The 144,179-nt window shown below is 33.4% G+C and overlaps 13 protein-coding genes across 16 annotated transcripts; 5 read left to right on the top strand and 8 right to left on the bottom strand.

Annotated features, from left to right (window-relative positions):
- Window positions 1-3,879: 3,879 nt before the first annotated feature.
- LOC141693271 (large ribosomal subunit protein P2-like) lies at window positions 3,880-5,218 on the top strand. Its single transcript, XM_074498308.1, has 3 exons — window positions 3,880-4,280; window positions 4,694-4,899; window positions 5,026-5,218. Exons 1-3 carry the CDS (start codon window positions 4,193-4,195, stop codon window positions 5,050-5,052), a joined length of 321 nt encoding a protein of 106 aa, XP_074354409.1. The 5' UTR covers window positions 3,880-4,192; the 3' UTR covers window positions 5,053-5,218.
- A 515-nt stretch (window positions 5,219-5,733) lies between these two features.
- On the bottom strand, window positions 5,734-7,747 carry LOC141693617 (uncharacterized). Of its 2 annotated transcripts, none has more exons than XM_074498768.1 (3): window positions 7,612-7,747; window positions 6,278-6,437; window positions 5,734-6,128 (listed from the first exon to the last, which is right to left on the bottom strand). In XM_074498768.1, exons 2-3 carry the CDS (start codon window positions 6,434-6,436, stop codon window positions 6,081-6,083), a joined length of 207 nt encoding a protein of 68 aa, XP_074354869.1. In that variant the 5' UTR covers window position 6,437; window positions 7,612-7,747; the 3' UTR covers window positions 5,734-6,080. The 2 variants fall into 2 exon arrangements, with proteins under 2 accessions (XP_074354869.1, XP_074354870.1); XM_074498769.1 differs by having other exon boundaries at window positions 6,278-6,447; window positions 7,612-7,707.
- A 1,267-nt stretch (window positions 7,748-9,014) lies between these two features.
- LOC141689431 (uncharacterized) lies at window positions 9,015-13,675 on the bottom strand. Its single transcript, XM_074493713.1, has 3 exons — window positions 11,427-13,675; window positions 10,352-10,659; window positions 9,015-9,794 (listed from the first exon to the last, which is right to left on the bottom strand). Exons 1-3 carry the CDS (start codon window positions 13,520-13,522, stop codon window positions 9,451-9,453), a joined length of 2,748 nt encoding a protein of 915 aa, XP_074349814.1. The 5' UTR covers window positions 13,523-13,675; the 3' UTR covers window positions 9,015-9,450.
- Window positions 13,676-20,197: 6,522 nt separating this feature from the next.
- Window positions 20,198-25,591, bottom strand: LOC141693763 (tRNA dimethylallyltransferase 2). Its single transcript, XM_074498928.1, has 11 exons — window positions 25,363-25,591; window positions 25,204-25,258; window positions 24,952-25,031; window positions 24,764-24,832; window positions 23,227-23,299; window positions 23,013-23,134; window positions 22,100-22,174; window positions 21,160-21,570; window positions 21,000-21,075; window positions 20,734-20,900; window positions 20,198-20,638 (listed from the first exon to the last, which is right to left on the bottom strand). The coding sequence occupies exons 1-11, from the start codon at window positions 25,498-25,500 to the stop codon at window positions 20,519-20,521; spliced, it is 1,386 nt and encodes a 461-aa protein (XP_074355029.1). The 5' UTR covers window positions 25,501-25,591; the 3' UTR covers window positions 20,198-20,518.
- Window positions 25,592-29,365: 3,774 nt separating this feature from the next.
- Window positions 29,366-30,811, bottom strand: LOC141693593 (uncharacterized). The gene is made up of 4 exons (XM_074498735.1): window positions 30,530-30,811; window positions 30,220-30,330; window positions 30,011-30,121; window positions 29,366-29,893 (listed from the first exon to the last, which is right to left on the bottom strand). Exons 1-4 carry the CDS (start codon window positions 30,716-30,718, stop codon window positions 29,633-29,635), a joined length of 672 nt encoding a protein of 223 aa, XP_074354836.1. The 5' UTR covers window positions 30,719-30,811; the 3' UTR covers window positions 29,366-29,632.
- A 19,422-nt stretch (window positions 30,812-50,233) lies between these two features.
- Window positions 50,234-51,238, top strand: LOC141691523 (uncharacterized). The gene has a single exon (XM_074496256.1). The coding sequence runs from the start codon at window positions 50,234-50,236 to the stop codon at window positions 51,236-51,238; it is 1,005 nt and encodes a 334-aa protein (XP_074352357.1).
- Window positions 51,239-68,078: 16,840 nt separating this feature from the next.
- LOC141692795 (uncharacterized) lies at window positions 68,079-72,714 on the bottom strand. Of its 3 annotated transcripts, XM_074497735.1 has the most exons (5): window positions 70,232-72,714; window positions 69,973-70,127; window positions 69,205-69,329; window positions 69,042-69,121; window positions 68,079-68,501 (listed from the first exon to the last, which is right to left on the bottom strand). In XM_074497735.1, the coding sequence occupies exons 1-2, from the start codon at window positions 72,413-72,415 to the stop codon at window positions 70,101-70,103; spliced, it is 2,211 nt and encodes a 736-aa protein (XP_074353836.1). In that variant the 5' UTR covers window positions 72,416-72,714; the 3' UTR covers window positions 68,079-68,501; window positions 69,042-69,121; window positions 69,205-69,329; window positions 69,973-70,100. The 3 variants fall into 3 exon arrangements, with proteins under 3 accessions (XP_074353836.1, XP_074353835.1, XP_074353834.1); XM_074497734.1 differs by having other exon boundaries at window positions 69,205-69,300; window positions 69,973-72,712; XM_074497733.1 differs by having other exon boundaries at window positions 69,973-72,711.
- Window positions 72,715-73,120: 406 nt separating this feature from the next.
- LOC141691522 (endo-1,3;1,4-beta-D-glucanase-like) lies at window positions 73,121-76,913 on the top strand. The gene is made up of 7 exons (XM_074496255.1): window positions 73,121-73,397; window positions 73,609-73,630; window positions 75,535-75,661; window positions 75,843-75,933; window positions 76,078-76,167; window positions 76,235-76,335; window positions 76,534-76,913. Exons 1-7 carry the CDS (start codon window positions 73,244-73,246, stop codon window positions 76,672-76,674), a joined length of 726 nt encoding a protein of 241 aa, XP_074352356.1. The 5' UTR covers window positions 73,121-73,243; the 3' UTR covers window positions 76,675-76,913.
- Window positions 76,914-79,039: 2,126 nt separating this feature from the next.
- Window positions 79,040-79,713, top strand: LOC141692306 (stress-response A/B barrel domain-containing protein At5g22580). The gene is made up of 2 exons (XM_074497080.1): window positions 79,040-79,221; window positions 79,325-79,713. The coding sequence occupies exons 1-2, from the start codon at window positions 79,103-79,105 to the stop codon at window positions 79,521-79,523; spliced, it is 318 nt and encodes a 105-aa protein (XP_074353181.1). The 5' UTR covers window positions 79,040-79,102; the 3' UTR covers window positions 79,524-79,713.
- A 3,149-nt stretch (window positions 79,714-82,862) lies between these two features.
- LOC141689201 (uncharacterized) lies at window positions 82,863-84,473 on the bottom strand. Its single transcript, XM_074493409.1, has one exon. The coding sequence runs from the start codon at window positions 84,042-84,044 to the stop codon at window positions 83,139-83,141; it is 906 nt and encodes a 301-aa protein (XP_074349510.1). The 5' UTR covers window positions 84,045-84,473; the 3' UTR covers window positions 82,863-83,138.
- Window positions 84,474-96,097: 11,624 nt separating this feature from the next.
- LOC141691521 (uncharacterized) lies at window positions 96,098-97,333 on the top strand. The gene is made up of 2 exons (XM_074496254.1): window positions 96,098-96,142; window positions 96,764-97,333. Exons 1-2 carry the CDS (start codon window positions 96,098-96,100, stop codon window positions 97,331-97,333), a joined length of 615 nt encoding a protein of 204 aa, XP_074352355.1.
- Window positions 97,334-126,133: 28,800 nt separating this feature from the next.
- On the bottom strand, window positions 126,134-130,022 carry LOC141692421 (putative 2-carboxy-D-arabinitol-1-phosphatase). Its single transcript, XM_074497249.1, has 9 exons — window positions 129,501-130,022; window positions 129,018-129,123; window positions 128,674-128,890; window positions 128,468-128,586; window positions 127,795-127,893; window positions 127,609-127,662; window positions 127,389-127,487; window positions 127,130-127,237; window positions 126,134-126,647 (listed from the first exon to the last, which is right to left on the bottom strand). The coding sequence occupies exons 1-9, from the start codon at window positions 129,875-129,877 to the stop codon at window positions 126,276-126,278; spliced, it is 1,551 nt and encodes a 516-aa protein (XP_074353350.1). The 5' UTR covers window positions 129,878-130,022; the 3' UTR covers window positions 126,134-126,275.
- A 205-nt stretch (window positions 130,023-130,227) lies between these two features.
- Window positions 130,228-138,854, bottom strand: LOC141692420 (CRM-domain containing factor CFM3, chloroplastic/mitochondrial). Its single transcript, XM_074497248.1, has 10 exons — window positions 137,858-138,854; window positions 136,256-136,709; window positions 136,042-136,172; window positions 135,270-135,701; window positions 134,357-134,513; window positions 133,989-134,281; window positions 133,835-133,894; window positions 132,318-132,401; window positions 130,665-130,795; window positions 130,228-130,569 (listed from the first exon to the last, which is right to left on the bottom strand). Exons 1-9 carry the CDS (start codon window positions 138,683-138,685, stop codon window positions 130,685-130,687), a joined length of 2,550 nt encoding a protein of 849 aa, XP_074353349.1. The 5' UTR covers window positions 138,686-138,854; the 3' UTR covers window positions 130,228-130,569; window positions 130,665-130,684.
- Window positions 138,855-144,179: the final 5,325 nt, after the last annotated feature.

Genomic DNA, 144,179 nt, shown 5'->3' with positions numbered 1-144,179 from the left:
AAGTCTGATTGTCTTCAAATCTGTCAGCTAGATGTACAATCTCTTAAAGACTACTCAGCTAAGCATCTGGTCTGGATGGAATATCATTTAAGAACTGCTGGATATTCATCCATGTTGAAGACTCAAGCTGCTGATTTGATTCAAGCTTATTGTGAAAAGAATATTAAAAGGTACAATCAGATCAAGAATAAGCTGAAGTCAGTTGGAGTTCAACCAGTCAGACCAGCAAGCTTCACTTCAGAAAAGGATCGTGTCTTTGACAAGGAATTGCTTCAAGATTTAGAAGAAGGTGAAGTCAGAAGAGAAGACAACTGAAGTCAATTAGCTCAAAACTCAATGTAATATGATTAGAGCTTTATGAATCAAGATAGTCTAATGTAGTTATATGTTCAGGCTAGAGGAACATCTATCTTGTATTCACTTGTAAATTTCATTTGGAATCTGGAAAATGTTAAATATAATCCAGAACTTTTCTGCTATTTACTTTGCATTACTGTTTATATCTTTTTCTTATTTGTTAGTTGAGTTATCCTCTAGGTATTTGTTGTTATTGTCTAACAAGCAAATAGGGGGAGATTGAAAGGCATATGTCATAGCCTATTCGTTTATTCGAGGATTTAACTCAACTCAAATAAGAATGTAATAAGTAAATAGTGGATCTATCATCAGAGAGATCTCACAAAGTAACATCTGTCAAAGGTTAAAGAAACATTATTCATCTGCAGACTTGAAGATTCACTGGAAGAAGTTCAAGAATTTGATCATGCCTCAGTGATATAAATCAAGATCGTGGATTTAATCAAGTGACAGAGATCTCGTCAGAGTATCATTTATTACAAGGATTTAATCAGAGTATCAAAGTCAAGACATGAAGAAACGTCACGGAAGTTAGTCACTCATGAACCAGACAGTACATCGAGTGTCAGCATTGAAGTGGCGGAATTGATTCATAAGTCTCAGTGATTTTCAGAAGATTGTCAGAAGAATGGATGCTGCTCAGGGTTAGTATTAATTCTCTATTAATTAATTAAGTCATATAATTTAATTAAGAAAATAAATTATATCTGCAAAGATTAATTTATTGATTAATTGAATTAAATTGATTAATTAATTTAGAATTAATATTGAGGATTTACAAGATTTTAATTGGTTTAAAATCTGCTTAAATTCAAAACAAGACAATTCATTTGAACTAGTATGACAATCGGTATGACAATTGATAGTCATACCGAAAGTCATGCCAATACATTTAATTGTCTTATTATAATTTCTGTTTAGATTAAAAATCTGTTATTAATTCAGCAAGACAATTTATTTGAACTAATATGACAATCGGTATGACAATCAATAGTCATACCGAAAGTCTTGCTAGTTCATTTTGATTGTCTTGCTAGTTGTAAATTTTGTCATACCGAAAGTCTTACTGGCCAAAGAGATTGTCATGCCAGTACATTTTTCAGTTCGGTTTTTGATAAAAGCAGCAGAAGACTTTTATTGATCAACAGTTACAGAATCCAATCAAACAGAACACACAAGAGAAAAAGGAGCAGAAAACAAAAGCATAACATTTTATTTTTCATCTGCTTTTCTTCAAGATTAAATTTCTAGATTGTAAAGTTAAATCCAATCAACTAGAAATATTTATCTTGTTCTTGTGTATCAATCTAGCGGATTAAAATCCCTAGAACTTAATCTCAAATCGCATTTAGCATTTGATCTTTTAATTACAAAAATAGAAAAAGTTCATATCGAATTTATTCTAGATTTGTAATAATTGATTTGAGATTAATCCCTTGTAACCGATACCGTAGTTGTAACACCTTTCAAGTTTAATAAAAGTTTTATTTAACTTGAATTTTGTTTCACAATTTTATTCCGCATTTTATTCGATTAAACGGTATTGTTTGCATTCAACCCCCCTTCTACAAACAAATTGGGACCTAACAATAAGTAATCAAACAATCATTCGATATTTGATCTCCCATTCTATTGCGTAGTTTAGCTTTCACTTGTGTAATTCCAGAAAACACTCTTAACACTTGCAGTTGCAACAAATTGCAACTGAGATTGCATACGGTCGCATCAAATTGCAAAATGGTATTTTTGTAAATTAGCAGTAGAAAACACATTTTCACAAAAAACTCTAGAAAATCCTATTTTTGAAAATATCTCTAAAATATTTTTGTAACATTGTTCCCAAGTACACTGCGTCAATCTATCTTAGTAAAAATAATGAAATTTTCAAATAAACCAAAAACATGTATCATTTAGAAATTGAAAAAGAAATTTTGATATCTAGTACTGTTCTAACAAATATTGTATACGAGATTTTAATAGTAATATAATAGTTTTAAATAAGATTGTTAAATTGAAATTTTAACACAGAGTTTACTTAAAATCTACATGATTTAAATAGAGTTACTAACAAATAATATAATTTTATCTTTGAATTTTAATTAGATATAAGAAAGGGATAATTAATCCTAACGTACCTGAACTATAACCACTTTTTTTCTAGGTAACTGAACTATAATGTAAATTCACAAGTAATTCTAGGGGTGTTCAAAAAACTCGTCAAACGTTAATCCGGACCGGACCACGACAATCCAAACCAAAAAAAACCGAAACCGCTAAAATCATTGTTGATGGTTCGGTTAACCGGACCGTTTATATATAAATGGTTTGGTTGTGATTTCTAATATTTTAAAACCGTTTAAACCAAACCGGACCGTTATATAATAATATATAAAATGTTCTAGTATATAATTATAAATTAAGATTAAATATTAATATTTTGTGTATGTGAGTGTGTGTATTATATCAAAAGCATCATATTACTTATAAATATATAAAAACTTGAGTTAATTTTTTAATATGTAGTAGTTTTACTAACATGTGTGTATTTATTTAAATTAAATCAAGGTATATGAACGTCTTATCTAAACTAAGTAATAGTACTTATATGTAATATATAATACTAATATATAATAAATTTTATGTTATATTTTCTTAAATAAGCGATTCGTTGTAAGTTTAACAAAAATGAAACAAAAGTTAATGGTTGAGCTCAAACCGTGGTTTGAAACCGAACCAATCTATTATTTTATGGTCCAATTTGGTTTGGTCTTGGCATTTAACTGCTCTGGTTTGGTTTTGTATTTTAAAAAATCATTTATACTGGTTCGGTTTGAAAAAAGCGATAATCCGGATCAAACCAATCCGTGAACACCCCTAAATAATTCAACATTTGAATTTTTCAATCGCGGTCCTTCTTTTAAAATCTGAGTAACACCGTTAGTTTTTCAGTGACGTGACAAATCTTTTAAGAACATTTTTAAAATTTCAGAGAATCAAAAGTAACTTTGAAGGTGATTTTGATGTCCAAATTCAAAACTTGAATTATTAAAATGTTCATTTTTCATTCCTCTACCCATCGACACCATCAAAATTCAGTTTGGAAAAATTTCAATTTTTGAATGGAATTAGGGTTTTGATTCGATTAATTTTTCAGTGATGTTGATGGATAGAATATTGAAAAATGAGTGATTTTGTTATTCAAGTTTTAAATTTGAAAATTCGAATCATATTCAAAGTTACATTTGATTCTTCGGATCTCAAGAATGTTCTTCACATTTAACAGCGTCAATCTGATTTTAACGGAAGGATTTTGATGAGAAAAAATCACAAATTAAATTACTTATAAATTTATATTTATTATTCAGGGACTTGGAAAAAAAAAGTGCCTATAGAGTTCAGGGGCGGTAAAATTAATAATCAAAGGGAGGGTAAAGGGTATAATAGTAAAATAACAGTTATCAAATTGCATTAAATTTTAGGATGTCGGAATTGCCGTCTCCACTTGACGGTGCATTGGGAATGATAATCATTATCAGCACAGCCACCGAAACGGAAAAGAGAAAAAAAGAAGAAAATCAGATGTATTTGAGTTGTAAAATTAGTCCTACACCGATTTCTATTAGAATTTATTTATAATTGAAATTATATTAAATAACGCCCCCCCCCCAAACACTTGAGCGGGCCCCAAGCAAAATCTTTCACAGGCCCTATCCGCAAACCCTATTCTCAAATATAGGAGGCCTATATATACTGCGAGAACAAGCCTATTCGAGTTGCGTTTCTTCAAAAAACACAAGAAAGAAAAGATTGCAAGTTGTTTACTGAAGAGAGCAGAATGAAGGAAGTTGCTGCATATTTGCTGGCTGTTTTGGGTGGCAACAACTCCCCTTCTGTGCATGATTTGAAGTCTATTCTTGCTTCAGGTTACTTTTCTTACTTCTTCTTTTATCTCTTATTCTCATGTCTCTTATCATCACTTTCCTACTCTTTATCTCATCTTTATTACTTGTTTAGTTCAGTTTTCATCTACTCTGTGCCTGTGATGATCTTCTCTTTTTTCTTGGTACCTGGTTATGTCTATTGTTGAATGATTACAATTTTGATTAATGACCGCGTGCCTTCTGATTTATCTCAGCCTGTTCTATACTAATCCTGTTGAATGATGAATTTATGACATAGTCATTGTTTTCGATTTTATCCTGTGCGACTCTGATCATGATCATGAATATGCATTAACTATTACTAATGTGCTCTGTATATCCTACTTGAAACTGTGAAAGTTGATATTATGATGTCAAGTAGTAACAAAGTATAACTGATGTACCAATGCGCGCAGTTGGAGCCGATGCTGACGATGACATGCTCGAGTTGCTCATCTCTAATGTCAAGGGAAAAGACATCTCTGAACTGATTGCATCCGGAAAAGAGAAGATGGCCTCCTTATCTGGCTGTGGTGGTGCAGTAGAGGTGAAGATAGCGGAGAAAGTAGAAGACAAGGAAGAGGAGAAAGTTGCTCAAGAGAAAGATGAGGAGTCTGAAGATGTAAGTCGTCTTTAAGCTTCATCTTCTCTGTTAATGCTTTCCCAACAGTTTACTCTACTTGTTATTGTGTGTCTAATTAACCATTCATGTTACTAGTTTTGACTTGTATGATCTACATTGTTGCAGGACCTCATTGTCAATCTTTTTGATTAAATCCTCGAGTGGCTGCTGTCAACACCTTCTTTCTCTCAAGTTATCATGCTTTTCTATATATGTTTGATCATATTTTTATCACTTGTATGTTGCGACTTATGTTACGATTACAGACTCTTTTCCGATTATAAATTAGAATGTGAGATATTGGATATGCTTTTCTTAATGATTTTTCTTAAATTTTCTTTCTGTTGGCTCCATTGCCAGTTTGTTAAGCTTCATGAAACTTTTTGTGGATTGGTAATGAATTCTACTGACAACATCATTGACTTATAAACAAATATGGGAGCTTCAAAGCCTGTACTGTATGTCTTCTTCATGGATAATTGATTTTGAAAATCAAATTATCTAATAGGAGTAGCAATATAATATGACGTTATCCCAACATTTAATAGTTTCCCATGAAATTAAGATTTCAATCATGCTACAGCAATATTTATTTTTGTAACTTGGCAAAAAATAATAATTAACTTTTGTACGATCAATTTGATTAGCTTTAATTAACAAGTTACAAAATCGAATTGTTGTACTGCTAAGCCATTTGCAAGAAGATTAGCAGTTCACAATTTGCAAGACTAGATTTTTTGGGTGTCAGGATTGCAGTGACATTAGGCTTTATAAGCTGTTCGGTCTTATCCATTCTTAAATAATTTAGGGGGAGCGAAAACAAACCCAGAACCATGATGCTACCAATTTTCCAATTTCATTATTTCTTCTACCAAGAGATGATTCACAATGATCATAAAAAAACAGGTTAAAACAATATTTCAACAGGCAAACCGTGGTGAAAACAATATTTCCAAAGGCAAACTGTATTTTTTCACCCCTCACCTTGATGCTAAGCAAAAAACGGAAATGGTAAAAAGTATTGATACATGATCAAGCAGCAGACTAAGGCGCCCTGACTGATCCAGCATGAGTGCAACTAAACAATTATTTAATAGTAAAAAATCTTGATACAGCCAAACTTGCGACTTAAAACACTTAATATCTCCCATCCGACATCTTCAATACACCACATATAAGTATCACTCTTTCTTTCCGATCCCGTGAGACATGTTATAGATGCCCCTTCCCTGGAAAAACATTATAATGTTTGTTAAAGAGTTATCACACTAAGCCAATATAAGTAATTAACAATATGTTACAATAATTGTGAAGGGATGTAGGACTAAAGCCACAAGGAACAATTTCAATAATATAATGATATTAAACAAGCACTTACAATCATGAAAAGGCAGGTAGCTGCCAAGGCAGCAGGAATGGCAACCGAGGTAACTGGATCCATACGGCCTTTCAGATAGGTATGCTTCTGAACATTTTGAAAGAATTTTTGCTTCTCAAAGACCTTCTCTCTTGGCGTGAAGGGGGCTTCTGTAGACATCCTGCACCAAGCTACTAAGAATGTAAATGAGCTTATATAATATTCCCGCAAAAAAAAGAGTCAATAGGCAAAACTAGGCAGTGAAAGGAACATGCAAATAAAATGCACATGGTAGCTTTTGGATATTAAGGTAATATTGTAATTATTAAGTAATTTCTGCTTACTTAAGGCGCCTAATAAAGGCATACCTCTATCAAAACTCTTTAAGTAAATCTCATAGAACTAGACAATCCTTACTACTATGAGACAGAAACCAATCCCTGATGATAACTTATTACTTAAAAAGAATATATATACGTATTCAATACTCATTAACTAATCGTTTCTTGCTTCCAGTACAATCTCCAATTCTAATGATACCTTCTCTTACACAAGTCTACTATTAAACTTCGGCTAAACCCAATTTTAACTTTTCCAGCTTCACAGGATTCAATTCTATACTTCAATTACACAATTATACATTACTCTTAATAAATTAAATTTAAGATAATCGGAAAACCCAAGAAACCCTCCCCAATCTTCAAAAATTTGAACCAAGATCATACTATTATTTTCAAATCCACTTTGTTAAATCCCCTTTCAAAGCTAAACTTTAGTTACATACGAAACTAAAATAAAAAACGATAATTTAATCAGTAACAACAGTGCATATACATCGTAAAGCAACAATATAAACAAGCACATAAATATTAACCCCAATTGTGATTCAAATCAAGAGATCGGTAACAGCTCTTATCAACTGTATCTACACACAAGATTCAGATATATATTTAAAAGTAATAAATATACACTTAATAGCAAGGAACAACAAATCAACGGATTATGAAGCAGATGTCAATCGATTAATAAATGGAGAGAGAGAGATGGGGGAGAGTGCCTGAGAGAGGAGAGAAAGACAGAGAGAGAGAGAGGGGGGCAGATAGAGAGGGGAGGGAGACAGAGAGAGATAGAGAGGGAGAGAGACAGGGGGAGAGAGAGAGAGGGGGGGAGAGAGAGACAGAGGGAGAGAGAGAGAGAGGGGGGGAGAGAGAGACAGAGGGAGGGAGGGAGGGAGACAGAGAGAGATAGAGAGGGAGAGAGACAGGGAGGGAGAGAGAGAGGGGGGAAGAGAGAGACAGAGGGAGGGAGAGAGAGAGAGAGAGAGAGAGAGAGAGAGAGAGAGAGAGAGAGATGACCTTGATTGTTGAAGACGATTGAAAAGTAAACCCTAGCCGAGAGAGAGAATTGAGCTTGTAGATTCAGAGAAATGAGTCTTCTGTCCTAAATGTGCCTCGTATATAAAAATAACAATTTTTTGGTGCAAATGATAAAAATACCAATTTGGATACGTATTTGTCATTTGGATATCCTCTTTTGTATTAGATACACATTTGTCAAATGAGTATTTTTTTTTAAGATACGCATTTGCGTATCTCAATAATAATATCCAAACTATAAATGCGTATCTTTAGTAATTTTCCATGGATATCCAATTCTCAAATGCGTATTACACTTGCCTAATTACAAAATGCGTAACAAAACGGTATTTTCAGCCATGTGTTCTGAAAATGGGTATTTTGAAGGGCTGAGCATTCGGTCGGTTCGGTCCAAAAGCGGACCGAACCGAATAGACCGAAAAACCGAATTACCATTTTTTCTTGGACCGAACCGAACCGAAATTGTAATATGGACCGGACCAAACCGAACCGAAATAATTCGGTTCGGTCCGGTTTTGGACCGAACGGACCGAATTTTTTAAAAAAATAAGGTTTTTTGAAATTTTAAACCAAAAATTATAAAATCTAAAATATAGTTAAAGTAAGGTGATTTATAGAGTACTAAAAGTGTATAAATACAATTATAAATTAAAAATTATGATTACAATTATTAAGATATATATAAAATATATATAATATAAAATTATAGTATTTATAATTTGGTCTATTCGGTCTATTCGGTCCGGACCGAAACATTTTTTAAAAAAACCGGACCGAACCAATTTTATTACCGAATAGACCGAATTTCTGAAAAATCAGGACCGAACCAAACCAAATTAGCACGGTTCGGTTCGGTTTTTCGGTTTCGGTTCGGTTTTACTCACCCTATATCAAAATACGTAACAAAACGGTATTTTCAGCCATGTGTTCTGAAAATAGGTATTTTCAGCCATTACACCCAAAAAATTGGTATTTTTAAACATCACCCTATATCAAAATGCGTAACAAAACGGTATTTTCAGCCATGTGTTCCGAAAATGAGTATTTTCCGCCATTGCACCCAAAAAATGGGTATTTTTAAACATCACCCTATATCGGTTTATTTTCTATCCTTTCTTTCCTTTTTAAGAAAAATAAACTATTAATTTGTTTTAAATTTAAACTTAATAATAGAGAAACATTTTGTAATTACAGCTTCTAGATATTGGGTTTATTATTATGATTCAACACAATTTTTTTTTTAATTTTTTCTAGATATATATTCGTCCTGAAATAATCTTTGTTTTAAGTTGCTGTTGCTGAACGAGGACAATTCTTTCTATTCTATGGCTTAAAAAAGCAGAGATAGTGACAAAATCAAGATTTACACTCGTCGTGTTCATCAAAAGAAACTACAAAAAGCAATAACACAGACTTCCAGTTTCTTCAAAATAAGTGTCAAAAATAGCACATGCCAAAAAAAGAAGATCCATTTCAGCCCCAACTTAATGTATGCATTACAATTGCAACACATTTCTAATGCATTTGTTTTGGTTGTCGAAAGAAACACATTTCTAGATGTGTTACGACGCATGCATGCGATGTGCAACTATAGTAATGCATGTTTAAGTACATGCTAAAACAAGCCAATTTTTTTTTTAAATTGTGCCGAGAAGGACGACATAGCCACATCTCAATAATCGATGTGACAATGACCCCATGACATGCTTCCAAAAATCTGGAAATCTTTTCCAGTGTGTAGGATGAGTTCAAAAAAAGCAAGAGTAGTTGCGACATCTTTACATGGGTCTTTATGGACATTTACTGGCATTCAGTTTGCTACGGATGCATGGCAATGCTCTGGATCTCCTTCTTGCTCTTCACCAAACACCGCTTCTTGGTCTCATATTCAAGTTTATCCAAGTCCTCCGCAATTCCCAGGTAGCCATAGAGGACATGCTCCGCCTTCTTTTCTAATGCCCTGGATGCTTCCTTACTGCAACTGCTGCTGCAAGACCTGATATATTCAAGATCAGACCTCCCGTGTTTGGTCTTAGAATAGAAGTTATGAAGTCTTTCTGCAGCTTCTAGCCCAGACAACGTGCTGTTAAATATAACAGCCAGAATACTATGATTCGCAGGTCTCCCACGGCATACTTTGATCGTCTCTACAAACCCCATTCCTGGTATTAAAAGAAGGTAACGTCAAAAAAGAGGTTCTATTAGGCAAACAATGAAGTTTATGTAAACAATACACACTCAGACTAAATTAGATTCACTAGTAAAATAACTAATGAATGCAAGGTAAAATGCAGCACTACGGCCTAGTTATCGACATGCTAATATGCAAAAATGACAAATTAAAATCACAATTATTTCACCAAAGACATGCTATCTAAATTTGGCTAACTAAACTACGATAATTTATAATAGCAGCTGAGGCTGTTTTCTGTTCTATTTCTTGAGTATCACTATTCCCGCACTGTCCTCTTTTTCAGAGTGTTTGTGAAAGAGGACCATGGCAAAAATTATAAACAATGTTAGGCACTATAAAATTTGTTTTCACCACGACAGTCATGACTAGAGGTAGTAAAGCATAAGCTACTGGATAACCACAATAATAAAAAAAGAGATCCAAGAGTGTGAAGTATGTTCATAACCAACAGATCATAGCATTCAATCCCCTAAGCAGTTCCCAGAAATTTATAGTCCTTATCGTTAAGCATGTCAATAACTTTACCTCTCAGCATAGAGGCAAGTGCTTCAATGGATACAATAACACGTTCATCAAAATCATTGCTATTTAAAGAGCTGTTGTGAATAATCACCACTGGTGGCCAGATAATATGGTCTTCCTTTAATGACGATGCTTCACCATCAGATAACAACTCACAAAACCACTTGCGACCGTCAGAAATTTTGTTCTTCCAGCCCATCAGCATGCAAAGTGCTTGGTGAAACCCCAAGTGCAGCGCTCTGAGCCCGCCTTTTATAGAATAGAATGTGTGCACCACCAGGCTCTTTGTATCTACAAACTCTCTGGAGTTGCTGAAACAACAAACAGCCAAAAAGAAGTAACAAAAGAAAGCAAGAGAGAATATTAAGAGATAGGAAGTCATGATAAATATAATCAGAAATAGGACGACAGGGAGCTCCTTTCAGTCATCAGATAGCTTATAAAGTTATTTTTACTGATAAGAGCTCCTTACAGTATCAGATAGCTTATAAAGTTATTTTTACTGATAAGAGCTCCTTACAGTCATAAGTTTACAAAACCAACTAAAGAAGTTAAATTTATAGATAGAGAAGGGGCATAGATACTTTAACGGCATACTCATATTACTCTAGCTGTCTAGCATACTATTCGCATTCCTCATAACCTAAAAAGATGAAACATATATATGCAAGAGATTCCAAACCAAAATTTGCTATCAGAAGACGAAGGCACTGCAAAGAATAGAGAAAATTAAGACTACCAGGAATGTTAAACTATCAGCTGGGATAACAATAATGCACAGGATTGACTGGAAGCTAATATGCTTTACTATATATCACCCAGAGAGATGAGAATATCCAGGAAAAGATTTAAAAGATGTGTTGTTACCGGAAGTTACTCTACTATATAACCTCAACAAAAAAGCTCTAGGAATAATAAAACCTGCCATACCATAGTGAGTAAACAGTCACAAGGACAAATTAAAAATTAGGTACATCCAAGAAAAACAGAAATGCGGAAACAAAAGATTAACACATTGAGTAATACAATGTCTATGCATCACTTAATTTCTAAAAATTTAATGTTGTCAAATACCGACCTTCCACATACGAGGCACTTCAAACGACCAGCTTTTCCTTGCTCCAAGATTCTTCTTCTTTGGGAAGAGTTCTCATTCAACTGCTTGACAAACCTAAAATATGCACAACGCACCAGCTGTTTGAATTCCTCAGAATTTTCAAGCGGCTCAACACTGTCAGAAATCACATCAGCAATTGAGGCTTCTTCTACTGGAACTAGATAATTTTCATCATAACAAGCTCTTTGATAGAGCTTCTTCGACTTCTGGGTTTTCACTTGAAAAACTTTAGCCTGATTCATTCTAGGACCAGGACCCAATCGCTGCAGGACTGAAGGTCTGGATGTCGTCACTGGTCCCAAACGCTTTCTGACTGAAGATTCTGGCGTGTTCACATGAAGGTGTGATGGTAAGCCGTGAATATCTTGATATCGAGGGCCAAGGCGCTTCATTATGTCCTTACCAGCAGAACTGTGTTCTGTTACGTGCCTTTCTGTCGTCCGATAGGAAACCTGCTCAGGTTGAGTAAATTGTGAGTGGCTATACCTCCGCTTTTTAGACAAATTAAAGCTGTCCATATCTTCAGCACAAACTTGTTCAAATGCACCATGTTGATGGTACTTAACACCTCTCCCCTCATTCATTGATGTTGTATTTCCAGTATAACTGTTGGTTGATATGCCTTCCATATCATGTTTTCTTTTGAGCAATAGCGATGATTCATTAATCAAACATGAGTCACTCTCTGCCAACCTCTGCTGGAGATCACCAGCAGATTCATCCAAATATATATCATTTTCCATGAACGGGAATGTCCCTGATCTTTCATAAGTATGACCTTCTTCCAATAAAAGACTTCCGTGATCACAAGGTACACTATGTTGACCATATTCACTCCATGGTGACAGTTCTGATCTCTCATTACAGTGATCATCTCCTGAAAGAGGGCTTCTCTGGTTAAAATAGTGTTCTTCTCTTTCATAAGTATTTCTAAGATCCACAATGTCGTTATACCATTTTTCTGTGGGTGACATGTTCAGATCATTGTTGCCTAAGATCTTATTTCCTCCAAAATAAGAATCGCTGTACCACACCCTATTCTCTCCAGACAGTTCTTCATCATAGCATTTATCGAGTTTGTCTACAGAAGAATCAAAATAGTCATGGCTATAATCATCAGCAACACTAGCGCTTACATGAAAATCATCAGACTCTCGAAACACATTTCCGCTCTTCATTCTCCAACTTTCATCGTAAGTATCATACTCGTGTTCTTCTCCAACAGGGATATTATCCGCAGGTATATAAGTCCTAGTAATACTAGATTTGCCACAGAGTTTACCATCAAGTGCATCATGGATAATAGTTGAATCTATCATTTCAACATTAAACCTATCTCTACCAGAAGAAATACGAGGATTGCTTCCAAGTGAACCAGGAAATTCCCTCTGCGGTAATGTCAAAGGTCCTGTGCCAAAATTAGTTGGACGGGCCCTTGACAATTCCATACAATTATTATCATCTCGTGAATGCCTCATGGAAGAATTTTCTTCCTCGTACTTCCCTCCTGATAATGATTTATGAACAACTGATTCATCTGAACCCCGTGATGACAATGCCACCCCAGGTATGGGATTGTCATCCATCAGCTTCCTCTCAAGCCGACCCAAACCAGAATACTCACTTTCCCTATAATGTTTTCTCTCAGAATCCAATCTAGTAGCCTTAACACCGTGACAAACTTTTAAATCCAGTTCTTTTACAATGTGATTCTTATCATTAGTACCTGGTTTCACAGGGTCACCTAAACTCCGTGATGACAATGCAAGACGAGGTCCTGGATTCTCATCCCCCGGCTTCCTCTCAAACCCACTCAAACCCGAAAATTCACTTTCCCCATCATTTCTTCTGCCAGAATTCAGTCTAGCAACCTTATCTTCTAAATCACATTCTCTTAAACTCCTACCCATGTTATTACTACCCAATCCCGCCTTATCATTACTACCTGATTTCCCGGGGTCACCTAAGAGTTGCATCCAATCAAACTTCATAGAAGTAGAATTCCTATTCCCTAAACTCTCATTGTATCGTGATAACCTCAAAGCCTGATCTTCCATATTACTATCCCGAAAACTGATTTAATCGCCTCTTTTATCACTAATCATTAGGGTTCTGAATCAAGATTCACATAAAATACATTAACACATACTTATAAAAATACCCACAATCACAAAAAGACATAAAATCACATAAGTTCAAATCTTTACCAAAATCACATAAAAAAAGCTAAATAATCAAGAAACATAAAAAACAAGATATAATAATAAAACCCTAAAACAAAAACAGATAAAGCCTAATATAAGAGCTTGTAGTTTATATAATCAAGAACCCTTTTGCAAAATCACATAAATAAAGCTAAATAATCAAGAAAACATGAAAAAACAGGATAAAATTATAAAACCCTAAAAAACAAGAATCAAGAAAAGAGGCTTATAGTTAATAAAACCAAGAACCCTTTTGCATATTAAGGCCTTTCACACTAATTGCATTTGGGTTGAATAAAACACATATAAAGATGAGATACGTAAGCATGTTTGTATGTATATGTGAAGGGTATAAAAGGAAAGGTGGGTGTTTAAAAGAAGAAACTTTCCCGCTTGAAAGTGTGAAGGAGATAACTGCAAGAAGTGGTGTGAAGACAGTTGATTGTCATACATAAGATGGTGAATGTAAGTGGGGTTTTGTGTTTGGTAGTAAAGTTGGATTTACTTGGTTATTCTCAAGTCTTAACCCTTGTCGATTGCCAAACAAAGAAGACGAGCAAAATAATACTAAAAAATGTGGTTTTTCAAAAAAACGATTTTTTTTTTTTGCAAAAGTATAATTTTTAACTCGATGCCTGCAGATTTTACTTCGAAACCAATCAAATTAATATGTCCCATCATCATATAAAAGCTCATTTATTAGTATATTTCATATATAAATAAATCACTAGCCTAAAACTCATGCGATACGCGAATTATTTTTAATATTATATAATTTTTGAATTTAATTTTAAGTGAAAATTTTAAGCTCTAAAATTTATTTATTAGAAAATTTTAATAATGTGATTTGATAATAATTTTAAATATACACGTGTATAATTTAGTGATATTTTAGGTTTAAAAAATAAGGCTAATTGAAAGATATAGTTCCCCGATATTTATTGGCGTGTTTATGAAATGTAATTATATTTTAATTAAAAAGTAAATTTTAGCTCACATTAATAATATACGAATTATATAATATCGACCACATCCAACTAATTATCTTCAGATTTATTTTAGTTCAGATTTATTTAATTTTAATTTATTTGTTTTTAGCGTAGAAAAATACTATACGTTATTTTGTTTTAGCCTCAAACCCGTTGTATTAAACAACTAATTATATTTAATTTATTTTTAATTATATTTTAGTTTTTGGTGAATATTTTTTTTAACCAAATAGCTAATATTTTTTATTTTTGTGTGATCGACATATTATCGATCAACTTATTACATTTTAAATTTTATTTTTGTTTTAGTCGGGTTCAGTAAATATTTTATTAGTTTGATCGGTAATATTTATTATTTTATTTTAGCCTGAGGTGATAAATCTTGATTTTAGCTTCAGACATGTTATATCAACCAAATCTAGCTAATTATATTTAATTTTTTGTTTAATTTTATTTTAGCCCGGGGTAAATAGGTAAATATTATTTTCGCTAAGACCGAATCAATTATATATTTAGTTTTGTTTTAGTCTGCTGACATTAAATGAGCTAAACGAATTTTCTTTCAAAAATTTATTTTTGTTTTAACCTGTTTATTGTTTTTTTCGTAGGTAACCCGTGACCGCTCCCTTTCGAGTGCGCATTAGATAAATCCTACGGGCTCACCCAACGTGAACCAAGATAAACCGCAATTAAGCGACGGGCTTGACTCAGGAGGCATAATCATAAATTCTCTTCGCGTGGGGATTCGAATCTGGGACCAAGATGATAGTTATCCATTTTTTAACCAACTGAGTCAACCTTTATCGATCAAATGAATTTTCTTTCAGATTTTTATTAGTCTTTATTATTTTGTTTTAGTGCAATACTGCATATCCAACTAACTGTATGTAGTCTATATTTAATTTGTATTTCATATTGGATCAATTGTATAATTTTGTTTAGCCCGGTCCGGATGAATATTATATATATTTTTTTTTGTTTAAAACAAAGTTTATTAGACATATTATAATTTTATTTGTATTTATATAATTTTATTGTAAATATTAATCTATTTATGTGAGTGTTTTATTTTAAATATTGCTATAATTACGGTGATCAGACCGACTACCAACCAAATTTTTATTATTCCGTCTTTAATATAACACTATAAATATATTCATATTATTTTATAATTTCGGACTAACCATATGGTCCATATCAACTTCATATATTCAAATGACATATATAATATAAAACTGAATAAATAATAATGCAATCCTCACAATTATTATTTTTTGCAGGATAATATTTGTTGGACAAAAGTTTTAAACTATTACTTAGTTAAATATTAATTCGTGAGTTTTGCTTCATCAAAATATATGATTTATAAAATTAGAGATATATTCGAAAAAAATAAAAACAAAAATCAGTTTTTTATTTTATTTGCTTGAACTTTAATTCGATTTTTTAAGTATAACAAATTAATAAACATTTGCTAAATTAAAAATAAAACATTCATACATTATATGCCAAAATATTTAAATTTTGACAGTCGCTTAAACCAAACCGTGCTTTGATTTATATAATACACAAGATTGTTTTTTATCCTTCTCATTCATGTCATTCTTTTTCCAAAACCTAAACAGAGATAATTCATTTGTCGATATAATTACCTTGAAATAAGACTAAATAATATACAATATTTATCATGATTAAAGTAAAATTATACCAACAGTCGAGTTTAAAATAAATTTAAAATCAAATCAAGTATAATTAGTTAGAATTGGTCAGCATAATCGATTTCGGACTAAAACAAAATAATAAATAATATTAATTTGAATTAAAAATTATATTATTGAACTGGTAATTCATCGATCGGGATAATAATATCGGGTTAAAATGCAATAATATATACTGATCATTCGGGCTAAAAAATTTAAAACTGCTCCATCCCATTAACCGCTTGCAACCGAACCATATTTTGTAAATGGGAATTTTAGTAATCACTTATTTACGTTTGGATGCGATTTTAAAATTTTAAAAATAGAATAATCAAAACCGTGAATCACAAAATATATTTATAATAATATATAAACTAATAATTCAACATATCTATTTTGTTAAAATTATTATTATTATTATATATTATAAGATTAATAAATTAACACTCGTTTTCTTATGACTTCAAGGCTAGTACATTACTTCTAAGTCTCAAGGTTCGAAGTCAATCGGTAACTACTTAACCGCTCGTTACTCACTTTACTCTATTAGCCGCATAGAGCTAAACTATTTTTTTTTATGATTAGTTATTACTCATTAACAGAGACTTGTAATTTTTATTTCTCAATGTTAACTCCTCGAATTTAGATTTATTAATGTTTTAATTTTTTTTTTGTAATTCTTAATATTTTATATTAGGTGGTTGAACTTCAATAATCGTAAATTTATAACCGCAGTTGACGCGGTTAACTACAACCACATTTGCAACCACAAATTTGATTGCGGATGAAAATTTCTCCGTGGTTTAATTCGATTTTTATTTCAAAACTGATCCAATCTAAACTGCATACATTTCTACTCCACTATAAAACATAATTAAATTAAAATAAAAATTCGGTCGGCTAAACGAAAATAATATATACTACTAATCTGAATAAACAAACGTATACTTTTGATCCGGATTTTAAATTAATACTAAATAAATAATTAGTTGAATTTAATCAATATAATGGATATGTGTGAGAGATAATTTTAGTATAATTTTATATAAAATTAACAAAGATGACAATTTTTCTGAAAAGTTGGTCAATTTTAACCGATGCGATATTCAATCAACTAAAATTTTCAAAATAATTATTTTAATTATTTTTTTAAAAAAAAAATCAATTGTTTTTGTCAAATTTTCTTCCATATGAACTGACCCATTTATTTAATTTTCCTTTGCATCAAGTATTGAGAAACTAGTCTCTAAGAAGCTATTAAAGTAAATAAGACAACTGAACATTATAAATCTATTATATATCTAATACGAGGGTTCAATGAGCAAATTTAATCATAAATACAGTAATTAATATCCATACATGATTTGTTTTAACCATTAATGCTCATTCATTATTATATAATTAATACCGATTCATTCATGTAATTTTTATTACCTCAATTAAAACATCATTAATATGCAACTAATTCATTATTATATATTTAATACGAATTTATTCATGTAATTTTTATTACCTCAATTAAAACATCATTAATATGCAAGTCATTAAAAATAATTTCTTCATAAAATTTACACAATCTATTAAAAAAAATTAGTATAAAAAATTTAAATGAGAATCCTTGCATAAGAATTCATATAATACATAATTGACTTACTAATATCGATTAGTTGTTGCATACTTAGTATATATATTTATTTATAACTAATTATTATAGAGATACATGTATGCATCATATAATACAAAAACTATCTCATAAGTGACTTACTAATATCGATTAATTATTGCATACTTAATATATATATATATATATATTTATAACTAATTATTATATAAATACATGTACGCATGCATGTATCCATATATACATACATATATCCATACAAACATACGTACGTATGTACGTACATGTGTATATATATAACAATTTAGTTAGAGATGTTATATTTTCAGAGCAGATTCTTATCAGAGCAAAACAATAAAAATATTATATTATCTTGAGTTTGTTTTTCTATTTGGCATGCAATAGTCATGTCTTCTTGTCCTTTTTATTTTTGCTTCGATAATTAAAAACCTAATATTAAATTGAAATTTCTCTTTTAGTTAATGATTTAATTTTTTTTGTCTACAAAAAATAAAATTGTACTTATTTTTAACGTAAGTTAAATTCTAAAGACGAGAATACATAAATTATTAATTATCAAATTAATAATATAAATAAGTGAATTTTAAATATAAAGTAAAAATAATTATTAATAGTAATAGTAATAATTTTAAATTTCATTAAAAAATAAAAAATATTTAATTTGAATAGCAGGTCTATAAAAACATATATATTAAAAATTCTAATAATAATAATAATAATTATTATTATAGTAATAATAATTATTATTATTATTATTATTATTATAGTAATAATAATAATAATATTTATTATTATTATTATAAAAAAATAAACAATATTAATACATGAGAAATTTGAGCACAAAATCATGTTATTTATAAAAAAAGTGGTAGTGCATTTAAATTATAATAAAATTTATTTTTACAAAATATTATTGTCCGTCGTTAATCTTAATGACAAAAAATATATATATATAAAAAAATATGCGAAAATCATACAAAATCTTACTATTAAAATAAAATTTATTTATTTATATTAATTGGTCAAACTTGAGTAAAGAATACTTCGTCTCTATTCGCCCCGCCCCGAAAAACAGCACAGCGCCCATTCGCTTCGTACCCCAATCATGACATCCCTCCTCTCCCACTTCACACCCACCTTTAATCACACAGTTGACTGACATATACCATATTTATCACATTACAGTCTATTATAAATATTTGTGAATTAAATATTAAAAACAAATCAACTAGAGAAACTTATATATTAAATATGATTATGTTCATCACAACCATTTATATCTCTAACTGAATAAATATTTATATTTAATCATGTCATACTTTAAGTGTTATATTCTTATATTTACACAAAAAAAAAAATTCAGGACTTTCATATATATATATATATATACACACACACACACATATATATGTATATATAATATATACATATATATATATATTCTTATATTTACAAAAAAAATAAATTCATGGCTTATATATATATATATAAACACACAGACATATATATGTATATAATATATATATATATATATATATTCTTATATTTACACAAAAAAATTAAATTCAGGACTTTCATATATATATATATAGACACACACACATATATATGTATATGTATATATATATATATATATCTATGTGTTAATTTATGCAAAAAACCTTTAACTTATGGTTTTCATAAGTCATAAAATATATGATTATGTTGGTTTACATTGGTATTTTACGGCGTCATCATGACGTGAACGAATAATATTAACTAAAATAAATAATCTTGGTAAAGTTTACATATGAAATACAACCAAGAAGCGCCTAGTATGTTAGTATGTTGAGAGACGTGAATTTATTAATATTTTTCGAGAGAGGGGAAAGAGTTACTAAGATCGGAAATTAAAATTGAAGAATACTAAAATTCAAATAACAATTATAAAATAAAATTTTATGTAAACAAACAATTATATCGTACATTAGTTTAGGCAATTACTAAAATTTCTAAAAAACTTCCATTGATCGTCCTTAACGGTGGAAAACAAGAAATGCCACTTGTCTCTACGTCAATTGTATATAAATACCATTACACCTATGTCATCACAATAAAAATCTACTCATATACACAAATAAATCCATCAACATTCGGAGGGGGATAACATGAAATATTATCATAAAGTATAACTAAAATAATATCGATTCGTCAAATCTAGAGCATGCCCTTGCATTACACGGGCTATAGAGCTAGTTCATTTTAAGGTATCATAGAAATGAGTTTCCTTTTCTTCCATCAATAAAAATATACAACAGAACAAAAGAAGAATAGACTCTAAAAAGGAAACAAACATGAAACAACTGACGGGAAGTTTTAGAGAAGGAAGTTAGACATCAGGAAAATAATCCAAACTATCGAATGACGCTCAAAAAATGGCAGTTTTACAGTTTTACACCTCTTATCTCAGTTTCTCACAATATGCCAAACAAGCATGCAATATATTTTAGTATGAACCTCTATTAGCTGATGTTGCCTTCTACTGGTCACTGCACAGAATACCCAACTTTCGAAGACTACATATTCTTTTCCGATGGTTACGGCCTTGTATGTGCTGTTCCCACTCATGATCCCCTCTAAGCACTCTATTCCCGCAAGCCTACAAGTAATTAGCCGGAAGAAACAACTTTTAAACATGTGACATCAATCTGAATAGCCTGAGAATCACGATCTTCGGGAACAAGCATTATTTACCTTGCATATATGCTGCATCCACAAGTCTCTCTGGATCACTTTCGATCTCTCAGTACTATTACTGACTGCTGAGTAAGGAAGTAGGCTTTTGTCCTTGTTAAGGTACGAGCTGATTATCTTCGCAGAAGGATCAATGACATTCATAAACCATGAAGATTCAGAGAAACCTAAGGGATATTTTCCATAAGAATTATAACAACAATTGGATAGACATTCAACTTTGGCAAACTAACGACATAGCAGCAAATAATGGCAAAGGGACATACATAATAGGGAATCTGTTGCATCAACAACATGTATGTCCCATCCGAACAATGCTTGCAACCGGTGAAGCCTCCGTTTCTATGACATGGAGAAACCATAAGCTGCATAACTCAAACTAAAACCTAATTAATTAAAACAGATGACAGATGTTAATATTCTTACTTGACGTCGGACAAGTCTTCGGGTGTTTGCTTTCACATTCTCTATGGAATCTGCTAACAGAGTTTTCAGTGGGTTGTCCATATGGGATTGTAGAATTGCACTCAAATCTTCTTTCAAAATGTTATTAAGTTTTTTTCTTGACATTTTCTGCATACTTTCTGTATCATTATTATTCCGACCTTCAGAAAGATAGACTCGTAAAAATTCCTCAAATTCGCGGACACCAATAGCCTGGCGCAAACCTCGTGTATAGTCCATATTCAAGTTGTATATATCATAAACTTCATTAAGCAAGCCAGTAGCAACCATGCAATCAACCCTTCGTTCCACATATTCATCTAATACAGGAATAGATGCATCCACACATAAAAAACAGCAATTGTATCTGACATGATCAACACGTCCCCAGTTCTGCCCTGCCAAATGCAATATTAGAACATTATATATAGCAACATCAGCTTGTTATTTTGCCTGATACCTTTAAAAAATATGGACTAAATGGTTGTAATGTTGCCACACCTTTTCAAAATTTATATTACAAAACTGCTAGATCTGGAAACAGTCACCATACTACTCAAATTATTCTGTTAATATCTTTTTTGTTTGTTAAGATTCTCAAATTTAAAAAAGATGCATACTATAAATTTGTTCAAGTAAAAACTGTTGCGCATACATTACATAGATCAAATAATACCTGTAAAAAGGAATATTGTTCACTGTAACTCCGTTAAATAGTGTAATTCATACAAATATACGATAGTGGGGTGAACACAAGAAACAACCAGAATATCTTAGATCATGTTTCAAATGCAAAACGCAGATTTTACAATTTTAAATATATATTTCAGTAGTTCAAATAATAATTCATTCAGAAGGTTGTTAAAGTTCAAGTACTACGCCACAATAAAGAATAATGACTATGACATATAGCAGTACTAACCTCCATTGCCTTTCCACGTAGAAGCTTGCTAGGAAGAACACCGGATCGAGTGTACAAGCTTAGGTACTGATTTATCTGCAAAATTTTCAATTCCACTAGCACATAAGATTTCAATGTCTACATATAATATAATTCGTTATACATCAAGGTGGAGCTCAAGGACTCAAGTATAAACTGTTACCACCTTCAATCATTTATTACCATCGGAACTATAGATTATCAGTGACCAAATATTACGATACTAAATTTAAAACTCCATGTTTAGTTCTCCCAATACTGATAACTTATTCAACCCTGTATCAAGAGTTTGTCATCCCACCACTCCCACCCCCACCCCCACCCCCACCCCCACCCCCTCCAACAATGTCAAATAGAAAAAGCAAATAGACCTGGTTGCTCTCATATTTAATAAGAGAGAGGAAAAAAGTTTCAAACCTATAAAGTTCGGAGGAGTTACAGGAGTAAGCTCTGCACAACCTAAGATGATGAATGGCTAACCGAAACCAAACAGATATAAATTAGTCAAACACATTTACACAATTTACGCAATTGCTAATCGTCAAACTGGCTATTCTTCAAACACATTTACACATTGCTCTTATAACAAAAGCATTGGCTTGGTGCAGCTGCAGCTGGTGCAGGATCCAAGACTGCCATATAAATATTAGAAATATATAGCCATTGTGCAAGCACTCAATTTGCTGTTGATAATAGAAGTGAATAAACAATACTCAAAGTACCATCACCGGCTATTATAAGTTTTAGCTGCAATGTTTGTGCAACCAGCAATGGTTAAAGAATAAGGACACACCAAAGTTGGTACCAAAACCATTCAAAATACTATAAGCAAATTGGTAATTTTGAAGATTATAACATAAGAAGAATCACATAGTTAATAAGACAGACGCCTCACTTTTCTATGGTCGTTTGGATGGATTCTATTGGCCGCTACCGGATCAAGTTCTTGAAGACGATCATGACTATAACTCGAAAATTCTCTCTGAAACTCAGTGTCCAAATCGGGAAGTTTATCTCCTGAAAGTACAAAAAAGTTGCATAAAATACGTATACATGATACATACTAGAGATTCATTGATGATAAACAAAACAAAATCGAAATTTTTTACCAGGGAGTTCCCTGGAGCAATTTTCATCCATATCCTCCATCAATTCATCCAGAAGAAATGGGCTCACAAGTGACTGTCAGCAATAACAATTTCTTTTAGCAAACAAGCCAGACCTAGCATGGTACCTTAATCTATACTATTTATACTATATCATTAAAGCTGAACAATAAAAATTTCAGCACTGTACCTAAATTTTGGTATTGGCCTTACTAACTGTTTTTACTTACCGTAACTTAATTAGTTTTTATTTTAATTATATTTTTTTAATACATATATTTTAGTACTTTGGCTTGATACTTAATTTTAAATACTTAGCCGTAGGTCTAAGATTGGCTTTTCAGCTGACTTGTGCAAATTGTACTGGGTCTGCTAGAATTCCAATATATTTAACGAATCCTAATTCAAGTAGGTATCTTATTTATAATTATAAGGTAATTATTTTGGTTGAAATACTAATTGTGGAAGGACTTTATATAATACAGAATTCAAAATAAATTGGGATTGGAAAAACAATTAACTAATTTATTGGGATTAAAAAAAACTGTTTTATCGGGATTAAAAAAAACTGTTTGCTTATGAATATACTTATTAGTCTGGGTTTTGGATATTGAAGAGTTTATTGTATACAATTCAAAATAGATTAGGATCAGATGATTGTATTGCCTATAAATATACATATCCGTGGATTTTTACACATCGCAAAAGATAAAGAGTTGTTTGTCTGATACATACACATACACATACACATACAGAAGAGGGAGTTTTTTGTGTGATTGTATTTAAAGGGTTTTAAGGTTGGAATCTCTTGTATAATATGGCAGCAATAGACATTCCAAAGTGTCCTGTAAGAGCTACCTACGGAAACTTGTACAAGGGGGCAGAATCTGACGCAAAATTCCTAAGGTCAGTTAGTTTAAATGGCCGTGGGAGGGATACTGATCCATCTACACCACGACTAATGAGGTCATTATCAAAAAATGGTCTTTTGGATGGAGCAAGCCAGCCTAGATTTATTGATAGTATGTCCTCCAGGCAAATATACTTGAGAAGCTACTCGTTTTCGAGAAAGGAAAGTATGCCTCAAAAAGTAAGAAATTGTGCTAGTCAGATTAAAAGAAGTGTGTCTATGCATGGACCAACGACGAAGGACTCTGGTGGTGCTCACGGCGGTATTTTGATAATTAGAAAGGCTAAGAAGATTTCGTCGGCCATGAACGTAATGTTTCGGCGTTTGTTGTCTTCCACCACCAAAGTTGACGTTGTAGGTTGATCATGATATATATATATATATACACGTTGCAGAATTCAATGTTCCTCTTCCTATCTTTGTCAATCTTATAACTTCTTTTTTGGTTTCTGTGTATTTGTATAATTTGATGTACACACAGACATCTATAACTATGTGAGGATTGCGTAAATTTAATAAATAATCATGATCTCCATCTCCAATTTTACTATATATTACGGTATTGCAACTATTATCAGTTTCAAATTCAATATTAAAAATAACTAAACGAAAGTGATTTTTTTTAAATACCTGGATATAGTAATTTGTACCTCCAACAATGACCGGTAAGTGATCTCGGGACAATATATCATCAATCAGCTGAAAAACAGTCAATAAATAATAATTGTAAACAAGAAAAAATACAACCGAAACTAGCTAACTGAAACCATAATAACATATTTAAATTTACATGTATGGAAAAAAAGGGTCACACTCACCGGGATAGCTTTGTCTCGAAAATCTTTAACAGTAAATTCAACATCAGGACTAATTGTACCCAATAGATGGTGTGGTACGCCTAATCAATTGCATAAACAAACAACTAAAATTATTCATACAAAAGAATATATCTGTTAAAACACACAGACACACACACAGAGAGGGAGAGAGGGAGAGGGAGAGGGAGAGAGGGAGGGGGGAGAGATGAGAGAGAGGGAGAGAGAGAGAGATAGAGAGAGAGAGAGAGAGACCTTTCTGTTCATGCACGGGGACTTTGTTAGTCAAAACATCTAATCCCTGATAAACCTAATCAAATCACATAAAGGAATCAATTTTTCATGACCCATTACAATTACATACAAGACAAGTGTGTGTACACATACATAGAAGAAACAAGAAAAGATTCATACTTGCATAGAATCAGCACTAATAATTTCAATGGGAAAGTGAGTAGAAAGATCAATGGCAAGTCTTGATTTTCCAGACCCAGTTGCACCCATTATCACTACTATGTTGGGCTTTGTTTCATCATTGTCATTGTTGCTCATTCTTAAATTTTGGGGATTTTCTTGATTCGTTTTGGAGCAATTAGGGTTCTGATGATTTGGGGGCAAAATTGAAAGTGATAGTATTAGTAGTACTACTTGTTAGTTGTTACCCGGGATCTATTTGGGTTCGGGTTTTAAATTATTTTTAAATATTCAACCAAAACATGAAAAATTTGGATTAATTTTAAGAAAAATTACTGAAAATGTAATTTTAATTTAAAAAAAAATACAATTTTACCATTTTCTAAAAATATTTTAATAAGTTCCAATTATCTTTTTCAAATAATTCTCGATTATTTGATTAAAAAAAAATAAACAATAGCAGACTAGTTAATTTTTATAACAATATTTATATTTTATGGACATGTCTTGCACACAAACTTTAATTTGTTTACTCAACGGTCATGCAGATTGGTGTGAATGGGTAGACAAGTAGTGATTGAAAGTCATTGCATGATGATGTAAAAAAATTCCTATGGAACTTAAAAGATGAGCATGAGATTAAATTTACAGTAGGATTCTTAGTGAAACTCTCTTACTTTATTCCTCTATGCATCCTAAATAAGCCTATAACCTTCTACCTAGTTTCTATTCGATTGTTCCTGATCCTTTCACTCTTTAGTCAAGATTACAGACAAAGACGACATTTCTTCCTCCTAGTCATAGTTGTTGGTTGGGATGCTAAAATGTTGTCGTATTATCTTCCTACCTTACTGCTGCAACAAGTCTCTTAGGCTAGTCATTGATCAGCTTTTTTGAAGGATCTCCCTACATTCTCTCTCATCTGCCTTCAGCCTTGAAACTCTTTAGTAATTGTTGTATTTTATGCTGTTCTTCATGCTTATTGTTCTGTTCTGTATGCTTATTGTGTCGACGATGTTTGAGACTTTGAGCTGTTAAACAATGAGGATGCACAAATCGGCTCAATTCTACATCAATGTCGCATATTCACTCAACCTGTCATACTTGTTATATTATACTAGTCGTTTTTAATTTGTCGATGAGGATAGGTGGCAAGTAAAGTTGATGTCCTGAACAATTGGGCTGAAAGAAAGTATAAAATGAAAACAAGTGTAAACATTAACTAGGTGTCCTTGTGGAGAAGGATAGTTAGCTGAAATTTGAGGCTATTCGGAACAGTTAAAGTATGCACTCCTCATTTGATAGAATAATTTTACAATGCAGAAATCTGTCGAGTACTATTTTCATATTAGAAGACCACAAAGTTCCAATGAAAGATACAACTATATATATTCTGATCCACATTTCCATGCTCATATGATTACCAAAGTAATACCATTCTCACGCAACAAAACATCCCAAGTTCACCTTCAACTGCGATTAACATAAATTGCAATATTTTCATTTAGAAACCATTATCGCCTATTCTTTATTTCCTTCTGCTTCTCCTTTGTCTTTTCCTTTGTTTTTCCCTATTTTCGTGATGTAATCCTTCATCCAGAATGGATCTTTTACCATTCTTTTTGACCTTCGTGGCCTATCCATCTTTAAACATTCTTTACGCTCCGCATTTTCAATCTGTTTATCATCCTCGACTTCATTACTTGAAATCAAATCACTTTCTTCAGCTTCATAGTTTGAGGTAATCGCTTCATTTTTCTCTTGCACACCTTCCAAGTCCTCCTCCGAGTCATCTTCAGTCACTACACCCCCACTCGTTATCTGTGTGTAGGCATGCACAAAACAATCATCACAAATTGTAACATACTAAAAAAACAAGGGTTTGATTAGTTTTTGAAGCACAAATATCACCTCCGGGAGCTCGAGTTCAGATTCAGCTTTTTCGTCTCCATAATAAGCTACAATGAATTCCCCAAATGATTCAAGAGCCTCAATGCTTTCATTGTACTCTTTTTCCTGTATAATGGAAATTTGTATGTGAGAACAGTAGTATCGAAAAAAAACAGAGCATTTCTAATAAAATAGCATTCTTATGTCATACGAGATTCAGATGAATGGAGGGCCAAAAAAATAAAGAAGTTAACATTATAACATACATGAGTGCATCACCATAACAATTAAAACTAGAGATAAAGTAAAGATGCCTTAACCTTCTTGATGCAGTTCTGTACCAGTAACTTATACTCCTCGTTAATAAAATCAACTTCTGCATTCGTTTGATCTGCATCTTCAATCTCCTAAAAGTAGTTGGCGAAATGAGCATGGGAATCGTAATGTATGCTCATATCATATGGCCAAAAAAAAGTAATACCGGGTGTTAGAATATATATTTATATTTATTAGTATTATATTGTATATATTAGGATATTTTCAATATTTAGCTTACATTAATTTTTTATATATTATAAATTCTAAGTCGACTGTAATAAAGTTTTACGTTGGTGTTATATAGCTAAAGCTATCAGGGAGAAAAAGATAAAGGAAATACATGATCAAACTTACTTTCCAAATCTCAGCTTGTTCCTCTACATATCGCAACTGCTCTTCCACTCTTTCCATAACTTCCATCTTGTTTTTGATCAACTCTTCTTCTCGATTTCGTAATGCAGACAAAGCCAATACCCCTTTCTCTTTAACATCACTTACAGAAATGTTAGCCATGTCACTAACAAGTTGTACAACTTGTTTATTCTCCTCCTTCAACTCCTCTTTAGATGTCGCCATTGATCAGCTTTTAGAATGATCTATCTATTTTTCTCTCTGTATTTAAGCTCTTTGGTGAGTGTTGTACTACTATTTTTCTTATTGGGAATGCTTATATATCGAGTATAGACCCCTCAAAAGACTTGTCCATTGAGCTACTGAGATAGTTAATTTAGTCATAATATCATGTTCCAATGTTTGACAAATATAAACATACAAACAACTCAATTTCATTTATTCTTTATATGCATAAGTTTTTCATTAGTACTTCTATTGAAGAGCACTTTAAAATACTTGGTTTTTTTAAAACAAGTGAAGAAATTGAGTTAACTTATTGCGTTCTCTCTCTGTCCCAAATTAGTGATTATATTCGATTTTTACACGTAATTTAAGGTGCTTAACCGCATATTTCCGTTAATTATTTTTTATTTTTTTGTGAATAAAGTTTTGATTTATATTTATAAAAAGAAAATTAAAAAAATAATTAATTAAAATATACAGTCAGTACATCTTAAAATACGCTTAAAAATTAAACATGATCACTAATTTGGGAGGGAGGGAGCGGTAGAATCCGGTCATCACATTTGTTTGGAAGAAGAGTCTTTGGTGAGGAAAATGAATTTGCAAAGCAGTGAAGAGTGAAGACTACTACTATAGAATAAGTTACTCTATTGTTTACTTATATTTAGGGAGTGCGACTTTACCTGATGTTTCAGATTCTTATGTTTTTTTCAGCCACTCTGCATTACATAAATAAATATACATGCACCGTTGACACACATTACAACATTCGTTAAAATGTGCCCTGATCAATGTTTCCAGGAAAACACTTAATTGGCGTATTGTAATTGTTCTGTAAATATACTTTTTCAAGGTAATTGGTAGTACCTCCCTTCCTTTGAATTGTTAAATTTTGAAATTAAGTGTTTGACACGTATTGTAAGGCTTCTATTTATTATAATTATATAAATTATTTTTTTCTAAATAAATATTAAAAGTTAAAACTTTTATTCAAAATAAAAAAATCAAAATAAATTAAACAACTATACTAAATAAAAGTCTTAAAATGCGTGTCGAATACTTCATTTCGAATATTAACAATTCAAATAGACGGAAGGAATACTACTTTCTGCGGATGTTGTTTTGCTTGTTCAAGTCTCGTGGATCAGGTTTTATGGTTGAATCCAGAGCATTTTTCTTAAGGTTTTACTATATAATTATAGTTTTGTGAAGTCTGGTTACACAACATATTGCTCATCTGTCTAGGTGACATATACTGTACATTAGCTTCCAGCGGCTACTGTGCATTATCGTCATCTGAGCACTAAAAGAAACGCCAAAAACCTATCCAATTCGCAGACCAGGCATATTTGAAAGAACACTAGAACAATGAAATTATGAAAGATCCAGAAGTAATATAGTAGGTACTTAACAAGCATCCATACATAATTTGATAGCCATGAAAGAAACACATTTAAAAACGAAGACAACATTTCATAAATGGAGATTACACCCGTGTCTTCCCCTTCCCTTTTCCTTTGGCTTTGGTGTCCTTGACAGGATCTTCCATTATTGGTTCCTTGACAAATCTTTTTGACCTTCTCAGTCCATCTAGTTTCGACCTATCTTTCAATTTTGCAGCTTCAATCTCCTTTTCATTCTCAACTTCATTATTCGAAGAAATCGAATTCATCTCATTCCTTTCCGCTTCAGCTTCTAGTTTTGTTGTATCTGCCTGATCATCCATCACTACACTCCCACTCACCATCTGTGCGTATACATGAAACAAAACACAAACACTTGTAACATACAAAAGCATGAGTGCCAAGTTAAGTCTACTTCACTTTCAAACTTATTGTGTACAGGGAAGAATCACATAATTTACCTCCAGTAACTTGGTTTCTAACTCAGCTTTTTCCTTGTTAGTTTCATAAAAGGCCTCATTCAGTTCAAGAAAAGCCTCAAGAGCTTCTAAGGCTTCTTTGTATTTCTTCCCCTGTGCAATCGAGAAATTAATCATTTATCTTAAGAAACGGATCGATATAGAAAAAAATCTCAAGGCATAAGTCTGCAGAGGTAAGTGGAAATTTTCACCGTATTGAAGCAGCCCGTTGCCAGTGACATTAACACGCTATTAACGCAATCTATCCTGTTACACACGGATGTAACCTCCTTGGTCATTGGTTCTACAAGACCTTCAAGCTCCTATAAAACATTTTAATAGTTGGTTAATTGTCACTCATATAATGACAGATATTAACATCTTTTGTGACGTAACTAAATTTCAGTCCGATTCTTCTTGTGCCAACGGAAAATCTTATCACAAATATTATATGATTGAAATAACAACTATGATAATAGTAATGCTAGCAAAAATTAGACTCCGCCATGCTTATAAACTTACTTGAGTAATCTCAGACATTAACAACTTAGTTTCTTCCTCTACGCGTCGCAAGTAAGTTTGAATCTTCTCCTTAACCTCAATCTTCTTGTCATTCTCCCTGTCGTCGCTCCTAGAAATGTCAGCAATGCCACTGATCAATTCTACAATCTGCTTACTTTTGTGCTTCAAATCCTCTCTAGTTGCCTCCATTGACTAGCTTTCTCAAAAAATAATTTTCTATTTTCTCTGCTCTTCCTCAGAACTTTTTGGTGATTCTGAAGTGGGTGACAATCCACATTATATTGTCTCATGAGTCACTGCACCTGGACATGTGTTACTAATAGGAGTATTAGTCGAGTTTTGTTTTCTGTGCATGCACTTCTTCGATTAACAACAAAGTTAATGAAGATTGAGATTGAGGTGCACTAATTTTGAGTTTTTCTTTTATTGTCCACCCGTTGATCCAAAGGGTCTCAAGTGATTGTTTGTACTTCATGTTGTTTCCCAACAATTTTCCTGACCACTGACCAGCTTACTAACGAGTAACCTGCACTGATTTTTTAGGTATAATTTTTTAAATATAAATTAAATTGGAATTTTTTTAACATGAGGAATTTATTTATTCAAAAATTTATATAATATAATTTGATAATAGGTATACATATACATATAAGTATTTCATACTTTTAGCAAAAAAAATATATTTAATATTTTCTTTAGAGGTATTTAAATTTGAAAATAATAATATTATTAATTGAAATATATAGTATGATTGTTATTGCTATACGTGTTTATGAAACATATTATTTTTTGATTTAAACAATAAGTTTTAACTCGGTTCAATAGAATACGAATCAAAATTAGTTTGATTATAATTTTATTTTTTATATTTATCAAGGTTGAGTGACAAAAATAACCCATTTTTAGTGAGAAAATGACAAAAATAACCGGTTTGAAAAAAGTGGCTAATTTTAGGCCATGGGATACACATATTATAGGGTGAAAAAACAAAATAACCATCATTTGGGAAGATTTGCCAAAAATACCCACCGGCGGGAAAACCGCCCAAAATACCCACTAAATACGCATTACCATCATGCGTATTCTTTGTATTTTTTTAAAAATAGAATACGCATTTGTAACATGCGTATTCAGTGAGCTATTTTGGGCAATTTTCCCGTCGGTCGGTATTTTGGGCACTTGAAAATGGAAAATGGTGAATTTTGAGTATTCTTTCCATACTAGAAGCGCGCAATATATAATACCATTTGTCACAACGATAATATGTATTTTTTATATATCAATACCAGATACGCAAATGGGGCCGGGATATTATAACATACTAGATTATAGCCTGTGCCATTCATGGTTTATTAAAATTTACTTTTTTATTTTCCAAAACTTATTTTTATAAATTTTAATGCATATATTGTTATTTATGATGTTGCAATATTATTTTAATTTTTGATAATTTGTTTCAATATTATTGCAACAAATATGCAAATATTGAAAATTATACGGATATAGAATTGAATTATTACATTTATCATATTTTATCTTCTATTATATTATTATATCGTATTTTGGTGTTTGAATAGTAGGGGAGTAATGTATTATTTTCTATATATGATTGTATTAAGAATATAATTATTATGATAAAATATAATTTTAATCATCTATTTATAGATCAACGGTTGAAATTATTTTGATGAGACATGACCAAAATTTTGAATAAGAAGTCCTCACGCTTATCTATACTATATTATAATAGACGAAACATTAAAAGTTTGGTAGTTGGTCGGTGAGTACTTGCTGAAATTACTTAATTAGCCTTATTTTATTATTTTAATTCTAATTATCAGGTCCATCAATTTTAATTCTAATTGATATTGAAGTCAACTTCTTTTATTTTTTTACCAATTTCAATTATATTTTATATCGAATTATATATCATTATAATTTATATTAAATTCCACTTCTTCTAACAATTTAAATTTTAATTCCTATCAAGTTCTATATTATTCTAATTTGTTACTTGGGGTTAAATTAAGTTTAAGCAAACTAAATATAATTATTAAGATTTGGTAGATATAATGTGATTCGGGTTAAGATAAAATAATAATACTATCGATCCTTCTAAAAAATTATACTAATGAAATTGGATAAATAAAATATAAGAATAAAAAAATACATTATACAATTGATTCACACTAATACAAAACTAAAATAAAAATACAATCCGACCAACAAAACAAAATTATATATATTAAATATTCAGTCTAAAACAAAAATATCTTATTGATAATTAATATAATTCGTATTCTATTGATATGAACTAAAAAAATAAATTTTTAATTAAAACTTAAATATTATTTTTAAAAAATACACATATAATTATCAATAAAACTATATCATTCAATAGGTAATATTGTCCTTTTCAAATATATTTTATAGAATTATAGTTAATCGATTAAGTAATCACCATGCTAAAATAATATTTTTTTAAGGTACCAACATAATGGAGACATTATATTTTTACCCACAATAAATTAATAATTTTTTTATAATAATATTTTTCCCCTAACAATGCGATGCTATCACTTTAAATAAGTTTAAATGTTCTAAAAAGTTATGAACATATACGTCTACTAATATAATTATCATGAAGTAATATCATTTAAAATTTTAAATGAACAATGTTAGGTCACACTTTCACTGTAGAGGGGGTGAATACAGTGTTTATTACAATCAAATCAAACTTCAAGAACTTATGTAACAGAAAACAAACTTTATTGAAACAATAAACTCTGTTACAATCTGGAACTGTTATCTCTCAGTGATGAACAAAATATCACGAGAGCTGCTAGGGTTACAGTAAATAATATTCTCAATAATGATAACACTTATAGTGTAAACCCTATGTCTGTGTTTATATATTACACAGTTACAAGATAATCGCTAATTGATATGGAATATAATTCTGCTTCCTAATATATATCAATCAGATATCTTTCCTTCCAAGTATTCCATTCTTTACGGAATTCCTTCTTCATGCATATCTCTTCTTATGTTTATCTTGATCTTCTTAACTTTAATCAGCTACTGTCCTTATCTGATCGTCCTTCAGCACTTAAGTTCTGATATCTATCTCCTGATGCTTATCTCCTGATAACATAAGTACTGATATCCCTTAAGTTCTGACATCCAGTATAAGTACTGATCAGTTAAGTACTGATTTGTTCTGTTCAAATAAGATCTGAAATCTAAACATAAAACATATTAGCCATGACATTATCAAATATATCTAACAATCTCCCCCAACTTGTAAATTAGCAAAATATACAAGTTTAACAGATATTTGATGATGTCAAAAACATTAAGTACAAATGCATGAGAAATAGACAAGATAACTACAACTTACAGTCCTTAAAGCTTTTACCAATTCAACTTCTGATAACAACTTTAGTCTGTATACACATCAGAATTTAAGTAGTTGTAGATCTTTGACTTGGCTTCATCATTTTCTGATCTCTCTGATGTCAGGAGTTGTTCTGAGATAATTCTTCAACAAATATTTCTCAGCATATCTGAGTTCATCAATCATTCTCCGTTTGACATCTTTAAGCTCTGCAGTATCTTCACCAGTTTGAAATATTGCAGCTCTGAGATCATTAATCTTTGCTCTTCTCAACTCCCGATCTAGTCTTATGACATAAGCTTTGTTAGACTCTAGATTGAATTCAAGCCCCTTAATACCAAGATATGTTCTGATCTGTGCAGTATTAGGCTTCATATCAACAATATCACCATTGTGATTTCTGTACTTTGGAACATATATGCTGTCAGACTTAACAGAATAAAGTCTTTTCTGTCTCTGAATCTGTTCTTTCAAATAATTTGCAGCAGTCCCTGTCAATCTGTCATCCACTTGAAGTAAGAATAATACATGCTCCAATTCTTCAAAATACTTCAATGGAATGACATTTTGTCTTATATGATAAACCCTACCATCTGTCATGAAATACAACAAGATGTGTTCCTTCAAGTAGGTATGGTAAACCATTTGTACAGATTCCAATTGATTCAATCTTTCAGGAGTTGCTCCAATTCCTGGTTCACACAAGGAAGTTGGATCATTGGTAGTGTTGTGTACTCTTCTTTCATCAGCACTTCCCAATCCAGTTTTATCTCTTGCTTCCTTTCCAGTAACTACTCTAGCTTCAAAACGACTTGCAGTAGTCTTCAAAGGTTGAGTTTGTTTTGCTTTAGTGAATCCTGGTAGGAGTGTATTTGATCTTCCTTCTGATATCAAGTTAACTTGAGCTGTGTCAGAGGTTACTTGCTTCTTTTGAATATCAGAACTTTTAATTTCTTGACTCTGAACAACTTGAGCTGTGTCAGAGGTTGTTTTAAGAACTTTTCTTGAAGTCAGAGCAAGATTATCTTTGTCATCAGTAATTTCTTCATCTTCAGGAGGTACATAGACTTTAACAGGTTCACCAACCTTTTCTTTACCCTTGGATCTTGGATCTATCTTTGGTTGTGATTTAGCAAATGTTGCTTCAGTTTGTGCCTTTTCTTTAATCACAATACCTTTCAGTTTTGGAAGTGACTTTTTACCAGAAGCTTCGGATTTAGATGTGACTTTCTCTGATTTAAGTCTAGCTTCTTCTTCCTTTAAACTTTCCAAGTCCATTCCTGGATTTTCTTGAAGAAATAACTGTCTTGACATTTCTTCATCAAGATCTAGAAGTTCATCAGAATTTATTCTTTTACCAGTATCAGAACTTAATCTCTTCCCAGTATCAGAACTTATCCTGTGACTTGCAATTTCAGCATTTCTTGATGAGAATCTTTTACTTTGACTATGACCTCCACCCATTTCAGAGTTTCCTTGGTCATCTTTTTCATCATCCTTTCCTTGCAGTGTCTTGTCATCCTTGCATTTGGACTTAATCACTTTCTCCCCCTTTTTGGCATCAGCAGGAAGTAGAAGAGAGATAAGCAATTCCACTGAAGATTGGATTTCTGTCAGTTGTGATTGCTGAGAAGCTTGATTTTGCAGAATTTTATCAATCTGTGCTTGTTGGCGATCTTGAGTCTTCTCAATATAAGCAATCCTGTCCATAGATGGTTGAAAGAACTTTTTCTTATCAAGTTTCCAAACTTGTTCTTGTTTGGTAAAGTTCTCCTGAATCTTGTGTATTTCGGCATGAGTAGTTGAATGAAGACCTTGTAGATTTTTAGTACTCAATGCAGTGACACGAAGCTGAGCTTTGAAATCATCAGAATTTAACATTTCATCAGCTTTAGTAAAGTGCTCAGTAAGATGTAACGCAGATGGAATACATGAGACTGAGTTCCATTCCTTAGTCCACTCCTGTCCTACAGGAGTTTCACTCCAAGGCACTGGTGGTTCCTCTGTAACATACTTCTTTACTAGTTCAGACTTTGAAAGAGGAATGTGTCCTGAAGGACCTGCTGCATCAGTATTTGCAGTTGGAGCAGCATCACCAGTATCTCCAGCATGTGCAGCATCAGAACTTATAGAATCAGCATCATCTGATATAATAGCAGTGTGAGTAGCAATGGAGGCGTCAGCATCCTCTAATTGCTGATCTGATGCTAAGTTCTGATCAACAGCCAAATCCTGATGCTCACCTAAAGTCTGATCATCAGTGTCTAGATTCAGAGAAGGTGACTTAGATAATTCCGGAGTTTTAATAGCATCAGTAACAGTTGTTGGCAAAAGATTTGTTGCTGTTGGAGCTTCTAAGAAAATTACTCCAGGCACAACTAAGTGTTGATCAGCATTATCAGCACTTGTGCCTTGATGACCAAGAGACACAGATGGGAAATTAGCCTTGTCAGATACAGTTTCCTGAGATGGAGTGGATGGAGAAGAAGTAACTGGAGCAAATTCTTTTTCTTGTGAGATCAGAGATTCCTGATCCCCTTCCTTAGCTGCTTCCTCCTCATCATCTGAAACTGGCCTTTTTGCCCTCTGTTTCTTGTATGTCCTTGGTAATTTAGAGTCCTTGGAAGTGTCAGGAATTGTCATTTTTCTAAGCCTCATGAGAAGCTTAGATCCTCCAAGTTCAGAATCCTTCTGAGAAATCTTTTTCTCAGCTGCAGTTACCACAGGTTCTGAAGAAAGAATCGGTTCCTCAGAATCTGAGTCATCTCTCAAGGTGATCCTCCTCTTCTTCTGAGGTGTGTGAGAAACAGTCTTTGTTCTCTTTGGCTTGGAAGATGTAGGTTTCACATAGGACTTGAGATATGTTCTGAGAGATGGTTGAGAGGTTTGAGGTGGCTGAGTAGAGATGGTAGGTGCTGATGAACCAGGTTCTGATGTTTGAACATCAGGATAAAATGCAGTGTACTTAACAGGATCATAGGTGATTAAGGCTTGTTTGACAGATAAAGGTATTAAGAGGGGTCTTAACACAGCCTTTTTATTATCAGAAGATAATAAATCAGTAAAAGCTCTCTTAGCTATTCTGAAAGATGGAATGAGATCACCAAAATTTTGGGGGGAATTACAACAAAAATTATAAATAAGCTGACAAAATCTTGCAAAATATACAGTATTGCGATCTTCTGTCATCCTATCCCCAATAGAACCCAAAACTGCACGTGCATAATCAAAATCAGTGTGATTTAGAAGTGCATACCCGATTTGTTGGCTGAATATGGGAATTGCATCAAAATTTGTACATTTGTTGGCGAAAGCTTTGGTAATGCAATCAAAGAAGAAACTCCATTCCCTCCGTATGAAGGATCTCTTCAACTGTCCAAGCTTGGTCAATGTTCCTTCATATCCCAGACTAACCATCATATTTTGAAGAACTGAGTCATCAACAGTAGAATAAACACAGTCCTCAGGAAGCTGTAATGCCTGTCTAACCGTAGACAGAGTCATAACATACTCATTTTCCCCTGATGAAAATATTAAACTTGGGGACCCGTGAGCACCACCATTGTCATATACTCCACTCCTCCAAAACTCCAGTACTTGAACCCCAGAAATTGATGTAGGCTCAGTTAGAGCAAACCCAATATCAGAACTTGTGAGAAAGTCTTGAATAAAATGAAATTCAGAGGGTGCCTCTGTAGTGTGTAGTATCGCAGAGAAGTTATTAGGAACAAACTTTGCTCCATCAAAGAGAATGTCCTTGGGTGCCATTATGTTTTGATAAGAAAACGGTAACCTGTAATGTGTTTGAGAAAATGCCTCTGAAAAGAAAATCGTCAGGAGATGAGAGAGTTTAAAAGTAAAGAGAGAGATAAAATATAATGGTAAATAAAAGATTTGACAATCTTTGCTCTCTTTTACTTATACATAAAAAGTAACCGTTGAGGACACATGACAGACATGCATTTAAAAGTAGTGGTAAATACCTTGACACCTGTTTTTCATAGAGAAAGCAAAAAGTAATGGGCACGGTAAATAAGGAATAATTACCACCCACTTGCAGTTTTTCAAGGAAAAACAAACCGTTTCACTTACCTAGATTCCATTAATCAAGGTGAATCAGTTTTAATTTAAAATTGAAACTGTTCCCACTAATTCAAATATTTTACTCTGCAATATTAATATTCCGAGAAAAAAAACTGTGTGTGAGAATGAGTAAAATCAATCAGTTAAGTAAGTACTGATAAAACATTTTCAGAACTTAAAATCAGACACAATTTATCAGAATATTTATCAGGATTTATCAATGCGTATCAAAATTTCTCAGAGACAAGATCATAAGACTTAAAACAAATTCCATTAATATATCAAAATAATACATTGATGAAATTGAAATTACATCAGAACTTTTACATTCTTGTCCTAAGCTTCTAAATCTAACATCAACAGCCTTAGTCCTAGCTAAGAAGCCTGACAACGCTGAGGATGAAGAAGAACAGGAAGAAGACGAGATTAAGTCATCTTCCTCTTCCTATCTTCGACAAACAAGATAGCGAGTCAAATGATTCGCTCTTGCTGACGGATAGCTTCCCGCCGTTCCGCTTCCAATCGATCAAGATGAAGCTGGTAGTCCATCTCGAAGAACAGAAGTTGGTTCAGCACCGCCTGTGGGACAGAGCCCCATATCTCTTCAGGAATGGCAGTTACATGCCACTCCTGCTGCCAGTCGGCGCAGCTTAGCTCCATATGAAAATTTTGGTAATTCAAAAACATGTTGTATCGAACCATGATGCTTTTGAAAAAGAATATGAAGTTACGATTGTGAGAAAAATTGATGAAAGGGCTAAAGTGAAGTGGCTGATTATATAGGCAAGAGAATGCCAGGAGACGCGAAGATATTTAATGCTGACAGATAGAGTTAAGTCTACCTCGTCTCCCTAGACTTGAAAAAGAATAATAGTCATTGGAAAAGGAATGTGCACATGTAACAAGAGTGAACTGTTCAAGGACGAGTGCCATTATGTTTTAACCATAGACTATTAATCTTCCACTTCAACATTTCGAAATTAATCTGAGACTGTTACCAAATTTTACTCACAGATAAGTCAAGTAAAGGGTTAGACTGAAAAATCAGAACTTAGACCTATACCAGAACTTAACAGTCATCAGAACATAATGTCTTAACTCGAACAAGGAATATCTATCTTAGTAAGTTTTCATACAAGTTCTGAGTTATAGTCTTCAGGACTTAATCATCAGACCATATAACTAGAACGTGTCCTCAGAATTTGTGCAAAGGGACACAGTGACTGTTTGTCTAAAAGAACATAGACCACCACAAAAATTTCATCATTCATATGGAGTGATTTGTGTGTGCATTAAGCTAAATAACTAATAAAGAGTAAAGTCTGATTTACTTCAGTACATCTTAGAAATAAGTCATAATTAAAATTTTGCTAAAGAGCTGTCATTATCCTGAAACCTACTGATAAATGAGTTCATGCATGAGTCCACCTCAACTGTTTTTGTGCTAATTTTATGCATCTTTGAAATTCTCTTTTACAGTGGCTTCTTAGTGTAAGTGAGTCACGACTGCTTATCAGAATTTATGCTATTATCAGAGTATTTCTCCAGTAATCATAGAGTGTGAACAGTCACCAAGAAAAATATTTTGCTTTTCTAATGCATATTTACTTAATACCAGCTATGCACTTGGGTCGTCCCATTCACATTTTTACTCTAGATCTCAAAGGAGTACCTGATATTATTCTTTGATTCTTGTTCTTCTTCTTTTGATAAGTGAGGTTTATCAGCACTTAGTACATTCAGCAGTTTTACTAGAATCAGAACTTAAACAGATGAGTAGCATTATTCTAATTTGGGACTTAGTAATAAGATGAATAAAGTAAACTAAACTAAGCTCAAGTATCAGAATTTGCTTGTGTCATAAGATTTCCACAGAAATAATTACTTCTTTCATGGGATCATTTGTTTATTGAAGACTAGTAGGTCAGTATCTAGCACAATTATCCTCATAGGATAGAATGATTACTTAAACAGATATATCACTTATTAGAGTTAAGAGATATGTATCAGACAACAGTCAGTACTTAAAAACATTTATCAATTAATGCACAGAATATACAAAGAGATTAATTCTGTAAATACTGATCATAAAGTCTGATAACATAGAACAAGTTTAAGCAGATTTAGAGAAAGAACCTGAAATCATTCCAAGTTCATTTACCAATTTTGTAAAGGTAGCTTTACACAGTGGTTTTGTGAAGATATCTGCTACTTGTTAATCTGTGGGAACAAAATGCAATTCCACTATACCTTCATCCACATGTTCCCTGATGAAATGGTACCTGATGCTGATGTGCTTTGTCATAGAGTGTTGAACTGGATTACCTGTCATAGCAATAACACTTTGATTATCACAATAAATAGGGATTTTGAAATATGTTAACCCATAATCCAGTAACTGATTCTTCATCCAAAGAATCTGTGCACAGCAGCTTCCTGCAGCAATATACTCTACTTCTGCAGTTGATGTGGAAATTGACTTTTGTTTCTTGCTATACCAAGAAACCAACCTGCCTCCAAGAAATTGGCAGCTACCACTTGTGCTTTTCCTGTCAATTTTGCAACCTGCAAAATCTGCATCTGAGTAACCTATTAATTTAAAATCTGATTCTCTAGGATACCATAATCCTAGATCAGCTGTTCCTTTAAGATACTTAAAGATTCTTTTTACAGCTGTTAAGTGAGGTTCTCTTGGATCTGCTTGAAATCTTGCACAAAGACAGGTAGCAAACATGATATCTGGTCTACTAGCAGTTAGATAGAGAAGTGAGCCAATCATACCTCTGTAATCAGTAATATCTACTGAATTACCAGTATCCTTATCCAGTTTTGTTGCAGTGGCCATGGGAGTGGATGCACTTGAACAGTCTTGCATTCCAAATTTCTTCAGCAAGTTTCTGGTGTACTTAGATTGACAAATAAAAGTTCCTTCTTCACTCTGCTTGACTTGAAGGCCCAGAAAATAACTAAGTTCTCCCATCATACTCATCTGATATCTTGACTGCATTAGGTTGGCAAACTTTTTGCAAAGTTTATCATTTGGAGACCCAAAAATAATATCATCAACATAAATCTGGATCAAAAGTACGTCCTTACCATGGTTGAGATAGAACAGTATTTTGTCAATAGTTCCTCTGTTGAATCCACTTTCCAGAAGAAACTGAGCTAAAGTCTCATACCATGCTCTAGGAGCTTGCTTAAGTCCATAAAGTGCTTTATCAAGCCTGTAGACATAATCTGGATGTTTGGAATCTACAAAGCCTGGAGGTTGTTCAACATATACTTCCTCTTCCAATTCTCCATTGAGAAAAGCACTTTTCACATCCATTTGAAAGACAGTAAACTTTTTGTGAGCAGCATAAGCCATGAATATCCTTATGGCTTCTAACCTAGCAACTGGCGCAAATATTTCATCATAGTCAATTCCCTCCTGTTGAGAATATCCTTTTGCAACCAGCCTTGCCTTGTTCCTTACAATTATGCCATCACTGTCAGTTTTGTTTCTGAATACCCACTTTGTACCAACAACCGATCTATTCTTAGGTCTTGGCACTAAGGTCCAGACTTTGTTTCTTTCAAATTCATTCAACTCTTCCTGCATTGCTTGCACCCAATCAGCATCTTGAAGAGCTTCTTCCACTTTCTTTGGCTCAGACTGAGAGAGAAAAGAATTGTAAAGACATTCATTCGAAGTACCTGTTCTAGTTCTGACACCTGCCTCAGGATTTCCAATTATCAAATCAGGTGTATGTGATTTTGTCCACTTCCTTGCAGATGGAAGATTTTCTCTAGAACTGGATGCTCCCCCATGATTCATGCTGTCTTCGGTTTCATTTTCTGATGCTCCCCCTGAAACTATGCTCTCTGAGTTGGATCCTTCAGCATTTAGATTTTCAGTACTGTCAGTACTTGGCTTATCAGAACTTGACGAATCAGAATTTGAAGAGCCAGATGTATGTTCTGATGCTTCTTGAGATGTGTTAATATCTTGAGTATGCTCCCCCTGCATTGGTGCATCTGCCTTTGACGTAGTCACCACAGTTTCAATAATATCAGAGTTTAATCCATCAGAATTTACAGTATCAGGACTTAGACTGTCAGGACTTGAGGTATCATAATATGAATCTTTATTTTCAAATCTCAGCTGATCATGATCAATGCAATCTTCAAGTCCAGTGATCTTCTTGTCATCAAAAGAGACATTGATAGATTCCATGACCACTTTTGTTCTCAAATTATAGACTCTGAAGGCTTTTGTAGAAAGTGGATATCCAACAAAGATTCCTTCATCAGCTTTTAGATCAAACTTGGATAGCTGTTCAGGATGAGTCTTGAGAACAAAACACTTACATCCAAATACATGAAAGTATTTGAGATTTGGCTTCTTGTTTTTCACCATCTCATATGGTGTTTTTCCATGCTTGTTAATGAGTGTTGCATTTTGAGTAAAACAAGCAGTCTGCACAGCTTCAGCCCAGAAATAGGTTGGAAGCTTTGCTTCTTCAAGCATTGTTCGTGCAGCTTCAATGAGAGTTCTATTCTTCCTTTCAACAACTCCATTTTGCTGTGGAGTTCCAGGAGCAGAAAATTCCTGCTTTATTCCATGATTTTTGCAGAACTCTTCCATTATCAGATTCTTGAATTCAGTGCCATTATCACTCCTCAAAATTTTCACAGAATCTTTGATCAATTTATCCAGATGTTTGACATGATCAATCAGGATAGATGCAGTTTCACTTTTTATGTGCAAGAAATACACCCATGTGTATCTGGTGAACTCATCTACTATGACCAACGCATATTTCTTCTTTGCAATAGACATGACATTCACTGGACCAAATAGATCAACATGAAGTAGATAATAAGGCTCAAGAATTGATGATTCAGTCTTGCTCTTGAACGAAGATTTTCTTTGTTTAGCCTTCTGACATGAGTTACAAAGACCATCAGGAACAAACACTGATTTTGGCAGTCCTCTCACAAGATCTTTCTTGATCAGTTCATTTATCTTGTTGAAGTTTAAATGAGAGAGTTTCTTGTGCCAATTCCAGCTTTCTTCAGTTGAGGCTCAACTCACTAAACAGATTGCAAAACCATCAGAACTTGTTGAAAGCTTAGCTTCATAAATGTTACCACGCCTGAATCCCTTCAGAACAATTTTTTCTTTAGATTTACTAACTATTTCACAATGTTCTGCAAAGAAATCAACATGATAACCTCTGTCACAGATTTGACTTATACTCAGTAAGTTGTGTTTAAGTCCTGAGACCAGAGCTACATCTTTAATGATGACATTCCCAAGATTGATATTGCCATATCCCAAAGTTTTTCCAATGTTGCCATCTCCATAAGAAACACTTGGGCCAGCTTTCTCCACAAAGTCTGATAGCAGGGCCTTATTTCCAGTCATATGTCCTGAACATCCACTGTCCAGAACTAAAATATTTTTCCTGTTGCCCTGCAATCAAAAAGACCACTAATTATTAGTTTTAAGGACCCAGACTTGCTTGGATCCTTTGGCCTTTTTAGGTTTGTTAACATTTGCAGCGGATTTAGCATCAGATTTTATGTTAACAGTTTTCTTATCAGAACTTATACTACCAGACTTTGAATCAGAACTTACACTAGAAGGAACAACAGAAACTTTCTTTAAAGAAGGTTTTATTTGATAATAATCATAGTACAAACTATGATATTCCTTACAAGTATAAATGGAATGCCATAAACTACCACAATGAAAACAAGGATTTTGTGGTTTGTATCTAACAGACTGACTCTTAACTCCTGATTTTGTACATAAGGAGTTAATATTCTTATTCTTCCTGCAAAAAGAAACCAGATGGTTAGAACTTCCACAGTTATGACACGCTTTCCTAGGAGCATCAGGAACAGATTTATAGTTATTGCTTTTATTCACACCTTCCTTTCCATTCCTGTTTTTCCTAGGTGATTTTACCTTGTTTGCATTCTTAACATCTTTCAGCTTATGCTTAAGCTGCTTCTTTGTCATTAAGCCTATGTTAACTTCAGCTGTCTTTTCCTGTTTTAGTTTGTCAGAAGCTAATTCCTTTTTAACTTCTGATTTCTCATTTTCAGATTTTTCAGTTACAAACTTAACAGGTTTTAACTTCGGCTTTTGCTTATCAACAGGCTTAATTTCTACAGTTCCTTTTTCATTTTTATTTTCTCCATAACCTAAGCCCTCTTTCCAGTTTCCACTGCTTAGCAAATTTTGAGTTGTTTTGCCAGAGTTAGTCCAAGTTCTGATAATCTCTCTCTCCTTTTCTAACTCAGTTTTTAGAGATTCATTCATTTTTAGCACTTCATCCCTAACATAAAAAGCATCATCTCTATCCTTCTGAGTTTGATGGAACATGACTAACTCTTTTTCTAAGAAATCATTTCTTTTCCTAAAAGCAAGATTTTCAGAAGTTAATCTTTCACATGTTAAAGTTTGATCTCTATAACTAACAAACATGGTTTTAAGATATCTTCTCAACTCATTAATATCATCAGTATGAAAAGCATAAGTAGTCTGAGGTACCTTTGTTTCAGCAGCTTCAGAACTGCTCTCAGAACTTGATTTATCAGCATTTGCCATCAATGCATAGTTCTCCTCACTTTCAGAGTCTGAGGTGTCTGTCCAGCTTTTCTGCTTTGTGACAAGAGCTTTGCCTTTGTCACTCTTGGTCTTCTTGCAATCAGGAGATATGTGGCCTTTCTCACCACAATTATAACATTTAACATTAGCGTAATCTCCTCTGTCAGACTTTCCTCCTCTTCCTTCAGATCTTCTGAAATTCTTCTTATCAGAACTTATGCCTTTCCTGGAAAACTTCTTTCCCTTCCTGAACTTCCTGTATGCAATCTTTGTGATTCCTTTCACCATAAGAGCACACAGCTTCATCATCTCCTCATCAGCATCAGTTTCAGGCAAGCTTTCAGAATCTGAGTCATCATCACTCTTAGAACTTGATGACTCAGTATCAGACTTTATGATAAGAGCTTTACCCTTGTCTTTCTTTGAGGAAGGTGGTTTGGGGGATTCCTCTTCAGCCTTGAGAGCAACTGTCCTTGACTTTCCTCCTTTCCTCTTGCTTCTTTGTTCCATCTCAAGTTCATGAGTCTTGAGCATTCCATAGATTTCATCAAGAGTTGTTTCATCAAGATTGTAGTTGTCTCTTATTGTTGTTGCCTTCAAATCCCAACATTCAGGAAGAGCTAACAGGAATTTAAGGTTTGTATCTTCAAGATCATACTCCTTATTAACCAATGACAAGTCATTCAAGAGTTTGACAAATCTATCATATACATCAGTCAATGACTCATTAGTCCTAGAGTCAAAGTGTTCATACTCTTGAGTGAGTATTGTCTTCCTGTTCTTCTTAACTGTTTCAGTTCCTTGACACCTTGTCTCCAGTGCATCCCATATCTCCTTAGCAGTCTTGCAGTTGATTACCCTGTTTGACATTACATTATCAATGGCACTATGCAATAAGTGTCGTACCTTGGCATCCTTAGCAATAGATGCTATATCTTCAGCAGTGTAATCACTCTTTTCCTTTGGTACGGTCTTTGCTGCTTCACCTGCAACTACAACAGCAAGCTTGGTAGGTTTGTGAGGCCCTTCCTTGATTCTATCAAGGTATTCTGGATCTGTTGCTTCCAGAAACATGGTCATCCTTACCTTCCATATGGGATATTCAGATGGTCTCAATATGGGAACTCTGATAGTCTCATATCGACTCTGAGTTGATGTCTTTGATGATTCCTCAGTTTTGGTAGGCTTAGTTGGAGTTTCTGTGTCAGACATGATTGTGTTTGGATCTTTAACTGTATGTGTGTTAACAGAAAGCTCTGATACCACTTGTTAGGTCATACTTTCACTGTAGAGGGGGTGAATACAGTGTTTATTACAATCAAATCAAACTTCAAGAACTTATGTAACAGAAAACAAACTTTATTGAAACAATAAACTCTGTTACAATCTGGAACTGTTATCTCTCAGTGATGAACAAAATATCACGAGAGCTGCTAGGGTTACAGTAAATAATATTCTCAATAATGATAACACTTATAGTGTAAACCCTATGTCTGTGTTTATATATTACACAGTTACAAGATAATCGCTAATTGATATGGAATATAATTCTGCTTCCTAATATATATCAATCAGATATCTTTCCTTCCAAGTATTCCATTCTTTACGGAATTCCTTCTTCATGCATATCTCTTCTTATGTTTATCTTGATCTTCTTAACTTTAATCAGCTACTGTCCTTATCTGATCGTCCTTCAGCACTTAAGTTCTGATATCTATCTCCTGATGCTTATCTCCTGATAACATAAGTACTGATATCCCTTAAGTTCTGACATCCAGTATAAGTACTGATCAGTTAAGTACTGATTTGTTCTGTTCAATAAGATCTGAAATCTAAACATAAAACATATTAGCCATGACATTATCAAATATATCTAACAAACAAAATTTATAATTGAATTCAAAAAAAATTTAAAAAAATTATATAATACTAAAAAAAGTCCGTGCAATCCTGCATCGCACGAGTTTTAAACTAATTATATATAAAGGATATAATAAGCATTCATCGAATACGTATACCACCCTACCAAGCATTTGTTGAAGCGTAACAATGGGTGAATAAAAAACCGACAAAATCGACCAAACTCGTTCCTTATTTTGGCCGACGGAACAAAATTATAGAAAACCCGAGTTTTAATTGGTTTAATTTTTCGTCAAACCGAATATAATGGGTTGGATCAAGGTTTAAAAAACCCTTATTAACCCAACTCAATCTGATTATATAATTATAATATTATTATTAGAAATTTTAATTTATGTATTTATTGTATTAATTATTATATTTGAATTAATATTATTATTTTACGGCTAACGTACTATAAGTTATTAATTTTAAACTGAAGAGTATACGATACGTATAGTTACGAATAATATTTATTTTCTGTTAAATTACGAGGTACTACTAGTTTACTTCAACTTTTGGTTAAATTTACTAGCTTAAAACACGTGCATGCACGGATTTTTTATAAATTACATAAGTATATTATTTCCTAAATTTATTCATTTAATATTTCTAAATGACATGATTTAATGATAAATATATTAATCTATGTTCATGACTTGAAAAAGTAATATTACCTGTACATTTTTATTCATATTTTTACGTGTGATCACATTTTATTTAATTAAAAGTTAAGTTAATTTAGATCAATAGTATACGAATTACCCGGTGCGCATCCGAAAGGTAGCGGCTGCGGTTCCCTACGCTAAAATGAAATTGTATACGAATTAAATTGAACTTGATATTAACTTCTTTTCATTTTTGAATTAATAGTTTAACTTATTTTATTTTAACCCGAGATCATTACACTAACCACATCATTATAATTTTTTTTAAACACGAATAAATAGGATAATTTTATTTTAACCCAGAAGAATTTTATTTTAAATGGTTGAATTATATTTTGATTTTAATTTTGTTTTACATTGGATCAACTGTATAATGTGTTTTTAGCCTGGATGAATATTTTAATTATTTTATTTTAGCCTAGTTAAATATTATATTTTTATTAGCAAAATCAATAGCATTTAATATTTTGTTTTTAGTCCGAGACACATTATACTAACCAAATCCAACTAATTATATTTAGTTTGTTTTAAATTTTATTTTATCCCGGATCAAAATATAATTTTGTTTTAACTCGGATGACAAGTGTAAATTATTTTAGAATAATAATACTTATAGTAAATATTATTTTAAAATTTACTTAAATAAAAATTAAATTAGTGGAATTTCAATCCAATTTGAGTAATATAATTCATGATATGAATTAGAATTTAAATTGGTATTAGATGTTAACTTAAATATGAATTTTATAAATTTCGATATTAATTAAAATTTAAATTTATAGATGAAATTTACCTTAATATGAATTAAAATTTAAATTGAATAAAAAAAGAAAAAATTGACTTTAATATAATTAGAATAATATAGGACTCGTGTCTGTTAATATAAAAATTATATTCTACTCGGACAAAGAAAAGGAGAAGGGACGCCGAATGATATTTTTACGAGGTACTACTAGTTTACTTCAACTTTTGGTTAAATTTACTAGCTTAAAACACGTGCATGCACGGATTTTTTATAAATTACATAAGTATATTATTTCCTAAATTTATTCATTTAATATTTCTCAATGACATGATTTAATGATAAATATATTAATCTATGTTCATGACTTGAAAAAGTAATATTACCTGTACATTTTTATTCATATTTTTACGTGTGATCACATTTTATTTAATTAAAAGTTAAGTTAATTTAGATCAATAGTATACGAATTACCCGGTGCGCATCCGAAAGGTAGCGGCTGCGGTTCCCTACGCTAAAATGAAATTGTATACGAATTAAATTGAACTTGATATTAACTTCTTTTCATTTTTGAATTAATAGTTTAACTTATTTTATTTTAACCCGAGATCATTACACTAACCACATCATTATAATTTTTTTTAAACACGAATAAATAGGATAATTTTATTTTAACCCAGAAGAATTTTATTTTAAATGGTTGAATTATATTTTGATTTTAATTTTGTTTTACATTGGATCAACTGTATAATGTGTTTTTAGCCTGGATGAATATTTTAATTATTTTATTTTAGCCTAGTTAAATATTATATTTTTATTAGCAAAATCAATAGAATTTAATATTTTGTTTTAGTCCGAGACACATTATACTAACCAAATCCAACTAATTATATTTAGTTTGTTTTAAATTTAATTTTATCCCGGATCAAAATATAATTTTGTTTTAACTCGGATGACAAGTGTAAATTATTTTAGAATAATAATACTTATAGTAAATATCATTTTAAAATTTACTTAAATAAAAATTAAATTAGTGGAATAAGTTAATTTCAATCCAATTTGAGTAATATAATTCATGATATGAATTAGAATTTAAATTGGTATTAGATGTTAACTTAAATATGAATTTTATAAATTTCGATATTAATTAAAATTTAAATTTATAGATGAAATTTACCTTAATATGAATTAAAATTTAAATTGAATAAAAAAAGAAAAAATTGACTTTAATATAATTAGAATAATATAGGACTCGTGTCTGTTAATATCATTCGGCGTCCCTTCTCCTTTTCTTTGTCCGAGTAGAATATAATTTTTATATGTAGAAAAAATAACATTATTCAAGATTTTCTTCCCCTTTTCTTTTCCTGAATAGAATATAATTTTTATATGTAAAAAAAATAACATTATTCAAGATTTTCATATTTGTAGCGAAGAAAACGAACAAAAATATGAGTCTCAAACGGAGAAGTGCAATTGAGTAACTTGGGGCTACGATCAATGCATGATGAGGTGGAAATAAAGTCACTTGCAAATAATGATTATACAGAGTTAATATAGTAGGCGCTCCGCTATAGTTTCATTATTTCATATGTGTTATAGTATAGTGATTGCCATGCATGTGGTCAATGAATCAAATAGTAGGGCTATGATTTATAGGAGTAGAATTTGTGTATGCATTTAATGTTCTTGGCTTCTTGCAAATTCACATTGGCTATAAATAGCCACACTCGGTAATGAAGAAAGATGCACCCGAGCTTTCTTTCTATGCTCAGCTTCTTACCTCCTTCTGTTAAATTTAGTAGCTCTCCGGTTGTTCTTTTATAGCTAGGATATTACAACACGTTATCAGCACGAAGCCCTGCCGGAACTGAGAAGGTATAATTTTATTTAAATGTACATATATATGAGTAGACGTGGTTACACCCTCTACTAATATTTTAACTACATATGGCCGGAGCACCGCCTATTTACGGTACCATATAATTTTGGGTAATACCGAAATATAGTGGGAACCTTGATTTATAAATTGCCTGCCTATCGGATAATAATTCTTTTGTGCCTAACTAACTTATGCAGGATTTTCCACTTAAATATATTATTGGTTGGAGATAACCTGTATACGCAGACGTCCGTATGGCGGGTGAAAATCCATTTGTCATTTTATATATAGATCTATTTATAATATCGATGATAATAATGATGTACACATTTATTATTGCTTACTTGTTAACGCACCAGATTCAGTAGGATTGTATGTAATATTTATATTGAAAATTTAAGTTAATAATTTTGGTGTTAAATTCAGATTAAAATGACAAATCTTACAAACTTGTCGTTCGTTGTATTGGACATTTCTGGGGAGAATTATCTATCGTGGGTACAAGATGTAAAGTTGCATTTGGGTTCAAAGAAATTAGGCAACACAATAAAGGCAGAAAACACATCCACAATTGAAGAAAATTTTACCTCTATTATTTTCCTTCGACACCACATGCATGAAGATCTAAAATCTGAGTACCTAGAAGTCGAGGATCCTTTTATTTTATGGAAAAATCTAAAGGATAGGTTCGATCATCAGAAACTAGTTTATCTACCTGCAGCTGAAAATGATTGGGCTAATCTAAGGGTTCAAGATTTTAAGAGTGTTCGGGCATATAGCTCAGCACTATTCAAAATAAGTTCTAGGCTCATTATGTGTGGTGAGATTGTTACTGAGAAAAGAAAGATCGACAAAACATTATCCACTTTTCATCCCAATAATATCAACTTAGCCGAGATGTACAGGGAGCGCAAGTTTACCAAGTTTGGGGATCTCCTTTCAACCCTCCTTGTTGCCGAGCAGAATCATGAATTGGTGATTAAGAATCATCAATCCCGTCCAACGGGATCTGCCCCTTTACCAGAAGTAAATAACACGACATTCCAGCAGAATGTACGTGGAAAAGGGCATAGAGGTGGACGAGGCCATGGTCGCTACCGTGGACGAGGCCGTGGTCGTGGGCATTTTCGTCCTTATTATAGCTTTGGTCACCAGAAGTGGCAACCTGAAACACAGAGCAAAAGAAAGGCACCACAAGGAGGGAAAACTAACAATTTATGTCACAAGTGTGGAATGGAAGGGCATTGGTCACGTAATTGTTATATCCCACAACATCTTGTTGATTTATATCAGTCATCTAAAAGATCAAAAGGGAAAATGGTGGAAACCAATTTCGCCAACAACTTAGATGATTCTCTTATAATATCAACCGGGGGAATAAGCGTTAATGGTCCTAATGAGACTAACGAAACTCCCATGTGGGAGGCTGAGGATTAGTTTTCATAAAATTATTAGTAACCGGAGGAATGAACATTAATGGTCCGAATTACTATAGTTACTAGTGCGTACTGTGTGCTTTATTTTATCTATGTAATGTGTTATGTTCTTATCAAATAAATCATGTTTCTTAATTATATACAGAATGGATTCTGAAGATATATGCATTGCTGATTGTGGTACAACTCATACGATTCTACAAAATAAAAAATACTTTACCCATATAACCAAAACTGAAGCTCAAGTTGGAACGATTTCTGGCGTATCTAATATAATCGAAGGTTTTGGAAAAGCTAGTTTCGTCTTACCTAATGGTACACACATACATATTCCAAATGCATTATTTTCTAGTAAGTCCACTAGAAATCTTCTTAGTTTTAAGGATATCAGATTTAACAATTTTCACATCGAAACCACTTCTGAGGCTGGTAAAGAATATCTCCTTATTACTTCTGCTAATTCTAGCAACAAGAAAATCTTAGAAAAGTTTCAGTCACTTTCCTCAGGATTATATATGATGAAAATCAGAACCATTGAGTCACACAATGTCATTGCTTCCAAACTCATAGATCCAAAATCATTTACCCTTTGGCATGAAAGATTAGGTCATCCTGGAGTCTCTATGATGCGTCGTATTATAGAGAATTCTACCGGACATCCTCTTAGAGATCTTAAAGTTCTTTCTAAAAATGACCTTCCATGTTCGGCATGTTCTTTAGGAAAATTGATTACTCGGCCATCTCCTACTAAAGTTATGTTAGATATATTTGATAATGTCATGACTAATATGTTTTATGTTTAGATTTCAGATCTTATTTGAACAGAACAAATCAGTACTTAACTGATCAGTACTTATACTGGAAGTCAGAACTTAAGGGATATCAGTACTTATGTTATCAGGAGATAGATATCAGAACTTAAGTGCTGAAGGACGATCAGATAAGGACAGTAGCTGATTAAAGTTAAGAAGATCAAGATAAACATAAGAAGAGATATGCATGAAGAAGGAATTCCGTGAAGAATGGAATACTTGGAATAGAAGATATCTGATTGATATATTTTAGGAAGCAGAATTATATTCCATATCAATTAGCGATTATCTTGTAACTGTGTAGTATATAAACACAGACATAGGGTTTACACTATAAGTGTTATCATTATCGAGAATATTATTTATTATAACCCTAGCAGCTCTCGTGATATTTTGTTCATCACTGAGAGATAACAGTTCCAGATTGTAACAGAGTTTATTGTTTAAATAAAGTTTGTTTTCTGTTACATAAGTTCTTGAAGTTTGATTTGATTGTAATAAACACTGTATTCACCCCCTCTACAGTGAAAGTGTGACATAACAAGTGGTATCAGAGCTATCTGTTAACACACATACAGTTAAAGATCCAAACACAATCATGTCTGACACAGAAACTCCAACTAAGCCTACCAAAACTGAGGAATCATCAAAGACATCAACTCAGAGTCGATATGAGACTATCAGAGTTCCCATATTGAGACCATCTGAATATCCCATATGGAAGGTAAGGATGACCATGTTTCTGGAAGCAACAGATCCAGAATACCTTGATAGAATCAAGGAAGGGCCTCACAAACCTACCAAGCTCGCTGTTGTAGTTGCAGGTGAAGCAGCAATGACCGTACCAAAGGAAAAGAATGATTACACTGCTGAAGATATAGCATCTATTGCTAAGGATGCCAAGGTACGTCACTTATTGCATAGTGCCATTGATAATGTAATGTCAAACAGGGTAATCAACTGCAAGACTGCTAAGGAGATATGGGATGCACTGGAGACAAGGTGTCAAGGAACTGAAACAGTTAAGAAGAACAGGAAGACAATACTCACTCAAGAGTATGAACACTTTGACTCTAGGACTAATGAGTCATTGACTGATGTATATGATAGATTTGTCAAACTCTTGAATGACTTGTCATTAGTAAATAAGGAGTATGATCTTGAAGATACAAACCTCAAATTCCTGTTAGCTCTTCTAATGTTGGGATTTGAAGGCAACAACAATAAGAGACAACTACAATCTTGATGAAACAACTCTTGATGAAATCTATGGAATGCTCAAGACTCATGAACTTGAGATGGAACAAAGAAGCAAGAGGAAAGGAGGAAAGTCAAGGACAGTTGCTCTCAAGGTTGAAGAGGAATCCCCCAAACCACCTTCCTCAAAGAAAGATAAGGGTAAAGCTCTTATCATAAAATCTGATACTGAGTCATCAAGTTCTGAGAGTGATGATGACTCAGATTCTGAAAGCTTGCCTGAAACTGATGCTGATGAGGAGATGATGAAGCTGTGTGCTCTTATGGTGAAAGGAATCACAAAGATTGCATACAGGAAGTTCAGGAAGGGAAAGAAGTTTTCCAGGAAAGGCATAAGTTCTGATAAGAAGAATTTCAGAAGATCTGAAGGAAGAGGAGGAAAGTCTGACAGAGGAGATTACGCTAATGTTAAATGTTATAATTGTGGTGAGAAAGGCCACATATCTCCTGATTGCAAGAAGACCAAGAATGACAAAGGCAAAGCTCTTGTCACAAAGCAGAAAAGCTGGACAGACACCTCAGACTCTGAAAGTGAGGAGAACTATGCATTGATGGCAAATGCTGATAAATCAAGTTCTGAGAGCAGTTCTGAAGCTGCTGAAACAAAGGTACCTCAGACTACTTATGCTTTTCATACTGATGATATTAATGAGTTGAGAAGATATCTTAAAACCATGTTTGTTAGTTATAGAGATCAAACTTTAACATGTGAAAGATTAACTTCTGAAAATCTTGCTTTTAGGAAAAGAAATGATTTCTTAGAAAAAGAGTTAGTCATGTTTCATCAAACTCAGCAGGATAGAGATGATGCTTTTTATGTTAGGGATGAAGTGCTAAAAATGAATGAATCTCTAAAAACTGAGTTAGAAAAGGAGAGAGAGATTATCAGAACTTGGACTAACTCTGGCAAAACAACTCAAAATTTGCTAAGCAGTGGAAACTGGAAAGAGGGCTTAGGCTATGGAGAAAATAAAAAAGGAACTGTAGAAATTAAGCCTGTTGATAAGCAAAAGCCGAAGTTAAAACCTGTTAAGTTTGTAACTGAAAAATCCGAAAATGAGAAATCAGAAGTTAAAAAGGAATTAGCTTCTGACAAACTAAAACAGGAAAAGACAGCTGAAGTTAACATAGGCTTAATGACAAAGAAGCAGCTTAAGCATAAGCTGAAAGATGTTAAGAATGCAAACAAGGTAAAATCACCTAGGAAAAACAGGAATGGAAAGGAAGGTGTGAATAAAAGCAATAACTATAAATCTGTTCCTGATGCTCCTAGGAAAGCATGTCATAACTGTGGGAGTTCTAACCATCTGGCTTCTTTTTGCAGGAAGAATAAGAATATTAACTCCTTATCTACAAAGTCAGGAGTTAAGAGTCAGTCTGTTAGATACAAACCACAAAATCCTTGTTTTCATTGTGGTAGTTTATGGCATTCCATTTATACTTGTAAGGAATATCATAGTTTGTACTATGATTATTATCAAATAAAACCTTCTTTAAAGAAAGTTTCTGTTGTTCCTTCTAGTATAAGTTCTGATAAGAAAACTGTTAACATAAAATCTGATGTTAAATCCGCTGCAAATGTTAACAAACCTAAAAAGGCCAAAGGATCCAAGCAAGTCTGGGTCCTTAAAACTAATAATTAGTGGTCTTTTTGATTGCAGGGCAACAGGAAAAATATTTTAGTTCTGGACAGTGGATGTTCAGGACATATGACTGGAAATAAGGCCCTGCTATCAGACTTTGTGGAGAAAGCTGGCCCAAGTGTTTCTTATGGAGATGGCAACATTGGAAAAACTTTGGGATATGGCAATATCAATCTTGGGAATGTCATTATTAAAGATGTAGCTCTGGTCTCAGGACTTAAACACAACTTACTGAGTATAAGTCAAATCTGTGACAGAGGTTATCATGTTGATTTCTTTGCAGAACATTGTGAAATAGTTAGTAAATCTAAAGGAAAAATTGTTCTGAAGGGATTCAGGCGTGGTAACATTTATGAAGCTAAGCTTTCAACAAGTTCTGATGGTTCTGCAATCTGTTTAGTGAGTAGAGCCTCAACTGAAGAAAGCTGGAATTGGCACAAGAAACTCTCTCATTTAAACTTCAACAAGATAAATGAACTGATCAAGAAAGATCTTGTGAGAGGACTGCCAAAATCAGTGTTTGTTCCTGATGGTCTTTGTGACTCATGTCAGAAGGCTAAACAAAGAAAATCTTCGTTCAAGAGCAAGACTGAATCATCAATTCTTGAGCCTTATTATCTACTTCATGTTGATCTATTTGGTCCAGTGAATGTCATGTCTATTGCAAAGAAGAAATATGCGTTGGTCATAGTAGATGAGTTCACCAGATACACATGGGTGTATTTCTTGCACACAAAAAGTGAAACTGCATCTATCCTGATTGATCATGTCAAACATCTGGATAAATTGATCAAAGATTCTGTGAAAATTTTGAGGAGTGATAATGGCACTGAATTCAAGAATTTGATAATGGAAGAGTTCTGCAAAAATCATGGAATAAAGCAGGAATTTTCTGCTCCTGGAACTCCACAGCAAAATGGAGTTGTTGAAAGGAAGAATAGAACTCTAATTGAAGCTGCACGAACAATGCTTGAAGAAGCAAAGCTTCCAACCTATTTCTGGGTTGAAGCTGTGCAGACTGCTTGTTTTACTCAAAATGCAACACTCATTAACAAGCATGGAAAAACACCATATGAGATGGTGAAGAACAAGAAGCCAAATCTCAAATACTTTCATGTATTTGGATGTAAGTGTTTTGTTCTCAAGACTCATCCTGAACAGCTATCCAAGTTTGATCTAAAAGCTGATGAGGGAATCTTTGTAGGATATCCACTTTCTACAAAAGCCTTCAGAGTCTATAATTTGAGAACAAAAATGGTCATGGAATCTATCAATGTCTCTTTTGATGACAAGAAGATCACTGGACTTGAAGATTGCATTGATCATGATAAGCTGAGATTTGAAAATGAAGATTCATATTCTGATACCTCAAGTCCTGACAGTCTAAGTCCTGATACTGTAAATTCTGATGGATTAAACTCTGATGTTATTGAAACTGTGGTGACTACGTCAAAGGAAGATGCACCAATGCAGGGGGAGCATACTCAAGATATTATCACATCTCAAGAAGCATCAGAACATACATCTGGCTCTTCAAATTCTGATTCGTCAAGTTCTGATAAGCCAAGTACTGACAGTACTGAAAATCTAAATACTGAAGGATCCAACTCAGAGAACATAGTTTCAGGGGGAGCATCAGAAAATGAAACCGAAGACAGCATGAATCATGGGGGAGCATCCAGTTCTAGAGAAAATCTTCCATCTGCAAGGAAGTGGACAAAATCACATACACCTGACTTAATAATTGGAAATCCTGAGGCAGGTGTCAGAACTAGAACAGGTACTTTGAATGAATGTCTTTACAATTCTTTTCTCTCTCAGTCTGAGCCAAAGAAAGTGGAAGAAGCTCTTCAAGATGCTGATTAGGTGCAAGCAATGCAGGAAGAGTTGAATGAATTTGAAAGAAACAAAGTCTGGACCTTAGTGCCAAGACCCAAGAATAGATCGGTTGTTGGTACAAAGTGGGTATTCAGAAACAAAACTGACAGTGATGGCATAATTGTAAGGAACAAGGCAAGGCTGGTTGCAAAAGGATATTCTCAACAGGAGGGAATTGACTATGATGAAACATTTGCTCCAGTTGCTATGTTAGAAGCCATAAGGATATTCATGGCTTATGCTGCTCACAAAAAGTTTACTGTCTTTCAAATGGATGTGAAAAGTGCTTTTCTCAATGGAGAATTGGAAGAGGAAGTATATGTTGAACAACCTCCAGGCTTTGTAGATTCCAAACATCCAGATTATGTCTACAGGCTTGATAAAGCACTTTATGGACTTAAGCAAGCTCCTAGAGCATGGTATGAGACTTTAGCTCAGTTTCTTCTGGAAAGTGGATTCAACAGAGGAACTATTGACAAAACATTGTTCTATCTCAACCATGGCAAGGACTTACTTTTGATCCAGATTTATGTTGATGATATTATTTTCGGGTCTCCAAATGACAAACTTTGCAAAAAGTTTGCCAACCTAATGCAGTCAAGATATCAGATGAGTATGATGGGAGAACTTAGTTATTTTCTGGGCCTTCAAGTCAAGCAGAGTGAAGAAGGAACTTTTATTTGTCAATCTAAGTACAGCAGAAACTTGCTGAAAAAATTTGGAATGCAAGACTGTTCAAGTGCATCCACTCCCATGGCCACTGCAACAAAACTGGATAAGGATACTGGTAATTCAGTAGATATTACTGATTACAGAGGTATGATTGGCTCACTTCTCTATCTAACTGCTAGTAGACCAGATATCATGTTTGCTACCTGTCTTTGTGCAAGATTTCAAGCAGATCCAAGAGAACCTCACTTAACAGCTGTAAAAAGAATCTTTAAGTATCTTAAAGGAACAGCTGATCTAGGATTATGGTATCCTAGAGAATCAGATTTTAAATTAATAGGTTACTCAGATGCAGATTTTGCAGGTTGCAAAATTAACAGGAAAAGCACAAGTGGTAGCTGCCAATTTCTTGGAGGCAGGTTGGTTTCTTGGTATAGCAAGAAACAAAAGTCAATTTCCACATCAACTGCAGAAGCAGAGTATATTGCTGCAGGAAGCTGCTGTGCACAGATTCTCTGGATGAAGAATCAGTTACTAGATTATGGGTTAACGTATTTCAAAATCCCTATTTACTGTGATAATCAAAGTGCTATTGCTATGACAGGTAATCCAGTTCAACACTCTATGACAAAGCACATCAGCATCAGGTACCATTTCATCAGGGAACATGTGGATGAAGGTACAGTGGAATTGCATTTTGTTCCCACAGATCAACAAGTAGCAGATATCTTCATAAAACCACTGTGTGAAGCTACCTTTTCAAAATTGGTAAATGAACTTGGAATGATTTCAGGTTCTTTCTCTAAATCTGCTTAAACTTGTTCTATGTTATCAGACTTTATGATCAGTATTTACAGAATTAATCTCTTTGTATATTCTGTGCATTAATTGATAAATGTCTTTAAGTACTGACTGTTGTCTGATATATGTTTCTAAACTCTGATAAGTGATATGTCTGTTTCAGTAACTATTCAATCCTATGAGGATAACTGTGCTAGATACTGACCTACTAGTCTTCAATAAACAAATGATCCCATGAAAGAAGTAATTATTTCTGTGGAAATCTTATGACACAAGCAAATTCTGATAACTGAGCTTAGTTAAGTTTACTTTGTATATCTTATTACTAAGTCACAAATTAGAATAATGCTACTCATCTGTTTAAGTTCTGATTCTAGTAAAACTGCTGAATGTACTAAGTGCTGATAAACCTCACTTATCAAAAGAAGAAGAACAATAATCAAAGAATAATATCAGGTACTCCTTTGAGATCTAGAGTAAAAATGTGAAAGGGACGACCCAAGTGCATTGCTGGTATTAAGTAAATATGCATTAGAAAAGCAAAATATTTTCTTGGTGACTTTTCACACTCTATGATTACTGGAGAAATACTCTGATAATAGCATAAATTCTGATAAACAGTCGTGACTCACTTACACTGAGAAGCCTCTGTAAAATAGAATTTCAAAAGATGCATAAAATTAGCACAAAAACAGTAGAGGTGAACTCATGCATGAACTCATTTATCAGTAGGTTTCAGGATAATGGCAGCTCTTTAGCAAAATTTTAATTATGACTTATTTCTAAGATGTACTGAAGTAGATCAGACTTTACTCTTTGTCTGTTATTTAGCTTAATGCACACACACATCACTCTATATGAATGATGAAATTTCTGTGGTGGTCTATGTTATTTTAGATCAACAGTCATTGTGTCACTTTTGCACAAATTCTGAGGACAAGTTCTAGTTACACGTTCTGATGATTAAGTTCTGACGTTCATAACTAAGAACTTGTATGAGTATTTACTAAGATAGATATTCCTTGTTCGAGTTAAGACATTATGTTTTGATGACTGTTAAGTTCTGGTATAGGTCTAAGTTCTGATTTTTCAGTCTAACCCTTTACTTGACTTATCTGTGAGTAAAATTTGGTAACAGTCTCAGATTAATTTCGAAATGTTATTCTTTTTCAAGGTCTAGGGAGACGAGGTAGAATTAATTCTACCTGTCTACATTCAATATCTTTGTGTCTCTTGGCATTCTCATGCCTATATATGCAACCACTTCACATTAGTCTTCTCATCACACTTGTATCACAAATTCAGTCTTGTTTTTCATTTACTATCACAAATGGCTGAATTTGGCTGGTTCTACAATTACGGTGATGAGACTGTGCATGTCTTTTTGAATGGAATTTCAACTCCCTACCCTATCACCAACATCCCTCACAATCTCTGGATTCAATTTCCAGAGGTTATCAAACGTGATCTGGTGGCCGTTCGAAGAGACCTTCACCTTTGTCGTATCCGTCAGCAAGAGCGAATCATTCGACTCGCTATCTTGTTTGTCGAAGATAGGAAGAGGAGGATGACTTAATCTCATCTTCTTCCTGTTCTTCCTCATCCTCAGCTTTGTCAGGCTTCTTAGCTAAGACTAAAGCTGTTGACGTTAGGATTAGAAGCTTAGGGAAAATCTTGTATTGATGTAATTTCTATTTCATATATGTATTGACTTGATATATTAATGAAAACTGTTTTTACTTCAAGATTTTGTCTCTGAGTTATTTTATCTGTGTTGTTAAATCCTGCTTGATATTCTGATGACCATTTAAATTTTGTCTTTATTTAAGTTCTGATTCTTTGTCAGCACTTATTCATCGAAATTATCTCGGTCATTTTTAACATGATTCATTTTCAGAATATTAATGTTGCAGTGAAAAACAATTCAATCAGTGCTAACGATTTCAATTTTGAATTAAACCTGTGTCTCTTGATAACTGAAATGGTTTTTCCTTGAATCAAGGCAACTGGATAAGTAATCATTCCTGTTTTCTCGAGCCCAGTAACTATCCGTTATTACTGCATGTCTGACAGGTGTCCAACGGTAACATTTTTCTTCGAGTATAAGAACAACAGAGAGAAGATTTCTTTAATCTTTTACTTTCTTTATACTTTATCTCTCTTCTTACTTTTACTCTCTTTCTCATTCTACTCAACCTACCCTCAGAACTTATCTCAAATCCTATCTCTCCACTTCACAGACTGCTCAACCTTCTTCTTCAGCACCTACTGTGAAGCCTACATCCTCTAAGCCAAAGAGAACAAAGACTGTTCCTCAAACATCTCAGAAGAAGAGGAGGATTACTTTGAGAGATGAATCAGATTCTGAGGATCAGATTCCCTCTTCAGAACCTATGATAGATGAAGCTGAGAAGGCAACTTCTCAGAAGGATTCTGCAATTGGGGGTTCTAGGCTTCTCAAGAGGCTTAGACGTATGACGGTTCCTGCAACTCCCAAGGAATCCAAATCAACAAGGAAGTACAAGAAACAGAGGGCACAGAGGCCAGTTTCAGATGATGAGGAGGAAGCAGCTAAGGAAGGGGATCAGGAATCTCTGATCTCACAAGACAAGGAATTTGCTCCAGTCACTTCTTCTCCATCAACTCCATCTCAGGAACCTGTATCTGACAAGGCTAATTCACCTTCTATATCTCTTGTTGATCCAGGCACAAGTGCTGAAATTGATATTCAGAACTTGGTTGTGCCTGAAATACTTTTCTTAGAAGCTCCAACAGCAAATAATCCTTCCACAACACCTGTTACTGATGCTGTTCAAACTCCTGAGTTATCACTAACACCTTCTCTGCATCAAGATGATGATCAGATTTTAGGTGAGCATCAGGATATGGCTGTTGATCAGAACTTAGTATCAGATCAGCAATTAGAGGATGTTGAAGCCTCCATTGCTACTCATACAGTTGTCTTATCAGACGATACTGATTCTTTAAGTTCTGATGCTGCAAATGTTGGAGATACTGGTGAAGCTGCTACAACTGTAGATGCTGATGAAGCAGGTCCTTCAGGACATACTCCTCCACTGACTCTTCCTAAGTCTGAACTGCTAAAGGAGTTTGTTATCAGGGATGCACCAGTACCTTGGAGTGAAACTCCTGCAGGTCAGGAGTGGACTAAGGAATGGAACTCAGTTTCATGTGTTCCAAATGCTTTACATCTTGCTGAGCACTTGACTAAAGCTGATGAAATGTTACATTCTGATGATTATAAAATCCAGCTTAGAGTCACTGCATTGAGTACTAAACATCTACAAGGTCTTCATTCCAACACTCATGCAGAGCTACACAAGATTCAGGAGAACTTTATTAAACAGGAACAAGTTTGGAAACTTGATAAGAAAAAGTTCTTCCAACCTACCATTGACAGGGTTGCTTATATTGAGAAAACTCAAGAGAAGCAACAAGCTCAGATTGATCAAATTCTGACAAATCAAGCTTCTCAGCAATCGCAACTTACTGAAATCCAGACCTCAGTGGAACTACTTATCTCTCTTTTATTACCTGCTGATGCCAAAAAGGGGGAGAAGGTAATTAAGTCCAAATGCAAAACCAACAAGTCACTGCAAGGAAAGGATGATAGAAAAGATGACCAAGGAAACTCTGGAATGGGTGGTGGTCATAGTCAAGGTAGAAGGTTTACATCAAGACAAGCTAGTCACAGAACAAGTTCTGATACTGGGAAAAGAATAAGTTCTGCTGCTGGTAAAAGGATAAGTTCTGATGAACTTCTAGATCTTGATGAGGAAATGTCAAGACAGTTATTTCTTCAAGAAAATCCAGGGATGGACTTGGAAAGTTTAAAGGAAGAAGAAGCCAGACTTAAATCAGAGAAAGTCACATCTAAATTTGAAGCTTCTGGTAAAAAGTTACTTCCAAAACCTAAAGGCATTGTGATCAAAGAAAGGATACATACTGAAGAAACTTTGGCTAGATCACAACCACAGATAGATCCAAGATCCAAGGGTAAAGAAAAGGTTGGTGAACCTATCAAGCCTTATGTACCTCCTGAGGAAGAAGAAATTACTGATGGAAAAGATAATCTTGCTCTGACTTCAAGAAAAGTTCTTAAAACAACCTCTGACATGGCTCAAGTTGTTCAGAGTCAAGAAATTGTAAGTTCTGATATTCAGAAGAAGCAAGTAACCTCTGACAGTGCTCAAGTTAACTTGATATCAGAAAATAAATCTAAAACACTCCTACCAGGATTCACTAAAGCAAAACAGTCTCAATCTTTGAAGACTACTTCAAGTGGTTTTGAAGCAAGAGTAGTTACTGGAAAGGAAGCTAGAGATAAAACTGGATTGGGAAGTGCTGATGAAAGAAGAGTACACAACACTACCGATGATCCAACTTCCTTGAGTGAACCAGGTATTGGAGCAACTCCTGAGAGATTGAATCAACTAGAATCTGTACAGATGGTTTACCATACCTACTTGAAAGAATACATCATGTTGTATTTCATGACAGATGGTAGGGTTTATCATATAAGACAAAATGCCATTCCATTGAAGTATTTTGAAGAATTGGAGCATGTATTATTCTTACTTCAAGTGGATGACAGAATAACAGAGACTGCTGCAAACTACTTAAAGGAACAGATTCAGAGACAGAAAAGACTTTATTCTGTTAAGTCTGACAGCAGATATGTTCCAAAGTACAGAAATCACAATGGTGATATTGTTGATATGAAGCCTAATACTGCACAGATCAGAACATATCTTGGTATTAAGGGGCTTGAATTCAATCTAGAGTCTAACAAAGCTTATGTCATAAGACTAGATCGGGAGTTGAGAAAAGCAAAGATTAATGATCTCAGAGCTGTAATATTTCAAACTGGTGAAGATACTGCAGAGCTTAAAGATGTCAAACGGAGAATGATTGATGAACTCAGATATGCTGAGAAATGTTTGTTGAAGAATTATCTCAGAACAACTCCTGACATCAGAGAGATCAGAAAATGATGAAGCCAAGTCGAAGATCTACAACTGCTTAAATTCTGATATTTATACAGATTGAAGTTGTTATCAGAAGTTGAATTGGTAAAAACTTTAAGGACTGTAAGTTGTAGTTATCTTGTCTATTTCTCATGCATTTGTACTTAATGTTTTTGACATCATCAAATATCTGTTAAACTTGTATATTTTGTTAATTTACAAGTTGGGGGAGATTGTTAGATATATTTGATAATGTCATGGCTAATATGTTTTATGTTTAGATTTCAGATCTTATTTGAACAGAACAAATCAGTACTTAACTGATCAGTACTTATACTGGAAGTCAGAACTTAAGGGATATCAGTACTTATGTTATCAGGAGATAGATATCAGAACTTAAGTGCTGAAGGACGATCAGATAAGGACAGTAGCTGATTAAAGTTAAGAAGATCAAGATAAACATAAGAAGAGATATGCATGAAGAAGGAATTCCGTGAAGAATGGAATACTTGGAATAGAAGATATCTGATTGATATATTTTAGGAAGCAGAATTATATTCCATATCAATTAGCGATTATCTTGTAACTGTGTAGTATATAAACACAGACATAGGGTTTACACTATAAGTGTTATCATTATCGAGAATATTATTTATTATAACCCTAGCAGCTCTCGTGATATTTTGTTCATCACTGAGAGATAACAGTTCCAGATTGTAACAGAGTTTATTGTTTAAATAAAGTTTGTTTTCTGTTACATAAGTTCTTGAAGTTTGATTTGATTGTAATAAACACTGTATTCACCCCCTCTACAGTGAAAGTGTGACCTAACAAGTTAAGCTTGAAAGTCCAAGTTTTCTAGAAAGGATACAGGGCGACATATGTGGACCGATCCACCCATCATCTGGTCCATTTAGGTACTTCATGGTACTAATAGATGCCTCAACTAGATGGTCTCATGTTTGTCTTCTCTCAACTCGTAATGATGCTTTTGCAAAATTACTTGCCCAGATAATCAAGTTGCGAGCTCAATTCCCAGACCATTGTATTAAGTCAATTCGTTTAGATAATGCCGGTGAGTTCACATCTGCAACCTTTGTTGACTATTGCATGTCTGTAGGAATTTCAGTTGAGCACCCAGTTCCTCATGTACATACACAAAATGGGTTAGCCGAGTCCTTTATCAAAAGACTTCAACTTATTGCAAGACCGTTGTTATTGAAAGCCAAATTACCTACATCTATTTGGGGTCATGCAATACTTCATGCTGCTAATCTTATAAGGATTAGACCAACTGCCTATAATCAACATTCTCCACTACAGATGGTACTTGGTCAAATCCCTAATATTTCTCATTTCAAAATCTTCGGAAGTGCTGTATATGTACCGATTGCTCCACCACAGAGATCGAAGATGGGAGCTCAAAGAAGAATAGGTATCTATGTTGGTTTTGATTCAACATCTATAATTAGATATCTTGAACCACTAACTGGAGACTTATTTACTGCACGATACGCAGATTGTCATTTTGACGAATCTTTGTTTCCTCCCTTAGGGGGAGATAAACATGTGAATAAGGTTAATCCTGACATAACATGGAATGCATCGGGGTTACATTTTCTAGATCCACGTACCGGTAAATGCGAACTTGAAGTTAAAAGAATCATACATATGCAAAATATCGCAAACCAAATGCCTGACGCATTTAATGATTCTAGAAATGTAATTAAATCTCATATACCTGCAGTAAATACTCCAGCTAGAGTAGATATACCAATTCAAAAATCAAGTACAAATGAATTGGTTACAGATTCAAAGCCACGCCTGAAGCGTGGTAGACCGGTCGGTGCGAAAGATGTTGCACCAAGAAAAAGAAAGACAAAGAAAATTGCCCCTGAAGTGGCACATGCTCCAGAAGAAGCAAATACCCCCGAAATGGTATTATCTCCTGAAGAGATTCCCGTCCCTGAAGATTCGGGATTAAACAATCATGAAATTTCAATAAATTATGTGCATGATATGAAATTATGGGATCGAAGTAAAGCCATAATCGATGATGTATTTGTGTATTCAGCGGCATTGGATGTCGACATAAATTCTGATCCTGAACCACAAAGTGTGGATGAATGCCGTCAAAGAAAAGACTGGCTAAAATGGAAAGACGCAATTCAAACAGAATTAAATTCATTGCGCAAAAGAGAAGTATTTGGACCTGTTGTCCAAACACCAATCGGTGTGAACCCTGTTGGGAATAAATGGGTATTCATAAGAAAAAGAAATGAAAAGAATGAAATTGTGAGATATAAAGCCCGACTTGTAGCACAAGGGTTTTCTCAAAGGCCTGGCATTGATTATCATGAGACATACTCGCCAGTAATGGATGGAATTACTTTTCGTTTTATATTAGGTATGGCATCTAAAGAAAAATTAGAAACACGTCTTATGGACGTTGTTACTGCATACCTATATGGATCACTTGATAGTGATATTTTTATGAAAATCCCAGAAGGATTAAAAATGGATGAGTTCAAGAAACCTCGTCATATATACTCCATTAAACTTCAACGATCATTGTATGGATTGAAACAATCTGGTCGTATGTGGTATAACAGATTTAGTCGTTATTTACAAAAGAATGGGTATATTAGTAATCAAATTTGTCCATGTGTTTTTATCAAAAAATCACAATTTGGTTTTGTGATTATTGCTGTATATGTGGATGATTTAAACCTTGTAGGAACAGCTACAGAGGTTGATGAAGCTGTCATATATCTAAAGACAGAGTTTGAAATGAAAGATCTTGGGAAGACAAAATATTGTCTTGGTATACAAGTCGAGCACTTGTCATCAGGAATTTTCCTCCACCAATCTACATATACAGAAAAGGTTTTGAGCAGATTTTACATGGATAAATCTCATCCGTTGACTACTCCAATGGTGGTTAGATCTTTAGAACCAGATAAAGATCCATTTCGACCACGAGAAGATGATGAAAAAGTTCTTGGTCCTGAAATCCCATATCTTGGAGCAATTGGTGCACTTATGTATCTTGCGAATAATACAAGGCCAGATATTGCCTTTGCTGTCAATTTATTGGCTAGATTTAGCTCTGCTCCGATGGCCAGACATTGGAATGAGATCAAGCATATATTTCGTTATCTTCGTGGAACCGTTGATTTTGGGTTATTCTTTCCAGAGAACTCGACATCTCAGTTGATTGGATATGCAGACGCTGGATATCTGTCAGATCCTCATTTTGGAAAATCACAAACTGGATATGTATTCACATATTGCGGTACAGCCATTTCATGGAAATCCACGAAGCAAACTACAGTGGCAACCTCAACAAATCACTCAGAGCTAATTGCAATTCACGAAGCCAGTAGAGAATGTGTTTGGTTGCGATCTATTATCAAGAACATTCAAGAATCATGTGGATTGCCGGACATCACAAGAAGTCCTACTGTTATGTTTGAGGATAACACTGCATGCATTGATCAACTCAAAGAGGGATACATCAAAGGAGACAGGACGAAGCACATTTCACCAAAATTCTTCTATACTCATGAGCTTCAAAAGAATGGAGAAATTGATGTACAACAAATTCAATCATGTGACAACCTTGCAGATTTATTCACAAAATCATTACCAAATTCAACCTTTGCAAAGCTGCGACATAACATTGGAATGCGTCGACTCAAGAATATGCTGCAACAAAACTCCAGTGATTGATGTTTTTCTTCCAAGGGGAGATTGTACTCTTTTTCCTTCGTTAAAGTTTTTATCCCACTGGGTTTTTCTTTGACAAGGTTTTAACGAGGCAATTGATGATCCACACTATCATGACAATCAAAGGGGAGTGTTATAGTATAGTGATTGTCATGCATGTGGTCAATGAATCAAATAGTAGGGCTATGATTTATAGGAGTAGAATTTGTGTATGCATTTAATGTTCTTGGCTTCTTGCAAATTCACATTGGCTATAAATAGCCACACTCGGTAATGAAGAAAGATGCACCCGAGCTTTCTTTCTATGCTCAGCTTCTTACCTCCTTCTGTTAAATTTAGTAGCTCTCCGGTTGTTCTTTTATAACTAGGATATTACAACAATATGACTTTTGATATAGATTATTATATGAATTATGTTGTTACTGTACAGCTATTACGTGTATTAAATTTATGATGATTAAATATAATTAAATAAGGATAATTAAGTAATTTCAGCATATACCGACCGACTACTAAATTTTTAATGTTTCAACTATTATAATATATATAATATAGATTTGAAATTTTGACTCTTAAAAAATATTTAAATAATTTTATTCGAGTTTTAACCCTATCCAACTCGACCCGAAGGATTGGGTTGAAAATAAATTTTTGATTAACTGATTCATCTTTTTTTAAAACCGAACTATTTGGATTAATTCGATTTATTACCCCTAGACCGGCCATCCGACCGGCGTTCACCGCTGTTAACATATCCTGCTCTGCTCTGACATTTGATGTGGCACTTATCAGCCTTTTACTACTGTTTTCTCCTTCTCAGTTGCAAGAGAGTATATGCATTCGCTGAAGAGGATACACGTATTCGCTGAAGGGGTTTGAAACGGCTACAATTGACCAATTTTCCTAAAATTGTAATTTTTGTTAAAAAAATCTGAAAAGAGTTTATATTCGTCATTTTTTCGAATAGAAATCAAACTAAAATCAGAAGCTCAAACTTATCTAAATTACGGCATCGGTTATCCAAATGGTCAATTGTAGCCGTTTCAAACTCAATGGATATCTAATTATCATAAATAGACATCATAACTATATTAGTAACTCTAGCCTCTAAATATGTAATTATGCTAGTATATGTCTAGAGCACGCAAAGAGACCACCTGTTCAAATAGGAATCGGATGAACTAACATGAAACTGTAGGCCTTGCAACAACGAATGCTTATACCGATAATAAAAAAGTATAATATATGTTTAATGTCGAGACAGTCGTAACAGCAAACACGTCATTCCTTGTACCAAATCTGATCGTCGATACACAGGGTCTCCAAAGCATGACCACTTGCATGATGATTCATCTTTAAAAGTTGTGAGGTCTCTTTGGTTTCATAACGAGTCATGTGCATTTCCAAGCAAAATGTTAACACACCCTCACAATAGACAAGGGAGTAAATTTTTTGCTGCACACCTATGAGCAGTAATATGGTGAAATCTGCATTAATTGTCCATTAAGTACATGTTAGCTTAAAGCATGTCATCTCAATAGTTCGCTTAATTTAGAAGAATAATACTACAGATATAGATATGGTATCAAGTCAGATCTAAAAATGTATTCCTCAATACCATGGGTACATGATATGATATCCATTTTGATTGCCCGAGTTTCCAAAAAAAAAAAGTAGTCGATTACAAAATGTGAAAAAAATAACTTACTGCCATTACTTGAAATAAATAATTACGATAAGTTGTAAAATTATTTTGTGAGAATTTTTCATATGTGCTTGCATTCATTAAAACAATACAATTTTTTTAAGGTAACAATTCTTAAAAAAATTGGATAGCATGTAACAGGAGTCAAGTCTGGTCAAGTCAGGTAAAGTAAAAACATCTTAAATTTTTCTCTAATGATTACAATTGTAATTCTGGACTTGTGTAGAAAAAAATGTAAGATACATGTTGTACTTTGCATGGGCTAACAGATACTAGCAGTTGAATCCGAAAATTAGAGATTAAAAAGAGGAACAAACCTTACCTTATTATGTGTTCTTATGGACCAGAGCTTCACCGTCACTAAAACAAACATAATGCTGAAAGCTTAAAGTGCTGCAGCCGCTAGAATCCAATAAGCAACAAGGAACAAGGAGGTTAAGAATTGTTTGAAAAAAATTAACAGCAAACATGTGTAAACAAAATACCTCATAGACTTCTAGGCTATGGCCTACAATTTGAAATCACACGGATCCGTAACCTGTGTTCCAGTTTTACCATGCAAACTTCACAATCTAAGCAGTCTGCAGTTACCAATAACTCCCTGAGATCTCTGTCAGGGGGGGGGGGTTAAACATTCCGTAAAAGTAGCATAAGGCTGTTTTTTTTTAAAATAGAATGAAACAAACATCAACTCTGAACTCGGTAGCTATAGGCCTTCATTTACAAGACCACAATATTGTAGTGCATTGACATATCCTACTTATTTAAAAATTATTTTCCGCAGATAAATGCATGATAGCCTTTTGGGAACAACTACATCCTCAAATTGTTTTAACTTCTATTCAATCAAAAATTTGTCAAACCAAACAAATTGCAAGTTAATTGTTAGCAAGAAAGTAAAATGGGTGAACCTTTTCTTGCCATTTTTCTAAATAAAATTAAATTATTTGGATCCTAAATATGTACACACCTTTCCTCTATATCCTAGTAATAAGAATGAACATGTTCTGAAATGAAAAAATTATGGAGCTAGTAAATTGTATATAGAAACTAACATATGTTGAAGCAGAACTTTTGAGGGAAGAAAAGAAACTTCAGAATCCAAGCACATCTAAATGTGATCAGGGTAGTAGGAAAGTATTAAGCATAAACATTACACAAAAAGAAAATTTATACATATCACTAGGAAAGTATTTAGCATATACACTACATATAACGAAAAAAACACAAGGGAAAATGGTTCACTTGTGTACCTGGGCATTGTCAAGGAATTTCCTTCCCTTTCTAACATTAGCTGACCACATTATGTGTATCCAAGTCGAGCAGTTTATAGATACTACTGTCTGGGAGGACACCCTCCTTTTCCATTTCATTGAACAATTCATAAGCTATATCCAGATGTCCCAACCTTCGGTGAGCAGCAATTAGAATACTATAAGTAATTTTATCAAGAGAGATATTCTTACTTCTCATCTCATCTATTAATAGGCCGACAATATCCATACGATTTACCTTGCAATACCCATGAATTAGACATGTATAGGTAACAACAGATGGCACAATATCTCTTTGTAACATTTCATTATACACTTCCCATGCCTTCTTCATGTTCCCAAGTTTGCAAAACCCAGATATAACTGCTGTGTAACATTTCGTATCTGGAATGAAACCCTTTCTCATCATTTCATTCATCAAAATACCGGCTTGGCGCATTTTACGCTTACTACACAAAGTGTTGATGAGAATTGTATATGTAATTCTGTCAGGAGTAATGCCAGCTGTCAACATTTTTGCATAGAGCACATGAGCTTTTTTGAATTTTTTCTGTTTAGCAAAACCATCCAAAAGGGTACTATAGCATACAACATCAGGTAAAACATTCCTCTTTAGCATCACAGGAAAGAGCTCAAGTGCTCTTTTCGATTTTCCTTCTTTGCAGAAACTGCTTATGACTGCATTGTAGGTATAACAATTCGGAGCAATGCCTTCGTCACACATCTCCCCTATAAAGTGCAAAGCTTCCCCCACACGTCCTGCAGCACAGTATCCGTGAACTATAGAATTGCATGTAAGCACATCTGGTAAAATGTCGGATTCTAAAAGAATACTGTAAAATTCCCTGGCTTTATCCACGAAACCCATTTTACAAAAACTCGGAATGAGATTTTGACAGTTAAAAGCATCAGGAGTCGTATTATTGCTGATCATCTCCTCTAAAATTTTACTAGCCGAATCAAGATCAGCTCGCAAACAACACCCACGAATCAGGATATTATAAACATGCTGGTCGCATTCATAACCACATTCTTTAAGGTTGTTGTACACATCTAGTGAAAGGTCAGTCTGTCCACTATCACAAATACCTTTTAACAGAGGACTGTAGCAAGCAAGTGGAGGCTTTATGTTATAAGATTCCATTTCCGCAATCAAATCAAATCCCTTTTCAAGATTTCCGTTTCTGCTGAACCCATTAATTAATATGCCATAACTATAAATATCCGGTGTAACTCCACAGCTCTTCATGTCTTCCAAAACACTCAAAGCTTCATCAAGTTCACCTTTCAGGCAAAACACATGTATAACATGATTATAGCAGTAACTATTGAGAGGCTGATTTTCACGTCTCATATTGTTAATTAATTCTATTGCATCTTCAATATGTCCAGCTTTACATAGTCCTGATATTAATGTGCTGTACGTCACAACAGTCGGCTTGTTTCCCCTCTTCTCCATTTCTTCGAAAATAGAAATGGCTTTTCCAACATCTAATTCTTGTCCTTTACAGTAAAAATTAAGTATAATAGTATACGTATAGACATTAGGTGCGGGTCCAAACTTCTCTATTTCATCAAACACATTGAGCAGATATTCTTCTTTGTTTGCCTCCGCCAAACACTTCAAAAGGAAATTGCAAGAGTAAATGCCTGGTGAAAGACCAAGTAACTTACTCTGCACAAAGACATCAATCGCATTTTCAAGCAACGCATTTGATGCGAAAAGCTTAACAAGTATATCAACCAAATCATTTGAGCTTGAAGTAGTAGTACATGAATCAACTAAATCAGTAAACAAACTGAACATATCAAGATTAGAATCCCGATAGTACTCAACAATATATCTAAGTAATATCCACACCTCCCATTTCATACGTGCCATAGCATAAACATGTAAAATTATCCTAAAACTATCAATTGATTTCGCAAAACCATACTTCTCAACAGCATCTCTGAAACTAACATGCTGTGCTGCTCTCCAACTCAAAGTTTTAACTACTCTACTAACCATACCAAATAGCTTTCTATCTACAGGCCTAATCACCCCTTTACTCGAAACAACTCTATCTCTTAGCGCAAAATCCCCGCCAACAAGCCTAGAAACAACCACATTATCATCAACTAATTCTTTCCCTACAAACCCTTTTTCCCTAACAGGCAAATAATCAAACATATGATCATCAACCAACAATGCTGAATTAACAGCAGCAAAACCAACTCTATCACAACAATTCTCATTGAAAAACCCTGAAAATCGAAGTACCCAATTCATATAAATGCTTGGAACTTGCTCTAAACTAACAATTCCTGGGAAACAATCACATACCCTAAAACCAAATTTATGATTTTTCAACTGAATACTAAAAAACTGAAAAAACCCAATTCTTGAAAATCGAGAAAACAGCATATTTTCTTGAACCATTGATGGGTTATTGATAAAAAGCTATAAAAACAAGTTAAAATAAATAAGCACATACCCATGAAGCAAAAGTTGCAATCTTTTCAAGATTTGCACAAAGAAACTATATATATGTACATGTACATGTATGTACTCAACCTCAAGTGTGTGCGTATATGACACTAGTGTAAGTAATTGTTTGGTGCTTATTTGCAGTGTCCAGTTTGTGTGTGTGAAGGGGGCTGAAGCTGTGTGTAAATTGTAAAATGCTGAATGGGTTTTTCTTTGCAAGTTACAGGTTTAGCCAGATTACTAATCTGCCCCTTTAGTAATTACCCTATATATTTTGACAGCAAAATTCAATATAAAGCTAGAATCGAACCCATATATGACAATAAAATATTATCACTTAAACTATTTTATCGCACTCGGGCCGGCACACATCTAAATTTAACATTTTTACAAAATTTAGTCATATTCGTGATCAAATTTTTAAGTAATATTTGAAAAGAAAAGTATATATTTTTAAAAAAATATATAGAATTTAATTGAACAAATCATTTGGAACATAAATTAATTAATTGAAAATAATAGAATAGCCTCATATATTTTGGAAACATCTGCTTGAGATTTGGGTAGTATCAAGACTGTCTGATAATGTAGTTAAATATTTGTGTGATAATGTAGTTAAATATTTGTTTTACATGTAGTTGTTAATTGTTATCATCATTCTGCAGAATTGGTCTAGGGAGTTTCTAGCTGCAAAAGTTACAATATACTCGCTCAATATTTGCATTGACTAATCTTCACTCGATATTCATCTTCTTCTGTCTCATTTTTTTCACAAGTAACATGGCTGGTTCACAGTGTTGTAGTAACCCTCCAGTTTTGATGTCCAACAGTGGCAAAGGCAGTGTTGAAGAAATTGTTGGCCTTAAAGTCTATGTTGCTGCTGCTGCCTCTTCTTCCTCTAAACATGGGATTCTTCTGGTTTCTGATGTTTTTGGTAATTACTAATTCTCGATTTTCTTGAATACTTGCTTCATTTTCTGTTTAAGTACTAGTCTCTGTTTTGTTGTTTTACGGATGGATTCAAATAAAAATATTGGTACAACTTATGATTTAGTGTTTTGAGGTTAAATTTCTTATATACGTCAGTTGATCATTGTTTAGATTTGAAAACTTGTTTATCGGAGTACATTTTCATATATTTGTAGGATATGAAGCTCCAAAGTTGAGGTATGTAAAACATGTAAATTTAAATCTTTTTCGCAATGTACTATAATACAACCTGATGATTCACTCAAAATTCTTATGATTAATTTTAAGCATATTTGAAAACTCATATAAAATTTGTGTGATGACAAAGGGATCAGGGTCTTTTTAACAAAATTTGAAAAAGTAACGATATAAAATTTAAATGGAGGAAGTCGGCGGAAGAATACAGTAGTTTCTCTCTGAGCACGGCAAGGGTTATTCCAGAATTAAACTGGCGTCAGTAACTATACAGTAAAAGCATGAAACAGGATACTTGAGCATAAGCTGAGCTAATTGGTGCAGATACTTGGGGATTAATTTGATTTTATGTTAAGGGAGGTTAAAGAACGAGGCTTTTAACCCTACGACGCCAAGTTATAACTTAGAGAATGTTAGAGAGGGAAAAAATGTTCCGCATATCTAGAGCAAACCTAAATTTTGAGGTGGATCCTGGGTGAATAATGTATTTTCATGTGATGTATTATGATTACTGAAGAAATGTATGATGGAGTGTCACCAAGTGTAACAATTCTCTGTGGTGGAGGGTGACAATGAGTTCTTGATTACTGTTGGTACCGAGGAAATTCCTTGTTCCTTGAGCTCTTTCTTGTCTGCAATAATGAATTAATGATGAATGAGCTTCTAAAACCATAAACACATCAATAATAAAATATTTTGGACGATGTTATCTGCAGATGATTTGAGTCAATGCCAAACTGGAATTGTTTACATGCAATGAATCTAATGAACAACCAAATTAGATACTTATGAGTTACATGTTAGATTGCTAACATTATCCTGTAAAAGGATGGAGTCAGAGAGATTGGATAACCATTAATCTTATAGTCCAGCTAGATTTGTTGATCGCATAGTTCATGTTACCCGATTTTTCATGATGCGTTGAAAATTATACCGAAAACTTAGCCTTCTTCGATTGTGCATAAAGATGATTCTTCTTAAGTAAGGAGAACCAAGTTTATTTGCGATATGAATTTAAATAGATTATATTTTTTTAGCTTGTTTACTATTTTTAAGCAGTATTTCTACTGTGTAAATTCTGTTAGAACTTACCAAGAAAGAGATGTGAATGAAGTGTATAAAAAAATGCACTATCAGGCTACAGTGGGTTATGTTTAATATGAAATTATCGCGGGTTCTGAGTTAGGAAACGTTGCTCCTATGGACCCATCATACAGGGTGAACCTTCATCAACCTTCTGACTAGAAAGAGAAGGGGAAATTATTTCTAGGATACAGCATTTTAAGGTTCAAACAAACTTTAAACAATTGCTGATCCCCTGATTACGGCACTATCAGTTTAAATTTTGAGCTTTGAAATAGTAATAAGGCCCCCATAATCATTCTAATTTCATACAATAGTGAGTTTTCTCAGTCACATTTAGTTGCCTCTAGGCATTTCTCAGTTTTATACAAAGCAACAGTGATATACTTCAGAGGAAAATATGTTCTTTTGTGGTTTTAAATCTTTATATAGATTAAATCTAGTAGGATTTTCATCTGATTAGAGATTTTTAGCCAAAATGGCATAACTTAAATTCCCAATTTGATATCAAGAAAAATCAAACTTAATAAGATTATATCTGAAGTACTTTACAGGCAGCGGGACATGCTGTCTAAGAAAAAACAGCATCATCTTCTCTGTCATGTGACAACCCACTTGTAATGCAACACTTCTCTATAATTATTTGCTTAGATTTTTCTGCATGCTTGTTCTCTTTTGGAGGGGAGGGGGAGGGGGAGGGGGGGGGGAATAAAGGGGATCAATGTCACGCTACAAGACCCTCGTTTACATTATCTGATTAATTTTGTATTCTTGATTCTCAACATTTTCAAAAGATTTTTTTTAAAATTCTTTTTTTCTTGAAGGAAACTTGCAGACAAGATTGCAGACGCTGGATTCCATGTAGCGGTTCCAGACTTCTTCTGCGGTGATCCTTTTTCATATGATAACCCTGAGAAGCCACTGCCAGTCTGGAGAAGTTTCCATAGAGGGGTTGATCTTTCTTATTATTAACTGGAACAAATCCCTGGACAATTATGCTTTCTTTCTGCAAAATACATTATAGTGCCAATTGAAATGAAACATAACAATATGAAAATATATAAATGTGGTTCTTCTCTAATTATGTAAACAATGTAAAATTAATTTATGTACTTAATAAATATTTATATAGGACAAAGAATTTGAAGATGCAAAAACTGTAATTAATGCTCTGAAGAGTGATGGCATATCTAATATTGGAGCTGCAGGCTTCTGCTGGGGCGGTGAGACTATGGTCTATATATATCTTAAAACTATTATTGTTTAATCTAACACTATCACTAGTTTAATCTAATTTATGGCAAGCTTATGTTAAACATCGTCGTCGTCTTCCTATTGGCCTCTTATCTCAATATTTCTACTCTCAGCAAAGGTGGTAGTTCAACTTGCAAGTTCCGACTGCATTGAAGCTGCAGTTATGTTTCACCCTTCATTTGTTACTCAAGATGAAATGAAAGGTAACTAAATTAAAAGAAGTTGTTCTAATTTTGTTGGATTTGTGGCATTTATAAATGTTTGTCGCAGAGGTCCAAGTCCCTATCGCTATTCTGGGAGCTGAAATTGATAAGTACTGTTCACCAGAAGTCTTAAAGCAGTTTGATGAAACTTTATCAGCTAACTCTGAGGTAGAGATCATAGAAGTTCATTGTTATTACTTCTTACAACATCATAGCTAAAATATTGCCATCTCTATTTTCCAAACGATTAAAAGACCTTTAAGACCAAGTATTCATTCTCTGCACGTTGCAGTAATTAGGGATTATGTTTTCCATGATGAAGAAGTTAATTGCTCAGATTTCCTGATATCATTGGTAACTTTTCAGGTCACTAGTTTTGTGAAGATGTTTCCTGGAACTGTGCATGGATGGACAGTGAGATACGACGATAACGATGAAAATGCTGTCAAAAGTGCAGAAGAGGCTCATGAAGACATGTTAACATGGTTCAACAAATATGTCAAGTGAAAACAGCATGTGCAACAATCGGAGCCTTGAGCCTTCAACCATTAAATTGAATCCTGTAGTTACAACTTGAAAATACTCTGGAAATTTTTATATTTACAGTTGAACTCCATGAATGTATATGTTGTTTGCTCATATGTATAAATATTTGTACTATTATGTTTTAATAATCATAGTTGATTTAGTGGCAGTTGCTTTCTTCTGCGCAAATAAAATTACCATAGAGAAACATTTTGTGTGAATATATTTCCAACTGACATTACATATTAGTGGATGGTCCGGGGCAAGCCTATGTTATAGCAATACCATATTCTGCTGTACGTGAAAATGTCCCTCCATGCATTCACACCAAACACCCTAATACCATATTCGTGGTATGATATGCAATAACATACGCTTGTTGCAGACCAACCCCTTTACATATTAACTTATACTTCATACATATTTTTCAAGTTCATTTCTTCTTCAAACTTTCAAGTTTTGTAGGTCATAGATAAGACTAAAAGGTGACACCTTGCACAACCTTTCGAAAAGAATCACTTATAGGGGTACATAACATGTTATATTTGATACAGGGCCTGCATATTTTCTGGGTTGAAATCAAACAAAAAGTAGTATAATTATGAGGCTACCATGTAATGACCCCCACAGTGGAGGTGTCACACTTGAATAAAGATGGACCAGATTTGAGAATCAGAGTCAGATTTGCAAGATTGCACGTGAAGTGCAAGGAGAGCTGTCGGCAACTACTTGGAGTGGACGATCTGGATGGATATTCTTCATCCAAAGTCGAATTTTTTCACGATAATTGTCACATTTTTATCATTTTGTTGTTTGATCATCTGAGGTATGAGGTACTGCATGGCCTAATAGTTTAGTGGAATGAAATGTTGCCGGTGGATGCTGAATATACTGAATGTAGGAGAGATTTTGGTCCTGTGAGCCAGTTTCACATTGTTTTTACACCTAACAGCATCATTAGGCAAAACAAGGTGTTTCCAGAAAGCTACGAGAAATTTAATTTTTGCAGAAAAACAACTTTGTCGAAATTTGTGAAAGAAGTTGACTTGCGGAATTAAAAATATCCTAACCTGCAATCTAAGGGTGTGTTTGGTATTCAACAGCAGCTTTTCGCTGAAAAACAGTTAAAAAACTGTTTGGTAAAATTTAAAAGCTGCTTTTCTGAAAAGTGTTTTTGGCTTAAAAGCTGCTGTTAGAGAAAGCAAGTCTCCATGCTTTTAGAAAAAGCTGATTTTCAGCTGTTGCGGGAAGCAGATGCTGATTTCACCATCAAACCTTACCAAAATCATTATTATTTTTAATTTTTTACATCAAAACATATACGAATCAAAAAAATTACCAAACAGTTATCTGATTTTTACAACAGCACCTTTTCCAGCAGCACTTTTTCTAACAGCACAGCAATTTTTAACAGCAATCCCAAACAGAGCCTAAGCTTAAATAAACTTTGAATCCATATTTTCTTTTAAGTAGACGGCGAGCAAGCAGCAAGCACCTACTCCGATCAAAATTAAAAGAATCCAAAAGGCCTATCGAATATATATCAACTTTAAAACCAGTTATAGACATTTTTTTAATTTTTTTTCCTGCAACTCATTATACAATGCTTTCTTCCACAGCACAATGTTCCGTTAGAACACAATGCCAGAATGACTTTCAATCTGTTTTTTTTAGAAAAAATAAGTATCAGGGCTCGATAACTTGAAGCAGAGTCTTAGAAAACATTCAGGAAGAACAAGACCTAGCATGAAACTATATATTTATGTTTTTTTCGTTTTCGTTTTTAAGTTGCGTGGGTAAACCATTGTAATAATTTACAGAAAATCTGTATGTTAGATTCTTCAAGCAATTTTTTTTACAATACTCTAGTAACCAGATATTGTGAACCATATATATATATATATGAACCCTTCAGCTCAAAACGTAATTTAATTTGGGAAAAATGCTTTTAAGTACGTACTTAGAGGAGTAACATATGCACTTAGAAGTTAGAACACAGGTAGTACCTCTGTTTTAGAAAAATAACTTAAATTCAAATGTAACAGAAAGCTAATCAGACCAAGCACATGGTAAGGACATATCGAAAAGTCCAGCAACAAATGTGAAGTCAGTGTTCTGATGATAGTGTTGTTGTAAATTATTTATCAATCCTAATACTCCCGATTCCCAATAAGCTAATGGCAGGCACCACTGACCCTCCATTATATTCTTTGTCAAAATATTTAGAGCAAGCCCACATTAGGACAACTGCAGTGGGGGCATTTTTTACTTTAGGGTTTTGACTATCTATAATACAATACAAGTGTTCACTTAACATGGAGTAATGTTTATGTGTATATATAGCCCCTACATTTTGATGCAATAGGTGATCATCTCCATTCTTGCCTCATTTTTTGCTAGGGTTTAAGCAATGGCAGCATTTAAGCACTTGGTAGTTGCTAAGTTTAAGGATGATGTCGTGGTGGAAGATATACTCAAAGGCCTGGAGAAACTTGCTTCGGAAATTGATGCTGTCAAGTCTTTCGAATGGTAAATTTTAATATATTGTTTAATTTGCGAGAACCAAATGTTCTGTACTATTTTGCAAAATTTGTTGTGGAAGATATATTGTTTAAATTGTGATTTGAAACAGGGGTGAGGACATTGAAAGCATGGAGATGCTTAGACAAGGATTCACACATGCATTCTTGATGACATTCAGCAGCAAAGAAGACTTCACTGCTTTCATGAGCCATCCCAACCATCTCCAGTTTTCTGCTACATTTTCTGCAGCAATTGAGAAGATCGTGCTTCTTGATTTCCCGGCTGTTCTTGCCAAACCGCATCCATGATATGTCATATCTGTAGACATATATAGATTTTATATATGTACCATTGGACTCTATTATTACAAAAATAATGCCTGAGATCTGCTATATGTAAGTTTCCGGTGGGTAATTTGTTACTCATCTTGTTTTTGTTCCTGCATTAACTATGTTTTTAAGTTACCAAATTTGAATACCAACTGAGTATTTGAATGTCCATGAATTTTCTTGTTCACCGGATAAAATTTAAACTAACATTTGAAATGTATTTAAACCGGGCCCTTATATTCAAGGCTGTTAAATTCAAATGAGAACCCCCAGTCTTGTAAATTTGACCAACTCCATCTTTATACTTCCTATGATCCATTTAAAAATATATATATAGAATTATAAAATTTGTTTGTATCAATATTTTTCCAAAAATTAATAGAACTAGTGTTCAGTTTTAAATTATGGATCATTTTTCATGAGCTATTTAAATTGTATACCTATTATGTTAGTAGAATCTAACTCGAACATTTACAAATCTAAATCTAACTCAAGACATTTTTAAGTTAAAAAAATATAAGATTAATGATTATGATTGTTTTCAAAATGTTTCTTGATAAATGTGCAATGGTCCATGCAAAGACAGCGAGATTAAAGGAATTCATGTTTGACAAATATTGGTTTCGTACACAATTTAGACTCAAAAATTTCAATCCTGTTCAAATAGTATTTTTTTATTTGTTTTTGTTAAAAAGTTAAAAATAATATAAAATAAAATGGTATCAATGACTTGAACTCTCTGACATCTAATATTAATGCGCAACAATTATAGAATTGTGAGGTCTTTGTGCGATGGTGCATTCTTGTTATTTAAAAAACAAATACTTGTATGTTTTTGAAAATATTTTTGAAGCTTATTTGGGCTAACGGGTTCTTTCATGACTACTTAAATTGTAAGTTGCCTTTTTTAATTGGGCAATTGAACTAGTCTAAGATTCGGCCTACTGGGCTTTAATTTATGGCCCAAAATAAAATGGACTACACAAGAATATTGCCCGCCTTGCAGAAACTTGAACCTTCGTTCACAATAATTTGGGATATCAAATCATTTATATTTTTACGAAATCAAATATTTATACCATTACAATAAATATAAGTGGAAACTTAATCATAAAAATAATTTATATTATTATTATTATATTAAAGACGAAAATAATAATTTTTTTGTTGATAATCGATATGATCAAATGTAATTATAGTAATTATTATTAAATTATAAATAAATTTTATATCTTAAAAATTTCACTTCAAATTAAATTTAAAATTTATATAATGCTAAAAATATTCGTACACCATACAAGTTTTAAACTAGTATTTTAATTAAACACACAAGAAAAACTAATTTTGGGATATGGATGAGTGTTTTTTTTTGAGAAAGTGGATTCGGATGAGTTGTTAAAATTTTGGAAGTGTGTACAGGTCCGTCTCCTGTGGTAAATTGTAACGTGAGATCTCCATTTTTTTTAAAATAATATTAAAAAATATTTATCACATTTTAATATATATATATATAAACAAATCCCTTCTTATTATTAACATATAATAATATTTGGGAACAAGATTGATATTAGGCTTTGGAACAGGATTGAGACGAGTGTTGAAATGTCTAGCCCTACTCAAAATTATATTATAAAATGTAAACATAAATATGAACGATTTGGTGAACAAATAACCAATACTAAACTAAATTTAAATTTGTTATTGTGGGAGTGAAATCTTATTCCACGGTGCGAATTCATAGTTATTTATAAGGAACGCATACACATTACTAAACAGTTGAGTGGCATGTGGCAGCATGTGATTAATTAAATGCTCAAAATGTACGCACATATTTATATATATAATTTTAAGTAGTATATATGAAAATGTGCATCTATGTATAGTGATTGACCCCAACCCTGGCTAGGTGGGTAACATGCAAAATTATGGATGTCTACTCTGGATACATACACCAAAGTTTAGATTAAGACCTAACATAACCCACTCGTTAATATACAGCTTAGCCATGGGATGTAACACGGGCCGTACGTCACTAAATTTACAAGCTCTTTGTTCAAATCTATTCAACGACTTTGTTCCAACTTCATGCATACTAGATTTTAAAATGGTAGTTAAATAATATTTGTTCTTCACTTTTGATATATTTAAAAAATATATAGTGCTGGTGCAGAATCATTTAAAGAAGTATATTTAATTTCATTTATAAGAAAAATCTGATACAGTTTGCACAAGCTTACAAACTCATTCAAACAAGCATTCATGTATCTGTTAAAGGTTGAGGGGACAGACAATACCTCGGCTATTTAAATTTATCTGATTCAACTATTATTTGAAATATTTCTTTTATGATTCATTATTATCTTCAAATTTTATTTATATGTCGTTTTAACGTTTTGTGTGTTCAAGGTATATCCTGGATAATGATAATGGTGGTTGTCATGTTATTTTGTTTTTTCTAAGATATGATTTTCAAGAAATAAAACATTGATCATTTTTTTTCAAACATATTTTTTGATGCAAATAAAAATTTAGAAGAGTGAATTTGTTAGAATACGAATATAATAAGGATTTAAGATTTTAAAATGATTGATTTCTTAATATCGTATCATATGACAAATGACTCATATTCATATTATCACCCCCAATGTATGATTCTGATTATTCAAAATAAAATAAATAGTAAGAAAAAAATAGCAATAATAGAAAAAATAAAAAGGACAGCATGGATGTGGGTCCATTGAAAACATTGGGTGGACAAAACAACTCCCACTAAAAAAAGATCCTGTCTTGTCATTTAGTTACCTCACAAAACCCCAATCAACTTCTGTACATTCATTTATTTCTTACTATTGGTTTTAGGAGTAACATCTAATCTGTTACTACTACAGTCGTATATCACCTTCTTCATGTGATTTCTTGTAATTTCTCATTTCGGTTTTTCAACTAATCTTTCCAATATGCTGTATACATCAGCTCACATTATTGCTCCATGGAGTAACTACAAAACATGATACACCAGTTACGTTGGGTCTGGTTTGGTTTAAGTTTACATTCTATTGAGTTTTCGACATCTCAACAATATGTTGATCCGTATATTTGGAATAATTTATCTAGTTGATTTTATCCCGACATTCTTTAAAGAACTTGTCCTAGAGCAATATTCTTTCTCTCAAGTCCATCAAAATCACTTACAAATGTAGCAGATCTCCACTTGAATCTCACAAAAATCCCCATATGGCCCATCTGAGGATCTTTACTTTTAAACTTTATGCTGTTTATGCATATGTCATACAGGGCTTAGTGGGTAAAAATGTTAAATAACATAAAAGTTATGTGTCATGTCTTATACATTTAACAATCAACATGTGAAATTAGTACATTTACTTGAGTAAAAAGAATCCAATAACTGAATAGTGTAACACTGAATCATTTGCAAAAATTAAAGAAAAAAACCAAGAAATGGTTCACATTTTTGAACAAACATGATGGTGCAAGTTTTTTGATACAAATGGTTCAAAGAATTTAGGTATCTATATCTTGCCATGAGTAATGGCCAAAAAAAAAAGAAGAAAAATATGATCACAGAGGACTTGTTCACCTGCTGTTACAAGCATAGATCAGCAAAGAAAATTCAAGTTTATCTTGTTCATCTTTCTGCACCAGTTTCTCCTCTAACCACAGCCTGCTGTCCAGTCCACTTCTTGTCCTGAACATAAACACCGCGTAACCTGATCCGGGGTTGAAGAACCAATCATGAACATCCCAGAAGAGATCAACCATCAAACCATCAACAAAAATGGACTGATTACCTCTGAAGTTCAAGTGTAACCTTTTTACCCTTATGACCACTTTCTTGTCTATACAAACTGATAAAACAGGATACTTTAGGCCTTCATTATCGCCACTACACCGGATTAAAATGTCGTGGGAGATCCCTGTTTCGCAGAATTGAGCCTTGGTAGAGTAATGTGTATTGCCAGAGTAATGCTCTCTTCTGGAGACTAATGTGGATTTAGCCAAATGTGTGCCATTCTTGATTTTTTTGGTGACTACTTCTTGTGCCATGTCTCCGAGAATTAGGCCAAGTTCAGAATCAACCATAATCAATATGTAGTATCCTTGGACTGGCTCCGGACCAGTTCTATACAGAGCAGTGGATAGATCCCATATTATTTCACACTTGGAGTTGCTCAACTCTATAGTTTTATTCCCCTTCTTCTTCCTGAATAAGCGCGAATTCGGGTTGAGTTTGAATGTTGTGGAAGAATCATCTCCAAAACTTATATTAAGGCCTTGGGAGAGGCTGTTTTTGCACCAAGTGACTGTGATCAGAAGAGGTTGTTGATTAGAAAGAATGGTTTTGTATAAACAAGTGACTGCAATTTGTATTGAAGGGATCAAGCTTGGAGAAATACAAGAATGGTTTGAATAGCTAGAACAAGATGCATCAGATACAATATCTGTTGCAATTTCACTAAAACATGATGCAAAATCCCTCATGTTTCTGAACTCTGATGGTTTTCAAAGTTTCGATAATTTTGGATTCCTAATAAGAAATTAAGAAAAAAGATCACAAGAATTCCAGCAGATATCTGACAACAGCATGCAAGAATTATATAAGTAAAGCAAGTCTGTCACCTTAATTTTGGATCTAATGAAAGAAGCAAATTGGAAGAATAGTTAGAACTTGAAGATTTCTTTGTTTACTCTTCATGACAGTTCATCTAAGATACTAAAATATAAAGTATATAATGGCAGTTGGACAGAGTTAATTGAGTGCATGAGTAACAAATATTATTAGGTACTATTTGACTAAAAAAAGTAAACTACATAACTCAGATTCATGATTTATTCTAATTGTTTGGCGTGTAACATGGTTACAAAGGTGAACATGGCAAGAAACCATTAAATTAAATAGTCAAATGTAGAATTAATGCAGATTAAGAAGCCCATTAGAGAAGGGGTCAGATTAGTGATTTCATAAAGGGTAATCTTGAACTACAATATAAACCAAAAAAACATTGAAATGAGGATATGAAGGGATGATTTATGATAGTGAGAGGCTCAGAAGTGCCCCCCCATGAAATTAAAACCAGACTGTTGACCCACCAACTTCTACTGCCAATACACACTATGATTAAAAGCTGGGGAATAATGTGAGCTACAAACCTTTTTTTTTCAGTCCCCATTTTTTTCAATATAAATATTTACATCTTATATACGGTCCGATTCTACAAATTAATTTGGATCAACCTATCTTATACCGTTGACTTGTGAAATGAACAATGAAGTTTAGAATCGAATCGGATTATAAAATTTTAGAAAAAAGTGCAGTGGTTAATAAGATTATAAAATCGAATCGGCAGAATATATTGAAATGATTAATTGGTAAAACCGGTAATTTTTAGAACAGAAATGACAGCAGTTAGTAAGCTTCCGAATTGTTAAGCTACTGTAATGCAGAAATTTTGGATGCAATGTGCAGATATTTGAATAATTGATAATGGCACATTCATAACAGTGTATCCAGAAATACACCATCTGCATAGGCCCAGCATATTCATAACAGTCTATCCAAAAATACATTATTTGCAGATGACCAATAAATTAATGTGTATCAGCTATAGATTTAAATGTATAATGTATTTATGTAAATTGTCATGCATTTGCGGTTGGGAGAACAGATCATAAATTTTAATATGCAAGTTTCATGAACATAATAAATTCAAGGTTAGGTCCAGTCCTTCCTAGCTGGAATTATTAGTATAAGAAAACATGCAAGTATAGTTGTACTATTAGCTATGTAAAAGAATGAACAAGGTAAAACTATAAGGCAAGTAAAGTATAAACAAACAGCAACCAGAATGATAATATGCATTATATCTACCAAAGCTGTATCATTTGATTTAAAGCAAAGACAATGGTAAAATCAAAGGCTTATTAAAGCTGGTAAAGGGAGGATTGTAAAGAACATATATTTAAATTTTACATGCAGGTGTATTGTAATGATCACACCTTAAAGGGAACTAAAACAGAGCATTTTGTGACAGAAATGCAATAGCTGGTCACTTGATCTTAGCTGTTCAAATGTTTCATACTTTTATTGAATCACAAGTGCGTGAGTATTTAAATTTCAGTTGAATACTTGAAAATGAAAAGTTCGGAGGTATAGAACATCTCAAACTACATAATGGAATCGTGTGTTAAGTAACGAGTCAATGTGTTAGAGAAAAATACCAATAAGATCTTATATTATTCCACACTCCCCTTAATCGCGGTGGGAAGACTTGAACCCGGAAACTTTCCCTAAACCGAGCTCTCTTACTATGTTATGTAACTCGTCTATCTAAAATTTTAAGGTGTGTACTCAAGATCTAAAACTCTTCAAGAGGATAGATATGCAAAAAATTTCATTGAAGGAAAATTATTTCATGGCCTTTGGTATAGACGAAGATGAATCAACTTGGAGGGATTTGGGACCCCAGATGAGTCTTCAAGGGTCCTAGAGTAGGCATGTTGTTGACAGAAGTGTATATAAAACAAATAAGTGTAGTGTGAATTGATTATGACGATGTAGGGAGACTAAACTCTGCATCTTGTAGGAGCTTTTTATGTGTCAAACATGATGAAATAAATGGGGATGGTTCAGTCTAAATCATGAATCTGCAATCACAGTTGCAAAACATTGATCCCATCTCTTGAAAAATAGATATTATTACTCAATCTTGTATGGAACAATATTTACCATCTCAACGTTTCGGAATTTTTTTTGAAACCTTGAGATAGTAAAACTCTAAAAAATTATGATAACTAATTTCAATGTAATTATCAACTAGTGTATGACCTCATAGACATATGTTAATTACAATATTACTAATTTGGTGAAATGTCAAGTAATATGGAAAACATGTCCAAGCTTTTTTATTATATATATGAATGTCAACTTAAATATTTTATAAAGACAATGAGCTCAGTGCATATATCTTAGCTAATGTAAATGTCAACATTATTATCATACTCGTATATTTAGATACGAATAACCGTAACAACCTCTATAGAATTTAGATGCAATTATAATAATTTGGCTAATATTAAAAAGCTTTAATTAATCTCATTGTTTTGAAATATATATTCAATTTATTAATCCGGTTGAATTTAATTAAATTGAAGCGTTTGATCATTTAATCGAACCGACATTTACTCGCCCCACAAACCTTAAATTAAACCGTTTGATCAGTTAATCGAACCGATGTTTGCTCGCCTCATGAACCTGGAACAGCAGGGGATACTACTTGGTACTCTGAGTCAGAGCCCTGCTTTGTGCACCTGTGGCTTTGTAACTTTGTTTGTCATGGGATTCTAGGCTTTCACTTTTCTTATATGTTTTTAGAATCAAATTCATAACCGCCCCAACCCATACTTGAAGGTTTAAGGTCAGCTATGGATTACCTAAACAACAAGATATATGATGCATCCATTTTAAAACCAAAATGGAAAATCCTCCAACCTAAAAGAAGAAAACCCTCCCCCTTTCACCAACCAAACAGGCCGTTAAACCACTGTAAAGATCACCAACAACTTTTTCTCCTTTTTTTTTAAAGAAGAAATATATTTTAACCTTAAAATCACTCCTCTGAATTAAGATACAATGACAACAATGTACATGAATTGTGAATACAATCTGCGATTAATACATATAATCAAATAAATGTGTGCGTGAGTAAACGAAATCAAACGGAGGAAGAAAAGATATAAACAGAAGAGAGATCCTCGAGTCCAGTTGAAACTGTCTCCTTAAAGCTATTTCGCCTCTCACCGTATGTGCGAGTCGATAGCCTCCCAGGATAAATCGAGGTAGCGGCGGCGTTACGGATAACGAGCACCTTCAGCGAGCTTGAACGGGTACGAAACTATCACCGAGAGAGAGAGTTTTGTGTTTAAAGGCGAATATGTTTTTGGTGTGTCTAACCCTAACGCCTTAGAGGTGTTTATATAGGTGTATATAGACTTGTGCGCTACTCTTTTCCATAATTAAATATCATTAATTATGGAATCGGTATAATACTTGCAAGCTACTCTATTCCATAAATAATCTGAAACAGAATCAGATTAAATATATCAAGACATACACCATATCAATTAATCTGAAACAAAATCAAATTAATTTATGCCATAATATTTGAGCCAAATTCTAATGGAAAATAATAATTTCCATTATTAAGAGAATATCATCATATCTCACACATCTTTTAGTCATAATGCTCAAAAATATGACTTACCAATATGGGACTTATACCCATATTTTCCAACAATCCCCCACATGGGTGAGATTGGTGATCTTAGTAGCACACCAGACAGACAGACAGACACGGAGTTTGACTTGGTGATAGTTTCTTCGATCAGATATAGCATACGATAGGTAGAGAATGCTCCTTGAACCTTCGCTCGAGTAAGCATACCGACTTTACTGGTAGACCGTAGACGTGCTTGTCCTTGAACTTTTCGACCGTTTGTGTAAACGATGATATACTTATCACTATATCGTTTCTAACTCGTTCAGCTCTCATGAGTATGTCCATTTTGGCCATGGAACATCATCATGGTTCTGCAAAAGTTTCTAAAGAATTGTGCCTCGCAATTCTCCTTTGAAGCGGCCCCACTTCTCTCCCACATAGGTGATCTTTATCTTATAGAGTAACCCGCGTTTACTCAACTGAATTCCATGCGTTCACTCCTGAGCTCCATGTATTCATCAAAGATCATTAAAAGCTCAAAGATTAACCTCGTACCTTACGGGTCTCACTGTTTCCTCATCATAGGAACAGGCCAGGGGTTACCCCCACAGTGATTTGGTCATCATGATTTAGTTGTCCCATTGAACCAAGTTCTTGGGATCTCCAGTCAGCAATGGTTGGGTGTCCACCATGATGCCGTTAAGCAATAGGCTTAAGCCCCATCCCTCTCGATGATTTCTCAACCACTTCTCTTGATAACCCTTTGGTTAGTGGATCCGCGATATTATCTTTTGAGGGTATATAGTCAACAATAATAATTCCGGTTGAGATCAATTGTCTAATGGAACTGTGTCGTCGTCGTATATGACGAGACTTTCCATTATACATCGTGCTCTGTGCTCTGCCAATAGCGGATTGACTATCACAGTGAATCCCTATTGTAGTTACAGGCTTTGGCCATCTTGGAATATCCTCCAGAAACTGACGTAGATATTCATCCTCTTCGGCGCATTTATCTAGTGCCACAAACTCAGCTTCCATCGTGGAATGAGTTATCACCGTTTGTTTTGAGGATTTCCATGATATTGCCGCTCCAGCTAATGTAAACACATAGCCACTCGTAGACTAAAGTGCTTTCTTGCTAGATATCCAATTTACGTCAGTATATCCTTCTAATACTGTCGGGTATCTGCCATAGTGCAGTCCATAGTCTCGAGTTCCCCTCAAGTACCTTAGTACCCTTATGATCGCTTTCCAGTGATCAGCTCCCGGATTACTCGTAAACCTACTCAACTTGCTAATTGAGTATGCAATGTCTGGTCTTGTACAACTCATGAGGTACATCAGACTACCAATTATCCTCGAGTATTCCAATTGGGAAACAGCTACACCTTTGTTCTTGGATAGGTGCAAAGTCATATCCACAGGTGTCCTAGCTTTCTCAAAGTCATCCTTAAGAAACTTCTCAAGGATCTTGTCAACATAATGTGGTTGACTTAATGCGAGACCCTCTGATGTTCTAGAAATTTGAATTCCCAGAATTACATTTGCTAGTCCCATGTCTTTCATGTCGAATCTTGATTTCAACATGTCCTTGGTAGATTTGATCACTTTATCATTGCTTCCGGCAATAAGTAGATCATCTACATATAGCGTCATCATGACATAGCCATTGTCATTCTCCTTGACATAGTTGTTCTCGTTATCCTTGTAATAGGCACAGTTATCACATTCATTGATTTTGAAGCCATTGGCCAGCACGACCTCATCAAATTTTTCATGCCATTTCATAGGCGCTTGTTTCAAACCATACAATGATTTCACCAATCTACAAACTTTCCTTTCTTGTCCTGGGATAACAAACCCTTCGGGTTGTTCCATATAGATTTCCTCATCTATGTCCCCATTTAGGAAGGCTGTTTTCACATCCATTTGATGTACAGTTAGATTACGCATTGCAGCAATAGCAAACATCATCCTTATGGACATTATTCTCGTTACAGGAGAATATGTATCAAAGTAATCAAGGCCTTTTTGTTGCTTGTATCCTTTAATTACAAGTCTGGCCTTATACTTATCAATAGTGCCATCAGTTTTCAACTTCTTCTTGAAAACCCACTTGCTATCTAATGGTTTGCAACCAGTTGGCAAGTCCACTAATTCCCAAGTATGATTTTGCATAATTGAATCAACTTCATTCTTGATGGCCTCTTTCCACATAGGCCCATCAGGTGAGGTAACCGCCTCCTTATAAGTTTTTGGGTCACCTTCTTCGAGCAAATAGGTCATAAAATCAGACCCATAGGATTTCTCCGTTCGTTGTCTTTTGCTCCTTCTCACTACCCCCACATTTTCGTCTTCACTTTCGTCACTCTCATTATCGTCATCTACAGACTCATGAGATCGTTTAGACGTCGTAGGTTGTTGGTTTCCTGGATTACAGGGAAACATCGTCTCAAAGAATGAGGCATTCCTTGATTCCATAATGGTATTCTTTTGAATATCAGGAATCTTGGATTCATGAACAAGAAACCGATATGCAGTGCTATGTGGAGGATATCTGATGAAGATACAATCCACAGTCTTAGGACCTATCTTCACCTTCTTCGGTGTAGGGATCAGTACCTTTGCAAGGCACCCCCACACTTTCAGGTGTTGGTAACTTGGTTTCTTTTTCTTCCACATTTCATAAGGACTTACATCCTTATTCTTGCGCATCGTAATATTTAAAGTATTATTTACGCTTAGGATGGCTTCTCCCCACATCGATTGTGGAAGCCCAGAGCTTAACAACATCACATTCATCATTTCTTTCAGAGTGCGATTCTTCCTTTCAGCCACACCATTTGACTAAGGGGAGTATGGTACAGTGACCTCATGGATTATACCATGTTGTGAACAGAATTCTCCAAATGGTTCAACATATTCACCTCCACGATCACTTCGTATCGCTTTGATTTTCTCAGTCTGTTGTGTCTCAACTTCTTCCTTATAGATTTTAAATTTATCTATAGCTTTGTCTTTGCTTTTCAACAAATATACATAGCAGTATTTTGTACAATCATCAATGAATGTAATAAAATACTTGTTTCCTCCTCTTGTTGGAGCGAATTTTAAATCACATATATCGCTATGTATTAGGTCTAGCACTTTGGTGTTCCTTTCCACACGTTTAAATGATGATCTCGTTAATTTTGCCTCAACACAAGTCTCACACTTATGTTTTGAATCGATAGTAAGTTTAGGTATGTATTCTTTTGCACTTAAACGTCGTAAAGTGTCATAATTTACATGTCCTAATCTAGCATGCCATAAATTAGGAGACTCAAGCAAGTAAGCAGAAGAATTCTTCATTTCATTATCGTCCTTAACGGACATTACATTGAGCTTAAAAAGCCCATCGGTTAAATAACCCTTGCCTACAAACATACCACTCTTAGACAAAATTACTTTATCTGACTCTATTACAATACGAAAGCCATGCTTACTCAACAGAGAACCAGACACAAGGTTCTTGCGAATATCAGGCACATAAAGTACATTCTTCAAAGTCAGATTCTTCCCAGAGGTCATCTTCAGGATCACCGTGCCTTCACCCTCAATGGTAGAAGTTGTTGAATTTCCCATGTAGAGCTTCTCACCAGTATCAAAAGCTTTGAGGCTAGAGAAAATCGCCTTGTCTGAGCAAACATGCATAGTAGCACCAGTATCAATCCACCATTCACGTGGATTAGAACCGACCAGTTTCACTTCAGAGACCGTAGCAAAGAGGTCTATATCACCCATATCCTTGGAGATATTCTCTACCATGTTTGCTTCTTTCTTCTTGTTGGGCTTCTTGGGCTTCTTGCAGTCAGAAGACCTATGACCAACTTTATCATAGTTGTAGCATTTCCCCTGAAATTTCGACTTTGAAATCCCTCCTTTGGGTGCCAGCTTTGCCCCTTTACTAGAATTAGTCTTCTTGGGCTTGGAGCTTTGAGCATGCTCCACCATGTTTGCCTTCTCAGTGGCAACATTAACTTTCTTCTCGGACCCTCTGTTGTCTTCTTCAATACGAAGTCTAACAATAAGATCCTCCATAGACATCTCCTTTCGCTTGTGCTTAAGGTAGTTCTTGAAATCTTTCCATCCAGGTGGAAACTTTTCAATAACAGCAGCAACTTGGAAAGACTCACTTATGACCATTCCCTCAGCATGAATGTCATGAATGATCATCTGCAGTTCCTGCACCTGACTGACCACAGTCTTAGAGTCTGCCATCTTATAATCAAGAAAGCGGCCAACAATCCACTTATTTGCCCCAGCGTCCTCGGTTTTATACTTATGGTCAAGTGACTCCCATAAGACCTTAGCTGTTGGCTTCGCGCTGTATACGTTGTACAACGAGTCAGACAAACAATTTAACGCATAGTTCCGACAGATGTAGTCGAAGTGCTTCCAAGCATCAGCAGCATACACAGTCTGCATGTTACTCTCAGCAGTGAGCAACGATGGTTCTTCCTTAAGGAGGCGATCCATATGCAACGTGGTCAGATAAAAGTGCATCTTTTGTTGCCAACGTTTGAAGTTCGTTCCGTTGAACTTCTTAGGTTTTTCAGCATGTGCAGCAGGCACAATTGGCATAACAGGTGCAACAGGCACCACAGGTGGAACAGATGGTACGTGCGTCTGTACTACAGGTGTATGCACACCAGTAGGCACCGCAGGTATGATCGGAGGAGTGAATCCTGCCGATATCTGTCCAAGAGGAACACTAAACTGTCCAATGACAGTGTGTCCCACAGGCACATGTCCCGAAGGCACATGTCCAACAGGCGTTTGACCCCCATCAGATCGTACGATCCGTGCGTTAGGGTTAATCGGCTGCTGGTGAACCCCATCAGATCCAGTGATCTGTGCGTTGGGATCAGCCGTCATGTTCATCGGATCGTTTACAGTTTGGTTCTCCATCGATCTGTTACTCAATCAAAACAAGCAGATACAGATGTATAAAAAAAATAGCTTTAAGATTGTGAATACAATCTGCGATTAATACATATAATCAAACAAATGTGTGCGTGAGTAAACGAAATCAAACGGAGGAAGAAAAGATATAAACAGAAGAGAGATCCTCGAGTCCAGTTGAAACTGTCTCCTTAAAGCTATTTCGCCTCTCACCGTATGTGCGAGTCGATAGCCTCCCAGGATACAACGAGGTAGCGGCGACGTTACGGATAACGAGCACCTTCAGCGAGCTTGAACGGGTACGAAACTATCACCGAGAGAGAGAGAGAGTTTTGTGTTTAAAGGCGAATATGTTTTTGGTGTGTCTAACCCTAACGCCTTAAAGGTGTTTATATAGGTGTAGATAGACTTGTGCGCTACTCTTTTCCATAATTAAATATCATTAATTATGGAATCGGTGTAATACTTGCAAGCTACTCTATTCCATAAATAATCTGAAACAGAATCAGATTAAATATATCAAGACATACACCATATCAATTAATCTGAAACAAAATCAAATTAATTTATGCCATAATATTTGAGCCAAATTCTAATGGAAAATAATAATTTCCATTATTAAGAGAATATCATCATATCTCACACATCTTTTAGTCATAATGCTCAAAAATATGATTTACCAATATGGGACTTATACCCATATTTTCCAACATGAATAATATCCTGTAATATATTAAGGAGAAAATACTAGTACTTAAAAACGGGTAAGCAGATAACGATTTCTACCTCAAGTGTCACAAGTTCAATTCCTCTCCAACACATAAAATTTTATGTTAGAAGTGGGATTTACCGTTTAATGTGTGGTGTTCATGTGACCTTACAAGTATTGCAGAGTCGAATGTGCAAGTATTTATTCGCTTGGAAGGGAAAAAAAACTAAATAGCTAGTTAGGCATCTAACAACCACTGTGAGGTGATTACAAGGAAACTTCTCATACTAATAACACTTTTCATTAATTACTACTGTATTAAGTAGTAAGATTTTGACAGCAGAAATAATATTCTGTTACCTGTCAGATGGGACACTAAACAAAAAATCTGGCTAACTTGTACTCCAGTGTTGAGAGCACTTTTAATAAGTAACACTGGCAATAAATAAAATCCAACACATACTTACAATCCTATATTGAATTCTACTCAACCGCCTTGTCTGTTGTCTCTTAAAATTAGAAAATAAATAAAAATTTTGAATACATCCGGCTCTTAAAAATAGAGTTTGAGGGGTTGGGGTTCGAGAACAGAATTATATCTCCACGAAACTAATTTAACAATTACAGTATGATTAAGACATCTCATCTACCATGAGCATAAGAAAATTTCCGGTTTACACGAGTTTACACGCAAACGACTATTATATCAGATGATGATTATTGTAAGGTAAGCTTAAAATCCGTGAGTGAAAATAGGTAAATCATTTCATGAAAATAGATAAATTTTGGTCAGGAGTGTAAAGATAATTAGTTATTAATAGTTTAGTTACAAGAAAGCAACTTCCTGTTTACTGTGATGCAGGAGGAAAGAGGGAAGATATTCATGAGCTTAATCAACCCATAAACAAGAAATTTGAATACAGCTAATCAAAAATTTCTAACGGTTTTTTGACAAATTAGAGATCTGCATATCCGCTTCCACCCCATTGAGGAGGACTAAAACCGGTTTATGCGAAATGAACGTGTCGTAAATACTTAGTTATCTCTAATATCTCACTGAAGAACGAACTTATTTGCATCTAATATATCCGGTGCGAACATGGCAAAGTCATGATTCAAAATGAAGCAATAGAAGCCGGTAATCGTGTGATAAAATACAATGCTTCATGCCAAAACAAAGTTTTCATGTTCAATGTAAATTAGGCGTCAAACTTTACTGGAGCGCATTATAACATTTTCTAATTGGTTTCTTCGCAAGAAAAACACTTTTTAACTGGTTAATATTGTGATCCACATTCTACGATTAATACAAACAAAATATGCGAATAACAGATTAGACAATAAAAGAATATAACAAGAGAAGTTCGAGAAAACGACGTTGTTGCACGAACAGCGCCTTCGGCGAATAAGAACAGACAAGAAACTATCACCGGGATAGAAAATGTTTTTTTTTGTGTAGGAGGCGGCTGTGAGATATGTTTGGAATGAATGATTTAACCCTAAACCTGATAATAATAATATATAGGCTCGAGGGAAACATGTGCGGTATTTTACGCGTAATTAAATAAAACGCTTTGATTAATAATCAAATCCGTAATTTAATCAGAATTATTATTTCGCCAAATCAATTATAATAATTCATAATAAAAAATAAATTAAGAATTTAAGAGCCCAATCCCAGTGGAAATTAAATTTAGCAAAACTAGTCTGCAATTATTCGGCTACATTCGTGTCTGCACGTCGCACAAGCGGGCAAACTCGAAGGTTTCGCAAGCCTCGGATTGCCCCTCGAAAGCTATCATGGCCCTCACCGTATGTGCGAGTCGCTAGCCTCCCAGGATAAAACGAGAAAACGACGTTGTTGTACGAACAGCGCCTTCGGCGAACAAGAACATGCAAGAAACTATCACCGGGATAGAAAAGGTTTTTTTTTGTGTAGGAGGCGGCTGTGAGATATGTTTGGAATGAATGATTTAACCCTAAACCTGATAATAATAATATATAGGCTCGAGGGAAACATGTGCGGTATTTTACGCATAATTAAATAAAACGCTTTGATTAATAATCAAATCCGTAATTTAATCAGAATTATTATTTCGCCAAATCAATTATAATAATTCATAATAAAAAATAAATTAAGAATTTAAGAGCCCAAGCCCAGTGAAAATTAAATTTAGCAAAACTAGTCTGCAATTATTCGGCTACATTCGTGTCTGCACGTCGCACAAGCGGGCAAACTCGAAGGCTTCGCAAGCCTCGGATTGCCCCTCGAAAGCCCAAGATTTGCACCCCCTGCACGCACGTAGTGTTGGGGCAATACATAAGTAACACATTTTGAACACTACATAAGTGTTTTACTATATAAAACTATGCATTCTCCTTTGCAAAATTAATGTGGGACTTTCACAAATTTCCACAACTAAGGGACTAATTTTGGATGATCATATCTCATTCATCTTTTAGTCATTTTGAGTGATTCAAATGCCTCGGAAAGCTCTCGCGGAGGAGAACACGTTCCAAGTGTCATTTGTCGCGCGCACGCGACATTCGTTCACTCAAACTACGGCTCAAATTGTCTCGACAATGTGGGGCTACTACCCACATTTTCCAACAAATATTCCACTAAATCATTGTATTTAAAAATTCTACAGATGATTCGTAAAATGTATCCTGGCATTGCCATTCAGAGTGACAAAGACGGATGCAATGTTCTTCATTGGTGGTCTAGAAGATGAATCCCTCTTACACTGAAATTGATTCCATTCTGAAACTTCAACTCAGAAGTAGATCGAGACCGATCCAGCATTCTTCTTGTTCGCATTTGAATCAAATTCTAGTTGTTGAAATTATAAACTAGAATTGTACAACTTGTTATTGACATTCAAGTTATTGAAATTCAACTTGTTATATTATTGAGATATCAATTATGAAGTCAACAGAAAATTCAGACTTGGAAAAGTTTTAAAATAAGCGGGAAAGTTTGTTAGAAAGAGAGAGAGAGAGTCTAGTCCCGTATATATACAATGTTTTCTTCGTTTTCTACAATCTAGATGAAGAATGATCTTTATCTTTTCATGGTATCAGAGCAATAAGGTGTTCATACAGTTTTTTTCACATTTCTGCCATTAAATCTGGTTTGAAGCTTTGTTTTCATTTTTTTTAGTTTCGTTTTGCTATATGTCTTGTTGTTTTGTACAAATCTGCATCAATATCAAATTTGTCATTGTTTTTCATTGAATCTGCATCAAATATCAGTTTCTTGTTTCGTTTTTTTTTCCTTTCGCACATTTCATCAAACAGTTATGACTACATCTACTTCTCAAACATAGAATGTCAATTTGGGACTGAATACTGCTATTAACTACAATGATCCATATTTTCTTTCATCAAACGATAATTCTAATGCTCAATTAGGTCAGATTATCTTTTCTGGCAATAACTATGTGAATTGGAGTCGTAGTGTTCAATTTGCTCTCGGAGCTAAGAACAAGATCGGTTTCATTGATGGATCTCTATCTCGTCCTGATGATGATTCGGTTGATCTTCAGAAATGGATACTCAATGACTATATGGTCACAGGCTGGTTGTTGTATTCGATTGACAAGTCTATTGCGGTGAGTTTCATATTTACTCCATCTGCAAGAGATTTGTGGTTAGAGATTCAGGAACGTTATGGTCATTCCAATGCTCCTCAGTTATATGAGATTCATAAGTCTTTGATGTCTATAGTTCAGAATGATGATACAGTCGTTGAGTACTATAACAAGTTAAAGAAGGTTTGGGATCAATTGCAGGTTCTTGAATCATTACCTGATTGTTCTTGTGGCACATTGGCTAAATGTTCTTGTGGTTGTGTAAAGAAACTCAATGATGCAGATCAATTAAGAAAATTGATTTAATTTGTTCTGGATTTAATAAAGCTTATGATCAGGCAAAAATTAACATCCTTAGTATGGATCCTCTTCCTAATGTGAACAAAGTGTATCACATGATTCAGCAAATTAAGAGACATAACTCTTTGGTCAATTCCCAATCTGGAGAAAAAAGTGCTTTCATGACTGTTGTTCATCAAAATTCTTATGGTCATAACAATGTTTTTGGTTCTAGGCCATCTCAGAATTGGAATTAAAAGAATTTTAAGGATATAAGGAAGAATAAGGTTGATAGATTTTGTGATTTTTGCAAAATGAAGGGACATCTGAAGGATCAGTGTTTTAAGCTTCTAGGGTATCCTGATTGGTATAAAGGCAAAACATCTGTCAATACAGCAAAATCTGGTTTCTCTAAGTTTGCTGCAAATGTTCAAGAGGTTCCTCATTCTACTGCTGATTCTCCTCTTGAAAATTGTTATGTTCAAGATAATCCAGGAAGTCAATCTTCAGATTATAATAATGCAGTCTTATACAGAGAATTTCTGAAGTTCATGAACTCAAACCAACATTTGGCTCAAAATTCTTCTTCTGATTCTACTTCTGCATTCAACTTTGCAGGTATTGTTAAGCTTTTACTGCTTCTACTGTACATTATGCATCTAATAGACATGTTTGGATCATTGACATTGGTGCAAGTGATCACATGGCTACCACTTTATACTGTTTTGCTGATATACGTAAACTTGATCATCCTCTACATATTGCTTTACCTGATGGTAGTATGAAATTGGTTAATACTACTGGTTCACTTGTTCTCAATTCTCATCTTACCTTGAAAAATGTTTTATATGTGCCTGAATTCATGCATAACTTGCTTTCTCTCGCTCAATTAATTGATCAACATCAGTTACTTGCTAATTTCCAATCAAATTCATGTTCATTCCAGGACCCTTCAACTAGTCTGATCAAAGCCATGTGCATCAGGCATGGGGGTTTATACAAACTTTTTTCAGATGTGCCCTTTTCTGATTCTTCTGTGGAACATTGTGCTTCTTCAGTTTCTTTAGTATCATCAAACATTGTTCAAACTTTTGTTAATCAATGTTCTGTTTCTTTTGATGTTTTTCATGCTAGATTTGGTCATATGTCTATGACTAAATTTCAACATTTATCTGGTGTAAAAATAAGTACTTTTATTTCTGATTTTATTTGTGAAGCTTGTATGTTGGCTAAGTTTCATAAATTTCCATTTGATCCATCAATTTCTATTGCTTCTACATGTTTTGAATTGATTCACATAGATTTGTGGGGTCCATATAGAATTCCTTCTTTATCTGGAGCTACTTATTTCTTGATTATCCTTGATGATCACTCTAGGACTACTTGGACTCATTTAGTTCATAACAAAACTCAGGTTCCTCACATTCTGAGTGCCTTTTTATCATATATTGAAAATCAATATTCTGTTAACATCAAAAAAGTCAGAAGTGATAATGGGACAGAGTTTGTTGAAGAATATTGTAAAAATTTGTTTGATATTAGAGAAATTATTCATCAGAGGTCTGTACCTGGTAATCCTCAACAAAATGGATGGATTGAGAGAAAATATAGACATTTATTAGACACTGCTAGGGCTCTTAGACTTCATGCAAATCTTCCTATAAAATTCTGGGGTGATTGTGTGTTATCTGCTACTTATCTCATAAACATCATGCCCAGCTCTATTCTTTCCTGGAAATCTCCTTATCAGGTTTTAATGAAAAAGAATCCTGATTACTCTAGACTCAGAGTCATTGGTTGTCTTTGTTATTTTGTTGCTAAGAATTCTGACAAATTAGCTCCTCGAGATGTTAGGTGTGTGTTTTTAGGGTATCCCTATGCACATAAAAGCTTACAAACTTTATGATTTGGATAATCATAAGGTTATAATTTGTAGACATGTGTCCTTCAAGGAACATATTTTTCCTTATAAACAGCCTCCTGTTGTTCCCCTGTCTGTTACAAATATTCAGCTGTATTTTTCTAATGATGGTCCAAATATTCCTTATTTTTCTACACATGAAAATACTCCTGACAATACACAGAATATTCTTCATAACAACGTCAATAATGCTGATAATGTTAATGATTCTGATCATTTTTCTTCTCAGAATTCTGATATGTCTGATCATACATCCTTATTAGACCAGTCTTCAGCTATTGTTCCCCTAAGAAAATCTTCTAGGACTGTTAATCTTCCTAAAAGATTCACTGATTATGTTCTTCCTACAACATCAAAGGCCCTATGTTCTCAAGCTTTTAATGTGTTTTCTGTTCATCAGTCTACATCTTATAGCTCTTCTTATTTGGCTACTCTTGATAAAATTCTTTCTGTTCATGAGCCTTCTTCTTATTCTCAAGCTAAAACTGATCCTAAATGGGTAAATGCTATGAAAAATGAATTGGCTGCTCTTGATGCCAATCAAACTTGAGATTTGGTTCCATTACCTCCTGGTAAAATTGCTATTGCATGTAAATGGATTTACAAGGCTAAATTTAACCCTGATGGATCTTTAAATAAATGCAAGGCTAGATTGGTTGCTAGGGGGGATCGACAAATTAAAGGAAAGGATTATAAGTACACTTTTAGTCTAGTGGCTAGGTTTACAACAGTAAGAGTTTTAATTGCTATGGTTTCTGCCAAGGATTGGCATATTCATCAGTGTGATATCAATAATGCTTTTCTACATGGTTATGTTGAGGAAGAATTATATATGCAGCCTCCTCCTGGTTATAGTGTTCCTCCCGGTCTAGTTTGCAAGCTTAAAAGGTCAATTTATGGTCTCAGACAGGCTGCTAGGCAGTGGAATTTTGAATTGAGTAAACATTTGATAGACAAAGGGTTTATTCAATCTCCTCAGGATTACTCATTGTTTGTCAAATCTAAGAAGAATGGTGATTTTACCGATGTTGTTGTTTATGTAGATGATTTACTGATAACAACAAATTTATTGTCTAACATTGAATCTATCAAAAAAGACCTTCATCAGGCCTTTACCATCAAAGATTTGGGATCTTTATCTTATTTTCTGGGTATTGAGGTTTCTAGATCTTCTTCTGGAATTCTTCTTAATCAGAGAAAATACATTTTGGATTTATTGAAAGATACAGGTTTGGAATCATGTAATTCTGTCCTCACTCCTTTTCCCATTAATTTGCATTTGAGTACTACAGATGATTCTCTTTTTCCTGAGCCTGAATCTTATAGATGCATTATTGGAAAATTGCTTTACCTTAATATGACAAGGCTAGATATTTCACATTCAGTTCAACAACTAAGTCAGTTTCTTAATAATCCAGCAGTTCCTCATTTTCAAGCTGCTTTACATGTTCTGAAGTATCTTAAAGGTACTATCAATATGGGGTTGTTTTATTCTTCTCAGAATGACTTGGTTCTGAAAGCATATTGTGATTCTGATTGGGGTACATGCACATTTTCTGCAAAATCGTTATCTGGCTATGTAGTGTTCCTTGGAAATTCATTAATTTCTTAGAAAACCAAGAAGCAGAAAACTACTTCCAAAAGCACATGTGAAGCTGAATACCACAATATGAGTTATACAACTAGTGAGATTATCTGGTTACAAGGCTTATTGTCTGATCTACATGTTTCTGTCTTTTTGCCCGTTAATCTGTTCTGTGACAATACTGCTGCTAAATACATAGCTGAAAATCAAGTTTTTCAAGAACGGACTAAACATCTTCGAATTGACTGTCATTTTAATAGAGATTATGTGGTTTCTCAGTTTATCAAGATCTATCACAAAACGTTAAGTTGCTGGCACCTGTAGAGGATATCGAGGTGAAGGAGGCATTATTTCACATGCACCCAGATAAATCACCAGGCCCGGATGGGATGAGCCCGGGTTTCTATCAAAAGTTTTGGAATATTGTTGGAGGGGATATAATCCAGGTGGTTCGACAATTTTTTGAGGACGGTATGTTGACTAATCAGTTGACAAATGCTAATATCGTCTTAATCCCGAAGAAGAAAACTCCTCAATCTATGCTTGACTTGCGGCCGATATCGTTATGCAACGTGGTATATAAAATTATTTCGAAAGTATTGGCTAATCGATTGAAGCAGCTTCTTGATTCGATTATCTCTGGAACTCAAAGTGCCTTCATCCCTGGAAGATTAATTACGGATAATATTTTAGTGGCTCATGAGGTGATGCATTTTATGAAAAGAAAAACGAAAGGAAAGGAGGGCTGGATGGCTTTAAAGCTTGATATGAGTAAAGCCTACGACCGTGTGGAATGGGGATTCCTAGAAGCAGTTCTTAGGAAGATGGGTTTCGATCATAAAATAATTGGGCTGATTATGTCTTGTGTTGTGTCAGCAAATTATCAAATCACTCATGCAGGTCGTGTTTTCGGGTCCATAAATCCTCAAAGAGGAATACGGCAAGGCGATCCGTTATCCTCTTACCTTTTTCTGATATGCATTGAAGGCTTTACTGCACTGATACATGATTATGAACGAAGGCAACTGCTCCAAGGGATACGAGTAGCTCGAAGTGCACCTATAATTTCACACATGTTCTTTGCAGATGACAGTTTCATCTTCTGCAAAGCTACATCGCGTAGTGCAGATCAAGTTTTACAGATGTTAGAGATTTTTGAGAAGGCTTCAGGGCAACAAATTAATGTGGATAAGTCGTCAGTGATTTTTAGTAGAAATACTAATGAGGAAATAAAGCAAAGTCTTATACGACAACTTCACTTTCAAGAAGCAGGGGAGAACAGTATGTATCTAGGACTTCCAAGTATGATGCATAGAAAGAAATCTGCGGTTTTTGGCTTTCTAAAGAATAAGCTTCAAGAAAGAATTCAAGGGTGGGATAAGAAGATACTATCGAAGGGAGGAAAAGAAATTTTGCTTAAAACAGTAGCTCAAACTCTCCCGAATTACGCAATGAGTGTATTTCTGTTACCTCTTGAATTGTGTCAGGATATTGATCGAATTATGTGCAGATTTTGGTGGAGGTCTAGTCAGAAAAAGAATAAATCTATACATTGGATGAGCTGGGAGAATATGAGTAAGAAAAAGAGTGCAGGTGGGCTTGGGTTTAGATGTATAAGGGATTTTAACGTGGCTTTATTGGGAAAGCAGGCCTGGAGGTTCATTAATCATCCTAATATTCTAGTGAGTAAAGTGTATAAGGCAAGATACTTTCCAGACAGCTCCTTCTTTAATGCTACGGTAGGGAGTAATCCCAGCTATGCCTGGAGAAGTATTATGGAGGCACAGTCGTTGTTAAAGCAGGGTATGATCCGTAGAGTTGGTTGTGGCGAAGAGGTTTCAGTTCTTGAAGATCCTTGGCTCCCGGAGATTAATGATCCATTTATTCATACCTCAAACGTAGCACTGCAAAACGCGAAAGTTTCGTCTCTCATGAGTATATCGGAGAACCAGTGGGATCGTGAGCTGATTTTAGATATTTTGAAGAAAGAGATGCAAACTTGATTTTATCAATGCCTGTTAACAAAGAGGATAGTGATACGTGGTACTGGAAATTTGAGAAGTTGGGCCAGTATTCAGTCAAGAGTGCTTATGGATCTATTCGAGATGATAAGGATAGTAACCAAAACGCTGACAATTCTGGTTTCTGGAGACAGCTGTGGAATCTGAAAATACCTCCTAAAGTGAAGCATTTTGCTTGGAGAGCTGCCAATGGAAGCCTGCCAACAAAGGATAATCTCAGGTTGAAGAAGGTAGATGTTAACACATGTTGCCCGGTTTGCCAGCATGATGCAGAAACAATAATACATATTCTGGTGCATTGCTCGTTTGCTGATACTTGCTGGAGGGTAGCTGGATTAGTGAGAATTACCAATGAGTTTCACACGTTTAGAGAATGGCTACAATGGGTATTAAAAACGTATAGAAGGGAAGAGATTCATAGAGCTATCATGATTTGTTGGATGCTGTGGAAAAGTCGGAATGATCTCGTGTGGAATCAACACAGTATGGAAGTGTTCGAGGTAGTAGAGTCAGCAACAACGGTTCTTAACCAATGGAGAAGTGTTCAAGACAAGTCTTTCGACAATTTCTTGGGCTACATGTCTCAGGATGATGGTCACGAGCACTGGAAGTTACCACAGAGTGATAAGGTTAAGATTAATTCTGACGCTGCTATTTTCGAGCATGACAACTGTTACAGCCACGCTTTTGTAGTAAGAAATCATCACGGCCAGTTGATTGAGGCTAGGTCGAAGTGTGTGCAAGGCAAAATCTCCCCCAAATTAGCTGAAGCTATTGGAGTCAGGGAAGCATTGAGCTGGGTTAAAGACATGCGGTACCAGAATGTCGAAATCGAGACTGATTGTCTACAGTTGGTTCAAGCTATTCGGTCCTCGATTACAAGTCTGTCCTATTTAGGGAGAGTAATTGAAGACTGCAAAGGGATGCTAGTTAGTCTGAAGGATAAAAATGTGATTTTAAGATTTGTAAAACGTTCAGCGAATAGAGTATCTCACTATTTAGCGAGGTATAACTGTTCAATAGCTGACCGTATTTGGAGAGTGGGGGATGTCCACTCCGATTTTCATAATGTACTGTTGAATGATTTGAGGAGTTAATGATAGCTGTTTTTTTGGTGGCAAAAAAAAAAAAAAAAAATCTTATTTACAATTGGCTGATTTGATGACTAAGTCTCTTCTTTCTACAAAACTCCAGTTTCTAGCTTCCAAGCTTGGCCTTGCTGTTCATCTACCAAGTCCAGCTTGAAAGGGGGGTATTGAGATATCAATTATGAAGTCAACAGAAAAGTCATACTTGGAAAAGTTTTAAAATAAGCGGGAAAGTTTGTTAGAGAGAGAGAGTCTAGTCCTGTATATATATATTAGTTTGTAGAGTTAGTTTAGGGCAGGAGATTAATTTCAGATCCTGTAAAGACTTGATTAGTAAATACAATATTTTCTTCGTTTCTACAATTTAGATGAAGAATGATCTTCATCTTTTCATATATCAAAACCTAAATTTATCGAAACTCACCTTGTAAATTCCAAGAAACATCAAACATATGCCTTATTAGTTGAGAATGATCATAAAGAAGATATAAAGTTTTACTTGGTCCATTCTGGTGACGACATAGTTAGGTTTCCCCTGCCACTATAACTCAATACTATAAATCATTTCGTTAATACATGTAATGGTCTTGTTTGTCTTACTAACGGAAATTGTAATGTTATATGTTTATGGAATCCATCCACCAAGTGGTATAAGATACTTCCTCCTCCCAACAAAAACAATTCATTTGCTAAACAACTAGAGTGGGGTTTGGTTTTGATTCTATTTGCAACGACTACAAGCTTCTTAGGATTATTGTTTATTCGGATCAATTTTTTAATAATCCTGTTACTTGTAAACTGGGAGCAGATATGTATTCTGCAAATGATGATTCTTGGAAAGAAATCCAGCTCTCCGACATATTACCAGGTTATTGGCCTGTCCTATTTCTTGACGTTCATGCTATGAATGGGATGTTTTATCTTCAATATTTTTATGGGCTACTGTCATTTGATCTGCGTGTCTGAACTACATCAATATACCAAATCTTTGACCTACAGAAAAAGTAAGTCAAATTTGTTGAATTTTGAAGGTTCTGCTACTATGGTCTTTCCTGAACCTGTTAGTCATGAATCAGTTCTTAGTCTATGTGCGTTGGAAAATGTTTGTGGAAAGATGTGTTGGACTAAAAAGTTCAATCTTGAGCTTCATTGTAGGATAGACTGGGTAGATTGTTATTTAGGTTGTAGAAAGTTTGTTTTATTATTATTAACTTATCATTATCAATTCCTATCTTATGACGATAGGAAGAAAGTGAATCAGACGTTGTGCAAAAGTAAGTGCATCAGTTTTCAAGTACTTGAAGTCAGTTCTCAAATACCTCAAGTCCACCGATAACACCATGTACAATTTCACCTGAGTTTCATTCGGAGGGTCTGACAACAAGAGTGAAGTGGTAGTTTGGTGAATAGGTAAATAGAAGTTTTAATGTTTTAATGCTACATATGATTAAAGTTTCTCAGTTAGCTACATCAACCAGCTCATGTTTGTAATTGGCTTAATCTAGCTTCGGTTTTTATCCTCCGTTGTTGGGATCATAAATGGAAAAATCAGTTTGATGACGTAAATATATATTACTTTCCAGGTTACATCTGTATATGAAAATGCAAGTGAAGTTTATAGTATAGGCTCCCCTGCATTCACATTATCATCTAGAAATTCTGGTATGTCTTCCATGTGTTTAGTTTTATGTTCTTCTTCCTTTCATGGTTCTGTGAAGTATAAGCATCCCATCAATGTTCTGTGAACATTAATGTTGAGCTACAATAGACTCTAACATTTTGCATTTCATACATACGTTAGGAACCGTAAACTTCTCAGAAAAATACACAAAATCATTCATAGCAAGCAGATAATTTAAATTTATTGACTATTTTCCTCCGTAGTATGGCATTTTAAAATGTATCTATTTATGAGGCTGAATGAGTAAAGCTCTAGAAAGATATAAGCATCAAACAGAGCTGAACCTGCAACTTAAAAACAGAGGATATCGATATCCAGATGTAGCACAAAGACGCTAGCATATGTCCTAGCTATACTGTATTATAGTAATCTTTATTATATATGAAATTCGTCACTCAAGCTGTATAAGAGACTTCCTAGAAACGACCAACGCCTTACTGTAATGTCTTCTTACTATAATATCTACAGGTTTGGTTACCACTATGTTTCTATACTGAATTCTGCTTTGTCTTGATTTTCAATTTTAAGAAAATATTATATGAGATTCAAAGCTATAATCGATATCAATATATTCCTAAACTTTGCTTGCAAATAAAAAATGAAATTACACTAAATACCCTCCCATCCAATAAAAAATATACTACTCTATGTCCATTTTGGTAAATATACTTTCAGCTATGGATAGTCCAACTTTAAATGAGTTACCCATGACCCATTTTGCATATAAAACTATAGACCCATGGATTATCCATCAATTACCCATTTATTAACCATACTAACACTAAATTAGGTATATTTTGAATTTTAAACATCTTATCTAAGGAAACTGACAATGTTTAAAAAGATTTGCATGATTTTCTCACATTTAGTTTAATCTCTATGTCAATAATAGTCTTTAGTTTTCTTATTGGTTATGTTTTGAATTTCAAATTTCTCATCAAAATAATCACTAATTAATATCTTCCTTATTTTTTGCTTTTATTTGAAGTAGATATATATATACAGATATAAACACGTGCCTAATTCTGATGAGATGAATGAATCAATTTTCTTATTTACATAAATTTCTAATCTCTGAATCTCATTCTCTCTCTCTCTCTGTGCAGGTTATACGTGCTCTACAGGTTAGTAATTATGTCCATCCTTTCAATCTCTGTTTTTCGTGCTTTTAGTATTGTTATTTATATGGATTTTATATATTCATATACTTATTGTTTACTTATATTTATATTGGTTTTGGCAGGAGATGATGATGTGTTAATAAAGCTTAGAGTATACGTGTGTCTAACCTGTTTTTGATTAATGATGCGTGATTTTTTAACCTATGCCTAAATACATAGCATATGATTTTTTGATCGTGGTGAATTAAGTGTATATGTGTCTAATCTCTGATTAGTATTGTTATTTGTGTAGATTTTATATGTTTATATATATTTTTTTTACTTATATTTGTTTTTATTTTGGCAGGAGATGATGGTGTGCTGATAAAGTTTACAGCAGTGTTTACAAAATCATAATGAATTCTGTGTATGTGTGTCTAACCTGTTTTTTGATCAATGATGCATGAATATCAAGAAATTGTTACAAGCACTTAATGAAGCGAATGAAGAATCACTTGAGCATATTCCAGACTACGAGCAATTTGTTTCTGGTGTTGTTTTCTGTACTTGACTTAACTTTGTAAAGATTTTTGCAATGTCCAATTTATTAATATCTATAGTTTCGTGTTCTATTCAGATGACAATGAAGATGCATCAAATCCTCATTGTATGTTGTAATATAAGTTTCTCATTTTTATTAATGTTTTGTTTGTCTAACAATTCCATATTAATTTGATTTTATAAATGTTATAGTAAACATTCATCGGGGCGAATATTTATCTGATGAAGAAAGTGATGAACCAAATCCAGGTATAAATCTTTTTAATGTTGGTTACTTATTTCTATAAATGATTAAGCAGATCACAAGTTATCATCTTATTGTCATAAAAAATCACAGATTTATGGAGTGGATACATTGACCTTGGACCACCGTCCAAAATTTGCCAGAAGTGTAATGCTAGAATGTGGAATGAGAAAATGAATAATAAGTCTTCCAAGAACACTACCAGCAAACTTGCAAAACAGGTGGAGATTTTTTAAGAATTTGTTGCAAAAGGCGGATTGCTCTGATTCATTGTTCTGGATTATTACAATTTTTCTGCTTCCAATATGACTGTACAATTTTTGCAGTGCAGTATCATTTTCCTGCAAAATTCTGCTGCAATTTTTGAGCAGATTTTAGCAGTAGATTTATTTTCCTGTAAAATTTTGCTGCAATTTTTGAGCAGATTTTAGCAGTAGATTTTGCATTTATCTGCACCAAACCTGTACCATTTTTCTGTAATTTTTTTAGCAGATTTCTGTAACAGTTTCCTGCATATTCAAGCAACAAATTTGGTATGTTTTTGTAGCATATTACAATAGAATTTATCTACAGATTGTTGTACCAAATTATTCAATTTTCTGCAGCGCTTTTTTCCACCAGATTTTGTACTTTTCTGCATCAATTTTCTGTATTATTATGTACCAAATTATTTAGTATTCTACCGCAATTTTTATGCAGTTTGTATTTGAGATCCCGTTTGCAGATTTCTGTAACTGTTTCGTGCATATTCAAGCAACAAATTTGGTATTTTTTGCAGCATATTAATATAGAATTTATCTGCAGATTGTTGCACCAAATAATTCAGTTTTCTACAGCAATTTTTCCACCAGATTTTGTGCTTTTCTGCATCCATTTTCTGCATTATTCTACTGCATTTCTTCTGCATTTTGTATTTGAGATCCCGCTCTTTCTGCATAGCATCGCGGGTTTTTTGTCTATCTTAATAAATTAATCTATTTGTGGTTATTGACAAGTTTTGATCGCTAATGATTAATATATTTGGTGTATTTGTTAATAAATTTCTTTGATTAACATGTATTTACTGTACACGGGTACGATATTTTTCACTAAAATTTTTATAACGACCCGTATATTTTTATTATTTAATGTGTAATTATTGAATAATTAAATAAATAAAATATGTGTATGGGTTCTGTTAGTTGAATATTATTTTGTTATTAATCGGGTGTGATCGTTGGTGATCAAGGATTATTTGTATAATTGTTTGTTGAGCTGTATTGTCTCGTTGTTACTTTTAAAAGTGGTTTTATGGCAGATTTATTTGCATAAATATGTGGAATGTCTCTAAAAATTGTTTTTATGGTTGTATAATTATAATAAATATTTTTAGGACTTTATAAAATCGAGAAATCAATATTTTATTAATTATTTATTTTTAAATGATTTTCTGATTTTGTTTACTTGTAAAATCCATATTTAATTCAAGAATTCTTCAAAAATCATGAAAATTATATTTTATTAAGTTTATAATATTTTGATAATTTTAAAATTATTTTAGAAATTTTTGGAATTATTTTCACCTGCGCGTTGTTTCGTTATTTGTTAAATTGCGAGTATTTGTTGCGCCCCAAAGTTTGTTCAAAAATTTTAAAATTTACATTTTCGTTATCTTCAGGATATTTATAATATTCGAGGTGAATTTCATGATTTATTGAGACTGTTTTAAAGGTCGCAACGGTTCGATAATTGGAAAATTGGCCCCAAATACTGTTCGGACACATGTCAAATTAATGAATTGACACGTATCCCATTTCTTTTGTTACGTGTCAGGAGGGGAGTTAACAAAATAAACAAAAAAATATATATACTAAACCATACCCCCACCCCCCCCTATGCGTGCTTGTCTCAGTCTCTTGTCTTTCTTTCTTTGTTTTCTTTCCCTTTTGCTCTCGGCTTCGCCGCTGTGTTCGTTTCTGGCTCGTTTTTTTTCCCGGTGAGTGTCCATTCTTGGTTGCCTCGGTTTATTCTTATTGTTGTGAGCTTATACATATATACATATACATATGTATGTATATGAGTATGCAATTGGTTTGGTTGCTGTGTTGTTTTTATTTTCCGATTGCCGCCCCCTTCCCGGATTCCGGCGATGGGCGGGTGGCGTGGTGTTGGCGCCGTTGCACACACGCGCGTGTGTGCGGCCTTGTCTTTGCTGTTCTGCTGTATTGTTATTGGCTGTGTTAATTCGGTTAACTTGATTTTTATTGTTTTGCAGGAGTTTTGATTTATAATTATGATATAAATGATTCTGTGCAATTAATTTTATTCAAAGAAATCGGCGAAATTTTGGTTGGAATCTGAATTATCGGGTACGCCGAGAATTTTGCCGTCGTACCGCGATGACTCGTTACGAGCGGACGGTGAACTGTGATGAACGTTATTTGAGTTATAATATTTTAAAATAAATAATTTAGTTCGTATATTATTGTAGTCGAAATAAAAAGTAATAGTAGTTAAATAATTCAGTTCGGGAATTATTTGGATTGATTGTTTGTTTGCTGGGTTGTGATTGAAATTGTAATTGTTAGTTGTGAATGGTGAAGTTGGATTGCGATTGTGATTGATTGGTTTGACGTCGAATTGTTTCGACGGGTAGTCCGATAAACAAAGGAGACGCTACCCGATTTTCAGAAAATCAAACCACGGAAATACGGGAGCGTATCCGGTAATTATCAGGACGTCGAGTGAATATATATATACTTATACTTTATACGAACTTGATTGTATGTTGTGGTGAATGTTTTGTCAAAACCCAGTAACCCTAAGTTCGTAAAATGACGAGTATACGTATTTTCTGAAAATGAACACCAAATTGATTTCTCGAGAACGTGAACCCTGACCGTTGTGTGTGTTATTGTATTATAATAGTTCATATAAGTACGAGTCGGGATTGTTATTGTTTGGGTAGGATTGGTATTGAGGATATGTCAAGCATACCTGGACATCTAACATAGGGTATTTCGACCCTGTAGGTTATAGTCGGGAAAATGAAGGTGGACGTTGGACTAAAGATAACCTAGTGGACAGTCGACGAGCTCAGTAGGGTTTTAACCGAAGAACCTGAGTATTGAAATCAAATCCAAGGTGATCCAGTGGTTAGACGATAAAGCCTAAGCGTCCAAGTCGGATCAGAGTCGATTAGTGATAGTTGTAAAGCTCTGCAAGGCAAGTACCCCTGACCATTCTTTTATGGTTCAGTATATATGAATGAAATGTTATTTTCTTTTCGAACAGGAACAAAAATGTTTTAAGTTACGTATTCCCCGTATTTAAGTATGTTTTACTAAACGATGTTTTGGGGAAAAAAGTAACTTCTGAAAATGCCTATCTCTAGATTGTGATTAAAATTAAAAAGGGATTTTTAGAATGTGTGTTGTAATCGTTTAAAAAGAGATAGGTGTAATTAATTTTGAAAACTGGATAAAAATGAATCAGATATTGGATGGTCAGTGGCGTAAGAGGTCCGTTATTAGGTAACGGCCCAGAATGGTTGCGTAAGAGGCTAACTCGGATGCGCGCACTGGTATGCCGCTTAGTCCAGCATAACAGAGACCTAGCTAGTCTCTGAGTTCCGGACCAAATTATGGTAGGATAGACTGATCAGCTATCCCTATAATTCATCCACTTTTATAGCTGACTTTGGTTTAATGGTTCCCGTAACGAAACAAATGGTTTATGGTCCCCGTAATGGGACAGATGATTTATGGGTCCAGCAATGGACAGTGGTTTTGGAAAGGAAATAGCATGCTAAAATTTGACTCTGGAATTTTGACACAACACACTATAGATGATATTGTTTTACAGAGCATGCTAGTTTTGATATCCAGTTTATACCTGTTGTACTTGTTTTCTAACGAACTATGAATTCTGTTCCTATAACTACTTTATTATAAATAGCTTTACTTGTTATTCATATAGTGGTACTGCTGAGCAATTCGATTGCTCACCCTTGTAGAATGTTTTATATGTATTGCAGATACCTAGGAGATTCTTCCGTGGTAGTCTGAGCAGAGTTCCAGTTCCTTTCGCGTCGGGCTCCTCTGAGATAGTTGTGTTCATACCGGATGTGGTCTGTTGAGTTGCTATATTAAGTTAGTTGTCAGGATTGTAAAAAGGTAAATTGAGTTGTGATAGTTGTGTAGCCTAAATCACACTTAAACCTGGAAAAGATCTTGGTAAAGGGGTCATAATTATATTTTATCATTGAATTGATTATACTATGGTTGTTGTTGTTGTTGATGACGTCAACTCCTGACCCCCGGGTTGAGGCCGTCATAATTTTTGCTATGTATATATGGATGTAGCTAAATATGTTGTTTCCTTATAGATTAAAAGCTACGCTCTCGGGACTTGACTTGCAATCCTATAACACCAGTTCAGACCTCACACTCTACAATGACTAAATTCGAAAAATGTAAATCCCATTATTTCTTCTAATGGTACATTACAGTTCTTCTAAATATCTATGTATTTGTGTTTATCGATGCTTGCTCTTTAGTCCTTGACCAAGCTGTCGTTGTTCAACCTATGTTCTTGGCTTCTATCAAGTAATTTTGTCTTACGTATAGTAGTGCATTCGTACTTAACCTATAAGGCTAACAAGCTTGGTTTTTCTGAATGCGATTTTTTTATGTACTACTAATGGAAGCCAAGTTCAATATTATATAGACTACTACTGCACTTGCAAACCTAGTTGTTGCAGCTGTACTAGAACTACCTGCAAGTAGTTGAAACTGGTAACTATGATTTATTTTGGTTTTTTATTCATTTCATTGCATATCATTGTTCTTTGCAGAATTATATTGAACTAGATATATATTTTTAGCTAATATAGTTGTGAATTATATTATTAATATCTTTCTTAATCCAAAAGATTATATAAGAACATGTACAAAGTTCTCTCTTACCATATTTGATTTCCTTTCAAAGTACAGTTTTTAGTTATTAGCATTTTAGTGCATTTGTTCATTATTAAAAGTTGTTGTTTAATATGCTTTAGATATAAACTAAAATATCAATAATCAATGATATAATTTTTTTGGAGATTTCATGTCCAGCAAAACAACAAAACAGGAACAACACACTTAGTCAGATCAATGATCCTCGTGCATCTCATTATCCTTCCTTGACCTCCAGCTCTGATCTTATGTCAGCAAGTCACAAAAAGTTCCTTATGCAATTTATACATTTCTCCAAGACTGAAATTCGTGCTAGGAGATAATGTGTAGCAGTGCAGGTGAAGAAATTTTAATTGAGTTGATATAGAATGGCATGATCCAGGTTGCAAACGGGAGGGCAAATGAAAAAGTTAAAACATCTAACTCGATTAAGGTGAAAATTTAGTAATATGAGCTGAATATTCATATAACATCATAAATAGATAATTAAACTCTTCTAGAATTCTTTTTAAAAATAATTGTACACAACAACATGCTTATTATATAAATTACATATGTTTAAATTAAAAATATTATATAATGATGTCATTTAATATAATAATTCCTAAATGTTAATTTTGTTTTACAAGAATTGTAATTATTTTTTCAATTAATATATATGATAAATAAATTTTTTGTGACCCTAAACTGGATTAAATATGGGTAATAATACTTTTTATCATAATTTATAATTTAGAGTAAAATTTCAGATGGATGTAATTAATATTTATTAACTTAAAATTTTAAAGTTATCAATAATTTCTAAAATTTTAAAAGAAATTAATCAATAAATTGTAACTATTTTATATAGTAAATTTCACATTTTTTAAAAAAATATTGTTTCAGTTATTTTTAATCGTCATGCTATTCTGATGAATATAACATATCAATATAAATATATTCTTAAATATATAAATATATTTAAGTATCTGCTGCACAGTTGAATTGTTTTTTATCTATTTTTCAGTTTATTAAAAAAATCACTTTGGTAAAGTTAAACAAAATAAAAAACTATCTAGAACAAAAAATAAAGATGTCATACCCAGAAAAGATAAAAATAAATCATACCTTGAAGATGAGCATTTTTTGGGTAAATAAAATTTACTATGTCATGTAAACAAAATTACTAATAATATTGGCTTTATTGGAATTAAGTGAATTATACCAAATGTGATGAAAATAATAAAGTTGAATTATACCAAATTTCAAATTTTTAAAAGGACCAATAAAATTAAATTTTAATATTTTTTAGAGAAAATATTGATTTTACTTAAAAGTTACATACCAAATACATATTTTTAAAAGAAAAATAAATAATATGCATATGCTAATTTCATTTATTCCACCGCTTTTAAAAAAATATAGAGTACATAGAACTATAAGTAAAATCAATGTTGGTTATTTAAGTATCTGCACGGTTGAATTGTTATTAATCTATTTTTCAGTTTATTAAAAAAATCACTTTGTTAAAGTTAAACTTTAATAAAAATCTAATTAGAACAAAAAATAAGGATACCAAAGATAAAAATAAATCATATCTTGACGATGAGCATTTTTTGGGGTAAAAAAAAATTACTATATATATATATCCATCATTAATGACTTTTTTATATAATTATTTTCTTTTATCTTTAGTTTATTTTCTTATATGATTTGTAAAATATGGTTTTGGGAATAAGTACATACAAATTATTATATTTATAGTTTTTTTTCTCCTGACAAAAAAACTATATTACACACGAAAGGAAGATGAAACGTTTATAACCTTTTGTCCAAAACAACTGCACGTGTCCATTAAGTCTTTACGCATTCCTTTTCTTTAAATCTCAAAAGAGTAACAAGTTAAGTACATCTTTCAACAAAGGTTTCTCAAATGGCTATCAAACTATTTTCACTGTTTCACTAGAATTGATCACTCTTCTTTTTTCTCACCTTATTTTCCAGACAGAAAGTTTCAGTTTGTTTGTGAAGCTTTTGTTAGTATGGGAGCGTAAACAATCAAAGAAACATATCAAGTATGTCTTTGAAGCTCTTGACTAGGATAAGCTATATGACTTTCATCAACATCAAATGGAAGTTACACGTGACCAGTTCTATGGCTTCGTTCTTTATTGTGTTAGACACAATGTTCATCAGGCAAGCTTCTTTAACTCATCTCTCAGACTGTTGCAGAGGCATAATGTTCAAATGCATCTTGAGGTTTTATCAAATCTATCTTCTACATATTTCTCATCCAGATTTGCTTACATTTTCTTTAAGGCATTATATAGACCAGCTGAATTAGATAGTACCGCTACTGAAATGTATATGATAGTCACCAATACTGATATGAGAGGAAGAGTGAAAGAGATTATTACTCTGCTCTCATACATGTACGATAACATTGCTGGAAATGATCTCCTGCTACCAGCAAACAAAATATGTCCAAATGCATGGAGTAATAAACCATTACACCTGCTAGATGGACCTCGGCTTGAGGTAGACTTGTGAAATTCACTTTGCACTAGAGCAGTACAAGGAAACTATCAGGAAGAAGGTGAATTATGGCCAAAGGATTTGAAGATGGCGCATCTTTAGAACTCAAAATATCACAAATGCACTCTTCAACTGATGCTTTTCAAGATTTTACTTTATGCTATGAATTATTAAATTTACGCAATGGATTTGTGTTATCTTCAATTGAACTTATGTATCTTGAATTTATATCTATCAATCTATATGACATGTTTCTATAACCTTATTTTGATTACAAGATTCTTGACGTCTACGTTGTGCATTCTTAGCTTATAGTTGAAGTTTAAAGTCAATACATCTTTCACCAATGTGCCAATGTGTGACAAATCTATCAATGTCTGCATTTTTAAAATTATATTACTTGCATCATCCTCAAATGCAGGTTGTGATTCACCAGTACTATTATTTTGAATCTTATTGTGTTACACACATTATTCATCAGGACAGTTTTTATAACTAATATATGTGACTGTTGATCAAGTATAATGTGCAATACTCGCTGACATCATTCCGGTGTCCTTTAGATTAGTTAAATTTGACATAATGGTTGTATTGGATCCAAACCTTAAGTTAGGTTGTAAAAGGTGAAGAGAAATGCAGATGTGTATGTATCTCTCATGAACTTAGAATTATGCTATACACTCTATCCAATGACATGTTTAGATAATCCGATTTTAGAGTTTCATTTGGTTTTATTTTTTTGAACTTAAATTCTTTTTTTTGCTTACATGTTTGTTTGTCATGCATCTAAAACCTTATATCTTTCTGGTGAATTTGATGAACTTGCCTAATATGGAGAAGGCTAACTAACAGCTTTGATGAACTGTATTAAATTCAAAATTTGAAGCAGGGTGCTATTGAGGCAGGTTCTTATGGACTGCAAGATTAGTTGGAATTCATTACTTTGAGATTTATATATAGTTGTATTAATTTACATATATTGTGATCATAATTTCCAAGCACATATACCATTGCCGGTTTGAAATTTGGATAAATGAAGTTTGTTCTAAATAATTAATAAATTGTTACTAAACAAACTTATTTAATTTCTAATAAAGAAATTAAATCACAATAACTAATTCATAAACTATTATAATAGATATTATATCAGTTCTAATAAAGACAACTAATTCATAAACTTTTATTATTATTAATAATAGATATTATTTTATTAAACTTTTAATATAAAAGTTTCAATAAAGATGTATATGTATTTAAATCTTACCTTAGTTTTCATCATATGTAGTTTAATTTCACATAATATAATCTTCTACAATATATAATTTATCTTCGATAACATAGCCAATGAACCATACATTTTAAAATTGTGTGTCTAATATAATACCATACGTATCAATTGCTTAAATCATGTGCGAAAAATTAAAAATTATTTATGTAATTTTTTCCACATATTAATTCTCTTTTGGACACATTTTTAAACAATCTTGCAGTCTAAACTGTTCCAATAGTTTTAATTATTTAAAATTCCACAACTATTTGGAATAGACACATCTTCTCAACTCTTCTATTTATTTTTTAGTTCTTTAAAACTCTACAACTATTTGGAGCAGACATATTTCTTGAATTCTTTTCTTTATATATTAGCATGAATCATTTTATAATATCTCATATAATCAAGTTATACCCATAAATAGATAACTGTTGTGTTATACATTTAAGGAGAATGGAACATGTTGAGCGTGTATGACAATTTGCTCCTAATGGTTGGGTGAAGATCAATGTGCATAGTGAGTTTATTCAGAATGTTCCTGAAGGCGATAATAGAAACGGTATTGGTCTTGTTGTAAGAGACGCAGGAGGTCATCTTCTCAGACTGTCTTATGCCACAATTCCAGGACTTACAAATTTGAATAGTGCATTATGGGCTATTCTATTAGGCATGCGCCGTGCATTCCAGGATTCTTACGAACGGGTTATCATTGAAACCGACAATATACAAGCATATCGCGAATGCAAATATTACAAAGAAAAAGGAATTACACCACATACTAGACATACTTTTAGACTTATTCTTTCAAGGCTTAATGATAAGAATATCCGTTATGAACTTAATTTGGTTCACCCACATAGGAATGCAGTTGCACGTCGTTTGGTAACACTTGGCAAAGAGGATTCACATGACCTTCGAACATTTGATAGGCCTGTTGCAGATATACAGAATTTTCTAAACATGATTTAGGTATTGGGTCAGAGCAAGAAATATTTCAAGACTTTGAAATTAAAGACCCCGAACCAGCAAACGATGATCAGGTTGTGCAAGTATAAAAATCTTTCAATTTATGTGAATGTGATATATGTAGATCATGTAAGGAAAACATGTTTATAAATAGAATAAACCGCATAAATTATTGTTCAATGTATATATATATTTTTAATCATCTACAGTAAATATAACATGATAATAATCCAACATAAACAATCATTCCTATTTAGATTTTTTGCATAAAAGCGTTTATTACTGTTCTCCAACTTGAGCAATTACAATACATCATCACAGCATATCGACTGGAACATAATTTATATATTTCGAGTATAATCATCTAATAATATGCAAAGCTTTCCACTTTCTTCAATCAATATATCAGCATGAGCATTCAAATTATTAAGATGTTCTTTCCACCCATCTCCAAACTTTTGAAATGCACTTATCATTCTTCCATGTTCTGTTTGAAATTTTCTCATGACCACGTAGATATCACCTAGGAATCTGAGTGAATTCCCTGTATAAGAATGTGAAATTTTAGTACTACTTTGTGATGACTCTCCACGTTATTTTCTTGATCCATTCTTCAGAGTATTTTCTATTTCTCTATGAAATATTGAAACTAATTCCATTCAATTTGTAATATAAAGCAATATAAACTATAAAATCATATACACATTTAAATATTACTTGAATTTTTCCTCAAGGCCAACAGAACGAGCAAATAATTCAGATTGCCTGTTTTCCATTGTAACATACATCTCTGAGTAGAAAATCTTTGCTTCTTCCGTGTCACTATTGAAGTATGTGCACGTTATAGCCAAATTTTGCAACTCTTGCTCCGCTACATTCTTTTATGTCTGACCATCTCTTCCTCTTTTCACTTCTTTAAGTCATTTTATAATCTATAGTATACATCTATATGTAAAAAAACACCCAAAGGTATATATACGTGTGAGTATGTCCAGTAGTTTTAGGGGAGTTCTTTTTTAATCACTTAAACAGTTACCACAATTTAGAATAACCGAATGATAGTTATCAATTTTATTTAGTTTTTCCGATTTCAACAGTCATGTTATTCGAATGTTGTGATGCGTCTTTAAAGAATATGCTGATTATCTCCTCATTCTGAGAAGATGTTTTAAAGAATGTTTATCAAAAACCATGTTAGAAACTTTTGGATGTTTTTGTAAATTTTTAAATTAATGGACCAATAATTTTTAATGGTAGGTAGTTTATCCTATAATTTGATTATCATCCTTTCTGTTATGTGGTTAATGTTTAAACTATAAACGTGCTTAAACTCTATACAAAAAATAGAACTATTCATATTATTTGACTGCAATATTATACCATTTCTTTATCAAAGACATAAAAAGGGAAGAGACATTATCGAATGATTCGTTGTTAGTGTTTACACACGATGATATTGGTATAAAAATGTTGGTACACATAATCGAAACTTCATGAATATATATCTTTAAAATTTAAAAAAAGATCGTATATAACTAAATTTCGTGTGCGTAGCACGGGTAAGATAACTAGTGTTAAGCTTAATTCATGTTAAATATAAATACTGTGATTGAATTTTAACAAATCATCTTTTACAAAAAAATTAAAATATTTTTATGTTCTTTTTTATTATTCTTTATATAAGATATTATCTGTGGAGTGCAACTTATGATAAATATTATTAAAAAATTAAAAAATGTCCTAAAATCAAAAATTTTAATGTTATTATATATAGGGTCAAATAATATATAGGGTCAAATTACTGTTAAAAATTATTATATGATTAGAAAAAGTGATGCTAAAAAATCAAATAACTCTTTAATAATATTTTCGATATATATATATATATATATATATATATATATATATATATTATTGATAAAACATTAAATGTCGGTCTGCCAGTTCTAATTCTGATTGATGTAGAAGTCAACATTCTTCCAACTAATTTAAAATTTTAAATTCTAATTCAAATCGAATTATACATTATTCTAATTGATATTAAATTCATTTTCTTCTATAAATTTAAATTCTAACTCATATCGAACTTTATATTATTCTAACTAACATTAAAGTCAACTTTTTCACCAATTAATTTCTAAAATAATCTTTAAAATAAAAATAAAATAAATTATTATTTAATTAAACTATAAAATAGATATTATATATGTATTATATAGATATTATAGATACAATATTAATATATATATACTATTTTTTTTGAAATATAATATATACTATTAAAAGATAATTTTTTAATCGGTATAATGACCTCGAGAGTAAATGAAATAATTTACAATTTTCTTTCGGGCTAAAACAAAAATATAACACTCATACAAAATAAAATAAAATTTAAAATAAATTAAATATAATTAGTCATATTTGGTTGTCGGAATGTGCCTCGGTGAAAGAAAAAATAATAAATATCACCAATCCGGCTAAAAATATTATACTATTGATACTCAGTTTAAAAAATAATATATAATATTCATCCGAACTAAAAATATTATACAATCCATCCAAACTTAAACAAAATTAAATTCAAAATATGATTCGACCAAATATAACAAAATCAAATTAAAAATAATTAATTGGATTTGCTCCGTTAACGTGCCTCACATTAAAACATAATAACTTAAATTATTGATCGTAATAAATAAACTTAATATCAGAATAAATATAAATCATATATTATTGATCTTAATTAAAACTTAAATTTTAAATAAAACTTAATTATATTTTGTAGACACGCATAGAAATATCACTTTTGTTCGGTCATTAATATTGCCGCTTTCAAATATCTCTTATAAATTATTTTTGAACATATATGTGTATTAATATATATATCATGAAATAATATCATTTAAAAATTTAAAATGAACAAATTTAATAATTATATAATTTTTAAAATTATATATATTACATTAAAAGTTTTGGTACGAGAGGTGATTTTTGGTATACGTTGATTGCAACCCGGAAAAAAATAATAAAAGTAAACTAAATGCAATTACTTAAATTTGGTTTATATAAGAGATTTATATTATTACGGATTTTCTTGTATGTCTACAATATTTATACTGTTGAAGATAATATTGAAGACGAATATGAAAATTTATACGGATTGTTGTATGATCATATGTATTTTGGTTATCATCTACATTTATAATTAAATTTTACATACAACACTTTCAGTAATAGATTAATATTTACAATATGAATATATAAATACAAATAAACATAATTCTGTATAATGAACTCGGACCAAAACAAAATAATATATATTATTCACCCGAGTAAAAAAATTATATTATTGAATCGGTCTAAAAAAATTAGAATTAAAAAATAATTCATTTTTATGTATAATGATATCGCAATAAAAGAAAAATTGTATACAATATTCATCTAGTATCAAATACAATTATATTATTGTACAAGTAATTAAATAAAGTAAATATAATGGACTTGATTTGTGAAAAATCAAAATACCCCCTAAAAGAGGATAATTGCCGAAAATGCTGATTGACGGGACTATACGCCTATTATGCCCACTAAATACGCATGTGTGACATGTTTATTAAATTTTTTAAAAATATTATAAAAAATCTCACTATTCGGGTTTATATTACAAATACATATTTTTTTATAGAAATTCAATCTGCAGTAAAATAAAATATTAAAACAAACTAATTATAATTTACTTATATTTGATTAATATAACAGATTTATATAATTATGAGTTTTCTTATATGTCTATACTATATATATTATTTAATATAACCGTGTGCAAGAGTACCCTTATTTAGGCACAAATAAATTTAATTAATAAAATAAATAAAATTAAATATTAATTTTTTAAAATAATCACGTATCACACTGATTTGTTAGAAAAAATGTAAAAATTACTTTTGGTTGCAAAAGCCCAAATTGGAGCACCTTTTTTTAAAAGTATGATAGTAACAAAAATACCCAACATACCCCTACTAAATTTTACCAGTTTCAGAAGATTCTTTCAAAATTTAATTTTTTTTATGAATTGTTAAAAAATCCTCACCCAAAACAGATATGGTTTATCAGCAGAAAATCTATATATAACCTTCTTAGGGTTAGAGAATAGGCCGTACATCAATTTGCACTTCGATTAACCGTTCGGGCTTAGGGTGCATGGCGAGTACGATGATGAGTAGTTGTTATATACCAGAACATATTATGTTTATTGTACTTTCGTGGTTGGCTGTAAAATCACTTGTCCGATTTAAATCTGTTTGCAAGCTGTGGCAATCCATTATATCAGACCCCAATTTTGTTAAAATTCACTTGGTTAATTCCAGGAAACAGCAAGCCAATGTACCTAGCGCTGCCTTAGTAGTTGATTCCGTAAAACAGACGGAGATTTACCTGGTCGAATGTAGCAAAGACGTGGTTATGTTCCAGTTGCCACCACAACTCAATCATCTGATTTGTGTCGGTAATTCGTGTAACGGTCTTGTTTGTCTTGCCAATACTTATCGCGATGATTTTTTTTACCTATGGAATCCAGCTACCAAGTGGTATAAGATGCTTCTTCCCCCTAAGAAACGAATCTTCAGCAGTTATCCTATTATTATGGGGTTCGGTTTTGATTCTACTTGCAATGACTACAAGCTTCTTCGGATTCTGATTTATAGTAATGGAGATAATGATGGTACTGATACTTATAGACTGGAAGCAGAGATGTATTCCGCAAATGCTGATTCTTGGAAAGAAATTGAGCCGCCTAAAACATTACAAAATTTCTCTCAATGCAAATTTTCGCCAGTTCATGCTATAAATGAGGTATTGTATCTTCACGGTAATTGTGGGCTACTGTCCTTTGATTTGCATAATGAGATGCTTGAGCTATATCCGTTTCCCTACTCTTTGCCCTATAGTAGAAGAAGGTCTTGTTTGTTGGATTTTGAAGGTTCCCCTGCCATGGTCTTTTCTGAATCTGTCAGCGATGAATCAGTTCTTAGTCTATGGACGTTGGACCATGTTTGTGCAAAGGTGTCTAGGACTAAAAAGTTCAATCTTGAGCTTGATTGTAAGAGGCGTTATCGGGTATATTCTTATTTAGGTGTTGGACAGTTTGTTGTAAGAGATGATTCCGGTGTGTACTCAATTTATGACGACAAAAAGAAAGAGACTAAGAACTTAGCTGGGTTTATGAAAGACGCATCATTTTTCAAGCACACTGAGAGCCTTGTTTCACTCGAAGGGTCTGAACAACAAAAGTGGTGAGTAATTAATAGTCTTAGGTGGGCATAGTTGGTTGTGTAGTGCAGAGTTATGTGGAAGATTTATGTTTTAATGCTACCTACATTGTAAGTGTTTTAATGTCCTTTTCTAAATCTACAACGTTGCATTAGATATATGAACTTGCTGCTAATAAATTTATAAATGGCTTTGTTTAACGGATTAAGTCTGATGCTTGCTGCTCATTGTTTTTAATATATTCAGTGTCACACACACAAACACAAACACAAATAGTAGCCTCAGTACAGAGGACCGCCTAATTAGTAGCGGTCGCGGACAATCCCAGTTATTAGTGATTTTTAGTTGGTCGTGTTTCTGAAATTTATAATATAACTATCAGAATTTTTGTTCGTCCATTGTTGTTGTAATTGGCATCAGCCACCTCCCAATATGGGCATAAGTTTGTGCATTGGACGAGACCTATTATAGCAGGTCCGTCCGAGAAGTCAATGACAACCAGCGTCAAGATGAAACCCATCCATTCTTTTATCACATTTAGGCAATAGCTTAATAGTGCCTAACTATCCGCAGAATCAACAAGTCAGTAAATGCCACAATTACACCTTCATTCTTAGGTTGATCCCATAATTCGTCCTACAGAGACTTGCAGACCTTCTTCGCCTGAGCCTGCAATGCTTTTATGACTTCAACCTTATATTAAATCAACCATGAAAGGCGGAAAGGTGTCTTGAACTAAAATGTTCAATCTCGAGCTTGATTGTAAGATGCCTTGTTGGGTAAATTCTTATTTAGGTATTGAACAGTATGCTGTAAAAGATAATTCCTGTGCATACTCATTTTATGACTATAAAAAAGAAAGAGACTAGGAACTTAGATTGGGTTATAGAAGGCGCATCAAGAGCCTTGTTTCACTTAAAGGGTCTGAACAACAAAGAGTAAAGTGGTGAGTTATTATAGTATCAGGAGGGTATAGTTGGTTGTTTAGTGTAGAGTTATATGAAAGATTTAATGTTTCAACGCTAAGTGTGTTTTTAGTTTTTGATCTTTGCATCAGATATATGGACTTGCCGCTTAGAAATTTATAAATGGATGTGTTGAATGGATTACGTCTCATCTTTGCTTCTTGTTGTTTTACTATATTCAGAATCAGTCACACACACACATACAAATAGGGAGCCTCGGTACAGAGGGCTGCCTAATTTCTAGCGGATAATTCCACTTATCAGTGGCTTTTAGTTGATCGTGTTTGTCATCAGAAATTCATATTTTACAGCCAGAATTTTTCATCGTCCATTGTTAATGTTGAAATTGGCATTTACCTTCATCGTCCATTGTTGATGGTTGTAATTGGCATTTATCTTCCAAATGGCAGTAAAGTTTGTTCACGGGATGAGACCACCTCTAGCAGGTCCATCCGAGAAGTCAATGACACTACTGCTACCGGCATCAAAGATGAAATAACCCCATCCATTCTTTTGTCACATTTAGGCAACGGTTTAATATACCAAATTATCCTCAGAATCAGCAAGACAGCACCTGCCACAGTGTGCCACAAGTACACTCTTCATTCTTAGGTTGACCCGATAATCCGTCCAACAGAGACTTCCGGGCCTTCTTTTCCTGTGCCTGCAATGCTTTTATGACTTCAATCTCTTATACATATAAAATTAACCATGGGAATGTGGATTCTCAGTAAATTCCTTTTAGGGAGACTTATGAAGTCCAGTAATCGTAATTTCTAAAGTGAAGTTGCACCTGCAGCCTAGTCTCTGGGTATTACAAACATACAACAGGAATCACAGAGATGATAGATAATATTTGCTCTACTATTAAGAAAAAAAAATGCAGGCACCAACTTGACTTCAACACAAGTCATCTCAAATTTTCCTACACAAATTAAACACTAATCGAACTATTTCTACTTCCAGTGTACATGAAAACTAACTAAAAGTATTTGTTCTTCGATATCCGCAGATTGTTACACAATGATCTCTGCATATTGTAATACAAGGATTTCTGCAGATTGTTACACAATGACCTTTAGGACCTCTTCTAGTGACATTACACAAGGGTCTTAAGCTTAATGACCTTTTGGGGCTTCAAGTTTACCTATAAACCTCTAAACTTAAATCCGTAATTTTTCGCTCCTCAAATATCCAAAATATACATTTTTAACCTTGGCCGAGTTTGGGCCGCATAACGGTACCGGTACCGAATTTGATAAATTGGCAGGGTTATTTAAGTTATTTCACACCTACATTCAGACCCCATATAATATGCATCCAAACATATATACTAATAGTCTCTCGCTCTCTCTAACCCCTTATAATCTTACCCTCTCATCCCCTTTTTCATTTTAATCAAAATCTTGAGCTTGAAAAAGAGGAAGTTGAATCGGAAGGAAAGGCATTTAGTGTGATTGATGAGTTTAATAATTGGCGTAAACAGCCTGATTCGGCTGAGGCGGGCGCTTGCGAAGGTTATTAGTCCAGTGAGGCTACTACAATGATGGAGCTGGAGATTGAGCTTAAATCTGCTTCTGATTCTCTCAAGGTATTTGACTATGTTTGTGCATATATCTTCATGTATCACAGGCATGACGCAACATCAATCTCTTTGACAGCTGCCTGTGATTTTGTTTATGCACTATGTTACAAGTCTGTTAGAGATGCTCTAAGTATATATATATATATATATATATATGTATATGCGACATGCGGTCTGATATTTTCATGACGATATACTCCAATATTGGTGATTGTACAATTGGGTCCCTATGTATATGGCTGACCTGACCGTTTAGTTGTTTACCATGAACACTCTTCCTTTTTCTCTCCGGTAGACATGCTTTAAGCATTATAATAAATAGAATTAGATCACCCTAGATACCGTTGATTGCCATTTTTATATGCTTATTTGTCAAAGGTATATGAATAAACCTGACCTATTGATTATAATATGTTGCTCTAGGGTTCTTATGCCAACTTGTAAATGGTGTTTTATCGGCCATTGTTTTATTGTGAAAGGGTGGGTTTTGCAATAAATGGGGTATTGTATTTTCATAAATATGGTACTGGTAATGGGATAATGTCATTTAATTGCATAATATGGTGTTCAAATTATATGAGTATACCAACTCTTTGTGTTGTGATAATAGTAAGTCAGGGGTGTTGGATTTTGAAGGTTCCGCTGCTATGGTCTTTCGTAAATCTTTCGATGATGGATCAGTGCTTAGCCTGTGGACATTGGACGATGTTTGTGGAAAGGTGTCTTGGACTAAAAGGTTCGATCTTGAGCTTGATTACAGATTGCTTTATTGTGTACGTCAGAATTTAGGAGTTGGACAGTTTGTTGTAATAGATATAAAGAAAAAGACTCTGAACTTAGCTTGGGTTCCAGAAGGTGCAGCCATTTTCAACTATTCCGAGAGCCTTGTTTCACTCAAAGGGTTTCACCAACAAAAGTGGTAAGTAATTATAGTAGGTTAAGTGCAGAGTTATATGGAAGAATTAATGTTCTTATGCTACTTAAGTTTAAAGTTAGTATTCCTTTCGCCAAATCTGTATCCTTGCATTAGATGAAAATATATTGATGGCCATCTTTTATGGATTTTGTTTGATGTTTATAGCTGTATTTTGTTGTTTTTTTTATATTATCAAGAGTAAAAATTAAAACAGAGTATAAGCATCTCCTGGAAATAAAACAAATTTGTACATTGTTAAGTTACAATAAAAACTGAGACATTTTCCTTACAGTACGTTTTCTCCTGGTATTCATTGTTTTCTATCATAGATACATAGAAGACTAAGGTCAAAATTCTTCACGGTCCATTGTTGATGTTGTAATGGGTATCGACCACCTTCCTAAATGTGCAGTATAGTTTATGCACCGGATGACACCTCTTCCAGCAGGTCCATCCGGGAAGTCAATGACACTGATGCTACCAGCATCAAGATGAAATGACCCCATCCATTCTTTTGTCACATTTAGGCAATGGCTTAAAAGTGCGACATTAGCTGCTGAATCTGCAACTGCCACAATTATTTCTTCCTTCTCAGGCTGACTCGATAATTCATTCAAAATACACTTCCAGGCCTTCTTTGATTGATCCCACAATGCTGTTATGACCTCATCTTCTAATATATTTAACCAATCATGAGAGTGTAGAGCTTCAGTAACATCCTATTGAGGAGAAGAAACAAAATTAACGATCTTGATCAGCGATCCTAATTCCTAAAGTGAGTCGTATAAGAGAGGACTAGGATGATATTTTATTTTCTTTCTGTTGCTTTAAAAAATAGAAACTCTGCAGCATCTTGACTTTCACCCAAGTCATTTCAGTGTATCATACCATATATCAATCAGTTATCCAACCTATTGCACTTCAGAATATGAGTGTTCCTTTCATGACTCGGGGGTAATATTATTATGATCACGCCTATGTACTCCCATGAATTGTGAATTAAGACTGACCACATGCCCTCCGCCATCTTCTTAATAGCTAACCACGCATAACATGAAAATCTAGTAGTATTTGTTTTAGTGTTGCAAAGGTTATCAGTGTTACGGTGGAAATAAGTAAAACGAGGTGACAAAATTTTTTAATTGTGTATTTAGTTAGTTCATCAGATCACGAATATTCAGCAACCGATATTTTACCTTACCTTTTGTGATAGTTGTAAGATGTTATCCATACCAAGGTTTTGCACTTGCTTCATTTCCACAAAACGTGGCACACAGTCAGCACCTAAGCAATCAGCAGCTTCTTGAACCTATATTCAGAATAGCCAACTTACAACAACTGTGGAAGGTTTAAAAATAAGGCACTAACTAACAGGTAACTGAACATCACAGAAATGAAACAGGAACATCAAAGATGAGCCTACTTGAATTAGTTATATAATATAAAAAAAATGAGCATACTTGAGCAATGGCATTGGCTGTTGCAATTGAGGCCGAGTTGTGGCTGCTAACCACTGTTTTTACCCTTAGATCAAGAAGAAGCTCTGCTGTTTTCTGGGACTGACATGTGTTTATGAAAATATTATCAGAATGAAAGACTTTGTAACGCGTGCTTACTTGAATATTGAAACAGAGGTGGTGAGGTGGAGGGACGAAAGAAAAAGAAACAGAAATAGTGAACCTGTATAATCCCTAGCATGTCCATTGGCAAGTCTCCGACAACAGGAACGCTGGCCTGTAAAAATATATATAGGAAAGTACTAATGAAATACATGCGACTTAAATGCATAAACATAACATAAACACCTCTTGTCACTTTACATGATAATGAAACTTTTAAGTCCGAGAAGAGGTCCATGCTCTTTACCTTGGAATCACTCTGCGAGGATGCATGACAGACAAGTATGATCTGTTTACTGGCTTTCCTGCCTCCAGAACTTCCACCAGCAACAGGAGACCCCGGGGTCTATTTGATTTAAAATTCATGTTAGCATAAAACCTTAAAATTTTACTACCGCTCACTGTACGGATATTTGATAAGTAAAAAGATATTTCAATGGTTATGCTAAGCTGGACTTACACTTGAACAGTCTTTTTGTGTACTTCTAACTCTTTTCATATGACTAATGCAGAATTACTAATATAAACTATGACAAGTTTCATAATAGTGGATCGTAGCTGTTTGATTCATGGAGCTAATGATTCTTTATACTTGCTACTAATTTAGCATTTCATGGACAACACCAAGGTGCTCCGGAAATATGTAGTGGGTCATAACAGCATTGCCCATTTAATGTGATTACATGTACCTCTATGTCTAAATATTATCATGGAGGATCATGAAAAGATGCAACTGACTAACATCAATAAGCTTAAACCAGCACAGACTGGTACCAATTTTGTTACACAACCATGAAATACAGTGTTCTTTTAGTTATATCTAAACTAACAAAATCGCCCTCATTCCGCAATGAACTGAAGACACATACAAGATTAATATGTTAAAATCATAATGTACTCCACTTAAAATGGCTACTTACCTGATTTAAACGATTTAGACAAACATATGGAGGCAAACCATCAACTCGTGGGGTGAAATCCAGCACACTTACACCGCAATTACTCTGAAGTAAAACCCTAAAGTACTCGGTTCCTAATCCTGAAACCAAAAAGAAACAAAGAGGAGGAGATATGACTTGCAGTGACAGCACTTTCAATGTCATATCATGAAAGAAATGACAAGTACCTATTGCTGTGGCAATAAGAGCCTGGTTAACAGCATTGTGAGCAACCACAAGAACAGATCTGCTATCATGGAATAGGATTTTATCCCAACAATTTCTAGCACGTTCCCATAGTTGCCTAACTGGATAGTTACCATCAATACTAAAATTGGCTGGATCTGTTTGCCACTCGTGAAAAGCCTCGCCAAACTTTTCTTTTCCCTCGTGCTTTAGGAGACCCTGCAATCCATAAAGATACCAGTAAAGGATACAATCAGAATTTTAAATCTACTGAGACTTTGAATATATAGTGTCATTGAGTTATGTAACACCTCTTCATGAAAAAATGCTGAGAAATCGAACTAACTTGAAATGAATACAGGTCAATCTCTCTCAAATTGAAATCAGTTAGTATTTCCTCCTTGCGGGTACCCCATATGATTTCAGCAGTTCTCCTTGATCTGTTCAGTGGACTAAAACAGAGAAACAGGATTTGTGTGTTACCTCAAGAATATAGTCTAAAATAATGTTATCATTATCAATATATGCTATGAGATGCTTCACTTTCATGGAAGTGTTATTCCATTGAGCGAACTTTTCAATAATTTATTATATTCCACAATTCAAGGATAAATTTGCTTATTAGCGAGTCATTTAACATTATCAGCTCAAAACGCAAGCGAACTTTTCAATGAAAACACGAAGCACTTCTCTCCTACTAGTAACCCAAAAAGGACCCATTAATATAGCAGCAATGCAGAAAGCAATTACGTATATTGAAAATACATCATACGAATCAAAACAAAGTAACATAAGGATATCAAATGAAATTACACAGAAGATCAAATACCTCGAGAAACAAATATCGAAGGAATCATCAATGAGCATTCGACGAGAAGTCTCAGCCTGTGCCTCGCCTTTTTCAGTAAGCACTGAGAAATTAGAGCTTCCTTGAATCCTTCCTTCCGCGTTCCACGTGCTTTGTCCATGCCTCACCAGCACTACTCTTTTCGCAGACTTAATCGCTGAAAAAGGCCTGGAATATCGCAGTTCTGGACTTAAATTGTTCTCATTTGCTTCATCAACTGGCACCTGCAAGCTTGAATTTGAAGATCGATTAAAAATTGAATAATTCGGGTTTCGTATGAAGCGATTTCTGGGGCCTGTCTGGAAGAGTGAGGACTGACTTTGTGTAATGATAGAAGGTGTGATGCAGAACATCAACATGGTTATTGTGTGTTCTGTTGATGTTTACTAAAGTTAGTTAGTGTCTGTATATGTGTCAATTTCATTGTTTTTGGCGCTATAACGGTAAAAGTTAGTTATCAGTTTTGTATGGTTACCGTTGATTCTATCTCTATCCTTCGCCATCGCTCAATTTAATCATTTCTCCAACATATACTCATTCGTAAAATATACACTATAAGCCTAATTATTTAGAAAAAACGTGTATCAGTTATGAATCTTAATAAACTAATAAATAGTTTCTAATTTCATCGTCTATCTACCGGGCTGAAACCCAAATACTTTTATAAATCAATTTTCTGATAATAGTGGTTACTTCTGGGATTACAATATAAGAGAAATAATGAAATACATGCTTTTTTCCTTGGTGTTCATTACAACTTTCAGCATCACCTAAACTTAACAGACTATTATATACTAACATTGTGTTCATGCAACGAGTGTCCAAGTGTCTAAATTATCTAACTTCAGGAAATATTTTCTTCAAGAACTAGAACGGAACTTCATATGATGGAGATACTCCCCTGACTTTGACGTACTCATATGAGATTTTCTCTCGATATGCATAATCATTGTAACTTTTCTCACTGGATGGTAGTGTTTCAGAAACACCAACTTTTTGTATCGATTATACAATGTGCGCCGTGAAAAGCAATCGTTAGTTATTTCTTGACCTATAAACAAGAAGAAAGCTGATTAGCTCTGCCTAAATAACACTTGATATCCCATATGAAGCTATCCCATGGAAGAATTAACCAAATTGTTAAACCTTCATCTCACAAGCATGGTTCACAATGGTTGATAGTCCATATCTTCATCATCATCATCAAAATTGTCGCTATCACTGTCTTCAAGATCTTCTCCTTCATCTTCATCAGAACTCTTCCATTCATCTTCACTCTGCACACAAGGAGAAAGACATGATTTAGTATTTACTGATGAATTGCTTGTTATTCGTGTCGATATTTATTACAAACCACTGCCTTGATCAATTTACCATTTTGTCACTATATGAACTGTGTATGATGTAAAAGAAGTGATTGGCCTGCTGGTACCCCGGAGGCTATACAGTTAGCCTACTAAGGTGCCACCAGCATCAAAACATTTTCTTTTGTGTTACCTGATGGAACTGCAGTCTGCAAGTTCATATATTTTGGGTATTTTGGTCCTTTGGTCCACTATGGCAGGTGTTGAGCATGGATATTAATAACATTTCATATGTTTAATATAGTAGACATGGTATCAGATATAAGAATAAGCGAAGGTCTCAAATTTACTCTGGATGCAACTAGTTCCCCATATCTCCTTCTAATTTTCAATGAATAGTTTCTGTACATTAATGTGAAACTTGGCTGCTTGGTTTAGCTTCTCATGAGGTTTTATCAGAGTGTGCCAGAGCATAGTGTTGCACAGTCTCATTAATATCTCCAACTGATAAAAGTAGTTGCCTGAAATTAATCTCAAGAATAAATATAACAACCCCTCCTCTCTCTCACTCAGTCTCAAACTTATCTGTATACTTCTAACGTTAACAGCTTACCATGTTGTAGTTACAGTGTTATACAGGTAAAATTGGCCCCACGTAACTGGGACATGAGTAGGTGAGGCTTACTTTTTAAAGGTCTGAACCATGTCACACACTCAAACTGCAACTTTTCTAGAATTAAAAGAACATGAAATGGGAAACTTTGGTGGATGATGGAGATCTCAACTTCTGAACCAAAATTAACAGAGAACACACACATACATCTATACTATCTATACTACTCCCTCTGTCCCATTGGATTCTATACGTTACTTTTCGGCCTGCTTTTCAATGCTCATTTAAAACATAACTCCGCAATATTTTTTTAAAAAAAAAATTTCTGAATAAAAGTTTCATGTTTAAACTTTTATTCAAAAAAAAATTGAAAATAACATTATCAAACTATACTTTATAGAAACCTCGAAATACGTGCAAATAGTAAACGTATAGAATCGAACGGGACGGAGGTAGTATATTATAATAACCGGAATGGGGTATAATTTGGTTCAACTGTTATTCACTAATTTTGATTATTACAAAATAAATAAATAATGTTATATATCCACTAAACTACTAAATTGTTAAACTATTAAACATAGTGTTACTTATCCTACTAAACTACAACCACAACTTATTCTATTATTAAAAATTAAATGAATAGTGTTATATATCCGCTAAACTACTAAATTGTTAAACTACTAGATTTAGTCTACTTATTCTACTAAATTACGACCACATATTATCCTATTATTTTATTATAAATTTGTAATCATTAAATATTTATATAAATATTTTAAAAATATAATATAACACGATAAATAAATTTTTTAAATATTAACGGGAACCCGTGCATGGCACGGGATTTAAGCTAGTAATGTGTAAAAATAGAAACCTCACCATGTTGGAATTTAGGATGATATCTATCTGGCTATGATCATCTGAATCCGATGTCTCATTCCCCACTTTGTCATTTGGATCACCCTGTCGGTAGTTGAAGGAAATGAAAAATCAAATCCCAAAACACGTAGAATGAACAATGAAGTTTATATTTAAGATTATAATATAAGCTTTCATGAATTGCAAGGACAAGCATCATTAATTTCAGTAATTACCGAAGGAATCAATACTTGAGTAGTTAAGTCAAAATCTTTATATATCCATAACTGTTTCATATCATTAGTATATACAATCTTGATGCTTGTTTAAGGAATATTTTATGACTAAATACTTATAATTTATCTACAAACTAACTAAACAAAACTCAACACAACCTAATAATGTAATATTGGTACAATTTTCAATTGATCAAAACTTATAATTTTAACCTTTTTTTTCATTAAAAAAAAGTACAACTATGCGGTGTTTGTAATTTGAATACTTATTTCAATCAAGTAAATACAGAGCTATTTTAACAAATTATTAATTAGACTCTAAAATTTTTATTTCTTATTATCTACGATTTATATTAAAATAACACTTTCAATTCTTCAAACATATTTATAAAATTATAAATGAATTTAATATTGGGAGATAAGGTTTTACAATACACTCAATAATTGCTTCAAATTTATTCAAATCCGAACTAAAAATATTATTTGAAAACAAAGTAAAATATATATAAACATATAAACATAATTTTAAATTTAAAAATTTGCATATAGTAGAAACTTTTAGCATAAATTTTATTTTATACTTACGGTTAATTAAAATAAATAATGTATAAATTACATCAATAATTTTAATATAATCTTTTTGACAATAGATTATGAAGTAAAAGTAAAAAAAAAATCAGTAGAGTGCCTTAAATGATTAAATGAAATACAAAATGAAGTACTATCTGCAATATATTTCACAATATTTTTAAGGGGGGAAATATATACTATATAACTAAAAGACTTAACTATATAACTACAAATTTTTAATTTTTGATTTAGCCGGGGCAAACAAGTACTAGTATATATAAATCCTTTTCTGCCATAAGAAAGGCCCGGGCATCTAATTTTGAATGCGTCAACATTAGCATCAACCCATCAACCCTACATTATCTTTCCTTGTACAAGTAATAACAATAAGGTTTTCTTCTTCCTCTGAGGAAATATCCTATTCATTTTCATAGAATTCGTACAAGAACTAACAAGGAGGTTTTCTTCTTCCTCTTGGAAAATTTCCTATTCATAGAATTGTGACTGAATGGAGAAACACGACTAATTATGACCACTTTTTAGCTATTCTCCGTGAAAATAAACAGATGAAAATATGGCACTATCATTATGTGCCGATGAGGTATTAAATACAACTACAAAGATTTTGAGTAAAGAGTTCCGGCAAGATATCAAACCAGTAGAACTGGAAATGTCCAGTTACTGTACTGAAAGGCGTCATCTATCAAATAGAATTAAAAATGCACGACTTACATTCTCAGATTTCAATTGCTCCATTGCTTTCTCAAGTTCCACTATGTGTTCACTAAGAGCCTGAAAGGTGAGAGATAGATGGTAGTGTATCAGCAATGGGCATGCATAAGATCATACTTTATTTATAGAAATGTGAGTTGAAAGATGCATGAACCTCATATCGCTGCAATGCCATCCAACGCTTCAATGCACGTGCCTTTGTTGGAAGATTTCTTGGTCTCAGGCTAATAGGTCGTCTATAATTCTTCCCACGGTAGTAAATAATAGCATAACCTTTTGGAACTCGTACTATGTCTATAAGTATTCCACCACTTTCAAATTCCAATAGTCTTGCAGTTTCTTCAACAAATGCCGGATCCTTTTGTTTTGAAATCAACTTTACAAGTTCTCTGTGCTTCCAGTGCAAATGCATGTTTTCAATTACTCCATCAAAAACACCACGAATGCCTGTAGATCACCATGTTAACATTCAATCACTCAATTTCAGACACTCGTTATTTTAATAATAAAACTATAACTCACCAAGTGGCAAGTATGGCTTCATTTTTAGCCCCAGTTTACGAAACATGACTCGTTCCTCATCGGTAACCGTTTCCTGATCCTCAGGAGGACCAACAGGAAGCCAGGATTCACGTATTTTAGCCAACTCTTTAGCTGCCTTGGAATTTTTGGCCTGTGCCTGTCAATATTTATAATAGACATTCTATTAAAGAGCTTACACATAATACATGACCACGGCCGTCAAAATTCATGATACAATATACATAGTAGGGCAATAATAATCTAAAACCAAGTTTGAATCATGGTTCTCATCTCTCTCTGTATAAGCATACATATATACAGAGTATACTTTTCGATGGTTCGAATAAACCATACTAAAGTGCACACACAAAATTATCAAAATGAGAAAATGCAGAAATATCAATTTCAAAATACTTGTTTTGTATTTCATAGATGATTGTCAGTTGTAAATGCAATATAATAATCTACATTTATTACATGTATTCATGTATTTCTTTCTAAATAAAGGACACAGCCACACCTAAATCTCATATCAAAATTAATTAATAATATTTCCTTATTACAATTTTTTAGTGAATTTGAAAAGAAAAAAAATCCAATTGACATTTGAAAGTTCAGAGTTCTTCTTTGCAGGTGAAAAACTGCATAAAATTTTATAAAATTATCTCTATTGACATCTTATTTAACTATAAGCTGTTCATTAAATATAGTATATAGTGCAACAAAGATCCAAATAAATAACTGTAAAAGGACGCCTTTTTAAAGACGGAAAAGTTTATCAACTCAAAATGGCAATTTAAGGCGTTCTTATTCTGTAATCCAGCTATCTATAGTTTTTGACAGGTAACATTGGCAACAAGTATGAAGCTTAGAATTTGATATTAGAACAGAAAGTACAGAGATGCATACTTACAATAAATAGCTTGTGTTCAAGCCGCTTGACACTTCTGGCAGTCTTTGATCTTGACACTTCTTTGATAATCTTTTCCTGCTCCTCTACGGATATTTCTCTTCCCCATTGGGCTTGAGCTTCATAAAACTCTGCCAGTGTACCAGCAAGTGGTGGTCCTGGTTTATCAATCGAAGTTGCCTCCCTTGCTTCCATCTGTATATTATCTTCAGCATCATCTATTGATTTTGCTACATCTTCAATATCAGCTGAACCACTGGCAGAAGCAGCTTCTACTATTCCCCTGCGAACTCTTTCTTCATTATCTTGTATTTCTTTAGTCGCTTCCTGTCTTTCAGCTAAAGCAGTAGCCACACTTCTAGGAACAAAATCCTTCCCACGGTATATTACTATATAGTATTTGTTTCTGAGTAGCAAGATACCTCCTGTTAGTGTCTGTCATATGGTTCTGATATTAGATACGGATCTTTGCGATAGTTAAATCTTTTAAGTTACAAAGCTTCATTCATTTTCTGGTATATACTACAAGTTTTGAGCAAAGTAATTAAGTGTTTCCAAGACCAATGTATTGCATAGATATTAACACACATCCACACTAATGTCATAACACCATTGGGTTTCACCAAATAGATTACACAAACAGTAATTATCTAACTGCCACTTATCTAGTGAACTTTGCTACTTAGCAGAAACTAAACAGTTACATACTTTCTGAGGCAACAAACCATATAAAATAAAGCGAAACTTGCCGCCTGACAAGAAAACTCTGACACACCTTTATTTCCTCAGCCATTAATAAGTTGTTAGTGTTCTGGATTCCACGTTTCACAGCAATTTTCACTACTACGCTTCTCTCCCAAAGCTCAATTATTGCCGCAGCCAATCCCTGGTGATTCCTGTTTCTCCCTTTGTAAAGGAAGGTAGCGAAAGTAATATCAGTATATAGTAGTGGCAAACCAACTACATGATGTAAAGGAGAAGAATAATACCAAGAGCAAAATGACATGGTAGAGATTTAGCAAGTTTTCGTAGATTAGTCATTTCTGCATTTGTTAAGCGGGGTCGCATTCCAGTTGGAAGAAGCCTGAAAGGTGTCTTGTATCCAGGAATCTTCTGAGGGAGTAAATCAGCATCTACTGGAAGTATTCCGGTGCCCCACCAATCATCAAATCGCGGTCCTAAACCATCAAGCAAGCTATTGAATGCAGATTCCTCTTCATTCATGCTTCCAACATAGCCTGTTACTAATGGTTTGGTATTTGATGGAATAGAAATATCATCAGCACCACTTGTACCGCGAGAAGAAGAGACATCTGAGACAAACAGGTTATCGCCTTCTCTCTCAGTGGATTGAGGTCGTGAAGAAGGCCCGGTATAATTACTTCCCCGGTACACCATCATAACACTTCCAGATCTCCATATGACTAATCCTCCTGTTCGACGCTGGCCATTGTTACTGGAAAATTAGATAGTAAACCAAAAGGCTTGCATGATTTTTGCAGAGTAAAATGCAACAAAAACTATGTTAGAATTGTATCAAATGAAAGCAATAGCTATGTTTTTTTGTTTGAGTGACTAGCATCTAAAAGTTGTGGCTGGGTTTGATCTTAGTCAGGTAGTTGAATTACTTACAGCTATCTACTTATGTTTCTGTTGTTCCCAGGAATTCAATGGTTTAATGTTTCAGATTCAAAAGTGAGTTTGGACTATATTCTGCTGATTTATAAACCCTGCAATAATACTTACAATATTAAATACTTAAAATATTAAATTAAATTCTTTCATTCGCTACTGGGAACTCTTAATCTTGCATAGTCCTCCACTTCCACTAAATTTCTATCCAATGCATGACAGCTTCCTCCGACTCCATCTTTCCCAATGTAATGTATTTCCCAATACTTTTAGCATAAAGAAAATGATATACGGTATTTAGCGTAGAAACTCAAGAATGTACTATCATTTATTTTAAAACATCCAGTTACAAAATCAGGACATATACTTCGAGACAGAAGTATAATTGAATATAATTAAACGCATATCATTATACAATTGTACCATTATACAAAGCATATCATTCTAAACAACTGTACAATTTTACTGGAATTAGCTACAAGTCTAGTTTTCAATTTTAATGGTTTGCAACACTTCAGCAACGACACAAGACAAAAAAAACCATAAAATCATTGTGATAACACTTTATCAGCAGACACTTTAACACCATATACTAGATCAACTGGAATTTGATCAATTAAAATCTTCTATCATGCTTCAAGTTATAATAATCACATGAACAATATTGTAGCGCTGCCTAGGCCAGAAATTTTATGAATCAGCAGGGTAATGCACTGTAAGATTTAATTATGTAAACTGCAAACTTATTTAGCAATATCACTGATTTCACAAGTTACGGACATTATGCAGAAACTTCCTACACTTAATAAAACATGCTATTACACTTGTAAAAAGTTAATTATAATGCTTGAAGAAATCTTAGTGTAATCACGAACTAAAAAAAACTACATGACAGTAAATCACTCCCATAGAATCATACAATTCTAACATTTCATAAAACGAACTCGAACAAAACGAACCTCAACAATCTCATGAGCAGTTCTCATGTCCCTCGCCAAACTCTCATGAAACTTAAGCCTAACCAACTCCGACTTCCTCCACTGATCATGAATTTTCTCAAGAACTGCACCCGTAACCCCCGCCTTAGCAACACTAACCCTCTCCCTAACACTCATCCCTACTCTCCTTAACCTCCTCAACTCCTCATCCTCAATTGTCAATTCCGCCAATGTAGGCGCTTTCACCGCTCTTTTCTTAACCCCTAAATCCTCCACAACTTCCACCTCTCTCTCCCATGGTAACACACTTTCATCCTCCATATCCTCATCCAATATCGTATCCGGCCTCACCCAATCCCTCTTCAACAACTCCCCTAATTTCTCATCCCCGCTTAATTCTACAACATTTCCCTCCTCACCCTCCTCCTCATCATCATCACCTAACCCAAGATTACGCAACCTCAACACAATTCTCTCAATAGCACTAGTCCTACCACTACCACCCGCATTCCCGAATTCTTGATCATCAAGATTGCGCCTTTCAGGTTCTTGAACATCAAGATTGCGCCTTTCGGGTTGTTTCGAGGGTAATTGAGAGGTGGGTTTTGAAGAGGGCCATTTGTTAAGCCAAGGGGCAGTTGAATTAGAAGGGGTTCTAGTGGAAAAATGAGGGTTTTTATGGGGTTTTTGAGGGGTTTTAGGGGAATTTGAACGGAGAGATGAAAAGGGTTTAAGTAAAATGAAAGAATAAGATAAGGGTTTAGTAGAACACAACAAAAAAGTGCGTGAGATAAGTGGGTTTGTGTTGCGGAATGGAAGTTCAGTGAATCTCATTGTTGATACACTCATCTATGTACTTAAATTACAGTACCATTCTCTCTCCCCCTCTCTCTCTCTCCCTCTCCCCCTCTCTCTCACTCTCAATCTCTTCCAGTCTCTCTCAGTCTCTCTATCTCTCTGTGCTAGCGATAAGGTTGTATGTATGCAAGTGATTCTCAAAATTGGGTTTCAACTGTCAAAAGTTTCTCCGGCAGTGTTGAATTTATATTTTTTAGTTACTGGTTTCATTTCTATCTTGATATCTTTTTTGGTTAAAAAATAGATGTTTTTACGATACGATTTTTTTAAAATAAATTACAAAAATAGTTTTTAAAATTTTTAGTTCCAAAAATACGATTTTTTAAAATAGTGTTGTAAAATAAATATTTGCAACTTGATGCAAATTCAATTGAAATAAAAAAAATCAGTTACCTTTTAGAAAATGTAAATATATATATATATATTATTTTTAGTTGTAAACTTTAATTTTGTAAATATTTTCAGAATGTAGTAAAATCTCAAAAAAAACATGAAAATGTAATGTTTTTAATAATTTGCTAAAATTTAATGATTAAAATTAGTATATACATCTATTACTTATATCAAATAAAATGTTTAAATATAATAATTATAGTCTTCTTAGTGTGTCCGCAGACATAATCTAATTATTATCGGTTGCCTATATTTACGAGTTATCTTGATGACATTTTTAAACTCAATTTAATTGATAAAATTTTTGCTTGCTAAAGAGTTCATCATTAGTAATGAAACTATAACCAATCAGAATATATTGGCTAAAGGAATCGTATCCAAATTTTTACTGATAGTAATGATAGTAGATTAAAGGATTTCGGGTGATATGTTATATCTTTCTAAATAATTGACATAAAAAATTTGTATTCAACTTTTTTCTAATCATGATAGTAGACGATCAATTTAGTAAGGGCTGTATGATCTCGAAATAAATAGATGACCTCAAATTAGTGTTCCAGAAATCGGTAAGTCGGAGATTAATCGGACCGATTAATCGGAATACTAATCGGAAGGATATAAATATTATTTTTAATTTTTATAATTATATAATGATCAACATGTCAAATATTTGTTTGAAAAAAGAAATTAGAATGGTATTAAACAATATCTACACATTTGACATGCGTTATGTACTAATTATTGAGTTTACAATATTAACTATATTTTAATTCACACTTTTAAATTAATTATAATATGTTATTTTTATATTTTAAGTGAGAAAATAAATATATTAAATTACTTATTACTTCTTACCAATAATTTATATTATAAATTGACATGATATTGTGTGAAATTATGAAATTAATGATTTAAAATTATAAAAACGTAAAAAAAATATTTTTTTAATTATTTTCCGCCTAGACCGCCTAGGACCGATTTTTGACCGTCTAGCCCGCCTATTCCCGATTTTGACCCGATTTTTTGAAAAAACGCCTAAATCACCGCTTAGGTCCGAGTCGGGGCGTTTTACCACCGTCTAGCGCCTAGGCGCCGCCTAAGCGGCCGCCTAAACCAATTTTTAAAACACCGCCTCAAATACATAATTTGCAACTACCTTTTCTCGTCAATTTCTAGATAATTTATAGTTAAATACTACTTTTTTAAATCATCGTTAAATTAAAAACTATTATAAAAAGAACCGAAATAAAATTAAGCGAAACTCGTTAAATTTATTTTTTATTTTTTGTGTCAACTTCAAATTTAAATTTTTAATACGATTCATATTAATAAATATTTTTTTAAATAGTCCATTTTGGTACTACAAGTTTTATAATTTTTGATTTAAAATTATAGGTACACGAATTGCATTATTTCAAATCTTCCGGTACAAATCTGGTATTTCAAAAATAGCCTTCCGATAACCGTAATAAAAAAACTTAGATATTATATACAAAATATTGTTTTGGATAATTTGGGATATGCATTTTTCTATTCTCAAATTATAAGTACAAGATTTGCACAATTTTAAAAATATATGCAAAACATCGTGCATATTGCTCTAAAATTCTATGCATTACTCATCCTTGCACGGAGTTAATGGGCTGGAAAATTGGGGTTTCATACGAAGCATGGCTGTTGTCGGCAAAGAATGTTATGAAATTCATCATTGGGCCCAATTTGAGAACTGGGTTTCTTTACTCTTAATTCCTTTTGCTTCTTTAAAAAACTTACGACTAGGTTCGCAAAAATGATAAAAAAAATAATAATAAATTTGTTATCGTTGTTAAGCAAAGTACACGTTTTTAAAAAACACGACTAATTTTCCTACTAGCAATTGAGTACGCAAATAAATCTCAATCTTTCTATTCAATACATATATGGTAGGAATCGTAGGAAACAACTTGGTTGATTACATGATCGACTAGTAGATTTGATTTAATAAAAAAAAGTATGAATATGGTTAGCATGTATGTGTGAGTATACGTGTGTGAGCAGAGCCGGCCAAACGAACGGGCCGAGCGTGTCGGATTGAATTTTTGACGGGCCAAATTGATAATCAGTAAAGCCGTGAACGGCCCGTAAAAACTAATGGTCTGTAGCGAACCCGGCCGAACAATCAAACGAGTAAATCGTTAACGCCCCGCGAATTAAATGAATTAAACGGTTCATGTGTGGCGCGTGTTTTCAGGAGTGCGTGGCGAATAATTCGCGGTTGAACCGCGAATTGGCGAGCTGCGTTTTCTTCTTTTGTCTGTTACTAACTTACTGACTTCATGTTACTATTATTCTTGTTAGTCTGTTCCCATATTTATAAATTATTTGTTTTATTCTTTTTCTTTTTTCTAGTTCACTTCCTATATTTACAAATTATTTATCTATTTCATTTTAATTTTAGTTCCCAAGCTGACTTAATTTTTCAAATGTATTTCAAATTGATTTTTTAAAACTAGCAAAAAGGAATGTCACAATTGATTTGGGCCTCTAAAAAAATTATGATAATTTTATTAATTAAAATGTGTTAAAAAAATTGTGATAATTTTATTAATTAGAAGGAGGGGACAGAGACAGAAGAAGCCATTGGCATGTGGGAATTACTCGCAATCTGCGGGGCGGTTGGCGGGCCGTGCCGAGCGGTTCGATCTCGACTGAATCATTCCGGTTTAGCGAGTCGTGCCGGGCCGATTACGATCTTCCAGATTCCAACTCGTGCTCGGTTCGTCCAGATCCCAACTCGTGCTCGGTTCATTTGTATAGACGGTTTGTGCCGAATTTTGAATCGGCACGTGACGAGCCGACTTACGCGATTTTCAGGTGAGCCGATTTCCGGTCGGGCCGAGCCAAACCGCCCGTTTGGCCGGCTCTATGTGTGACCGATAAATTATGTGTTTGAAGTGAGAAAGAAGGAAGGCAATACCAAGTATCAAAATTCAAAAATGTATCCGGAAGATAAGCATTTTTATTCGGGTAATTTGCACATAATTATTATATAATACTCCAATTTACTTGCGTATTATGTAACACCCCGCCCACCAATGCATATTAAGAATCGTTATTTTTGTAATTATTATGTAAAAAAAATCGTTGTTTTTATCCAATCACCCACTGGGTTCTCGCTTTTCCATCTCCTTTGGCGGTTTGGGTCTTTGGGATCAGAAGATCCCAAAATATCTTACTGTTTACACCTTTTTTTTATAATGTATTTTTTCAAATTTCAACACGTGTATAAAAACTCATGTGTCAGTAATTCAAAGTCTCTTATGAATAGTCAATATTATGATGGAGAAATTGGTTTATAAAATTTTGATAAATCGGTTAAAAAATTAAATCAATTTGCTAAATTTTTGATAAATTATCCGATTTTTCAAAATATTTCTGATAAATCACAAATAGGTATATCAACCGATTAGTTTCGATTTATGAAATCCGTAACTATATTCGTAATATTTAAATTCAATTAACGAAAATTAAAATTAAATTTTAACATTAAAAAAATTAATTATTATTTTCTATTTCCTAATAGCCGGATTGTAATGACTTATTATTTTGTCAACTAAATTTTATTTTTGTTTTAAAAGTTGAGACTATAGGCGTGTATTAGGACCGAAAATATCTCCAAGAAGGGTGCACTTGTTAGCCAAAATATCTACCTGAAAACAAAACTTTTAAAAATATACTTATAAAGAAGACTACTTCAACGCTGAAACATGTTAGGCATAATTTTACATTATCAGCATGCTACATTGAGTGAAGGTCAAATCTATAATGATATCCATGTCATCCCCTCTAAAACCCTAGGCTACGACCCTAATCTTTATACATGTATATATGTATTTTTAATTTAGCTATATATATATTTTTAATACTTTTTAAATTTTATATTCTAATATTATATAATGTTAATTGTAATTTTTTAAAATTATAAAAATTTCAACCAAATTTATTAATTACTTGCATGACAATTTTAATGTACATTATGCATTTATATTAATTACTACTAAACTATAATAATAAGAACCTAATAAATGTTTTTTAATGTACATTATGCATTTATATTAATTACTACTAAACTATAATAATAACCTAATAAATGTTTTATAATATATAAGTAATAAGTAATTTTTGTTGACTATTTTTTCTCATGTCTAAATTATTACATTAATATTGTTAAATATGTTTTGATTAAGTCTATATTTTATTTTTACTTGTACATAAATAAAAAAAATAGACCTTTTTTTGATAATTATTTCCCAACCTTTTTTATCAAAAGATAGCCATTACTGGGCATCTTAGGAGTTTTATTTTTTGTCGCTTCTTTGTGAATTTTTTTTAAAATAAAAACTCTGAAAATCACATTTTACATGTTCATGTCTGAAAACAGATCCACAACTTATGGTGCCTTTTGAAAAATTTAAGAATAATAATTTATTGCTTAAAATGCATAAGTGGATTATAAGTGATAAATAGATAAAAATTAAAAATTTGTATAAGTGTTTGGATAATTTTGTTTATAAGTCTAAATTTTTTACTTAAATTAACTAAAATAAATATATTTTAAATCTAATTATCTTAAATCATAAATTTTAAATTTAATTAACATTTACAAACATATATTTTAAAATTAAATTAATAAAAAATTAAAACAAGTTGCAAAAAAAATCGTCATTATTAACATTTAACCTAACAGCTTATAAATTAAAATTTTTGTAGATCGACAAACACTTTGACGATAAGTACTTATGTCTTGATACTTAGTTTTAAAAAGAGAAGGAAGTAAGTGATTATGAGATAAAATACTTGTATTTGTTGAGTGAAAGTTGTAGAGGGGAAATGTGTCGAATTTATATTCACGACCAGTTATTTTTATTTCTTTTAAAAAAGTCACAAGTATAGTTATAAGAAAAAATAAAGCTACTTTATTTTCTTTTCACTTATTTAACGCCTTTATATATCCGGGGAGTAAGGGTTAAAAGCTTATAAATCAATAAGATAGTTATACATTGGACTATCTGTGGGCAAGCATCGATGGGAAATTGACCTGTTTGTCATTTCT

Source organism: Apium graveolens, chromosome 10 (assembly GCF_009905375.1).
Source record: "Apium graveolens cultivar Ventura chromosome 10, ASM990537v1, whole genome shotgun sequence".
Lineage (NCBI taxonomy): Eukaryota > Viridiplantae > Streptophyta > Magnoliopsida > Apiales > Apiaceae > Apium > Apium graveolens.
Note: the sequence above shows the minus strand (reverse complement) of the source record. Positions and strands in the feature narration are given on the sequence as shown.

Coding starts and splice junctions, on each gene's coding strand:
- LOC141691522 (XM_074496255.1), top strand. CDS start 73,244: ATGGCTGGTTCACAGTGTTGTAGTAACCCTCCAGTTTTGATGTCCAAC. Junction 75,662..75,842: donor GGAGAAGTTTCCATAGAGGG/GTTGATCTTTCT, acceptor ATATTTATATAG/GACAAAGAATTTGAAGATGC. Junction 76,168..76,234: donor TACTCAAGATGAAATGAAAG/GTAACTAAATTA, acceptor TGTTTGTCGCAG/AGGTCCAAGTCCCTATCGCT.
- LOC141691523 (XM_074496256.1), top strand. CDS start 50,234: ATGACAAATCTTACAAACTTGTCGTTCGTTGTATTGGACATTTCTGGG.
- LOC141693617 (XM_074498768.1), bottom strand. CDS start 6,436: ATGTCTACAGAAGCCCCCTTCACGCCAAGAGAGAAGGTCTTTGAGAAG. Junction 6,129..6,277: donor CTACCTGCCTTTTCATGATT/GTAAGTGCTTGT, acceptor ATGTTTTTCCAG/GGAAGGGGCATCTATAACAT.
- LOC141693763 (XM_074498928.1), bottom strand. CDS start 25,500: ATGAGCAACAATGACAATGATGAAACAAAGCCCAACATAGTAGTGATA. Junction 25,032..25,203: donor CCCCGTGCATGAACAGAAAG/GTCTCTCTCTCT, acceptor GCAATTGATTAG/GCGTACCACACCATCTATTG. Junction 20,901..20,999: donor TGCAACAGATTCCCTATTAT/GTATGTCCCTTT, acceptor AATATCCCTTAG/GTTTCTCTGAATCTTCATGG.
- LOC141691521 (XM_074496254.1), top strand. CDS start 96,098: ATGTATCCTGGCATTGCCATTCAGAGTGACAAAGACGGATGCAAT. Junction 96,143..96,763: donor GTGACAAAGACGGATGCAAT/GTTCTTCATTGG, acceptor TCTCAAACATAG/AATGTCAATTTGGGACTGAA.
- LOC141689201 (XM_074493409.1), bottom strand. CDS start 84,044: ATGAGGGATTTTGCATCATGTTTTAGTGAAATTGCAACAGATATTGTA.
- LOC141689431 (XM_074493713.1), bottom strand. CDS start 13,522: ATGGAAGATCAGGCTTTGAGGTTATCACGATACAATGAGAGTTTAGGG. Junction 10,660..11,426: donor AAGTGCCTCGTATGTGGAAG/GTCGGTATTTGA, acceptor TTGTTGTTTCAG/CAACTCCAGAGAGTTTGTAG. Junction 9,795..10,351: donor ACTTGCCTCTATGCTGAGAG/GTAAAGTTATTG, acceptor TTTTAATACCAG/GAATGGGGTTTGTAGAGACG.
- LOC141693271 (XM_074498308.1), top strand. CDS start 4,193: ATGAAGGAAGTTGCTGCATATTTGCTGGCTGTTTTGGGTGGCAACAAC. Junction 4,281..4,693: donor GAAGTCTATTCTTGCTTCAG/GTTACTTTTCTT, acceptor CAATGCGCGCAG/TTGGAGCCGATGCTGACGAT. Junction 4,900..5,025: donor AAGATGAGGAGTCTGAAGAT/GTAAGTCGTCTT, acceptor ACATTGTTGCAG/GACCTCATTGTCAATCTTTT.
- LOC141692420 (XM_074497248.1), bottom strand. CDS start 138,685: ATGAGTGTATCAACAATGAGATTCACTGAACTTCCATTCCGCAACACA. Junction 135,702..136,041: donor TAATGGCTGAGGAAATAAAG/GTGTGTCAGAGT, acceptor ACCATATGACAG/ACACTAACAGGAGGTATCTT. Junction 134,514..135,269: donor TTGAACACAAGCTATTTATT/GTAAGTATGCAT, acceptor AAATATTGACAG/GCACAGGCCAAAAATTCCAA.
- LOC141692795 (XM_074497734.1), bottom strand. CDS start 72,415: ATGGTTCAAGAAAATATGCTGTTTTCTCGATTTTCAAGAATTGGGTTT.
- LOC141692306 (XM_074497080.1), top strand. CDS start 79,103: ATGGCAGCATTTAAGCACTTGGTAGTTGCTAAGTTTAAGGATGATGTC. Junction 79,222..79,324: donor GCTGTCAAGTCTTTCGAATG/GTAAATTTTAAT, acceptor GATTTGAAACAG/GGGTGAGGACATTGAAAGCA.
- LOC141693593 (XM_074498735.1), bottom strand. CDS start 30,718: ATGGAGGCAACTAGAGAGGATTTGAAGCACAAAAGTAAGCAGATTGTA. Junction 30,122..30,219: donor CAACGGGCTGCTTCAATACG/GTGAAAATTTCC, acceptor TCGATTGCACAG/GGGAAGAAATACAAAGAAGC. Junction 29,894..30,010: donor TAGAAACCAAGTTACTGGAG/GTAAATTATGTG, acceptor GTATACGCACAG/ATGGTGAGTGGGAGTGTAGT.
- LOC141692421 (XM_074497249.1), bottom strand. CDS start 129,877: ATGTTGATGTTCTGCATCACACCTTCTATCATTACACAAAGTCAGTCC. Junction 128,891..129,017: donor TTGACCTGTATTCATTTCAA/GTTAGTTCGATT, acceptor TATGGATTGCAG/GGTCTCCTAAAGCACGAGGG. Junction 126,648..127,129: donor TCTTACAACTATCACAAAAG/GTAAGGTAAAAT, acceptor TCTCCTCAATAG/GATGTTACTGAAGCTCTACA.